Here is a 139,614-nt window from a genome sequence, read left to right on the forward strand (position 1 = left end):
AAACTCACTCTGCAATGAGTCCTCTTCTTGCCTTGAATATAACCCTTGCAGTTTGTTTTAAAATGGTACTGGACTGGCAGCTCTTTTTAAAACTGATGTGTTGTATTTTCCCTTCCTTTTCTTCCTCTCCCCCCTCCCTAACCATGAGAGTAACAAGATTAACCTTCCCAGCTAGGTTGAGTTATCTGGTCTGCTCACCTTAGTAGGAATGAAGGAATCCAGACTTTGGGGTTGGCACTTGCAGATCTAAAAAATGCCAATCTCTCAAGGCTATAAATGAATTATGACCCCCCACAGGGCACACTTGGAGTTTTCCTCTCTTTAAAAGATCTCTTCCTTCTGGGCATGGTGGTGCATGCCTGTAATTGCAATGACTCAGGAGGCTGAGGCAGGAGGATCACAAGTTTGAGGCTAACCTCAGCAATTTAGTGAGACCCTAACTCAAAAAATTGAAAGAAAAGAACTGGGATGTAACTTGGGGGGGAAAGTACCCCCTGGGTTCAATCTCCAGTACCAGAAAAAAAAAAAAAAGGAAAAGGTTTCTAGCAAAGAATCCCACTGAACTACCTTCTTCCTTGTTCTCCAAACCTTGTCCTCATTATTGGAGCAGCATCAGGGACAAGGACTAAGCTTATGTATCAACTCCTGAGTCTGTGGAAGATGATTTTATTCTAGTGTCCAGATTCTTAATGTTTTGTTGTTTGTGGTGCCGCGGATGGAGCCAGGGCCTTGTGCATGGTTGGCAAGCGCTCCTTGCTGCACAGTTTCTCTTGCCCGCCACTAGTTGTAAGGATTCCAAACCTTTCCCTATTTTATCCTCTGATTTTGCTGACCAAGGGTGAGGCGGGCCATGGATGCAGAGCACCATCTGTGTCCTTTAATGACTCTGGGGCAGTTCCTGCATGTCAGATGTGTAGGGGGCGGAGCACGGAGGTGGCCCCAACCTGAAGCCCACTGCACCGCAGGCTGCATTGCCTCCTCCGGGCCTGAGGGGGTCTGTTATCTGGTTGGTCTGTCTGGTTCTGGATCTCATCCTCCCGGCCTTTGACCTCTTTACCTGACCTCCAAACTTGCTTTCTGAGCCTGTGGTTAGGAGGCTAGTATACACAGGAAGGAGCAGGGGCCTCAGCTCTCTCTAGTCTGCTTGAGGTTTCTAGTTACAGCGATGCCACCTCTATGAGGTTATGAATCTTAAAAGTCAGTGCTGACCCAACTCAGGCCCTCTCTTGGTTGGAAAAGGATTGGTGAATTTGTCACGTCACTCTCTTAGGGGGAATTGGGTTTATTTGCCATTATTTCCTGGTTCTTGCCCTCTTCAAGCCCATGGACCCTTTTTCCTTCTACTCGCTGAAAGTTTCTTGTAATTCCTGCCCACTGGCTTGGATTTTACTTCCTGGAGAAGCTTCATGTTTGGAGAGTTCATAATATTCTGTATTTCCTGGTTTTGTTCTTTAGTTTGAAAATTAGATAGGACAAAAAAAAAATAGCCATATACTTTCTACCCAAGTTTAATCAATGTTAACATTTCATTCTTGTGTGAAGTGTTAATCAACAAAGAAATAAAACAGGTTTATTTGTTTTTGTTTATTTTTTGGTACTGGGGATTTAACCCAGGGATGATCCACCACTGAGGTATACCCTTAGCCCTTTTTATTTTTAATTTTGAAATAGTCTTGCTAAATTGCTTAGGACCTTGCTAAATTGCTGAGGCTGGCCTGAAACTTGTAATCCTCCTGCCTCAGCCTCCTGAGTTGCTGGGATTATAGGTGTGTGCCATAGCACCCAGCTACAGGTAATTTGGAAGTTCATCTTCCTCCTGCCGCAGAGGCAGCCACTCCCATTAATACGGCGGGTAGCTTTCCAGTATATCCTTTTATATTTTTACTACAAAATACAATTAACTTTAATGGGAGGCTGAAGCAGGAGGATTGTGAGTTCAAAGCCAGCCTCAGCAAAAGTAAGGCACTAAATTTTCCATAAGTGGTGATGTAACATGATGTAACTTGCTCAGTTCTCACTGGATATTGTTCCGGTTCCTGGTTATGTGTGTGCTCAGACCATACAGCCTTGCCCCTTCCCTGTGGAGCTTTCATTCTGTGGAGAAGGAAGGCTTATATGGTGTTTTTTAGCCATTTCCCTGCTAAGCTGTATTTAAAACATGTTTCCAAACAACACTGCAAAGAACTCTGTATATGTCCCCATGTACATATTCACTGTGTATAGTCGTTCCTCTATATCAGGGGGATTATTGCTTATGGGACCCCCATGGGCACAAAATCAGAGGATACTCAAGTCTTTTGTATCAAATGGTGTAATATTGCTGGGCACAGTGGTGCATACCTACCATCCCACAGCTTGGGAGGCTGAGGCAGGAGGATTGTGAGTTCAAAGCCAGCCTCAGAAAAACTAAGACACTAAACAACTCAGAGAGATTCTGTCTGTAAATAAAGTAAATACAAAATAGGGCTGGGGATGAGGCTCAGTGGTCGAGTGCCCCTGAGTTTAATCCCCAGTACCACAAGAAAAAAAAAAGGCATAGTATTTTCATAAGACCTTCACACATCCTTTTTTTTTTTTTTAGAATTTTTTAATATTTATTTTTCAGTTTTCGGCGGACACCATATCTTTGTTTGTATGTGGTGCTGAGCATCGAACCCGGGCCGCACGCACACCAGGCGAGCGCGCTACCGCTTGAGCCACATCCCCAGCCCCTTCACATATCCTTCTGTATACTTGAAATCATCTTTAAATGCCTTATAATACCCAGCAATATATAAATGTTATATAAATTGTTGTTATACTGTATTGTTTGGGGAAAAAAAGTCTGTCCATGTTCAGTACTGACACAATTTATTTTTTCTGAATATTTTTAATCTGAGGTGGTTTAAATCTACAGATGCAAAGACCAGGAAGCTGAGAGAACTGTACATAGTTAACAAATATAAAGGGACAGATAGCAAATGCATAGCCTTTTAGCCATATGTTCTCTATCACAATTCATCAATTTTTCTTTTTTTTTTTTTAAAGAATTTTTTAATATTTATTTTTTAGTTCTCGGCAGACACAACATCTTTGTTTGTATGTGGTGCTGAGGATCGAACCCGGGCCGCACGCATGCCAGGCGAGCATGCTACCGCTTGAGCCACATCCCAGCCCCCTCAATTTTGCTTTTCTAACACAAAAGCAATATAAACAATATGTAAATGAATTACTTTGGGGGTTTGAATTTCAAATGATTTTTGTGTGTTACTTTTGTTCCCCCAACCAGTTAAAAATCTACAGGCCATTCCTAACTTAGATGTACAGGCCTCATCAGCCCAGAGGTTGAGTATACCTCTCCTGCTCTAGACAGGCCTGAGAGGTACAACTGCTGGCTCACAGGACATGCCCATTTCCACCTTGACTAGATGCCATGAAGGTGCCCTCCAAGGAGGTTTTACAATTATACTCCCCCCAGCAACAAATGAGTGTACCCCAGAACCTTATAAAGATGCTGATCCTAGCACCAGATGACAATAAAGAGTGAGAGGAAGTTGCCAGGAGCTCTGACCATTAAAGAATACCTGGGAAGCCAGGTGCAGAAGCACACATCTCTAATCCCAGCTACTCAGGAGGCTGAGGCAAGAGGATAGCAAGTTTGAGGCCAGCCTGGGCAACTTAGTGAGAGCCTGACTCAAAATTTTAAAAATTAAAAAAGGGAAGGTGGCTGGAGATTGTAGCTCAGTGGTAATACGTGCCCCTGGGTTCCATCCCCAGCACCTCACATACAAAAAAAGAGAGAAAAGAAAAAGAAAGAAAAGGGGAATATCTGGGAGTGGGAGGGGCATAGCTCAGTGCTCAGTGGTGGCACGCTTTCCTAGCATGCACAAGACCCTCGGTTCCACCCTTAGCACCACACACAACACAAAGAACTGCCCAGGAGAGGATGGAAGGATATTGGAAGGATGGACAGTAGGGGTTTCTGGAGACAGATCACTTTGGCCTCTAAGCTTCTAATCTACCTAGTCCCTATGTGTTGTGGCTGGTGATAACAAGTCCTTACGCTCTGGTTATTATCCTCTCCTGGGTGGGACCAAAGTCTGGATTGAGCCATTATCCAAAATGTATGCTATCTGTTTGGGAAGACAGCATAATGAGGAAAGAGCGGGCTTGGGGAAAAGCACCTACTACAAACCAACCCTGGCTCTTCTACAGACGACCTTGGTCAAGGACTTTCACGTCCCCTCTCCCTTTCTCATCTGTAACATGCCAATTGGCTGACAAAATGAAATGACAAAAGCACAATGAAAGGTGCCTTCAGGTAAGAGGTGCCCAGAAGGGCTGTGGCTGTGGCTCAGTGGTAGAGTACTTGCTAGCACGAGTGAGGCACTGGGTTCAATTCTTAGCACCACATATAAATAAAATAAAGGTTCACTGACAACTAAAAAAATATTTAAAAAAAAAAAAAAAAAGAGGTGCCCAGAAGTGCTGGCCAACATTTTTAAGAATGCTGCCCTGGCCAGGTGTGTTGGCACATGTGTGTGATCTTGGGGCTGAGCAGGAGGATCGAAAGTTTGAGGCCAGCTTCATCAACTTAGTGAGGCCCTAAGCAACCTAATGAGACCCATCTCAAAATAAATATAAAAATGGCTAGGGGGCTGGGGATGTGGCTCAAGCAGTAGCGCGCTTGCCTGGCATGCACTGGGTTCGATCCTCAGCACCACATAAAAATAAAATAAAGATGTGTGTCCACCAAAAACTAAAAAATAAATATTAAAAAATTCTCTCTCTCTCTTTCTCTCTTAAAAAAAAAAAAATTGGCAGGGATATGGCTCAGTGGATCAGCGCCCCTGGGTTCAATCCCCAGTACCAAAACAAAAAAACAAAAGCCCGCTGCCCTCCTGCCCTCCTCAGTTCTCTTGAACCCACCCTTGACTTCTGAGGAGTTGGGCACAGATCTGAGTGTCATCCTTATGTGAAGGTGAACTAACTACTAAGGAGCAAGGAGCACAGGGGGACAGGAAAGCAAAATGCGAACAGATTGGCAGATGAGGTCCCTGCCAGTTGTGGCCACCAGAGGGCCCTCCCGCCCCAGAGATGGCCCCGCCTGGTCAGACACCCACTCTCCACATTCTGTATGCTCCTTGAGGGTAAATTAGTTCAGAAAGTGGACAGCCTGGGGTGAGGTCAGTCAGACCAGGTAGGTCCCATCCCTCGTGGGACTGAGGCAGAGCCCAGGTTGGAATTCCAACTCTGCTATCCACAATCTTGGGCAAGGCACTTCCCTCCTGGCCCAGTTCAGAGCTGGGATGAAATTGAGATCACTTCAATGCTAGGGGTGGAGATTGGCACTTTCTCCTTTGTCACTCCCAGCCCACATCCACTTCAGAGCAACACACTCTGGCTAGTAGCCTCTTCTCTGGGGCAGTGGGTTATCAGGGAAGTCACATGTCCCAACCCTGCCAATTCCAAGGCTCCAGGAACTCTGCTGTCCAAGGGGTAGTGCACTGGGTAGTGCGCAAGGAGGTGAAAGGGCAAGGTCACGTGAGCCAGAGCCCCAAAGGGTCTTACTTCATTCAGGATGGGCATCCTGTTTCCTCAGGCTCTGCCGGGATTCCAGGGGCTTAATGGAATGAGTCATGGGTGGGAGTTATTGGGGAGTTCCCAGCTAATCAGCTTGGGACAGGACAGCCTGAAACGAGGGATGGTGCCTATCTAAGCTTTGGGTGGGCACAGGAGGCAAGACCCCAGTGTCTCAGGTCCCTGTCCCTGCAGGAGTTTTGGAATAAGAATGGGGACAACTAGCTTTTACCTTCTCTTTTAGAATTTGATTTCACATTTTTACAGTTTATTGTGTGCCCCCCATAGCAGAGTCATAGTTGGTATGTTCTCCTCCATGATTTGACCTAAGACAGTAACACAGTTAGGGGCATGAAATAAGAAGAACAGCTTAAGTTTCTAAATTATGTCTCTTTTTTTAAAAATATTTTTTGTTTTATTTTCTAATTTGTTCTAATTAGTTATACATGACAGTAGAATGCACTTTGACACATTGTACACAAATGGAGCACAATCTTTTAGAATTTTTACCTAGGGTAAAGCGAGGGGCAAAAGGAGCTGCCCAGCACATCTGCCAGAGGGAGGGAGGCAGCGTCAGGTCAGCAGCCTGAACAGACTCTTGCCTCCAGGGCTCTGACCAGCGCACAGCCTCCTGATGAAGTTCTGTTCAAATACCCTGGGGGCAGTTTAGGCCTGGGTGGGGCTGGAAGGGGGAAGAGAGTTTGAGGGGGACTAGACGTCAAAGAAGGATCAGAGATTCCACAATTTCACAAAACTTTCGCAAACAGCTTTTTGTCCACCCCCCCCTGCATTGTCCTGGACGCCAAATTTGCATAAATCCTGGAAGTTATTACTAAGCATTATTAGTGGCAGCCCCAGGTAATTTCCTCCCAGGCCTCCATGGGGTTATGTATAAAGGCCCTCTGGAGTTGGCCCCTGACAGAGCCCAGAGCCTGCAGCCCAGACCCCACAAGACCATGGCTGGCCCTGCTGCCCGGAGCCCCACGAAGCTGATGGGTGAGGATCCTGGCTACCTATTTGCTCTGGGTTTGGGAGGGAGTCCCAAGTGGCAGAGGGGCTGGGATCTCCTTTTTGGGCTGGGGGATTGGAGACACTTGGCCTTGTCCCCGGGAGGGAGCCAGGTGGGAGGGGACAGCGTCTCCTGAGCAGGGTCTACTCCAGCCCTGCAGCTGCTGCTGTGGCACAGTGCATTCTGGACGGGGCAAGAGGCTGTGCCCCTGGACCCTGCCAGCTCCCTGCCTGTCCCCCAGAGCTTCGCGCTCAAGTGCTTAGAGCAAGTGAGGAAGATCCAGGCCCAAGGCTCTGTGCTACAGGAGAAGCTGGTGAGTGAGACAGTGGAAGCTGCCTGAGGGTGTGGAGGAAAGAAGAGAGAGAGAGAGAGAGAGAGAGAGAGAGAGAGAGGAGAGAGAGAGAGAGAGAGAGATACCGAGGGAGCGGGGAGGAAAGGGGAGCTAACTGAGGGAACTGAGAAGATGTCATCAGGAAGGGGCGCAAAGAGTGAGACACATGGGGGACATGGAAGAGAATTAGGAGAGTGGAGCTGAGGCCGTGCTGCGGGTGCTGGCCAGGGCAGACGGGATGAAGGTGGAGGCCACACATTTGGGAGAAGGGCAGGGCCCGGGGCAGTCAGAATTGGGGAGCATTGCAGAATGGGGCTGAGAAACGGGGCAGGACACTGAGGGAAGGGAAGCCCAGGGAGATGGGAAGACTTGAGGAGGAGCAGCCTGCAACCTGGCCCTGGTGAGTGGTCCTCAACATCCTTCCATTCCCAGTGTGCCACCTACCAGCTGTGCCATCCTGAGGAGCTGGCGCTGCTGGGCCACTCTCTGGGCATTCCTCAGGCTCCCCTAAGCAACTGCTCCAGCCAGGGCCTGCAGCTGGTGAGTGGCTGGAGGGGAATGGGGAGAGGCGGGTCAGAGGGAGGGACCACACCCCTATGCCAAGAGGCCTGGGAACAGGGAGTGGCCCACCCCAAGCAGCACCTACCTCTCCTACTCTGCTCTCCAGACAGGTTGCCTGAGCCAACTGCAGAGCGGCCTCTTCCTCTTCCAGGGCCTCCTGCAGGCCCTGGCAGGGATATCCCCCGAGTTGTCTCCCACTGTGGACATGCTACAGCTGGATGTTGCCAACTTTGCCACCACTGTCTGGCAGCAGGTGAGCCCTGGAGGGAGAGGCAAGTGACTGACGGGGGTGGAGACCAGGTCATACTGGCCACACTACATCCTGGAAGCCATGGCCACACTACATCCTGGAAGCTCGCCACAGTCGAGAGAGCATTCTCGGGGGGCCTTGTGCAGTCAGCCACACCCCAGCTTTCAGGACTCTCCTGCTGGCCTACCTCCAGTCCCTCCAGCCAAGGGCAAGGAGTCAGGTCTCAGACCTGAGTCTCAGTTCCACCGTGAACTGCGAACTGCGTGGCTGCCCACAGTCCTACACAACAGCCCCCTCCAGTGTTTTCTCACTTGCAGCAACTCCTGCTCAGCAGAGCCTGATCCCTCATCTCTTCTTTCCCCTACAGATGGAAGATCTAGGGGTGGCCCCCGCCGTGCAGCCCACCCAGGGCACCATGCCAACCTTCACCTCTGCCTTCCAGCGCCGGGCAGTAGGTGTCCTGGTTGCTTCCCGACTGCAGAGGCTACTGGAGCTGGTGTACCGGGTTCTGCGCCACCTTGCTGAGCCCTGAGCAAAGCCCTCCCCACCCAGTGTATTTATCTCTATTTAATATTTATGGTTATTTAAGCCTAATATTTAAAGTCAGGGAAGAGAGAACAGAGCCCAGACCTCTGTGTCCTTCCCTCCATCTCCGAGTTTCATTCTCCTGCCTGTAGCAGTGAGAAAAAGCTCCTGTCCTCCTGTCCACTGGGTGGGAGGTAGATAGGTAAATACCAAGTATTTCTTCCTGGAGCTGCTCCCTGGCCCTGGCTCTGTGGGGCACTAAGAAGAGCCACAGTGAACCCTGAGGTATCTACCTTGGGGCCCCGGGAAGCATCAGAAGGTCTCTCACGTGGGAGACAAGCCAACCCTGTTTAATATTTAAACAGCAGTGTTCCCCAACTGGATCCTTGTATCCCTCTTTCTGGTCAGCCAAGTCCTGTGTCCCCTCACATCCCCATCCCCATAGGCATTATTAAGTCTCTGGAGAAACACAGGCAGCAGGGACTAGGAGTCTTGGACCTGGAATTTGCTGAACAATCTAGTTTCTTTCTGATTTGGGGGGCATGTTTGACTCCCAGTACAAGGAGCTCAGACATCCATGTCCTTGGGTTTCTTGCCCCTGTCCCCACCAAAGTCAGATTCTCCTTTTAGGACTGGGATTAGGAAGGGAGAAGACAAGGGGCAATCACGAAGGGAGTGTGATGTGAAAGGAAGCCCAGGCTCAGCCTCTACCCTGTCCCCACTCTTCATTGTAACCAGGCTGAGGATAATAAAGTGTTTGTCTCTAGTAAATGTCCTTCCTCCTTCTTGAGTCCAGCTAGTGCCTGGCCAGGGACTGGTGAGTGGTGGGAGAGGCCAGAGGGAGTGGGGAGGAGGCTGAGGAGGAGGCAGGTCCTCTAGCTCACCCAGCGCTGACTCCTTCAGCATGTACCGCCTGGGCACCTATTCTGCAAGTGCTGGGCTGTGCTAGGGACAGAGCAATAAAAAGCACACATTCCTGTCCTGGTGCAGCCATAGCCTTGTAGGAAAGGCAGAAGGCAGACAGACTGTGGGTGCTGGAGGCGAGAGAGGGCTTGGGGCTAGGGTGGGCTCACCAGGCCAGACACAGGCCGACTGGGCTGTAGCCAGGGGTCCTGAACATGTGCACAGCTGGCTGCTTTACCAGCTTCCATAAACTTGAGCCCATCCACAGAGTTGCCCACAAAGACAGAAAATGAGGAAGCCGAATGTTTGGTGACCACTTGGGTCAGAACTCAAATTCCAGGGGCTGGGATTGTGTTCAGCGGAGAGTGCTCGTCTAGCACATGGGAGGCCCTGGGTTCAATCCTCAGCACCACATAAAAATAAATAAATAAAATAAAGATATCATGTCCAGTTACAACCGAAAAATAAATAAATAAAAACATTAAATAAAAAAAAAAAAAAAGAACTCAAATTCCAGGCCTGGTTATCTCTTCCTCACAGAGCACTCGTCCAATCGGCCCTTTCCTGCCTGGCTCAGCCTGGCTCAGCCTGCGGGTGAAGAGGTCCCAGGGCAGGGTTGGGATGTGGCCAGGGAGGGCTGGGTCCTCGCCTCCTTACCACATGTGTGAGGCACACCTGTAACTGAAGGGTCTCTGCCTGGTTTGGGAGTGCCCCCCAAGCCAAGTGGAGCCACCATCCTCAAGACCTCCCACCTGTGACTCCTCAGTCACCTCCATTCCCTTCCCCACCTGCAGGATGGCTCAGAGCCTTCTGCCCCAGGCTTGGAGAGTGGGTTGTGAACAAGAAAGGGTTAAGGAGTTCCTGTCCTTATCACCCCTGCTCTTTTTTCTGAAGGGGACAGATCAAATTATGGGTCAATCAGACTGGGTGGGGCATGAGAGAAGAGCAGGACACCTTGCCCCAGCATCTTATGGCCTTCTGCCCAGGCTCCCTTCTCAGGGTATGGCTCAGGGCAGGGAAGGCGTACCTCTCCTCTCCACCCCAGTCGAGTCTGTGGAAAGCAGCTGTTCTCATCCCCTGCCCTGCCCTGCCCTCCTGAGTGGACAAGTGGGAACCTGAGTCCTGCCTGCCTCTGCACCTCTTCCTTCTCCTCCTCCCTCCTCACCACAGGATTGAGCCCCTCCCGGCCACAGCCCAGCAGGAAGAGTGCAAGGGGAAGTCCCTGTCCTGATCCAGGCAACACAGGTACTAGAGGCACAAAGGACCCGTCCTTACGGGTCCTCACTTTTATTTACAAGTGAGCTTTCCCTCAGTTACTACAAAAATATATTTATATACATATACGAATCTGTAAAGTTCCTCAGGGCTAAGTGTACTTCTGGTATGTGGGGGACACCAAAGGCTGAAGATCCAGGCTGCTCACGCTCTTCAGGCATTAGCATAAGGGAGAGGAAATCATAAAAGAAACTGTGAAAGTCCCGAGAGGAGCAAAAATCTGGAAACTGACAAAGGGTTCTCACATCATGTGGATTTGAGCAACAATGGCTCATCTTTCCTCACTGTTCCCATCTAATGCTCTTGGGCTGGAACCTAGCCACTCACTGTGGCCCCTCTAAGTCCCTCAGAGCGCAGCAATGGCTTTGGCAGCCACCTGGCGGCCCAGAGGAAGGCTGAGGTCTGTGATGGCCAGAACCACTTTGGGGCTGGACATGGCTGACACCTTCACCAGTTCTGAAACCTGCAAAGAAAGATGGACAAACGGCTGCTCACTGGGGTAGTTCAGGTAGGTGTGATGTCCCAGGAGGAAGAAGTCCCTTCCTTCTGTGAACCGCTACCCCTAAGGCTTGCCACCCTCCTCATCTAGACGTGGTACTCACAGTGGTGAAGGGCATGAACTGCAGGATGCTGCCCCGACTGCCCTGCTCCAGGCAGTCCACGCACTCCTCCATGAACCACTGCACAAACTGGGTGTGGGGGCCCGCGGTGCGGGAGCCCAGGATGGAGGAAATGAGCAGAAACAGGTTGGCTGTGTGGAGGGGGAGAACAGAGAATTCATGGGAGGATCTGAGAACAGGTCAGACTCAGGGGGAAGAAGGGACTGAGAAAGGAAGAGAAAGAAGTGCTGGAAGTGCTCCGGATGGGGATATCAGAGAGAAAAGGCAAAGAGGAAAACAGAGAGAAGAAGGGGGCAAATGGGAGCTGGGGAGACAGGAGAGATGGAGGGGAGAGGTGGGGACATGCGGTGGAGGGCAGTGAGGGGGTACTAGGAGGACCCCTTCCACGACAAGGCCTCCTGGCCTCCCCTGAGGAAAGGGGACTCCTCCCAGCTCAGCCCCCAGATTCAGACGCAGTTGGGAAGACTCACCCAGGACTCGGTTCAGAGGGTCCCTCATGTTGACTGTGTGGAGCTGAGAGGCCGAGAGGGAGCTGTTCATGGACCGGTCAGCTGTGGGACGGGGCAGAGGGGGCAATGCACTCAAAAACTGGCTCTCCCGGGGCTAGCCCTCACCTGTCCACCCACAGGAGATATTTGGTGTGTGCTGTGTTAAGAGAAGATCTTTGGATCAAGAGTCACAGTAGGGCCCCAAATACAGGGGATGAGTGAGAAGAACTAATAAGCACCACCAGGGCCAACCTTGGCACTTCTCATGGAGTACGTGGCTTAACATTCTCAATGCCCGCTTTACAAATGGGAAAACGGAGACTCAGATTTGCAAAGTAACCAGCTATAGGTCACAGGTCTACAGGTGGCAGACCCAGCATCTTTCAAGCATGTGGTTAGTTCCCTAGTCTCTGAAAGGCCCAAAGAAACTTCTAGGTTCAGGAGCAAGCTCTGGAAACAGGAGAAATTAAACACCGGCGAAGCCGCCTCTGGCAGGAAGCCTCGCAATGAGGGGAGGACAGTGAGAAGGTAATGACATCCAAGGAAGCAGGCTGGAGAGGGCAGGAGGAGCGGGAATTAGCCTCAAGTCTCAGCCTGGGCCTGCTCCAGGGCACAGGGCATGTTTCGGGGGGAAGGAAGGAAGGCCACAGCTGGTGAGTCAATGGCACAGGCTGTACCGAGGTAGTGAACTCCCTTCATGCAGTGTCACCCCTTAACCCTGTGCTAAGGAGGTTCGGGAGGGGCAGCTGTGGGGCTGGGAGGACCTGGGCAGAAGAGCTCCTTATTTATTTATTTATTTATTTATAGTGCTGGGATTGAACCCAGGGCCTCGTGCATTCGAGGCAAGCACTCTACCAACTGAGCTATATCCCCAGCCTGCAGAAGAGCTTCTTTACGGACAGAGAACAGTGACCTTATCTCTAGGGGTAAGCAAGGGAGCATCCCCTAGGGAACAAAATGACACAAGCCCCTGCCACACCCTCTGACCAGCCAGCACAGACTGGTGACCAAGGCTGTAGCTGAGGTGCAGGGCTGAGGCCCATGGCAGGGATCAAGCGGAGCAGCTTCCCTAGGGAAGAGTGAGTGCCCAGGCAAAGAGGGGCCCATGCGGCCCTCCTACACACTCACTGGGACTGGAGAGGATGTTGGCGTCGTCCTCATTGGAGCTCAGCAGTCGCATCAGCTTTGATGGCTGCATGTCGTCCAAGGGAAAGAGGCTGATGTAATCCTGGAGAACAGGAAAGTCACTAACACTTACCCCCAGTCCTCAAAGTTCTAGCAACCAGCAAAAAGGACTGGAACTCAAGTCTGAGCCCACAGTATCAGCACTGCCAGCACGCTGGTCCCTTGCCTCACCCCTCCACAGACCCAGTGAGCAGACAGGACCTCGGCCAAGGGCAGCTGGGGGTCCATACAAGCCACTTCTCCAGATCTTGACTGATCAGGCCCAACCAGCTGAGGCGAGGGCAGTGCCCATGTTTCTGACCCTACTCCCCGAGGAGGCCTTTTTTACCAGCAAACACTCAGAAAAGGTGAATAGAGACATTAATAAGTGATCAGAGAAGCCTCTACCTCAATGTCTTCCCGGTGTCTCTTCTTTTGTCGGGAGGATGCCTGTCCCTTGTGGGAGGAGTAGGAACTCAGGGCACACCATACAGCTAGTCTGGCAAAGGGTTCCAGGAAAAGGAGGTACAGTTAGTGGGAACCAGAATAAGGTACCTGTGTCCACACTGATCAAGCCCCACCTGATAGGACATGCCCACAGCCAAGCTCCCAAGGCGGTACAGGTTGGGGTGCCTAACTTTGGGCGGCAGGGGCTGGAGGCCCATGTGTGAGAGCCAGGCAGGCTCTGAAGAGAATCCTACTTCGCCAGCGCAGTGCCGGGGGGATCCATGAGGCTGTGCCACTTGGAGGAGTCGGTGAGCAGGCCAGGCAGGATGTGGCCCAGCAGGACGAGGGTCACTTGCTGCATGTCCAGACAGAAGATGGAATAGAGCAGCTCCACTGCCCGCAGCGTGTGCTCCTTCCGAGTCTCCTTCAACAGCTCCTGATGGGCAGGTGAGCCGGGTGCTGAAGAGCTGAAGGCCTGACTCTGGCACTCAACACCCCTACCACTCCTGTGGGCTCTCTGGGCAGGTACGGGGGCCACAGTGCTTTATTCCCCCACCCCCATCCCATACTCAGTATTCCCAGGAGGCTGCCCAGCTCACAGTAGCTTCTTTAAGAGAATCCTAGCCAGCCGGGCTGGAGGCTGGGTCTCAGGCTGAGGACACCTGCCCACCCCAGCCCACACCCACCCAGCCCAAGTACCTTAATCAGGTTATTGCAGAACCAGTAAACACCTCCCATGTGCAGCAGGGTGTCGAAGATGTGGATGGAGCGGCTGTCCACCCAGCCCTTTTCCAGCACCTTGGCAAAGATGTCTGTTAACACCTCCTTGATGGGCCGCTTGGGGGGCAGCAGGTTCCAGTAGGGCATTGTGTCCACTCCCGTGGATGGGAACTTGATCTGAGTGGCTGTCTGCTGTAGCACATCTGCACACATGTGCTCCAGGATTGAGTTCATAATCACCACTCTGCAGGGGCCAGGGAAGAACATGCAGGCCAGACTTGGGTTGAGGGAATTAATGCCACTCTGTGCTAGTGGAAGAAACACCCCATAGCCCCGGAACTGGCTGGGCTTTCACCTGCTGGGCACAAAGCCTAGTAAAGGTACCAGGCAAGAGCTGGATCAAAGATGGATCTAGCAATATATTTATATTTTCTCTGCCTTCTCCCTCTTCAAAAGTCCCCATCCCCCAGGTCTGGATCTTGCCAACTCTCTGGAATAAATAAATACAATCACCTCCCCCTGGGCTGAGTGCTTGGTGGGGGGGTCCCCACCCAGCCTTGGCCTCTTCCCAAAGTAAACTGTCACTTCCAGGAGAGGCCCAACTCCTGCCCCACAGGAATCTTCCCGGCCCTGGATAGCTGGGCAAGTACATCCGTCTATCTAGGATCCTGTCATGAGAAACTTGAGCTGTACGTACAGACCGGGGTCTGAGCACTGACTGTTCTGAGAACACTGTGCGGCTCCGGGAAGGTTCTATCACTTTCAGCTTTCATTTTTTTTAATTTTTTTTTATTTATTTACTTTTTTAATAACAGATGTCCTGAACTATGAGTGAGAGAGAGAGAGAGAGAGAGAGAGAGAGAGAGAGAGAGAGAAAGAGAGAGAGAGAGAGAGAGTTTCAATATTTATTTATTTTTTTAGTTTTCGGCAGACACAACATCTTTGTTTGTATGTGGTGCTGAGGATCGAACCCGGGCCGCACGCATGCCAGGCGAGCGCGCTACCGCTTGAGCCACATCCCCAGCCCTCACTTTCAGCTTTCAGAGCCACTTTTTTCACCCATACAACGGAGCCACAGATCCTCCCTGCTCTTTACCAAAAGGTCTTAAGGTGCTTAGGATGGGTGACGGCACAGCAAATATTACATGACTTGTTGAGGGGAAATGAGGAAAGAAAGGAAAAAAGAAAGGAGCAAAGGAAAGCAGGTGTGACTTCATAGAGCCCCTGGAACCTCACTTCAGCTAGATCTCCTAAAATATCCTCTACAGCTGTCTTGTGAATTGTCACTCAACACACATTCACAGCCGCAAGAAACAGAAGTAACCCAAGTGTCCACAGAGGGATAAATGGGTGATCAAGATGCAGTATATCACGTACAATAGGATATTACTCATCCTTAAAAAGGAAGGAGATCCTGTCATATGCCACAATATGGATGAATTTTGAGGAACTTATGCTTCGTGAAATAAGTTAGTTGCGAAAGGGCAAATATTGCCTAACTCCAGATATGAGGTATCTAAAGTCATCAAATTCATAGACAGAAAGTAGAATGGTGGCTGCAGGAGCTGGGGGAGGGAAGCTGTTGTTTAGCGTACAGAGTTTCAGATTTGCAAGATAAAAAATGTTCTGGAATCTGTTGCACAATAATGTGCACAGAGTTAACACTACTGAACTGTACTCTTTTTCTAAAAAATACTTTTTTAGTTACACATGAACAGAATGTCTTTATTTTGTCTACTTATTTTTATGTGGTTCTGAGAATCAAACAGTGCCTCACATGTGCGAAGAAAGTGCTCTGCCACTGAGCCCCAGCCCCAGCCCTGAACTGTAGTCTTAAACTTGGTTAAGATTAAATTTCCTGTCATGTGCTTCTTGTCACAGTTAAAAAAAAAAAAAAAAAAGCCAACTAATCAACTTATTGGTTGACTACATGAACCAGAATCACTGAGTTCAACACAGCAGAGGTCACCAGAGAGGTCACACAAGAGCAGAACATGAAATAAATGTCACAAAGAACGGTCGGGGAAGGCTGTCAAATCCACAGATGGCTCATAGTTCCTCGAGAGCGACATAGCCAGATAAGCCCTTTGCTTTTCTACTCAGTTAGTTCTCTAGAACTTGAGCCCTTTGAGGGTCTGAATCGTAGCTGTTTGGGGTCTCCATCTCCACAGAGATGCTGGATTAAAACACTGCTGGCATAGAAACACACATTCAATGTTTGCTGAGCCAGCTAAATAAATGTGTGAATAAGAATTGGTGGGGAGAGGCTGGAGTGGTGGCTGGCACATGTGAGGCCCTGGGTTCAATTTTCAGTACCACATACAAATAAATAAATTAAATAAAGGTCCATCAATGACTAAAAATTATTTTTAAAAAATATCATTGACTTTAAAAAAAAAAAAAGTATTGGGAGGGAGCGGGGAGGAAGGACGTAGAATGTGAGCAAGTCTACAGCCATATTACCCTGAATGTTCCTGATCTCTGAAGCTAAACAGGGCCGGGCTGGCTAGTACTTGGATGGAAGGACCTGAGTGAGAATGGAAGCCAGTGAGGGCAGGAATGAGTGGCATGTTGGGGAAGGTAAGAGAAGGATGTCCATTACTGGAGGTGCTGACTTATCACGACATACCTGCAGGGTATGAGAAGGGCAGAGACAGTTTACTGACCTCTCATTGTAGAACTGCAGGGTGTTCTCACTATACAGTGGCCCTGCCAGCTGGCGGATCATCTGCAGTGACTTCTCACGCTCGTCCAGCCCCAGCATCCGGACATGGGCCACCAGCCAAGCCACAGCACACACGGCCAGACTGCATACCTTTCCCTTGATATTATCAGTGATTTTCTAAGAGGAGGGGAAAAGGGTGACTGGAATCGCTCTCTCCCCTGCCCTGCCATCATTTCCCCAGCCTCAGTTGGCAGCTGAGTGCAGCAGGTATAGTCTTAGGCCACAATCCACACCTCTTTCTACCACAAGTCTGACTTTCCCAGAGCCACCTGAGTGAGAGCAAGTGGCTAAGACTACCATTCTAGGGAAGACTGATGGCAAAAACTCCGGATTAAACATCTTCTTGTTCTTAGGAAATAAAACAAGCTATCAATGTCTGACTCTAGGTCTCAGGGAAAAGAAAACCTCATAGAAAGATGGGGCTACCTGGATGGACTCGAAGGCCAGCACTCCATTCTCCCAGGCATTGAGGATTTCTAAGATGGCAGCCGAAATGCTCAGACAAGCTTCATGCCACTTCATCTGCCTACAAAGGGTTGGCAGTGGGAGAAAAATCACCTCAGGTGAGTACGGAAGGGCTTAGGAGAAAGGGTCTTGGCTCTATCCCACCACTGCCCTTAGAGTAGGCACCCAAACCACTAACACCAGCTTCATCTCTGAGGAGTTGTTGAGCAGGGCCACCAAGGATTCCACTTTGGTGGAGTCAGGCCGGAAGCAGGGGTGGTCAGGGTTCAGGATCTTGCCCTCCTCTGGCATGCAGGTCTGCATCCAGGTCTCAAAGAAGGGTACCTCTGCTCCTGTGCTTGACTCTGACAGAATCACCTGGGCAAGAGTGAAAGGAGAGGTCCTAGTTAAGTGAGGAGGATGAGCCTGGGATTGAAATTCTGTTTCCTGCCCCCTGCTATTTCCTTCCCAGCCTGAAGAACTAGGGGAAAACTGGTCTCAAGGGATGCAGAAAGGGCCTATGCTGCCACCTAGTGGTTGGTGTGGCTGTGGCACTAAAGTATGTGAGGCATGACTAGGGGCATCTATTGACTTCCCCCAGGGATAGGCACCTGATTTCTGAGTCCAGCAACACCAACTGGCTTGGTGAAACACATTGACCAATTATATTGTTATGCTGTGTGTATGTACGAATGCATAACAATGAATCCCACATAACAAGGAATAATTACAATGCACCAATAAAAATTTAAAAAAGAAAATGCAATGTAATCCAGAATAAGACTTCTACCTCACACATAAATTAAGGTCTTAAGAGTCCAAAGAATTTTCCCAAGAAAATACAAATGTATTTTCCATGTTTTAACAAAAATAATGTTAAAGAAGCTATATCATCAATTAGTTGAATCAGAATAAAAATTCTGATCAACGGCAAACAAAAAAACAAAACTCCCCAAATAATGGCTTGGGAGACTTATGGGGTGAGGGGAGTTATTGATTGGTTGCTTCATCTTTGCCCTGCCCACTTGTCATCCCCTAACCCCACTTGCAGTCCTCTCACTCACCTCTGAGCCATAGGTCTGGGCCACATGGCACAACATGAGGAAGGAGATATCAAAGAGCAAGGCACGAACTGAGGCTGTTTTGGCTGTGGAAGGGAGAAGAAGGCCAGCCCCTCAGCCCAGGGTGAAGACCCAAGGCCTGTGTCTGGATCATGAGAACAGAATTTGTCTTTTTGTTGTTGCTTTTTTTTTTTTTTCTTTTAGTGGAGCTAGGGACCGAACCCAGGGTCTTGTGCATGCTAGGCACACACTCTCCCACTGAGCCACATCACTAGCCCAGGATTTGTCTTAAGGAAGGTCAGGGACCACATGGTTCCTTCAAAGCTCTGAGGCTCAGAATCCTTTTCTTGAGTCTCAATTAGAACATCATCCCTTCCTTGGAATCCTTGTGTATCCTCCAATACACAAACAAATCACAAAGCGAACAGGTGGGAGAAAAGCAAAAGGATGGCATTAGAAGATCCCATTCCCAGCATCTCCTTCACTCAAGGCTCCCAAAGCTTTAGTCAGTCATGGCTCAGAGGAGGAAACCCAGCTGCCCCACAAGAAGCAAAGGCAGCCCCTCCCTCTGCACCCTCCCTACTGCCACTGAGGTCTGCAAAGTTGACTTACTGCTCTCTCCACTGCCATGGGTGGTGAACTCATTCAAACTGTGGAAGAAATGGACAGGGTAAGAGTTAAGCAACAGCCAGCAACTGAGGCCGCAGGGCTCGGAGGGGCAGTCACTAGAATATAAACTACAGGCTAAGCTTAAAATGAGCATCATTATACCAGAAAAAAAAATTTTTTTCTATTATTAAAAGATTTTTTAGGCCTAGAAAATAGCTCATTGATGGAACAATGTTCTATATGTCAAGTTCCAGGAAAATTAAAAAAGGCAACAGAAATATGAAGTTCCTTATTAATAACTGGGAAAGGAAAAGACCTCTTCGAGTCAAGAGAACTGGCTCCTCTATCGAGGCCTCTGGCTGGGTTGCCCTGGCCTAGCCTGTGCATCTCAAGGGAGACCCAGACCCAGGTGCCCAACTCCTACTCTGCCACCTCCTCCCTTTAGAATGTCCTCCCCTCCAAGGTCAAGGGCTCAGTCATTCTCACTTGATGAATTTCCGGGCAAAGGATTTAAGCTTCCCGGTGGCAGCAGCAGCAGCCAGCAACAAGTCCAGGCTCTTCCCGGACAGCATGTGTCCCAGGACCCCCAGCAGCCCCTCTGGGGACTTGGAATGGTCTGCATCCATCGTCTGGGGACAGGACAGGAAGTCAAGTCCTGAAGAACATTGAAGATCCCTACCCCGCCCAGATACAGCCAGGCATATTTCCTCTCTTCACGTCTCTAATAGCTAGCATACCACCTCTGCAATTTAATCTGTCGTTCTGCCTCAACCTGGAAACCATTCCCAAAATCTAAACACTGCTCTATAATCCACCCCTCTCATCCATACTGTCATGATGGTAGTGGGAATAGGAAGCTTGGCTATTGTGTCCTTTGTCCCGCCACAGTTCTAGAGATTGAACCCAGAGTTGTTTTACCAATGAGCTACTTTCTCATTTCCTTCTATTTTTTTTATTTTGAGTGGGTCCTACTAAGTTACTGAGATTGGCCTTGAACTTGCAATCCTACTGCCTCAGCCTCCCAAGTCACTGGGATCCCAGGCCTACACCACTACACCTGGCTACTGTGTCATTGTGAGATGGCATCTCTGAAACACCTACATGTGAAGCTTATAGTGGTAGCTGCCCTTGCGTTCCCCCTTTCTCTGCTTCTAAAGTAACTATGACTGGAATCCAGATGAGAGAGATCTATGAGCCCTGTTTATTTATCTGGACATAGAGGAAAACCAGAAGGAAGAAAGAGAAGACTGCTGGGCACAGTGGCACACGCCTGTAATCCCAGCAGCTCAGGAGGCTGAGGCAGGAGGATCGTGAGTTCAAAGCCAGCCTCAGCAAAAGTGAGGCACTAAGCAACTCAGTGAGACGCTGTCTTTAAATAAAATACAAAAATAGGGCTGGGGATGTGGCTCAGTGGTCGAGTGCCTCTGAGTTCAATCCCTGGTACAAAAAAAAAGAAAGGGAAGACCCTGGTGGCAAGGAAAGGATGCACTCACCTTGAGAATGTTTGTGACAGTAGGCTCTGCACGGAGGATGAGCCCGGGATTAGGCTGGATGTTGGCATTTTCTGATGACTTTTGCTGGGGTGCATGTTCCCGATCTGCTGAGCTATGGCCATGACCAGTTGGCAAGAGAAGGGGACAGGAACCAAGAGAAATTCTTCAAACACTCCCTACTCCCTAGTCCAACCCCAGAAGCAGAGGCACAGAGGTGGTGGGAAGCATACAGAAATTCTGGGGGGCTGGGATGTAGCTCAGTGGTACAGTGTTTGCCTTGTATGCACAAGGTCCTGGGTTCTCTTTTCAGCACCACCAAAAGGGGAAAAAAAAAAAACTTTGGCGTTGGGATGAAGTTTATGAAAGGGTGTTCGATACTGGAATCACTTCAATTTGTCATGAGTCATTACATTTATTTTGAAAGTTAATTTAAGATTTGTTTTGAAAATTTGAATTTTTTCTTTGGTCACAAAAGAGGGTGAGTTAAAGAGCAGCAAAGAATAGTGTAAAACCCCGGTCTGAAGTCAGCATCTTCTTTCCCCCCTGGTTTCCTGTGTTACAAGGTATGGTGCCAGTCACTTGCAACCCAGAGTTCAAACAGAAGAGGGAAAGGTACCAGCAGGCAGTCTGACATGACAGAGGGATGTCACAGGGCTCTTGAGGCAGCCCAAATGGACTTGCACTTACCGCTTGGCTACAAGGTTGGCGAAATTAGCTTCAGACAGAAGGCCCTGCTTGTTACATTCTTGGAGGAGGAAGTTTGTACAGTCACAGCTGTGAGGGAAAACAGGATGAGGAAAGTGGGCACAGAGCTAGGGCTTTTGAGGAATGGGAACAATGGGTTCCTGCCCTGTCTCCTCCCTCCTTCAGGATGAAGACAATTTGGAGTGCCCGAAGGCAGGCAGAATGACTGTGGATACTTGACAACATTGTGTCACCAACAAGGAGACAGGATCTCTTGAAATCCTTCTGACATAGAGAGCAGGGGAAGGGCCCAGACATCTTCTAGTAACAGAGGTAAGTAGGGGAGTTCATACTTGCAGCGCTGGTCAGCTTTGTCCAGCAAGGGTGTGAGCTTCAGCAGGAACTCAAAAGCACAGTTGACATCCTCAGTGAAGTCCTGCAAAGAGTCAGCAACTTCCCCTGGATTTTGGGTCCTCCATGCCTCCTGAAGCCTATGGTGTAGACTCACAAGGATACCATGCTGGGTGAGCCTCAAATAGGCTGCACCCACCACTATGCCCCAGCAGCTGGGTGGGGAAATGTTGGAGGCATCACTGCTCCCACATGTCCACTCTTGCCCAACCATCATGGGCAACCTTGCCTGTGGAGGGTCCGAACTGAGATGTGTCCTATCAGGAGCCCGGGAGTGCATCCAAGGATGCTCCCAGGTGCTCAAGCACATCCATGGGATTCTAGCCTCCCTCCTGGCACACACACTCTGCTGCTCAGCCAGGGTCTGTGGGACCCTCTTCTTGCCCTTGTTTCTCAAGGGAAGAAATACCCTTAGCTGCTCCCATCCTGCCATCTCATTTCTCCAACTCACCTTGTCCCCATGACAGTATTTCTTCAACTTCACCAAAACCTGTGGAATCTAGGGAGTGAGGTAGGAGGAAAAACAGGAATTTCAATTTCTTTTCTCTTTCACCCGCCACTGAAGGCCCCTCATTCCCTGCCCTGGACACAGTAACAGGAACATTACTGTCCTGGAAATGAAAGCATTCTTATTAAAGACCAATCTTAAAGTCCATGGGCACCCAAACACCTGATTCCCCTCACCCAAAAAGACCTGGTGACCTCTCACTTATGCTGATTCAACAAAAAAATATCATTTGCAAAAGTGGAACCCAAGCTTCAAGGGGGACCAGGACCGCTTTCTCTGACTCCCTCAGCTGCCCTGCACCAACATGACCAATGACAAACTAAACAGCACCTTGTGGCAGGAAACAACAGAACCCTGTCAAGTGGGCTAAAAAGACTTTCAGAGGAAATAATCAATTGGAACTTGTGCTAGGGACTTAGCAGGCTGGGTCTGATGCCAGCAGAAGGCACATGTCCAGCATTTCACTGTTTCTCCTAAGAACTATCCCTAGATGGGCTCTCTGTTGCTCACATGTCCCAGGTACCTTGAGGTAGGTGAAAGCCGTCCACTTGAGCTCCTCCGTGCCCTCAGGAGACTCAATAAGCCCCACAAAGCAGGCTTTCCAGATCTCCAGGACAAAAAGCGGGGTGGGGATATGCTATAGGAAGATCCAAGGGTGGAGTATAAGAGAGTGCCCTGTACCCCTTCATCCTTCTGCAGGTTCTGGGGACCAGGTTAGGTCAACATTAGGACTAGGGACCTAATGTTAAATGACAGGACTGTCATCCACTTAGTATCAGAGCATCCACTTAGTATCAGGGACCAAAAGAAAACCTATTCCTCCCAAGAAGTACCAGAAGAATCCTCCCTCCTTCCCCAAATGGCCAGCCCCCCTTAGAGAAAGGAGAGCCACTCGGCCCCTCCCACCTGCATGCGCTTCACCATCATCAGCTGCTCCACCAGGGGCTGCGTCTCACCGGTCAGGTTCATGGTGCCCTCGAGCAAGACCACCGCGTGCACAGTGGGAAAGCCAGTCTTGTGCAGCTGCTCTGAGTGCACAGATAACATGGTGGGGATGCTGAGGAGAACAGACACAGGGCAGTGTTGGGGACTGAAGGTAAGAGCGAGAGGACAGACTGGGTACCACATCTTCCCTTGACACCCCAAGGCATTTCCTCTCTCTCCCTTCACCACCTTCACCCTGGAAGCTGGGTACCTCCTAATGAGTGTGCCACACTGTTCAGCCTGGCTCCGGAGCTGGGGGTTGCTGAGATTGGCCAGGATCTCCCCAAGCTTCAAGAGCGAATGCTCAATGGCAGTCCAGGAGGCTGGCAGAGAGAAAGAAATGCAGAGCCATGATGGGAAACAAAGGAGAAACAGAGCCTGGTCCCAATCTCCTCAATCGTGGCACTCCCTGGGCCCAGGAAACCGCATAGGGAGGCTTTCTCTGAGGATGACACAGAGGTCTGGGCCATGAGGGCAGCATGCACTAGAAGGGAGTGAGCATCAAAGGCCAGAGCCCCTTAAAACCATTCCCGAGGGCCTGACTTCCAGGGACTACACAACTGACTTCACTGACTGGCAGGCACATGTAGGCAGTGAGAGAGAGAAGTGAGGGAGGCTAGAGTTCAGCAGCACAAAGACGGAAGTGACCACAAATTGGGTCAGAAACAGCCAATTCAAAAGGCAAGCCTTATAGTGGCCATCACCTCCACTCTGGGCAAGCTGGCATCCTACACACTACCCACCCTTCATCTGGGCTGGATGATGAGGGCTCCCCCCTTCTGAAATGCCTCAGTTATACATCCTTCATGGCTCTGTTCCCTTAATAACCTGCCCAACTGGTCTAACCCACCCATCTCTCTCCTAAATGCCTGCACTGCATATTTATCACTTAGTTATAAGTCATTTATCCTAGTTACAATTCCAGAAGGTCCAATGATGAATAATGGCACCAACCAGCCCATTGACTATCATGTAGCATGGGGTGTGGGGGGGGGAAGAAGACAAGACCTGAGATCCATTAAAAATAAATATTCATTCACTTTCCAGCAATAAACATTTATCACACGTTCAAAGTAGGCAAGAAACTGTCAGCATAGCCTATTTTGACACAGATTCTCTTTCTGGACTTTGCATTCCCAGACAATAAAACATATTTAGAGAAGTAATAAACAGACTAAGCTCTCCAACCCAGGACACTGGGTGTCACCCACTCTAGCACTTAACAGAAGACAAAAGCTCCTTAGGTGGTCCTGAGCCACCACAGTCTAAGCAAGACTATGGCCTCAAGACCCCTCAGGGATGATGGAAGGCTTCCCTCCCACAGATCTTCCTGTTCTCAGGCTCTGGAAAGTTCCAACATTTTAGCATCTGAACTTGAGTGAAGAGATGGATGGTACACAGGCCTGATAGGCACGGAGTTTAAAGGGACATTTCAGGTCATACTCAAATTCAAGAGTTATTTGCTTCCAGAAGATGAGTAATATGGAAACAAACAAGAACAGACGGTATAGTTGTCTTGTCCTCTAATTTTCTTTGCACATACGATGTACTAGTCTTGCTTCCCACTAGTGTGTAAGCTTGTTGAGGGCAGGGACCCTGCCACATGCTCCTTTGGGAGCCCCCCTCCCCCCTCCCCCAGCACCTGGCATAGTGCTGGGCAGACGACAATGCTCAGTAAATACCTGTTGGTTGATTGGCTCGGGTGCCACCCTGCCCAAGTCCCTGGGATGTATGCAATGCTTATGGGGAGAGAAAAAAGGAAGTGGGATGGTTTCAGATCCTCCTGGAAAGAAGTGGGATGGCATCCTGCCTCTCCCCTCTCAATTAAAAGGAACAGCTACAAGAATAGTGGCACAGGTAATCAGGGGACATACAGGCCTCCTCTAGTTTGGCGATGTGCAGCAGGGCCCGATTCTTGGTGCTGCTGAGGGTATTCTCCAGGCGCTGCAGGCACATGGCAAGCTGCTTCTCCCCAGTGGCTGGAGTGCAGGCCTCCACTCCTTCCTGGAGCCGCTCTGCAGAGGCCGCGGTGCAGCGCAGCAGCCAGTGGAGGGCGCTGAGAAGGGCTCGGCACAGCCCAATGCACTCCTCTGCTTTGCCGTGACAGCTACCAGGAAAGGATGTGAAATCTGTCTCTGATCCAGAGGCTGAAATCTGACCCACACCAATGTTCCCCAGAGAACTCTGGCACTCCCCTACTAGGGAAGAGAGTTGGAAAGCTAGCAAAGTCCTAGGGAAGACACCGAACTCGGCTGCCTTCCACCAGACAAGATTTCAAATGAGCTATTCCAAGTAAAGAGGCATTTCGACTTAAGGGAATAAATAGAAAACATGGGGATGGGCAGGTGGGTAGAAAAAATGTGGGAATCCACAGAGTTGATCTCAGACTATATGCTAGGAGCTTCTCCTATACCTTGAGAGAATGCTGGGTGAGAATCTCGTCACCCAGCCCTTACCTCAGTCGGTCACAAAACATGTCCATGATATCCAGCAAAGCCTGAATACACAGGTCTCGGGAAAAGTCATCAAACTGTGGAAAAAAAACAATAGAGAGGTTCAAGAATGCCCCAGCCAACCCCTGGATCTCACACATAGAACAGGTGGCACAAGTAGGACTCCTGCTTTTCTTTCCTCCAATCTCAGGTTTCAGATTCAACAGCCTTCTCATATTAAAAATTGGCTTCTAGAGCTGGGGATATAGCTCAGTTGAGTGTTTGTCTAGCATGCACAAGGCCCTTGGCTCGATCCCCAGCACCACAATAAATAAATAAATAGATAGATGGCTTCTACTTGCTAGCCCCCACTTCCCAGGACCTCCTTTCCTGATGGTAAGGGCAGCATCCAGCTTCACAAGTCATATGAGGTGGGCCTTGCTGGCACTATCATAGCTCTCTGGCCCCTGTATCCTACCTGGCTGGTGAGTGGTTATGTTCATACCTTACTGATAGCTGTGAGAACAGAAGAGTAGGACACCATCTAGAGGGAAAGAAGAAAGAAAATATTCAGATTACTAGTCTCCTACTCAAAAGGAACAATGATGCTTAATATTACTGCAGCTCTGAGACTCTGACCCCTTCAAGAGGCCTCCTCAACCCATTAAACAATATATAATAATGCCATACATTGCCCTATTTCTGCTTCTATCAGACTCAATGCAAATGATACCATCAACATAAGCCCATAGATGAGTTTAGGGCCAGGTGTAGTTGCATGCCTGTAATCCCAGCAACTTGAGAGGCTGAGGCAGGTGGATTCCAAGATTGAACATAGCTTCAGCAACTTGTCGAGGCCCTGGGCAACTCAGCAAGACCTTGTCTCTAGTAAAATATAAAAAAGGGCTGGGGATGTGGCTCGGTGGTTGAGTGCCCCTGAGTTTAATCCCTGCTACAAAAAAAGAGATAAGTTTGGGAATACCCAAAGGTGCTATATTTCATGTTCACATGCTACTTGTCCATATAAGCAAGGTTTAACTGACTACCAGTGAGTAAAAGAACCATCAAGGGCTAGGGATATAGCTCATTTGGTAGAGTGCTTGCCTTGCATGCACAAGGCCCTGGGTTTGATCCTAGCACCACACACACACACACACACACAAAAAAAAAAAAAAAAAAAGAAAGGAAAAGAGGAAAAGAACCAGTAAAAGTGAAGGCTATTATTATTTTATTCCTATACCTTTTTTTTTGGGGGGGGGAGGGGGCTGGGAATTGAACTCAGAACCTGGTGTATACTAAGCATACATTCTACCACTGGGCTACAATGCCCCCAGCCCTGTTCCTATAACTTCTATCAAGAAGAGTAATTTGAGCTGGGCGTGGTGGTGCATACCTGTACTCCTAGTGACCTAGGAGGCTTAGGCAGAAAGATATCAAGTTTGAGGCTAGCTTCAGCAACTTAGTGAGACCTTGTCTCAAAATAAAATAAAAAGGGCTGAGAGCAAAGCTCAGTGGTAGAGACTCTGGATTTGATCCCTGGTACTGGGGGAAAAAAAAATGTGATCTTGGTTGAGGGTACAGCTCAGTGGTAGAATGCTTGCCTAGCATAAATGAGGCCCTAGGTTCAATCTCCAGCACCACTAAAAAAAAAAAAAGGAGGAGGAGGAGTGGGAAAGAGAGAGGAAGAAGGAAAAAAGGAAAGAGTAATCTAATTTGGGCAGAAACTAAACAGAAACAAACATCTATGATGAACAAGGGCTACCTGCACTTTGAAATATGGAGTGAGCTTCCAAAGTTGAAATTTTTCCTCTATCTTCCAAGTAATTCCCTTACAACCATCATTACACATGCTGCCCCCACAATCAAGGAGCTCCTTGAAGATAAGGACACTCTTATTCAATGATTACCTCAATCTGTTTTTTTGTTTGTTTTAGTACCAAGGATTGAACCCAGGAGCACTTAACAACTGAGTCACATCCCCATCCTTTATTTGTTTATTTAATTATCTATTTAAATTTGAGACAGGGTCTCACTGAGTTGCTTAGGTCCTTGCTAATGTTAATGAAGCTACCTTTGAACTTGTGATCCTTATGCCTCAGCCTCCCAAACCTTTGAGATTACAGGCATGTACTACTACGCCTAGTTGACTACTACAATCTTGATATTTATAGAATAAATTAAAATGGATCTTTGGCTGGGTGAAGTGGCGTATGCCTATAATCCCAGCGGCTCGGGATAACATGCCTATAATCCTCAGGCCTGGAGTTTGATCCCTCCCCCCCAAAAAACCCAAATATTACACAAACACAAGGCTCTTTTTTTTTCTTTTTTCTTTTTTTGGTAATAGGGATTGAACCCAGGGGGGCTTAACCATTGAGCCTCATCCCCAGCCTTTTTTTATATTTTTATTTAGAGACAGGGTCTCACTGAGTTGTTTAGTGCCTCAATCAGTTGCTGAGGCTGGCTTTAAACTCACAATCCTTCTGTCTCAGCCTCCCAAGCTGCTGGGACTACAGGCATACACCATCACGCACTGCTAATACATAGCTTCTGAGTAATATAAATTTGGGAATCCTTGATTAAACATATATACATAGTTTTCTTTTTTCTTTCCTTTTCTTTTTATAGTACTGAGCCTTGTACATGCTCGGCAAATGCTATTCCACTGAGCTATAGCCCTACCACTTTTGAGACAGGGTCTAAATTGCCAAAATTGGCCTCAGCCCCCTGTGTTGCTAGGATTATAGGTGTGCGCCACCACAGCCAGCTTACATAGAGCTTTCTTTATTGTAGGACTTCTCAGAATTATAATATATTCATATACAATGAGAATCTCTAAGATGGCTGGAGATAAAACAAGCAAAATTCTTCAGATTTTTTTGACCATAGGATCTCATTTACCTAGTATTTCCAAAATACATTTTGGGAAATTCTACCTGAACAGAAAGTTCCCTGAAGACCTGGGAAGAGTATTGAATTCATATCTGTTTCTCCAGCACCTAGCACTGAGCCTGCTCCTAACAAAGTTTTCATTACTTTAAATAGTTGAATTTTAGGGCTGGGATTGTGACTTAGTGGTAGAGCACTCGCCTAACATGTGTGAGGCCCTGGGTTCCATCTTCAGCACCACATAAAAAATAAATAAATAAAATAAAGATATTGTGTCCAACTACAGCTAAAAAAAAAAAAAAAAAAAGTTGAATTCTAGAGACTGGAGTTGTGGTTCAGTGGTAGAGCACTTGCCTGGCATGTGTGAGGCCCTGGGTTCGAACCTCAGCACCACATGTAAATAAATAAATAATATAAAAGATCCATTTACAACTAAAAAATATTTTCAAAAAAAAAGTTGAATTCTATTAATTAGCTACATTCTGAAAAAAAAATTATCTTAAAATAAATTTGTTAGTAAAACCTATTCAGGGGAAGGCAGGAGATGTGAGCATAAGGAAGAAAGTAGAATGAAACAGACATTATTACTTTATATATGTATGTGACTGTATGACCAATGTGATTCTACAATATGTATACTCAGAAAAATGAGAAATTATATCCCATCTATGTATGATATATCGAAGTATATAAGTGTATTCTACTGTCACGTATAACTAATCAAAACAAATTTAAAAATTAAAAAAAAAAAGTAAAACCTATTCGTCACCATAAGATGAAGGATACCCAGTTCAGAAGAAATAATTTATCCTTGGGGCTAGGGGTATAATTCATTTATTGAATGCTTACCTAGTATACACAAAGCCATGGGTTCAATCTCCAGCTCAAAAAAACTGAGATGGAAATTTTTTAATATATTTTTTTCAGTTGTCAATGGACCTTTAATTTATTTATTGATACATGGTGCTAAGAATTAAACCCAGAGCCTCACACATGCTAGGCAAGTGCTCTGCCACTGAGCCACAACCCCAGCCTGAGATGAAGGATTTATACTGAATAAATTTAGTCCATACATAGAATCTATCAAGTTGTCAGATGTTTAAAAAATAATTATAATCTGCTGTGCATACCTATAACCCATGTGACTCAGAAGGCTGAGGTAGGAGGATCACAAGTTCCAGGTCAGCCTTGGAACAAGTTCATCTCAAAAAAAAAAAAAAAAAAAAAAAAAAAAAAAAAAAAAAAAAAAAAAAAACAGGGGATTTGGCTCAGTGGGTAAGTGCAATCCCTAGCACAAAAATAAAAAAAAAAAAAATTAAAAAGCAGAATGCAATGATAGAAACTACCAGAATAATCACCCACTTCCTGGGTTGTCTGTCTCCGCTTAAGGAGAAGAAGCCTCCAAAGATTTGAGAAGAAAGCTACATCAGCTTCAATGACCTGAGTATGTATTTTCCCTCCATATACAAAAATGATCCATCACCTAAACAGACTGCTCTCTGTTCAGACATCTTTAACTAGAATTCTTGAACAGGAGCAAAACACAGAGAGGGCTTAAATACAATCAGTGTTCAGAATTACCATCAGCAGGACATACTGTGAAGCCAAAGCTAGTGTCTGACAGTGATCAGGAAGCTGGGAGCCTGCCTGGGCAGAATGACCATAACCTTCCAGGCTAGTGTTTGTTTATTTACAACTGATGTCCCCATAGCAAGAGCTTGGCAAAGAACTGAACTTTGTTGGATACCAACCTCTAGGTGGAGCTGGCTGTTCCCAGTAAAAGAGACCCCACACTACAAGGAAAGAAACTCCCAATTCTGCATGTTTTGAGGAATATTGTTAGACAAAATTAACTTATGGTCTTCAAATTGTGAATTCTGTAGGTTCATCAAATTTTTGTTAAGTATATTAATAAAACACTGCTCCAGAGACCTGAAAACACTTTCTACGTGGTAAATTTTCACACAGCAGGACTTAACCTATTCCAGTCTCATTAATTCCATCAACATGCTAGCTCTGAACCACCACAAACCCCCGAGGCTGGAGGACAGTGGCATGGCCAGCTGGACACGTGGCTCGCCCAGCCTGACCTTGCAGCTGCTCTCTAATCCTCTCTGCTCTTCTTCATATTCAACACCCCAACTACTCCTAAATGCCCTCTCCAGGCACAACACTGGACCAAAGAGCCTCTTGACTCTGAAGGAAGAACGAATTACTGATTTTGCATAGCACTTGACAGGTCATGAAGGTCTTTCATGTATATTTATTTCTTACTCTCTTCAGCCTCTTTCTCCTTCTTGCCTTTCTCATCACTGTTTACACATCTCAAGATTCGTCTACTTTTGAAAGAGCTTCCCGCAGACCCCACATTTCCACTTAGCTACTCACTGTCTCTACCCACCCTCTTCTGTGTGCTCTTCAACTCACTCCAATCACTTCTGTTCTGACCACAATACCTTTATTTTGTTTCTATGTGGTGCTGAGGATCAAACCCAGTGCATTCTCGTTAAAGTCATCAACTAACTCATGCTGTTAAGCCCACTGGATCTGTTCTGATCAACTTCCTTGTTTATCGATCTACCTTTCCCTTGCCTTCTCTTTTTCTTTTTTTCCTTTGCAGTACTTGAGATTGATGCTAGACAACAGCTCTTCCTCCCCCAGCTCCTCCCTTGGCTTTTTTTTTTTTTTTTTTAGTACCACAGATTGAACTCAGGAGTACTCAACCATTGAGTCACATCCAGAGCCCTACCTCTTTATTTTCCCCCATGGTGCTGGGGATTGAACCCAGGGCCTTGTGCATGTGAGGCAAACACTCTACCAACTGAGCTATATCCCCAGCCCCCCAGACCTTTTTTTTTAATTTATTTTATATTATTATATTTTTAGCTGTCGATGGACACAATACCTTTATTTTGTTTCTATGTGGTGCTGAGGATCAAACCCAGTGCCTCATGCATGTCAGGCAAGCACTCTACCACTAATTAAATGTGTCAATATTAGAGTATCTATATGATATTTTCCAAATGACAAATCTGTGATTTGCAAAAATCATACCTGGATAAAAGATCTATTTGAAGTGCAAGAGAGAGAGATCAATGGATTCTAATGTTAATAGCATGTAAAATCTTCTTTGATAGGGCTTCAGATTATCTGTCAAATTTTAGTACAGTATCAAAGAAAAACATCGTTATCTTTATTTATTTTTTAAATATATATATATATATTTAATTTGAAAAATTTTTAGTTGTATTTGGACACAACACCTTTATTTATTTTTATGTGATACTGAGGATCAAACCCAGTGCCTCGCACATGCTAGATGAGCACTCCACTGCTGAGCCATAACCCCAGCCTCTTCAGTTATCTTTAAACTTATTAATATTTTTTCTTTTCAAATTAAACATCTAATGTGTAAAATCAGATTTTTTTCAGATGCTTTAAGCAAAATAGCCTATTATGACAATTGAATGTAGATCCAGGTATTATGGCACACACCTATAATCTTAACAACTCAAGAAACTAAGGCAGGAGAATGGCAAATTCTAGGCCAGCCTCAGGAACTTAGTGAGCTCCTATCTCAAAATAAAATAAAAAATAAAAATGGCTGGGGACGCAGCCAGTGATAAAGTGTCCCTGTGTTTAATCTGCAGTACCACCAAAAAAAAAAAAAAAATTGAATTCAGAAGCAGTTTTGAGAATTCACATGTCTATTTAACCTACACATTACATTTGCAAAAAAGTAAAACAATGCCATTTTATTTTTCTTTCTTTTCTTTTTTTCTGATAGTACTGGGGATTGCACCCAGGAGTGTTCTACCACTGAGCTATATTCCCAGACCTTTGTATTTTTTATTGAGATAGGGTCTTGCTAAATAACTGAGGCTGGCCCAAACTTGCAATCTTCCTACCTAAGCTTTCTAAGAGTCGCTGGAATTCCAGGCGTGCCTCCATGTGGCAACAGTGCCTTTTCCTTACTAATATTTTTTGTTTTGAAAAATATGGTTATTATTCACCATAATGTTATTTATGTTAATATGTAATGGGGGAAAATACGTAATTTTTTTTTACTTTTAAGTGAATTCATAAATTAAAAACTGAGAAACATAAGAAATATTTATCAGATAATATGAATAGATGTGATGCACATAAACAAAAGGTTTGTGAGAGACATAATTTTTAAGAGATCGGGGGTTGTGGCTCAGTGGCAGAGCATTTGCCTTGCTCATGTGAGGCACTGGATTCAAACCTCAGCACCACATAAAAATAAAGAAACAAAGATATTGTGTCAATCTATAACTAAAACAAAAATTTAAAAAATAATAATAATTTTTAAGAAAACAAAGGAGTCCTGAAAGCAAAAATGCTGCCCTGGCCATACCAAATTATTTTCAGTTCTTAAAAATACCATGAGGGGACTAGGGTTATAGCTCAGTGGTAGGTCACGTGCCTTGCATGCATGAGGCACTAGGTTCAAAACTCAGCACACATAAATATAAATAAATAAAGATACTGTGTCCATCTACAACTAAAAAAATATTAAAAAAAAAAAACAACACCATGTGATTTCTGCCTCCCAGACCTTGCACACATTTTTCTCTTTGCTTTATACACTTTCATCAATCTGCCTGGTTCTTACAAAACATTCAGGTCTTAAGCCTGAATAGTTTAAAATGGCTTAAACATCACTTCTTCCAGAAAGCCTTCCCTGATTGCTCAGACTGAAATTGGTACCCCTTCTGTGAACTCCCATAGTACCTATACTCTTTATCATAAATATATCCTGTGATTGATTAAACATCTGTTTTACCCACTACATTCCTTATGTACTGAGATCAGCTCTTGTTTATAGTTATGTCCCCAGGAGTTAGCACTGTCTGGCAAATATAAGCATTTGCAAACACTTTTTTTTTTTTTAAGCATTTGCAAACACTTTTTTTCCCCCGGGGTACTAGGATTGAACCACTGAGCTACCTCCCCAGCTTTTTTTATTTCGAGACAGGGTCCTAAGTTGCTTAGGGTCAGGCTTCATTGTTGAGGTTCACCTTGAACTCCAGATCCTCCTTCCTCAGCCTCCTGAGCAGCTGGGATTACAGGCTTGTGCCACCATGCCTGGCAGCATTGGTAAACACTTATTGGTAAACTGAATGTAATATTCATCAAGATAAATGAGTTATTATGTTTGCAAGAAAAGTGCAGTTCAGAAAGTGCTCTATTCAAATTCACTTAAAAAGTGTAAACTGACAACTGCATTCCAAGTGTTTTACCTCTAAAACCCTCACTCTTTGGGGGATGGGGGCAGTTTACCTGGGAACTAATGGCATACTTCAGATAAGACAGGATGAGAGGATTAGGGGAAGGTCCAATCATGGCCTGCTCCAAAAGTGCTTCTGCAAGGGAAATAACAAAGTAAAACTGAGTGGTTGCTCTTGGGGGTTTATTCCTCCCATCCATCCTTCCCGCTTTACTTGAGACCTGCCAGGTTGAGAATGTCCCAGGTGGCTCCTTTGGGAAAGAATTTCTTCATGTTGATTGCCCATTGGTAGTCACTCCATCGCTCCTTCCAGGCTTGCAAAATGGCTTGCTTCAGGTTCACCACCTTCATGACTTCACTCTGAGAAGGCGAGGCCGACAGTCGCCAGCTTTGAGGTAAAAGAAATGGAAAGAGAGAAGGGATGAGGTGCTGAGGGCAAGAACAGGGAAGGTAGAGTTAAACAGAAAGGAGATTCGGGAAAATAAAGCAAGGCATAAGAACCGGACGGAAAATAAAGAGAAAGGGTGCAAGGCAGAGATCCTGTCAAGATCTCCCCTCCTGAACTACCCTCCCTTAAACTGTGGCACTAAAAGAAGGTGTCACGTTATGTATAACTATAATGCACCAGTAAAAAATATGGAAAAATAAAAAGAGAGTGTCAAAGGGGCTGACACAAAAACTAACAGAGGGCAGGAAGGGGTTAACAGAGCTCCGGTTGCCTCATTACGCCCTTAGCTCTCGCTGTGTCCCTCAGCCATACCACCCCAAATCCTGACAGCCCTCTTTTCCCCATCTTCTCCTGAAATTATAATTCCCCACTTTCATTTCATCCACTACCACCCCAAATTTAAGCCTACCATACAATCGAGTTCTAGATCTTAGGCAACGCCATTTTGGCACCTATGAAGGAACTCGTTTTCTATTGGCTGGGGATACCAGATACTAACCAATGAGAATGCAGCAAGAGACAGGCTCCCGCCGCAGTGTCTTCTGGAAATTGTAGTTCGTTCTACCGGGGTCGCGTATGTCTAAACTAGCCGGAAAACTACGGAATTAATCTAGTGGGCCTTTCTCTCCTTCAGAGGACAACATCAAGGAGCTGAGGCATCAAGAGATTCAGAGACTAGGCAAGCAACCAGGCGTTGTCCAATGACGTCACTGTCTACCGGACCCTCAACTGCATTCTGACACCCCTAGTTAGTAGGCACTGCAAGCATGTTATGCTCAGTAACACGTTCTTTTCTGGCTTTGCCCTATTCACCCACTCACTCCAAAGCCCTGGCACCACCAGAGTTCTCATTTCTACACCTGTATTTCAGAAGTGACACTGCGGCGTAGTTAGTTGCACACATCACCACCTCACTCTAAAATCTGACAGTTCTCCCAGAATCTCCAGGCTATGCATACTGCTTGCATGCAGGTTAAGATCACCAAACCAAGTAAAGTCTAAGAAACTGTCCAAAAGGACCTAGGGAGACGTGATGAGGTAATGTGGTACCGTGAATGAGATCCTGGGACAGAAAAAGAATATTAAAGAAAATGTTACTGGGCACGGTGGCACATGCCTCTAAGTCCGGTGACTTGGGAGGCCAAGATAGGAGGATTGAAAATATAAGGATAGGCTGGGCAACTTAGCAAGATCCTGGGTCAAAACAAAAAATAGGGGCAGTGATTGTGACTCAGGGGTGGAGCACTTGCCTAGCATGTGTGTGGCACTGGGTTTGATCCTCAGTACCACATAAAAAATAAATAAAATAAAGGTATTGTGTCCATCTACAATTAAAAATTTTTAAAAATAGGGCTGGGGATGTGGCTCAAGCGGTAGCGCGCTCGCCTGGCATGCGTGTGACCCAGGTTCGATCCTCAGTACCACATACAAACAAAGATGTTGTGTCTGCCGAAAACTAAAAAATAAATATTAAAAAATTCTCTCTCAAAAAAAAATTTAAAAATAAAAACATAAATGGTTGGGTTGTGCCAGATGCGGTGGCCACACCTGTAATCCCAGAGGCTGCAGAGGCTGAGGCAGGAGGATCACAAATTCAAAGCCAGCCTCAGCAATGGCAAGGCGCTAAGCAGCTCAGTGAGACTCTGTCTCTAAATAAAATACAAAATAGGGCTGGGATGTGGCTCAGTAGTTGAGTGACCCTGAGTTCAATCCCTGGTACTACCCTCCAAAAAATGGTTGGCTTGTAACTCAGTGGTAGAGTGCTTGCCTAGCATGTTTGAGGTCTGGGGTTCAATCTCCAGTACTGAAAAAAGAAAAGGAAGAAAAAAAAACTAAAGAAATCTGATAAAGTATGGAATTTAACTAAAGGTTATAACTGTAACATACTAATATCAGGATATTAATAAAAGAAAAATTGGAAGCCGGTGTGGAGGCCAGTGGTAAAAACTTGCATAAAGCCTTGGGTTCCATTCATAGCACAGAAGGTAAAATAAAAAGACCTCCAAGAATATGGAGACCCTCTACTATCTTCAAATTTTTCCCTAAAAATCTAGAGCTTTTTGAAGTTCATTTTTAAAACTCTCTTTATTCCTAAGAACCATATTGTAGTTTATTATGTCCACAGCTTTTGCTTGTTTCCCTCCAGTGGGAAACCCAAAACCAAATGTTATCCACCACTGATAAGGATGTCTGAGCGTCCCTTCTCAAAGTCCCCATGCCTATGAACAACCAGCTACAAGAATAACATGGAGGCCCGCCACCAATGTTCTGTCATTCCTCCTTTTTAGCCCCTAAACCCCATGTTCTGAAGAGCATGATATCCCAACCCATGAGTCTAGTCTCCATCTCTCTCTCTCTCTCTCTCTCAGACAGATTTTGACTATGTAGCCCAGGCTGACCTCTAACTCACAGTCCTCCTATCCTAGCCTCCAAAGTAAGAGGAGGGCTGGGGATGTAGCTCAGTTGGTAGAGTGCTTACCTCACATGCACAAGGCCCTGGATTCAATCCCAAGCATCAAAACAAAACAAAACAAAAAACATAACCGTAGAAATGGAATTACAGATGTACACCACCACAACTGGCTCCTCCTAGGTCACCTTTTGAAGGAAAATCTTGATGATTCCAGAAGAGCATCCCACTCAAGCTCTGAAAGTAACCTTGTAGCTATGTGGGCAGATAATAACATGATCCTGGTTTTCTGGAGCATGGTCTAAATGGGAAGATAGGAATACTTTCCAAAGTGCAGGAGGGCCACAGCATGTCCCTCTAAGATTGATACTGCCTATGGCCTTCCCCACTCTACTCACCCACATTCCCCTCCATTCTGTTCCCTTTGTGCCTTCCCAAGTGACACTACTAGAGAAGAGTGTTTATACAAGACAGTTGTCAAATATGTGTAGCTAAAGTATTAAAAGCATGAAGGAGGGAGAACCCATACTCCTCATGCTTTACCTCCAGGTTCCCCCAGAAACCCCCCCCCAACACACACACACACCTGCCACCACTACAAGCCCTATTTCTCTGTAGTCTCTCACATAGCTGATTTCCCTTTTTCTCCCAGGACCCTCACTCCACCTTTGCCTGCCCCCACTTCCTATTCCTTTTCTATTACAGAAGCCTAAGCCCCCAGCCTTGGGCCATTCCTAGATCCTGTGCTACTATCCCATCTCTCATAGCCCAAACTGCCCTTCTTGGATAGAAGCTGTTAATGTGGTGACTGCACTTGACCTCACTGAGTTAGTGAGTCTTGACTCCAGTCCACCTGGGAGGGGGGAATATTTGGACCCTGAGGATAGTAATAATCTGAGCTCAAACCATGCCCTCTGGCAGGAAGCCTGGAAGATTTCTAAGGAAATGCCTCTTCCCCATTTCATAGTGATGGGAAGGCAAGTGTTGTAGTCAAGTCATCTGCCTTCCCTGTCACCCTACCTCTCACAAGCAGTCCTTTCTCTAGTCTTGGCAGGGTTCCTCAAGGACCAGATTCCTATTCAAGGACTCCCTTAGTTCTGGGCAAGGGCTATTTTCAATTTCTCTACTTTGACTCTTTTCTACTTTCTACTCTTTACTCTGTAAATATCAGAGACAGCTTTTCCCTATGTCACCTCTACCCATACAACACAATATCTTCCTGGGGATCCTCTTAAGCTCTCTGCCTTGCCCGCCATAGGAACAAGACTTCACAAAAATCTTCCAGAGGATCAGAAAAGATGCTAAAATCCTCTTTGGATTAAAAGGAAGTGTCACCTGAACACCCCCCTTAAAGTCCCCTCCTAATTTTCCACTGTCCTTAGCTGTCTCCCACCTCTGCTCTCCCACCCCTGAGCCCCAACATTTTCACCTTGTTGATTGGTCCCAACAGGAAAGGGTCTAGCTGTAGGGGAGGGGCAGGCAGAAGCCAAACAGGCAGAGTGACCTGGCAACATCAAGAATGGTGGCAAGAGGCTGGGGATGTGGCTCAAGCGGTAGCACGCTCGCCTGGCATGCGTGCGGCCCGGGTTCGATCCTCAGCACCACATACCAACAAAGATGTGTCCGCCGAGAACTAAAAAATAAATATTAAAAATTCTCTCTCTCTCTCTCTCTCTCTCTCTCTCTCTCTCTCTCTCTCTCTCTCCTCACTCTCTCTTTAAAAAAAAAAAAAAAAAAGAATGGTGGCAAGAGGCTGGGGTTGTGGCTCAGCGACAGAGTGCTCGTCTAGTACATGCAAGGCCCTGGGTTCGATCCTCAGCACCACATAGAAATAAATAAATAAAGGTGTTGTGTTCAACTACTTCAAAAAAATAAACAAAAAAAAATGGTGGCAAGGGCTGAGGTTGTGGCTCAGTGGTAGTGCTCTCCACTGGCATGTGTGAGACACTGAGTTTGATTCTCAACATCACATAAAAATAAATAAAATGAATGTATTGTGTCCATGTACAACTAAAATAAATAATAATAATAATGATAATAATAATAAAAGAATGGCATAACTGGCATCAAAAGATCTGGGGATATAGCTCAGTTGATAGAGTGCTTGCCTCACATGCACCACACACACACAAAATGGTGGCAAGAAAGCAGCTAAGCCAGGATCTGGTAAGAGGCTGGGAGAAATAGGCTTTTGAGTTCTCAAGGGGAAGGGGACATTCTTTATCTAGGCTATTGAGGAAAAGAGGCAAGAGTCTAGACCCCCAAACACTGAAATTATCAGTAAGCATATAAGAAACAGAGCTTTATAGCTACCTTTCGCTCCAGAAGGAAATTGAGTCATTCCTGTCCCCAAGGTAGAACAATTTCCTCTGGAAGCTTTCCTGGGTCCCCCAACTCTGAGCCGCAGGTGAATGGGAAAAGAGAGCTGTTACCATATACTCCTACGCGGATGGCTCCAAAGCTGTTTCCTCTCCCTACCAGTTCCCAAATCAAAACCCCTGCTTTCACCAGGTGTGGTGGCTCACACTGGTAATCCCAGAGATTTGGGAGGCTGAGGAAGGAGAATCACAAGTTCAAGGTCAGTCTCAGCAATTTTGCCAGGCCCGAAGCAATTTGGTGAGATCCTGTCTCAAAATAAAAGAGAGAGATAAAAGATAAAATGGGTTGGGGCTGGGGATCTGTGGTTAAGCATCCCTCAGTTCAATCCCTAGTATTTTTTTTTTAAAGATAGAGTGAGAGAGGAGAGAGAGAGAGAATTTTTCAATATTTATTTTTTAGTTTTCAGCAGACACAACATCTTTGTTCGTATGTGGTGCTGAGGATCGAACCCTGGCCGCACGCATGCCAGGCGAGCGCTACCGCTTGAGCCACATCCCCAGCCCTCAATCCCTAGTATTAAGAGAAAAAAAAAATCCCTGTTTTCTATTTATCTGGAGGAAGAAATCACAGATAAGAGGCCTGTGAAATGTCTATAACCTCAAGCAAAGCCCCAAGGACAGCCCTTGGACTCTCAGATCCCTATCTCTGTCTTCACACTGTTTCAAGAAAGGCAGAATTTGAACCAACCCTCTCTAATACCTTGGAGGACACTCGCCTTCTCCACACTCCCCGCACAGCAGGAAAGAAAGGTGTAGTGATCCTGAAGCCTGACAGTATCAAGGAAGGGAGACCAGTCTGCATATCCTGCTTATTGCACCTGCTCCAGGCCCTGAGAGCCACTCTACTTTTCCTGGCTGTCTTTCAGGGTTTCTTCTACCTTTATTCATTCGACACTTTTCCCCCTTGTACTGTGAATTGAACCCCGGGGTGCTCTGCCACTGAGCCACATCGCCAGCCCTTTTTTAAATATTATTATTATTATTTAGTTATAGGTGGATGGACACAAGGTTCGTTTTATTTTCCTGTGGTGCTGAGGATTGAACCCAGTGCCTCATGCATACTAGGCGAGCGCACTCTACCTCTGAGCCAGCCCAATCCCACATTGCCAGCCCTTTTTATTTTTTATTTTGAGTCAAGCTCTCAGTAAACTGCTGAGACTGGTTCCAAACTTGCAATCTTTCTGCCTCGGCTTCCAGAATAGCTGGGATTACAAGAACGTACCACTGCCTTTGGAGTCTATTTTATACCTCCATACAGGAGTGTCCCATCCTCTCCACTAACTGGAAAGGCACGACTTCAGAATAGGAAGCCCCAATTCTGATGGTAAAGGAGACTGCTCCCTCTTCTCTTCTCTGCTCTCCTTTTTTTTTTTTTTTGGTACCAAGTGTTGAAACCAAGAGGTTAACCACTGAGCTATATCTCCAGCGCGCGCTCCCTCTCTCTCTCTCTCTCTCTCTCTCTCTCTCTCTCTCTCTCTCTCTATATATATATATATATATATATATATATATATATATATAAATTGAGACAGGATTGCTTAGGGCCTTGTTAAATTGCTGAGGCTGGCTTTGAACTTGTGATCCTCCTGCCTCAGCCTCCCAAGATGCTAGGATTACAGGCGTGCGCCATCACACCCGGTGCTCTCCTGACAAAGGTAAGTTGAGGGGATTCTGTGGGGAAATGAAACCAGAGACTGGAAACAATTGGGGGATATAATATCTGACACAAATTAAAAAAAAAAAAAAACATTGCTGGGCACAGTGGTACACGCCTGTAATCCCCCAGCAGCTCCAGAGGCTGAGGCAGGAGGATTGCAAATTCAAAGCCAGCTTTAGCAATGGTGAGATACTAAGCAATTCAGTGAGACCCTGTCTCTAAATAAAATACAAAACAGGGCTGGAGATATGGCTCAGTGGTTGAGTGCCCCTGAGTTCAATCCTCAATACTCCCTGCCGCCCCCCCCCCAAAAAAAAAAAGAAAGAAAGAAAGACTGGTCACTGGTCACAGTGGTGTACACCTGTAATCCCAGCTACCTAAAGAGGCTGAGGCAGGATAAGTGCATGAAAGACACTTAATAAGACCCTGTTTGGAAATAAAAAATAAAAAGGACTGAGGATGTAGTTCAGTAGTAAAGCACTTGCCTAGTATTCTTGAAGCCCTGAGTCAGCTCCCATTACTGGAATAAAAAAAAAAAGTGTCAAATTTAAAAATAAAGGTAGGAGAATCCCTAAAAGACAGATGCCTGCTTCTTTTTCCATTTCTTGCTTCTACTACCAAAAGCAATGCTCCACCAGATGTGATCCTTCCCCTGACTCCCTCTTTGATGATTCATAGCTAGGGTGTTTAATGAGACAAAGGTGATAGGGGAGAAATAAGTGGCTATTTTACTCTTTTGTTGTTGTTGTATATTTGTTTTGGTGCTGGCACGTAAAGTAAACCCAGGGTGCTTTACAACTGAGCCACATCCCCAACCTTTCTTATTTATTCTTTTTTTTTTTTTTTTAATTTTGAGACAGGGTTTTGTTAAAGTACTTAGGGCCTCACTAAGTTGCTGAGGCTGGCTTTGAACTTTCGATCCTCCTGCCTCAGCCTCTGCAAATCACTGGGATTACAGGTATGTGCCTTCATGCCCAGCTGCCCCCAAACTTAATTTCCTTCTCCATTTTCATCTCTCCTTCTCCTTCTCTTTCTTCTTTTATCCAAGCATCATTTATTCTTGATTAGGAGATCATTAAAGGGGAAAAGCATCCAAGTTTTATGTTCTCTTAGCTGGTGGTACCATAGTTTCCTCAGTTTTCCAGAGCACCCCTAATAAGAGGGGCTGTGTTTATAGAGTGAAGGGGTGTCTGCTGGACACTTATTACTTGTTGACATTACCCAAAGTCCAGGAGGTCAAGATGCAGTAGGGGCACTGGTAGTGTAGTTCAATGGTAAAGATCATGTTTAGTGTGAGTGTGGCCCTGGGTTCATCCCCAGCACCAAATAAGCAAATAAATAATGAGATAGGGAAGGGAAATTATTAAGGTTCAGGCCACAGAGTTAGCTCCAGGGCTAGCTGGCAGAGGCTTGTCCCCTGTTTTCCCAAAGTGTCAAAGATGTATGATGCTTCTTGGCAGAGGTGAAGGATGCTCTTCAGAAAGAAAGGAGGAATCTCTTCAGAAAGATATCTGGGTCCTCTGGCTGAGAGGGGTTAGATCCTCAAGAAATCTTGGGGTGCTTCCTAGCAACAGTCTGGGAGGAAGGGAGGGAGAGAAGCAAAAGAGAGAGGGAGGGGCCTGGGCATGGCTGCTCCTACTAGAGCCCAGAGAACAGTCTGTTCCTGCTGCCTCCTTGGCAACCAAAATCTAAGCTGGAGTGGAGGGGAGGGGGACCTTCAGATTTATCCCCCTTGGAGGGTCCCTAACCATTCACATTCATACCCCACCCTCTGGCTCTCCCCATCGGAGCTGGGCGTATCAGGGATGGGAGGGGATGGTCTAGGTGAGGGGTTTCATAGCAAGAAGGGAACAGGAGCTGGGGATGAACTGAATCTGAATCTGAGAAGAGCTAGAAGCTTCAGGAAACAGGTGGGCAGGGTGACCGGGTGGGAAGAGGAGGATGCAACACAGGGACAGGGGCTATAAGCCCAGACTTGGGTTGGATCTGGGTGTCTGGTGAGACACCTGTTCTGGAGGCAGTGTGCCCTTCATTTTGCCCTTGCCCAGGTCTGTTACCAGACCCTATTGGGAAATCAGGAAAAAGGGAGAGGTCAGGAGAAGATGGGAAGGGTTCAAGTTACCCGACTCTGTCCCTAGCAGGGGCTGGAGGGAGGTAGATCTTGAGGCATTTCATTTTTTTTAGCCCTGGCTTTAGTATTTCTTTGGGGAGGAGGGCATCTAGGATTTCAGAAAGTCTCTCCCGCCCAGTATTTTTAGGACACTGCATCAAAGACAGATGTGGTGGAGAGAGAGAGAATAGAAGGGAAACAAAAACAATAGCACCTTCATCTTCCCCTTCTGGATTCCTCACCCCTGCCCTAATCTAGATGACTGCTGGGCCTCTCTGTTGCCTCCTATTTTTACCTGGTCCAGGCAAAATATAAATGTGTATCTCATGCACCCAGGTTATCTCCCAACTCCCAGGGCAGCCTGGACCCGAGGAACTATTTTCATGCAGGACAGAGCATGCACACTGCAGCCTTGCTCCCCAGGGTTTCAGTCAAACCTGATCACTGATGAGGTGGCATCAATTGGCAGGCAGCCACCCTCGAAGCACCTACACTGCACACTGCACTGACTTCACACTGCAGCCTTCGGCCCCACACTGCAGCTGTTGAATGTTCGCTCTGAGCCCAGACTGAACACAGGTGCCCTTACTGCGTGCTGATTCTGCACACTGCAACCTCAATTCCCCCACTGCAGCTGCCACTGCACACTGCAGGTGCCCTTCACCTATTGCATTGCCCTCATCACCACCAATTAACTGCACACCCCATGGGTGTGTCAGCCCAGCTGCCCTTCTCATCCTCATGGTCTCAGGGGCTCCAAGAAAGGAATCCTCCCCTCTGATATGTATTGCAAACCCTAACACTCGCTGTAAGAGAAGTGGTTCCATCAGAGAATCGAGGTGGCTAAGACTAAGATGGGCAAAGGGAGCCGAACTTGGATAGGCTGTTGGTCAGAACCTCAACTCAGCAAGTGATTCTGCCCAGTATAAACTGGGCGATGAGCAGAGAGCAGTCCGCACTCCCCCCACCTCATACACACACACACACACACACACACACACACACACACACACTCTCCTCCCCAAGAACAGCCTGTGAAGGCAGTGCCCCGCCCTGGGAACCGTGGGAAGCTTGTGGCCCCCGCTGGTAAAACTGGGCTAATGACAGCGGGGGAACCGGCGGGGCCAGAGGGGGGGGTGCTAGAGTAATTAGACCTCTGCCTGGCGCTAAGAGGTCCTGAGATGAAAGGGGCTCTGGCGTCACTGGCATGGTTTTATGTCCATGAATGCAGGTGTGTGTGTGTGTGTGTGTGTGTGCACGCGCGCGCGCACACGCTCGCTCGCGTGTGTGTGTGTGTGTGTGTGTGTGTGTGTAGGGGGGTGGGGCTGCAGTGGAGACCTCTTCTTCCGGGAAGGGGATCTATGTGTACGCAGCCCTCCCTCCTCCTTAGGTTGGCCCTGGTACCATTTGGATTTTGGTGGGGCAAACATGGGAGGAAATACCACGTCAGTAAAGCTGGGAGATGAGGGATTATGGCAAGTCTTGACCCCTTAGAAGCTCAGCCCGGGGAGCAGATTGTTAGGGAAATGGCAGGTGGCCTTGAATACAAAGAGCCCCTACTGAGAAGGGTGTAGTTTGAATGGGGAGGCAGTGGATGAGTATTAATGTTAGAAATGAGGGAAGGTGGTTAAGGAGAATGATTCCCCCGAAGGATTAAAACATAGTTAAGAGGACCCCAGGATTCACCTGCCCAATCCTCTCATTTTTTACTGGAGGTAACTCTACCCCCGCAGCAGTGGTGATTTGTTCAAGGTCATACAAGTGAGTTACTGGTAGATAAGGGACCCGAACTCCGAAACATACTCTACACCTCTAAGCGTTTTATATTTGGCCTTCTTTCCCAATTTATTAGGTGGAAGCAGCTCTTCAATACTTCCTCCCCCACCCCAAGGTGCAAACCTCAAACCCCCAATTCCCTCAAAAAGCAAAGGCTGTTTTTTAAATGACATCTTTTCCAAATCATGTCACCAAGTACCACTCCTGCCGGAGCCGTCGAAGTGGAAAGGCGAGTCCGAGCCCGGCAGGGGCCCGGGCGGCTGGGGGGCAGCCGAGCCGCTGGCCAGGGTCCCGGGGCGCGGCGGGGGGCGGGGGGCGGGGGCCGGCGGCTGCAAGGCGGCCTGCAGGGAGCAGCCGCGAGCCGGCCTGGCGCGCAGATCCAGAGCCTGAGCCCCAGCCCGAGCGGGGCGGAGGAGGGAGGAGCCAGAGCGGCCGCCGCCTCTGCCGGAGGAGCCGCGGGGCCGCCACACTCGCCCCCCGCCCCCCCGCGCTCACTCGCTCTCACACCCGGGCGCTGGAGGCGGGCGGCCCGGGCCCCACCGGCCCCCCATGGACGCCCCCGGTACGGGGCGCTGAGACCCCAGCGTCGTTGCCCAGCCCGGTCCAGCGCGCCACGCCGAGGTAAGGAGGAGGGAGCGAGGGGGCATTAATATGCAAATGTCTCGCGATTGATTATGCAAAGCCGCGGGTCTCTGTGGGCAGCTTGCAGGCGGGCTGGGGGCGCCCAGGGGGTACCCGCTGCCAGCTTCAGCCTTTCCAGGTGCCCCGGTGACCCTGTCACAGCCTGGGAGCTTGCAACTTACGCCCTGGGGAAGGGAGGTGCTGCTGGGAGGTCGGTGGGCCCCGGGGTTCGCCGAAGGAGATGGCGTCTGGGCCTCCCCCTCGAGGGCCCGCCCGGCCTCTGTCCGGCCGGTCTGCTGCGCATTCCCAGGCCGGCCCCGCTGCCGGAGCTCCCCCGCCCGCCGCGCCGCGGTTTGTTTACGGTGCGCCGGAGGACTGCCCCCACCAGCCCCCACCCCTAGCCTCGGAGGCCGAGTGGCCTTTGCAAAAGCTGCCTCCAGCTGCGGAGGGCAGTGTGAGTGCGGTGGGGGGGGGGAGGTTTGCGTGGATCGGAGGAGAGGGAAGTCCCCCTCCCCTCACCCGCCTCCCCAATAGAGCATGGCTTTCTGGTTGCAACATTACTAATTGCAAAAAAACGAGGCTGGTGGGGTGGGGTGGGGGGAGTGTGCATGTAGTGGTGAGGATGTGCTTGATGGTCCCTAGATGACTTAGGAGAGTTGCTGGCTAGCATGGCTGGGGCAGAGAGAAAGGAATAGAGCTGTGTGTGTGCCCCCTCCTTGTTTCCCTCCCTTTGCAACGTGTCTCTGGTGCCCCTTCTCTGTCTAGGGCCCTCCCTTGTCCAATATGAAAGGAAGGCCTGGAGGGTTGACAAGCAATGGAAAGAGCCATCAATTCCAGGGATTGGAGGGGTGGGCGCATAGAAGGAAAGCCAGTAAAATGGGAACCTGCCTCTCAATACTGGCTCCAGCCCCAGGAGTGGGGGAATAAAAGGGGTTGCAAGATGAAAAGGGGAGCAAAGGTGGCATGCAGACACAGATATGTCCACACAGACAATTACCCAGGGACACCCAGGCAGACTCAAGGACAGGAGCTGCTGGACACACCCACATGGGGACAAGGGAAGAGGCTGCCTGCTGATGCACTGTGGAGCTCAGGGTGGGACACACCCACGGGAGACCAAGAGCAGGGAGACCAATCCATGCATGTACCCACGCACAGGGTCACACAGAGATGCTGTCACACGCAGGGGCAAGGAGGAGTCACTGTCACCCACACAGAAAAAGTCACTATCGCATGCATGCATGCACACAGAGCATTTGCACACAGCCCGCACAATTACAAAAGACCCTGTCACTCACAAGCACACACGTGCTCACATGTGCCCAGTCACCAAGTCATCATCGCCTGCCATGGCAGTTGTTGTCACTCAAACACAAATGCAGCTACACATCAGTACATGTGTACACAACTTAGCAACAAGTATTTTCTGGACTCTTACTGTGGAACCCAGAGGTTCTATAGAAAGAAAAAAAAAAAGAAAAGAAAAGAAACAACCCTGCTCCTGAAAAAATAAAATTTGAATGAAAAGACTTTCCTGCATAATGGTGCAAAGATTACATTCTCAATAACTATTGCTTGTCATACCACTGTTACTAGATGGCAAGCTCCTTGAGACCTGAAAGAATCATTGGAAGAGTTCTGGATTCCTCTCAGAACCTAGCCCAGGATGTACTCTGTAAACACTTGTTAATTGATTGACTGTGGGAACTCCAGACACAGGTGCATTTATTTGCGCACAGTCCCAGGGACTCAGGTGCAGGACGCATGCACAAGGCTCCAGTCCACACAGTCACAGGTTCACGCCAGCAGTGTTCAGACAGCCCCGGGTGCACACATTGCAACCAGGGCTGCCTGGCATACACCTAGATGCACAGGATCATAGACTTTTTCCTTCACCTTCTTTCTGTCTACTTCCTTTAGACTCAGCACTGTTGGCAATGAACTTTTTTTTTTTTCCTTTTGGAGGGACAGAGAAACAAGAGCAAGTGGGCACAGGGGGGTTCCAGAGGGCCGAATCATGGACCCAAAACGGTGTCCAGTGACTTCTAGCAGCTGGGATTGTCCTGGTTGCTCCGGGAGGAGGGTGTCTTGGGAAGAACTGGTTCCTAAGGAGCAGATCTCTAAACCCTACCCTAAATGCCAAAAGGGACCTAACTGCCCCTGCTAGGGGTTATTTGCCTGGGCCTTTCTTGGGGACCCTCTGTTGCCCCCAGCTGAGTGCCTGCCTCCCACCGAGAGTCCGCCCCTTTTCCCACCTCGGCTCTCCTGTCCAAACTTGGAAGCTTTCCTTAGGAGGCCCTAGGCTGGCGAGTGTCTGCGTGAGTGATGTGTATTTTTGACTTGGAATTTCTCTCTAATGCTGTCTCTCTGTTGCTCTGTCTTGGGGTGTCTGATTCTCCCTCTCTTGTTCTTCTGCCAGTCTGTAACTCTCTCTCACCCTGTCCTTGTTTCTGTTTCTGCCACAGCCTCTTTTTTCAAGCTGGGAACTGGCAGCGACTGTTCTTCATACTTTTCCAGTTGTTAATACTCAAACTGTGGCCCTCTGCCCCGCCCGCCCAGCCTCTGGGGTCAGCGGGAGGTTGTGGTGGGGGTGGGGGGCTGGGGGGCTCAGCTGGCTGCTCAGGACATCCTGCACTTCCTTAGTGCTGCAGCTGCAGCTGACCAGCAAGTTTTGGGGGCTGGGAAAGGGGGAAGGGGGGGTCAGCTACTGTCAAAGGGGTCAGCTACTGTCCATGCTGACCCCTTAGGTTGGCAGGTCCAGCCAGGGGACACCAGTTCTGTGGACACCCTTGCTGTGCAGATTGCAGCTCCTAAACAAGCCAGTGAGGCCTCCTCACTGACCCAAGCCAGTGGATATTGGCTGGAGTTGGCAGGACTAGGTCAGCTGGGTCCACATCAGGACTTGCAATGGCCTTTCTCCACACCCCTGGCAGCTGAGACCCACCTCAGAGATGCCCAACAGCTGTGTCCTTCTTGCCTCGGCTCAAGCCTGGTTCTGAGGGTACAGCTGTTCAGAATCTGTGGGGCGCAGTGAGGCCCTGTCACAAACCAGCAGGTTCCAGCCCAGAGAGGGCAGAAAGGGCAGGAGAATTTGAGCAGTGGGCACAAGGGCAGGAGACCCAAAGCCCAGGGAGGCACCAAACATTTCTGGCCATGCTTCCTTCTAGCCTTGGTCTACTTGGATGAGGAGGTACTGGTAATGATTCCATTGTGGAGACTCCTTGGGCTGCCACAGGAAGGAAAACTGAGGCTTGGTCACAGGAGACGCTTAGCAAGATGAAAGAGCAAAGTATCCTTTTCCCAGTAGATCAGGGATTTATTTATTTATTTTTGTGGTGCTGGGGATTGAACCCAGGGCCTTGTGCATGCAAAGCAAGCACTCTACCAACTGAGCTATATCCCCAGCCTACAGAGATTTTTTTTTTTCTTTTTCTAGAGACTCCCTGGGTTTGAATCCCACCTCTGCCTCTTGCTGGTTTTGCAACCTTGCACAGAGTGATTAACTTCCCTCTTATCTATAACTTGGGGATGGTAATCTCTACCTCATTTAGCTTTTTGACCTTTAGAGAAGTTAAAATACATAAAATTATTTTAAAAGTGTCTGGGTCAGGCATGGTGGCGCACTCTTGCAGTTCCAGCAACTCTGGAGGCTGAGGCAGGAGGATCTCAAGTTCAAGGCTAGCTTGAGCAACTTAGCAAGACCCTGACCTCAAAATAAAAAAAATTAAATTAAATTAAAAAAAGGGCTGGATATTTAGCTCAGTAGTACAGTACCCCTGGGTTCAACCACCCCAATACAAAAAAAGGGCAGGGGGAGTACCTTGGTACACTCATACCAAGCTATATGTGTAAGCTTTACAGTAGACGAAGAAACCTGTGGGCCTGGGGTTCCCAAGATTTCTTAGAAAAGTGTGGTAGAAAATTGAGTATCCTAGACATCACAGGAAAAGGAATGGAACTAGGGTGGGGGACATTGGGTCTCCAGTTTCTAGCTTCCTCAACCCTTCACATCAAATCTTTTTTTTTCCTATACATTTTTGCAACCATGAACAAGTGTATGGAGCCCAAGGCAGATTCCCTTGCCCACCCTCCTTGACTCTTTCCTTTTAGCTTAAAGGAAGTCCTTGGGAGGGGCTGGGGTTGTGGCTCAGCGGTGGAGCACTCACTTAGCATGTGTGAGGTCCTGGGTTCCATCCTCAGTATCACATAAAGCTAAATAAATAAATGTATTGTGCCCATCTACAACTAAAAAAGTATTAAAAAAAAAAAAGTCCTTGGGAGCAGGGGTTGTGGCTCAGTGGTGGAGTGGTGGAGTGCTTGCCTCATGTCGTGGGGCACTGGGTTTGAACCTCAGCACCACATAAGTAAAATAAAGGCATTGGGTCCATGTACAAATAAATTTTTTTTTTTTTTTAAGTTTAAAAAAAAAAAGTCCGGGCTGGGGATGTGGCTCAAGCGGTAGCGCGCTCGCCTGGTATGCGTGCGACCCGGGTTCGATCCTCAGCACCACATACCAACAAAGATGTTGTGTCCGCCGAGAACTAAAAAATAAATATTAAAAATTCAAAAAAAAAAAAAAAAAAAAAAGTCCTTGGCATCTCAGCCTGGGACACACCTCCTTAGCTAAGGGAACATGCATGAATCTTTGTACATAGCTACATCTCTCTTGGGACAAGTCTGAGTGAAGGGGCAGAGAGATAACAAAGAAAGTCTTTACTTCTCCCTAAGTTCTCTCCCTTCTCCTGTGTAGGTATAGCACTGAGCTCAGGGAGGAGCAGCACCCTTCCTCTCAGGGACCCAGCACTACAGCTACCAGGACCCATCCTGGTTGACAGATGCCAGATTCCACTTCCCTGCACAGAGCAGACATTAATATGAAGGGTGGTGGCAGAGAGAAACTGAGACCCTGAGGAAGGACCAGCATGGTGGGCCTGGTACATGGAGATCCTGGGTCTCTCCTGTGGTGTCTCTTTCCTATTTTGAGCCTGATGATCAGGATCCCCTCTTCCCCAATCCCCTTTTATTCAGCCTCTACCCTTCAAGGTGAAGCAAGGACAATGGTGGATGCCCCGTGGTGGGGTGACTGAGAGGCTGTGGAAGGGGAACCCATTCAATTCCACTTCTCACAGCTGTAGAGATGCTTGGGGAATTTTGGTGCCTCTGGGGGGATGGGGGGAGGCAGGCCTGACTGTGGAAAGATCTCTGCCTGGGAGTTGGGAGGCTAGGTTTTTGCCATTCACCAATTGTGTGATTTGGGGCCTAGGTTTTTATTATTGAGAAACAATGATGTCCTTCCTACTCAGACTGAAGATGAAGGACATAAGGTAGTTCAGGCTGGTGTGTAGCTCAGTAGTAGAGCCATTGCTAGCATGTGCAAGGGCTGGGTTTCATCCCCAGCACTGCAAAACAAACAACCCTCCTTAAGATGGGAAGATACCTCCTTCAATCCATTGCTGGTTGGTATGGTAAGCAGTGCCTAGGGATCTTCCTCCCCTCTCAGAACTGGCACACAGTAGGCTGGGTATGCACATACCACTAGGAACTACTAAGACTGTTCTCAGTAGTGGGGACACATGTGTCTTCACCTTAGTGTCACCTGGCAGGCCAAAGTTAGGGTTCTAATGGCAACCTCCCTCCTGATTGGTATGAGGTAGTCCAGAGTGGGGGCTAGAAGTTCCCTAGGTAGACCAGGGGAGCCAGATGGATGTTATTGTGTCCAGGAAATGCTATCCTTGCTCCCTTGCTTTGGGAGTGGGCACTCAGTCTGGAGAGCAGGGACTGGGGTTAAAAGTTAGTGCCAAAGGCACAGCCACACCCCCCAGCAGTGGCAAAGAGCTGCTGTGATTGGGCCAAGCCCCCAGTCACTGCTGTCTTCCTCCTCCTCCTCCTCCCCTCTGCCTCTGCCTCCTCTCCTCCTCCTCCTCAGAAGAGATGGGCTCTTGGCTGTCTGAGCACTAGCTGCCTGTTTCATTTTCTCTTTTTCCAGGCCTGGGGAGGAGGAGGGGACGGGCTTTGGTGGCTATCAGCATTTTCGTACACATCAGTGAGTGGGTGTGTTGTGCACGCATCCATGTGAGAGTGTTTTTGTGCATGTGTGGGCTGGGGAGGGCTCTGAATATCTCCTGGAACCCTGCTGGAGCCCTTCGGGTCTGCGCATGCGGGGTGAGTGTGTGTGTCTGCACGTGTCCGTGTGTGTGCCGGAGACTCAGCTGCATTTGCTTGTGCACTCTAGCTTTCTCTCTCTCTCACTCCTCTCTCCCTCTCTCTCTCACCCTCTCCCCCCTTCTTCCCTCCCTCCCTCTTCCCCCTCTCCCCCTCTCCCTCTCTCTCTGTCTCTCTTTCTCTCCTCTCACAGATACATGCACTCGAACTTCTCAATCCCTCTCCGTTTTTCTCTCCCTCCCTCCTTCCTCCTCCCTCCCTATCTTCCCCTCTGTCTCTCCTTCTTTTCCTCTCCCTCCCTCTGCCTCTGCCAGTTCTCCCTGGGTGGGGGCTAGCTCCTGCCTCCATAGGGCGCCTGGGAGAACATCCCTGCCTTTCTTTTCCCTTCCACCTTTCCCTCCCCTCCTAGGCCAGACTCCCAGGGCTGGCTGACAACTTCTGCTTTAGAAGAGTGCAGAGGGAGTACCCCAAGCCCTGCTGTGCCCATGATGCCATCTGCAGCAAACGCCTTGGCCCTGTGACATTCATGCCTCCAGCATTCAGCTGCCCCAGCTCCCAGCTCCAATTACCCACTGGCTGCTGGGGGGAGGGTGGGGAGAGTATGCCATGCCCAACTTGGGGGTGCTCCTCATTCTGCCTTCTTGATCATTTAGATCTCCTGCTTCCTGTTCCTGAGGGGAATTAGGACAGGGGGTCTGAAGTTCTGTGGGCTGGTAAGGAAGGTGCTGAACTCTTGAGCATGGCTATAAGCCCAGTCATCCATCAATGGGCATGGGGGCTGAACATGACCAGGGAGGTAACCCCCCAGTCCTGGATGCCCACCTTAATACCTGACTGCAGCTGGCCTGGGCTGCAGGAGGGGGCGGAGGAGAAGCAGGTGGGTGAGGTTATGGGGGAGTGGGAGGGGAAGCGCTGTCTTTGATGTTAGTACTGGGCATCTGGCCCAAGACGGGCTGCTGTTTATCTCTTTCTGTCTTTGACCTGCAGGGGGGAGTTTCCTGTTATATTCTTTGTGGGGGGGCAGGGAGAATCCTTTGTTTAAGTAACCAGTCTCCCCCTTATGTATACCCCCACCCCATCTCCCATTTTCTAGCCTCTAAGTCCCCATAATAGCTGGGAGATGAGATTCTGTCCTTAAGCTCCAGAATCCCATCTCCTAGGGGACCCAGGGAGCGCCCACCCAAGGGTGTTGTTGCCTCAATCCCTTCCTGCCCTCCATGCCTGTTAAGCTGTGCCCAAGTCTCTGTGTACTTCTGTGCCACATCACACCTGCCAAATTGTACCTGCCTTCCTGCCTTCACTCCCCTTTCCTGGCACTAGGATAACAGATTTGGGTGGGGCAGCCCTGTTCCCTCTATACCTGAGAATAGAAGAGAAGGGGGTCTGGGAAAGGAAACAGAGGTTGCAGCCCTAGAGAAGCATCTGACCCTTAATGTGGGGTGTGTGCTGCTGCTGCAGCGCTGCAGTGGCCACAGACTCCCACAGACAGTTGGGTTGGTGGCTGCCCGTGGGAGCCCACCTTGACACAGGGGCAGCGTCTGCACATGCATACCTGTCTGCCTGCGCGTGCCATGTGTGTTTGGGCTACAGTGGCTGCCCTTAGTATTGCCCCTTCTTGGCCCTGGTGGTGTGGAGTCAGGGCATCCATGCTGGATGATTAGGAGTGGGTGGTGGGGGAGGGATCTCCCCCAACCCTAGCAGCAAGCAGAGGGGAAGGGGAGAGGGAGGTGTGAACCTACCCACAGCACTATTAATAGCCCACATGCCAGGCCACCAAGAACCAGCTGTCACCGTGGAAACCATTCCTACTCCCCTTCCCCCAGCCTCCATGGGGAGGGACTTAGGCGGGGCACAAAGCACCCCCCACCCATCTTTCTTTGTTACCTTTCTCCCTTTGTCTCCCTTCCTTCATCTGTCTCTCCTCCCCTGATCTGTCCTCTTTCCCACCTCACCCCTTCTCTCCCACCCTCTTCCCATCCTTCCCTTTTCTTCTTCCCCTTTACTACCTTGACATCCCTAGCTCTACCTTCCCATCCCTGTGCTGTCTCTTTGTTCTCTCCCCTTCCCATTTTTCTTCCCCTCTTTCCCTATCACCTCTTTTGCCCCCCCCTCCTCTCTCTCCCCTTTTCTCAGCCACCCCCCTTTCCTGTGTGTGTGTCTGTGTGCTTGTCAAGAAAGAGGGCAGGGCTGTCTTCAGAACATGAAGGGCAAAGTTCAGGGGCCCCAGAAAGGTGGGGCCAAAGCCAAGCTCAGAGTAAGAGCCACCGGGTGGCAGCATGGTGTGCAGTGTTTGAAGCTAGATCCTAGGGGCAGACAGTTCCTGCTGTCAGCCCCAGAAGTCCTCTGGGGGTGTCCCTCAGATCCACAGGATTGCGGAGTGGGACTGATAGCAGTGGGAACCTGGCATGGTGCCCATGGATGCCGCATTGGCTTCTCATCCCTGTACCCCCATCACAGAAGCACTTAAGCTTAATGAAATGCTTCCCCCTCTGCGGGCACCTTGCCCACGCTGCCACGAGGCAGCTCTTATCTGACAAAGAGGGAGTGGGCAGCCAGGCCAGCCGACAGGTGGGTCTTACTGTCCTGCTGTCCAGCAGACAGCAGTCTCAGCGTCCGTAGCTCCACCCTCTCGGCTTCCTTGAGACTGAGCCTATGCCTCTGCAAAGGATGTTCCAGGAAGGAGCTTAGGAATATTAAGCTGGACCCCTGGAGGAGGGGAAAGGGGCTGCCCTTCAGGGAGGGTATCCCTGTCCCAGCCCCCTTCCCCGCTGACCTCTTTCTGCCCCAACTAAACAGGCTCACATGGTTTGTGCCTCCTTACATTCTAGGCCTTCTTCATGGGCTCTGTGTTTCCTCAGAGGCCCAGATTTGTCACTGAAGAGATATCAAGGAGTCCCCATGGATTCTAGACTCCTAGTAGGTGCCAGGCAAGAGTGCCCTAGGCAATAAGGGCAGCACCTTGGTCTTCTGCCCATTGCCAGGGCCTAACTATAGTCTGAGCAGCACTGAGTGGCACCAGGGCACAGCTCTGCACAGAGGTGGGGCAGAAAAGGACCCTGCCCCTCCCCCAGTAGGCACGTGCAAGCCCTTGGCAGTGCCCAGACACATTTGGAGTTAAAGCTGGGCTGGGGAGGGGGAAGGGGAAATAAACAGGGTGGCTTAGGTTGGCATTGCCCCAGGTCAGCCCTGAAGCAACTGGTAGTGGTGGGGTGTGGGGGAGGGGGGTCCTCCAGAGCTAAAGCCTGGGGCAGGAGCTGCCTGTGCCCTGTGGCTGTTGCTGGGGTTCCCTGCCCAGTTTGACTGATAGCTGCTAATGCCCATTCCTATGTGGACCTCTTTGCCTGCCCTGAGGGCCTGCTCCCCAGGGCTGCCCCTCTCTTAGCTTGCCCACTCCTGGGCCTGCCTCCTCCCCTCCCTGGGGGCACTTGGGCCTCCGGCTGGCGAGTGGATTTTTCCAGCTTCTGTAAACAAGAGGTGGCAGTGTGCCAGGCGGGCAGGAGACAGGCGGGGGCAGCACCGCAGCCAGGGTGTGCCAAGCACCGAGGCACAGCCTGGGGGGAGACAGGGAGACAGAGAGAGAGAGAGAGAGAGAGAGAGAGAGAGAGAGAGAGAGAGAGAGAGAGAGATATTTAGAGGCAGACAGACAAAATGAAGCCTCTGGGCTCAGATAGAAGTGGGAATAGAATAGCCTCTATTGTCCAACCCAACCCCCACAGCTTTTCTCGCCCCCTACCCTTCTCTGTTCTGGCTGAGAGTAGCAGGCCTCAGTGCCCAGCCCCTGGGCATCCCCACCCACTCCTTCTCCTCCCCCCAACCTCCACCCCTAAGGGCTGGCTACGCCATTATAAATTTATAACAGGAATTTCTCCACAAGCCAAGAAAAACTTGACCTACTTTCTTGACGGCTCCCTGGGCTAAAGCTCCCTGCTTCCCCCCACCACCCCCCAGTCTCCTGTCCAGCCCCGACTGCCCAGTCCTGGCCTGAGGAGGGGATGTCAGAAGCAAAATGAGCCACTTTTCTGTTCTCCTTCCACACTCCCCACCCCAGGGGCTGTCTGGGTGCAGAGGCCCTGCTCAATGCCTTGACTTATCTCTGCCCCCTCCTCTTACCCTGGCTCCTTATCAGTTCCGGGGGTGGGGCCAGGGGGCCCAGGGCAAGGTATCTGGTGCAGCAGCCATGTGATGGAGGTTGTACTTGGGGAGCTGTACCCTTTGTCCCCCTCCCTCCCATAGGCCTGCACCTGCCACAGATCTGTAGCCCAGAGCCAGAGGTACAGTACAGAGGGATGGTGGGCCTGGAATGGCACTGCTGTGGCTCCAGGTATCAGACCAAGGCTAGCATGAGAGCCAGGCTGTGAGGCTATAATTCCTGAGCCACCTGCTTCCTCGCTATATGTACTCAGAGTAAATAGTCAAGTTTTCTAAGACTCAGTTTCCTCATCTGTAAAGTTCTGAAGCCCACTTGAGAAGGCACATATTATCCACTCAGTCAACACATATTAGTGTCCTTTCCTATCCTTGTTGATAGCAGCTCAACCAAACCAAGAAGTTTGGCCCTTTCTGGGTGCAGTGGCATATGCCTGTAATCCTGGCTATTTGGGAAGCTGAGGCAGGAGGATCACAAGTTTCAGGCCAGCCTCAGCAACCTAGCAAGCCCCTGTCTCAAAATAAAAAGGACTGGGGATGTAGTTCAGTGGTAAAGCGCCCCTGGGTTCAATTCCCAATAAAAAGAAAATTAATAAATAAAGTCTGGTCCTCAAAATGGACAGTGGGATTTGGGACCTTGTTTGGAGGTCTGGAATCCTTGAGGGGCCAGAGTTATGGGGTTCTTTCTAGGTCAGCAGCAGGGGAGGTCAGCACCCAGTTTCTTTCAATGTCTCTGTTTGTTAAGGGACTAAGGTGAGCATTCAGGATCCCTGCATGCTGCCCCTCCCCCGGGCCTTTGTGGGCACCCTTATGCCTGTGCTGGAATCTGCTCATCTCTGGTCCCCTCTTACAACAAAGATACTGATGGATCTTAGGAAAACTTGGATGGGGGTGGTAATAATAACTAAAGTTTAATTAATAGAGAGTTCTTAAGGACCTTTCATTTGTTTGAATGGGGCTGGGGACGTAGCTCAGTTGGTAGAGTGGTAGAGTGCTTGCCTCGCATGCACAAGGCCCTGGGTTCAATCCCCAGAATCATCAAAAAAAAAAAAAAAAAAAAAATCTGCTACCCATGTAGGTAATCAAGATGAGCTCATTCTTTTCCTCCATATCTTTCCATGTCTGGGGCTTGGGATATGGCTTTCCAGTCTTCACTGCTGTGCTGTGATCCGAGGTCATTCTGGTCTTGTCCCTGCACCTGCCCTCCATGCCCACTGCCATCTTATTATGAGCCCCAGAAGCCCCAAATATTGCCACCAAAAGAAACCTACCCACCTCCTGCCAGTGGTGCCTTCTTACCCCTGCCTTTCTCTTCTCTCCACAGGGATCTCTGGACAGGACGAGACTCTGAAGCTACTCCCCCAGCCCCTAGCCCAGGATCCCCCATAAACCCTGCTTACCCCCCAGCTATCCTACCTGCCATTCCCTGGCCCCTCCCACCGCCCGCCCCACTTGGGGTGCAGGGCATGGTGTGAAAGGCCAAGTGCTGAGGCGGGTACCATGGGTGCTGTGCCCTAGGGCCTGGGTGGTAGTGGGTGGGTGGCCTGTGGGTGTGCCGGGGGGGGGGCATTGTGCCCACCCCAGTCTCTTGGCGTGCTGGAGGGCATCCTGGATGGAATTGAAGTGAATGGAACAGAAGCCAAGCAAGGTGGAGTGTGGGTCAGACCCAGAGGAGAACAGGTAATGGGTCCAACAACCTAGTAGTTCCCACTCCTAGGCAGCAGGGCCTGGTCAAAAGAAAACTGAGCTCCCTTTGCAGCACTACCTTTTAAGTACCTCAGGAGATGGGTGTGAGGCCAGCAACACTGATGCCTACTACCTTTATCCAGGAGATGAGGGATGTTTAGATGCCACAGGGAATTAGACATTTGGATTGAGAGGTGCCCATTTTGAAGGGCAAAGTGATTTAGAACAGAATAATCATAGGCAGCAGGCATATGGCCCCTTCCTGGACTCTGCTGAACAGTCTCTAGCGTCTCCAATGTTGCTGCCCTCATCTGGGCATGTGTGATCCAAAAGGCATTACCATTATCTTCCTCTCCTTATCAGCCCTTTCACCATCTGACCCCAAGCAGTTATGTTGTCCATAAGCCATACTGCACATAACTTGACATTTCAGGGCACAGGCACCACTAACTATTGGTCATAACCCACGCTTGAGTTTGGAATCTATTGGGAGCCCCACAAGCTTTTCCTTGTTCATGGTTAAGGGTGGGCACTGCTATGGAGGTCCTCCCAGGAATTGAAAGTGCAAGCCAACCGTAAAGATTTTGTTTACAGGTGGGTGAGGAGTCAGCCCTGCCACATAACTAGGGATGGGTTACCTATGATATGCACTACCCTTGAGCACCCTAGAGGGTCTTTTCCCCTCCCATCAATTCCAAGTGGCACAGAGCTCTGTCCCAGTTGGCATGTTGTCCCAGGAGCTGGGTACAGCTTGTGCCTATGGCTAGGGAAAGAGTGGGGGTGGGGGTACTCTGGGGAGCAGTGTGGCTGGCTGTTGCCTAGGAGATCAGGTCCTGAGCCAGAAGGCCAGAGGCCTGGCCAGGCAAAGCCCTAGGGCTCAAAACTGGTTCCCTGAAGAAGGAGAGGAAATGGATGGGGATTTGCAATTGTTTAGGCAGGGTGCTGGAGTAACCCCCCTCCCTGAAAGGCTGACTTCTGGCAAAGATATAAGAAGGAAAGTCTGTCTGTCTTGTCATTGTATATCTGTCATTTGTAGCTCCTGCCCAGACTTATGTGGGTTTGGGAGAATCTGCCCTGAGAGGTTGTGCAAAGGCAGGAATGCAAGTTCCCAGTTCCCCAGACTGCAGCCCCTCCCCCATGTTCCCGCGCCACCTTGTGACTGTCCCTGGGACGGCAATTATGAGTCTGGTAATTGCTGAAGCCAGTCAGTCACTCCACTGGGGCCTAGGTGGCCGAGTTCCTCTGCACTTACTCCTCTGGAAGGCGGGAGGAAGGTCTGACCCTCCAGCCCTGTAGGAACCAGACAAGGGTAATCCCCAGGGGGCGTGGAGCACTGGGCTGTCTGTGACTGTGACCCTGGCCAAGGTCACTGTGTCAGTGTGTTGGGAGCTGCATCCGGCTCCAGGAGGAGGGGCCGTGCAACGTGCCACATGCAGGGTGGGTGTGGAAGGTTATACAATCCTTGCATGCGTGTAGAGGGCTTATGTAACCTGCATGCACTGAGGTTATGTAACATGTATGTGGAGAACCCAGCCACATATATGTGAAATGACTGAGTTGCTAATAATACCTTGCATGAAGGGGCTCAGGGTCCTTGTCCTGACTCTGACTTCATTGCACAGTGTCATCAGGCACAAGTGTCACCGTTTGCTGCTGTGTTAAATGGAGGCTAGGAACAGGGTGACTCTAGTATTTTCAATCATTATGGATTATTTAGCATGTGTGCATGACCTGGAAATCAAACAGTGCATTCACACTGGGAGAGGGGTAGTAATATTAGGTGGCTGTCCAGAGGCATATCCTAGAAGTCACATAACACACTTGAGAATGCCCTGAAAGTTGCACTGATATGTAGACCCTTATTTCCATCCTTGGGTTTATACTGAAGGTTGTATTGTTATTCATATGCACAGGTGTCCTGTTGCATGTATGTGTTCAAAATGATATGTAGCTTTAAGAATATTCTGATGATTCTTTTTGCATATTTATCATCTGCTGAAGGCTTAAATATGTGGATATCCTGTGTATTATGAGCGTTTAAAATCTTTAGTGTGTGTGTGGGGGGTATATGTGTGTGTGTGTATGTATATATATATATATATATATATATATATATATACACACACACATATATACACATAGAGAGAGAGAGAGTGAGTGTGTGTGTGTTGGGGTCCTAAAACATGCTTTTGCCCTAGTCAAGCCCCTTATCTTTCCCCTGCAGCTACCAGATAGCTGGATCCTTCTCTAAGTTTTGTCAGCTGATGTTGGGGGTGGGTAGGATGAGGACCTAAGATGGAGGAGTTGGGCCTGGAAGATCGAATGAGGCTCTTGGATAAGAAAGGGCTATCCAAAGACTGCTCTGTGATTCTACTCACTTTGCCCCCATCCAGTGCCAGGTCACCAGATGGAAAGCGAAAAAGAAAGAACGGCCAATGTTCCCTGAAAACCAGCATGTCAGGTGAGCCTGGCTGCATGTACCCCTTCTCTGTACTCCTACCCCATCAGACCATATGGGGCCCTCTCTGGGCCTAGGTTCCCTTCTAACACCTTCTATGTCCCCTGGGAGAGCCTCCTACAGGGCTTGGGATGGATTTACCTGGGGGTGAGAGTGGTGATATGGGACATGCTCCAGCCCTTGAGGAGGGATTAGGACAAGGAGGGCCTCTTCCTTTCTCCCATGATCTCCTCACATTACACCCCCCACCAGAATCGGAGCTTGAGATGGAGGATGGAAGGTCTGTATTCTCCTGAAATGAGCTGCTCCTGTTTGTGTTTCTCTCTCTGCCATCCTCTGTGCCTTAGATATAGCAAAATGTACCCATGATGTGCACACCTGTAGTCCCAGCTACTTGGGAGGCTGAGGCAGGAGGATCACTTGAGCCCAGATCAGCCTGGGCAATGTAGTGAGACCTCATCTAAAAAAAAAAACAAAAAAAAAGGAAAGAAAGAAAAAAAATGAAGGGGGGGAACCTTAAATGGGCAGTTAAAAGAACTGACATCTGGTATATTTGTAGAAAAAGGGATGGACAAAATTAGCTCCCATGTTATCTCCAGGATTCTACCTTTCTACTTGGAGACAGAGATCCCTTCAGCAAGGCCGGGCTAGGAGATGGGCCAGAAAAGAAAAGTTGGGGCTGGGGAAAAGTATAGGAACCTCTCTGCTGGGCTCCTCGCCATGCCTGCTGCCTCCATCCTTTCCTCCCTCCCAGGGTATATCCCTAGTTACCTGGACAAAGACGAGCAGTGTGTCGTGTGTGGGGACAAGGCAACCGGTTATCATTACCGCTGTATCACTTGTGAGGGCTGCAAGGTATGGACCAGCCATCTCCTGCCCCTCCCCCACCACCTGAGCCCCCTTCTCATTCCCTTTGAGTCCCTCAGCACCTGGCATGACAGACAAAAGCTCTGTAAACATCTAACCTAAAGCCCACCTGTGATATCATCATTTTTCTTCTCTTAAACATTCATTTATTCACTCATTCATAATCCCTGTTCTACCACTCACAGGTTAATGGCCTAACCTTCCTGAGCCTCAGTTTCTTCATCTATTCCATGGAGATAATCATACTACCTGTTTCATAGAGATGTTGGTAGAATTAGATGATTCACATGAAGTGTGTAAAACAGTGCTTCTTCTTATCCATAAGAAGCCCTGGATAAATGTCAGCTGTTACCCATCCATGCAGTTATTAGGAGTGAGGAGTGCAGACTATGCCCTGCCCACAGCCTACAAGAGAGGAGCAGATCTGAAACAGACATTGGTGTTTTTCAAAATGTGGTTCATGGACCACCTGGAGTACTAGCTAAAATGCAGGTTCCAAGGCCACATTGCCACCCCTTCTTGGTCAGAACCTTTTTGTGCTGGAGCTCAGGGATTCTGACTATAAACAGGCTTCCCAGGTGCTTCCAATGCACCTGAAAGGGTGAGAACAAGTGCTGGGGGGTATCGTGGGTGCACACAGGAGATGAGAACAGCAAGTTCTCCCTAGGCAGAGGGGCAAGGTCATAGGCTTGGGGAGGCTTAATTAGATTTCACTTTGGTTGTTTCAACCAGCATGGCTTTTCCAGGATCACCACCTTCTGCAAATGTCAGACTTTCCAAGAAACAGATCAATTAAAAATCTGTGAAAACTTGGGCTAGGGATATAGCTCAATTGGTAGAGTGCTTGCCTTGCATGCACAGGCCCTGGGTTCAATCTCCAGCACCACACACACACACACAAAAAAAAAATGTGAAAACTTAAAAGCTACTCACTTTCTTAGTGTCAACCAAATCTGGTGGTCCAGGGATTTAAGTTCCAAAGCAGTGCTCGTAGTGTAGCATAGAGCAAGACATCTGGGTCCCAGGGAACATTCCCCCAAAGACAGAAATGTCTTGGCTCCTTTCCTAGAGAGTTTGATTTTGTAGGTGTGGAATGAGAACCAGGAATCTTGTGTTTTTTGTCATTGCACTAGATGATTTTAATGTACCCCAGAATCTAGGATCTCAGACCTTGATGTCCTCTATCCTTTACCTGGGGCTGAGTTCTGGCTCTGCTCTCTAGTTAGCCATATCACTTTGGGCAAATTGCTCAATCTCTCCAAGCCTCAGTTTCCTAGTGTGCAAAATGGAAACAATGACAGTTTCTACCTTGTAGGATTGTCATCAGGGTTAAATGTAATAATGCAGAAAAAAAGGTATATCTTTACATAGTAAGCATTCAGTTCAAGTCCTAGCTATTTTTATTGCCACCGCCTTGATTCTTGAGATTTTTCCTTTAAAGCAAAGACTAATCCTGATACATGTAATTTTTTTTTTCCCAAGCTGATAGAGTTCATACCCAGTGTTTTTTCATGACTTTCACTTTTCCTATTTCATGAGTTCCACCTGCATGGGCAACAAGCAACATACTGTATATGAGAATGAGTCAATGTCGGGTTAACAAGATGGAAAATAAGATATCAATTGGACTTCCAAAGCTGCTATTCCTTCAGGTTTCACAGCTTCTCACACCATCCCAGACCCAGTGCTCACCAATGCAGCCGTCATTCTTACCTCTGCCATTCCCAGATACTCCCCACTTCTCTGCAGCCTGGGGGCTGTATTTCTCAGGTCATTGTGCCTGCGGTGTCAGGAGGATGCCAGGTTCCTTCACTGATCTTAACTCTCTCACCAACCCCCAGTGAGCTGTGTGGTTGGCCCAGGAAGGGGAAGTCATGATTAGAACCTGCTTAATCTCCCCCTATCCCAGGGCTTCTTTCGCCGCACAATCCAGAAGAACCTTCATCCCACCTATTCCTGCAAATATGACAGCTGCTGTGTCATCGACAAGATCACCCGCAATCAGTGCCAGTTGTGCCGCTTCAAGAAGTGCATTGCCGTGGGCATGGCTATGGACTGTAAGGGGCACGGGCCGGGGGAGTTGAGCCACTCAGCTGGGCTAGGGGTGATTCAGGGATGGCATCTCCCTTCCATTGTACCCTTGGGGCAGAGTCACAGTTCAACCCAGGTCAGGTTGGTGGTGGACTGTTCAGAGTCTTGGTCCCTGATACCCTTATCATAAGGGGAAAGGGAACAGGATTCTCTATGGGTCTTACACATGGGCCCCAGTGCCCACCTGCCTTTCACTACTTATGGGACTTAGAGAGGGCATTGTTGGGTAAAATGAACTCCTGAGAACTCTCCTAGCACTGTGATCCTGACCCCCAGGAAAAACCTCCTTTCTGGGTAAGGGGATATTTTTATTGGCTGGGGACTGGGAGGCAGGATCATCTAGAAACTGTTATCACCATAACCTATTGGGCCATAACATAATACTACCCTGGATCTTTCCAAATTGGTGTTGACATTGTCCCCCTTATTGTGCCACCCAACTCCTAGGTGATTTGGGTGGTTACTTAACCTCTCTGACCCTTGGTTTTGCCCAACCTCTGCACTAGAAGAATAGCTTCTGAGAGGACTGTGGATAGGGGAGGGAGAGTGCCCTGCAAGGAGTCTCTTGTCTCTGTTAACAGTGGTTCTAGATGACTCGAAGCGAGTGGCCAAGCGCAAGCTGATTGAGCAGAATCGGGAGCGGCGACGAAAAGAAGAGATGATCCGATCTCTGCAGCAGCGACCAGAGCCCACTCCCGAAGAGTGGGATCTGATCCATGTTGCCACAGAAGCCCATCGCAGCACCAATGCCCAGGGCAGCCATTGGAAGCAGAGGCGGAAATTCCTGGTAAGGGGCACCAGGAGAGCAGCAACCGGTTGGCAGGAGAGGAGAGTGGGCTCTGAGGCTTGCCTCCTATGGAAAGCCTCCTCAGTGTAATCTAGCCCAGAGCTGATACTCTCCACACCTTGGTGGTCCTGATTTTGCACATCATATGCAAAATCACTGCTCTCTGGTCCTACCTATTTCCTAAGATGGGGTGCTCTATGAGGACAGGGCTTGTTTTACTCATCAAATTTTTAGTGCAGAGGTGACCTCTTCTCGCTCTAGGTGTTGTGTTAGGCCCTGGCAAAACTGAGTGACAGTGGATGATTATTTTTTTTTTCAGAAGATGGACAAGTGTCTTTATGTGGAGGGGGGAGACCAAAAACTGGATCCTGGTTCCTGATAAGAGTGTGCAATGGGGTGGAACAGTGCACTATTAAAAGCATGTGCTCAGCCAGGCACAGTGGCCCATGCCTGTAATTCCAGGGGCTCAGGAGGCTGAGACAGGGGGATTGCAAGTTCAAAGCCAGCCTCAGCAATGGCGAGGCACTTAGCAACTCCATGAGACCCTGTCTCTAAATAAAATACAAAAAAGGGCTGGGGGATGTGACTCAGTGGTTGAGTGCCCCTGAGTTCAATCCCCAATATCCTCCCTACCCACAAAAAAAAAAAAAAAATTGTGCTCTAATACCAAGCAGATGTTTATCAAGATGTAGTCATATGACTTTGGCCCTAATACTTAACTACACTAGGCCTCAGTTTCCTGCTCTGTGAAATGGTGATAATTTTATCTTCCTCAGAGTTGTGGCGAGGATTAAATAAGATATGTAGAACATGTAGTCTAACGCTTGGTCAGTCATTACAACTGGGATTATTATTACATTACTGCTGCTACCATTCTTACCATTGTTATTATTGGCAGACTTGGAGTGCTCTCTAGGGTTTATCCTCTGCCTCAAAACCTGGGAGATGGGACACAGCTAGTCCTATCTGGCCCCTCTTCCCCAGGCTGCCTTGGAGCTCCCCCTGGTGGGCAGGGAGCCTCAGTGAGAGGTTGAAAGGGGTCTGCAGCCTCAGATGACCCCTATCTCTTCCTCTAGCCGGATGACATTGGCCAGTCACCCATCGTCTCCATGCCTGATGGAGACAAGGTAGACCTAGAGGCCTTCAGCGAGTTTACCAAGATCATCACCCCGGCCATCACCCGTGTGGTGGACTTTGCCAAAAAACTGCCCATGTTCTCCGAGGTGAGTGGCAGATGGGAAGAGAGACATGGTGCCAGGTTGGAGGGCACCATGCTCCCCAGGGCACTGCATGCTCCTCTGAGGTTCTCTGGACAGGGAGTCCTATAACTAACATACAACCATCTAACTCCTTGTGTCTACCTCCCCAGCCCTTCTCCCCTCAAGTCTTCGTGGCCACCCACCTCCAAGCAGCCTAAGCGTTCTCCTCATTGTGGGCAGGAAACAGGCTGCTCTCCTAGCTGCTGGACTTTGGCCAAGTTAACTAAATCTCCTGTACCTCAGTTTTCTTATCTGTGGTGGGCTGGGGTGAATAACAGGACCTCCCTCAGAGGCCTAACTGTGAAGTTTAAGTAAAAATAGGATAGACATGGTTCCACATCAGGTCAACTGTGGGAGAGACTGGAGCATGGGGAGGGCCGTGCTGAGTGGTCCTGTGACCCTGCCGCCCCACAGCTGCCTTGTGAAGACCAGATCATCCTCCTGAAGGGGTGCTGCATGGAGATCATGTCCCTGCGGGCTGCTGTCCGCTATGACCCCGAGAGCGACACCCTGACGCTGAGCGGGGAGATGGCCGTCAAGCGGGAGCAGCTCAAGAATGGCGGCCTGGGAGTGGTCTCCGACGCCATCTTTGAACTGGGCAAGTCACTCTCTGCCTTTAACCTGGATGACACGGAAGTGGCTCTGCTGCAGGCTGTGCTGCTAATGTCAACAGGTACCTGCTGGTGGGCTGGGAGGGCCCAGGAATTGACAGGGACCCCAGAGCTCGGCTGAACCCTGGGCTTGTTGGCTCTCCTTTTTTCTTAATCTTAAAAACTCTGTACCCAAATCTCTCTCTCTGACCCATTCCCTCTTCTGCAGGCTACCTGTCTATCACCCAGGCTGCCCTCTGTCTTTTCTTTTCTTTTTTTTTTTTTTTAGTTGTAGATGGACATATATCTTTATTTTTACTTATGTTTGTGTGGTGCTGAGGATTGAACCTAGTGCCTCACACTTGTGAGACAAGCATTCTACCACTGAGCTACAACCCAAGCCCTGCGCTCTGTCTCTTCTTCTCTGTTCTGTCACCCACCCCATCTTTGGTCCCCAGGCCTATCACTTGTTCCCCAGTCCCTGTTCTGTTCCTTATCATGCCTTTGCCCTGTTCTTTCTCTCTGCCCCCCATCCTCTGTCTCTAATATATTCCTTTGTTCCTTACCTTCCACACTCTCTTCCCATCCACCTTCTGTCCACCATTCCTTCTATCTCTAAGTCCTACCTCTTATCCCCCAAACCCTTTTCTTCCCTCACTACCACCCCACCGCTCTGCCCACCAACGCTTTTCTGTCCCCTGGTCTTCCCCTCTCTCCAAACTTTCCTCTTGTCCCAGGCCCCCCTCCCCATTCCCCTGTCTTCCTTATGTATTGCTCCATGCCTCCTGCCTGGCGGCTGGTCCTCACATCTCCTTCAGTGCAGTTTTCTTCTCTGGCTCTCTCCTAACCCCTCTGCTCATATCCTCCCCCATGTTTCACCTATGTCTCTCTCAGACCCTCACCACACACCTGTCATGCCCTTTCTTCTTTGCAGACCGCTCGGGCCTGCTGTGTGTGGACAAGATCGAGAAGAGTCAGGAGGCATACCTGCTGGCGTTCGAGCACTACGTCAACCACCGCAAACACAACATTCCGCACTTCTGGCCCAAGCTGCTGATGAAGGTGACTGACCTCCGCATGATCGGGGCCTGCCACGCCAGCCGCTTCCTCCACATGAAAGTCGAGTGCCCCACCGAACTCTTTCCCCCACTCTTCCTCGAGGTCTTTGAGGATCAGGAAGTCTAAAGCCTCAGGCGGCCAGAGGGTGTGCGGAGCTGGTGGGGAGGAGCCTGGAGAGAAGGGGCAGAGCTGGGGGCTGAGGGAGATCCCCCCCCACACCTCTTCTCTCCTTCCTCTCATCCTTGGATAGATGCAGCTCCCACACACCCCTGCACTGCCCAGGTCCCCCTCAGAACCTCCAGCCCTGAGACAGGGCAAACAAATGAACTTGCTATGAAAGGACAGTATGGGAGGCTGGGACCGTGTCCTGCAGTTCCCAGGGGCCCCGTCCCCTAAGAAAGTAGGGGAAGAGAACTAAGAGGGACAAGCCATCTTGACTGTAGGGATAAGAGGAATGTGGGATGGGGGAAGATGCCCTCACTCACACCCTACACAGACAAGAGATTCCCCCACCCAGTTCCTTGGCCTAGGTTTCCCCTCCAGGCTAAGGGCCTCTACTTTCCCAGATGCCTGGGTGCAAAAAAAACGGCTTGGCTTGGATCCTCCCCTGGAGGTTAAAAAATGATAGTCATCCTAACTGCACTTTGGAAACCAAGCAAGGGGAAAAGTTAAATGAAGAAAAACTAGACAGAGAGAAAAAGACAAAAAAAGAGAGAGAGAGCGATAGAGAGAGAGAGAGAGAGATATTAAGTTATTAACTAAGGCTGGCCAGAGGGGAAGGATCCCCCCCTTTCTCATCCCCATGCACTTTGAGAGCTGCCCTTCCTCCCCCCAGATCAGAGAGAACCCCCCCCCAATTCCCCAGAGTAGGGCTGCCTATCAGAGCTGTGAGTTGACACAACAGGGTCCTGGCCTCCCCCTTGCCTTGCCCCTCCCTCTGTGCCCCTTTGGCACCCCCACCCCAGTACTTTCTCTGCTCTCTGCCACTCGTGCCCGCTGAGTTCCATCTACCTCTCACGCTGGATGCCAGCTGGCCCCTCACCAGCCTGCCCTACTGCCCACACAGCTCCCCTTTCAAGTGCCCAGCCCCAGGGGCCTCTCCCTATCCCCACTCCTTCTGCACCTTGCCACCCACACAGGAAAAAACTGTGGCCCAGGCCCCTTCCCTCCTCATATCCTGCAGTATTAGCTAAATCCAGATGCTGCGTGGGGGGTGGGGGGGTTGTGTGTGAGCGTCTCCCAGGCCTCCACCCCTGTAGGACTCTTTCCCTGTTTCCCTGTCTTCTGGGCTCTCTCTCTGATCTCTGCCCTCCTTCCCCACCCCCACTCAATGCACTGGGGCAGGCGAGCAGGCATATAATGGGGTTGTTTCCATTGATGGCACTTGGTTGGGGCCCCAGGGGAGGAGGCAATTGGTGCTCCTCCTATTTTCTTTGAAGCTCTTCAGGCTGGCCACCCCTTTGCCCCTGGGACCCCTTTCCCCTCTTCTTTTCTCTATTCAGGGACTTTGGCTTGAGCCATCTCCCACCCTCCTGGTGAGGAGTGCTCTGTTGGTCTGCACTTGGGTGAGCTGCCCTCCTCTTCCTCCTGCCTTTGGCAATGCCCACTCCTCAGGGGAGAGAGGGGGGAGGAGGTGGCCCTCCCACAGGTGGGAAGGAAGAGATGAGGGAGACCAGAGCAGACCAGAGAGCCCTGGGTTCAAGGCTGCATGTCGGCAGGGATGGATGGGTGGACATAGATGCCCCCGGAAGCCATGGGGAATAGGGCAGGGGGCAGGGGAGGGGTGCCAGGGCTTCCTGCGCTTTGCACTATTGGGGCACAAATGTCTTAAGTAGTGGGGAACCTGCCACCCCACTCTGACCCTCAGCCTGCCACAGCCCCCTACACACACACACACACACACACACACACACACACACAAAGGCAGTGCTCCACTGTCTGCCAGGGCAGTGTCCTTCCCCACTCTTCAGGTGTTTCCTCCAGGTAGACTGCCTGGAAGAGCACATTGTCACCTGTCTGAACGCCTGCCCCAATCCTCTGGGCCCCCATGCTGCCCATGCTGTCTTTGTCTCTATCCTCTCTCTCTCTCTCTCTCTCCTGGGGTACTGATTCCTGGATTCCTCCAGTCCCATGGGGAAGCCCTCTCATACCTTCCTCCCACACCTGGGGGCCTAGTAGAGTTCCTGACCTGTCTGCTGTCTCCCCACTTCCTCCAGCCCCACCCCTGTCTTTCTATCCCCTTTCTCAACCATGGACATGGTGGCCTCTTACATGCACATGGGAATCCCCCCACCCTTCTCAATCATGTGAGCTGTGATCCCCCACCCGCTGGCCCTTCCCCTTCCCCTCAGTGATGTGGAGTGTATGTGTGTGTGAATGTGTGAGTGAGTACACGTGATGGGGGAGGAGCCAGGGAGACTCAGGAGTGCCACGCACCTGCTCTAGAGAGGCAGCTGTCCCAGTCCCTGCTGAGGAAGTGGGGGACAGGGCCCTCTCCTGGGGGCCATTGGTGCTAATGAGGGGGAATGGCCTTGACGTGGGTGCTTAGCATGCCTCCTCCAGTGTTGGCCCGGGGCACTAGGGCAGGCTGGGTGGGGCAGCAGGTGCAGTATTGGTGGGAGGATGGGTTGCTGGGAATAGGTTGAGGGGGCCAGGCCAGGACAAGGGGGTGCCAGAGCCATGACCACTACCCCACCCCCACCACCCGCCTCTCCATCTCAGTATTCCCCTCCCATCACTTATAACACACATACCTCATCCAGCCTCCTCCCTGCTCAGACTTGGGGAGGGTGGGGGAGGAGGAGCCCCTACCCCTATCCCCAGTGGCAGGTCTGCAGGGCTGGGAGAGGGCAGGGCGTGTGACATAGACACCGTCCAAAAGGGGACAGTACTTCCTGCCCTGGGAACTCCTGGGTGGGGGGAGGGGGACACTGCCCAGAGGCGCTACTGAATGTATGAGAAGCTGGTGCTGGGGTGGGGGGAGGGGGGTTATGGCCAGAAACAGGGAAGGAGGTAGGTCCCTTTCCCAGGGAGGGGTGGGACCGGTAGGGGTGACTTGAGGGGCTCCTACTCCTGCCCCACGTTGACAATCAGTATGTCTGTTATGTGCGATTTTTCACCCCGTTGTGTTTTGGGTCAGGATTTTAAAGAAAGATATTTTTATGGTAATTGTTGCTCGTCTATTTTACTATATATTTATGTAATAAATATATGATGAAAATAACCCCCTTGGGCACCCCCCCTTAGACTTGTGTGCTGTTTCCCTATATCCTCCCATCTGCTGGCAGAGTACCCACCCCACAAACTGACCAGATGGAGAGGTGTCCCCCCCCCAAGCCTTGGCAATAGTCCCACCCCAGCCCCCAAACGAGCACACACCACAGAAGCCAGCTCAGCTGTGAACTATTGGATTTGAGACAGGAACAGAACAAATGGGGGGCCAGAGAAGGGTGGGAAAGTGAGAGTGGTTTAAATAGGGGAGGATGGGAAGCATGGTGATGGGGGAGGGAGCAGGTATTTACAAGAAGGCTCAGGGGGCCAGAGGCTCATCTTGGAATATTTTATAACAATATAAATAAGATTCTGGTTTGCTTTTCCTTTTCGTCTCGTAAAGGAGAGAGAAGTGCAGAGTTCGATTCTGTACAAGGGGGCAGCGGCAGAAGGCCGGCCGGGCGGGTCACTGGGCGTCCACCCGGAAGGACAGCAGCTTCTCGGAATGCATGTTGTTCAGGGTCCGCAGGTCCGGCAGCTTGAGCAGCAGCTTGGTGAAGCGGGAAGTCTCCGAGGGCCGGTTCTTCAGCACCAGAGCCCGAAGAGCCCGCAGCAGCGTCTCCTGGAGCTGCTCCACCGAAGCGGAATTCTCCATGCCCGAGCGGTCTGTGGGGAAGACGACAGCAGTGAGGCAGGCTCCCTGAGCTCCTCTGACGAGGAACCGGAGGTCTGCGAGGACCTGGCAGGCAAGGCAGCCTCTCCCTGAAGCCCCTCTGAGGGCCCGTGGGGAAGGAAAAGGAGCGGCACAACTCCTTCCAGGCCTCCGCCCAAGAGCAGGGGGTGCCTGAATGCTGGGAGCACGGCTGGCAGGCTGGCCACCTCCCATCCTACAAGACCACTCTCCTCCCCTGAAAAGGCCATGTGTGGCCAGGCTCCCTTGCTTTTTGCTCTGTAGTTCCCTCTGCCTGGGATGCCCTTCCCCCTTTCTCTGCCTGGCAACATCTTACTTGTCCTTTGAGACCCCACTCAAGTGTCACTCCTTCCCCAGCTCCCCCAGGCAGAAATAGTTGTCTGTGCTTCCTTGATTCATGCTTTTACTGTGACACTTGTCTCACTGTTTTATAATTAGTCGGGCATGAGTCTGTTTCCCAAGCTAGACTGTGTCTGAATCATGTCTGTATCCCCAGTGCCCTGTGCAGGGCCTGGCATAGAGTAGGTACTCCATAAAAGGTGTGTTGAATTGAACTGCGTCTGCCTCCTCCCGGGTTAGGCGAGAGCTTGACCTACCCGCAGAGACAAGCACCACCGCGGTAAAGAGGCCCAGCTCCTCCTCAGTAAGCGCCAAGGAGTTGAGCTTCTCGCTAAAGTCGAACATGGCATTGAGCAGGTCTCCCATGCCCATGGCACCAAGCTCCTGCAGGCTGTAGGTGGTACGGCTCAGGAACATCACTGTCTGGTCCTTCACGTTGAACAGTGATGCAAAGCGCACCATCAGCACCTGAAGGGAGGACCGTCATCCTGGGTTAGGTGGGAGAAGCAAGTGCAAAACACCCCAGAAGTTGGCCAAAGGGTTTAGTGGTACTGCCCTATGTTTCTCAGGGTGGGAGGGTTGTTTCTGAATGGGCAATGCCGTGGGAGGGGGCAGGTGGAAACACTGGGAGCATCCCACTGGCTTTGGAATAGGTACTTCACCAGTTAATTTGCTCACATCTAGAATGGAGGTAGCACTTTTCATGTAATGGGTGACAATTAGATGCCGGCTGGGATGAAAGAAGTTCCAGCCATCCAGAGGTGGACATGGGAGGGTTCTGCCCCTCTATCAGATTCTGGGATTCCAGAGCCTTTCAGAGCCCCTGCTCACCCCAGATATCAAGCCATTCTGCTGGATCTTTCCCAAGCTTAAGAGCAGGGAGCACAAAACATCACTCACCTCAAAGGTACCGGCCTTGAGCAGGGTGACCTGGTCATGCTGAGAAAGGTCACGGAAGCCAGGGATGTGCTTGGCAAACTCTACTACCTCCCGCACAGCGGGGGTGAAGCTCATGGAGAAATCTTCCCAGATCTCCTGCACAGTTCGGCCACTGCGTCCGTGGGGATACATGTTCATGGGACATGCCTGAGGAAAGAAGGGTTGTGGGGAGGGTAATGTCAGCCAGGTTGGCTTAGATGGGTTTCCCAGTAGGGCCAGGCCCCAGATTTTGCCTGGGCTAGGGGCTGTGGCCCTGGAGAATGGATAATAGCAGTCAGGTGCCAAGTGGAGATCAGGGATTCCCAGGCAGAGCCCAGACTGCAGGGCAGGACACCCTCACCTGGGAAGAGGATATCACCACACTTAGCCTCCAGGAATACCCAGCTGTCCTATATTTAGTCTGTTCTTCCAGGCCCCCTGCCCTCTCCACCCCCTCCCATGTCCTCACCAGCAGAACATTCTTGGAGTTGCCTTGCCGCGGACTGTTGGCAGGTGCCTCGCCTTCTGGGGCTGCGTACACGTGGGTGGGGCACAGACGGTGCCCATTGCTATTGGGCTGGTGGCAGCTGTGGTGAGGAGGGCCGGGGGGCCAGGCAGGAGGATAGGAGGAAGGGCCCTGGCGTAGACCATTCAGGGCCTCATTATGCCGCTGCGCGGCCAAGGCGTTGTCATTGGGGGCAGGCGGGCAGCCCTGACTCTCCCAGCGATGTGGGATGGTGCCTGAAGGGCTACTCGATGTATGGTTAGCATTGAAGTTGCCAGGTGAAGTGCCCAGCTTGTCGTGGGCATAGGTGAAGATCTCTCGATGTGCCCGGGCCACCTGAGATATCACATCCTCCACGGTGGGCTCAGGGCTTGGGGATCTGGGTGGTGTCAGCTGTTGTGGGAACTGAGAGAATCCCACCAGGGGTGAGGGGGTCGGAGCAGGAGGTGGCGAGGGTCCCATGGGGCCTGAGGTGGGGTGCTGGGTGGGTGAGGTCTCCAGTGGGCACTGGCTGCTCAACTGGTTGTTGGCCAGGTTCATGGCACTCTGCATCTCAGCAAGCATCCGCTGCTTCTCTCTTTTGGGGATGCGCCCAAAACGCACAGCTGTGACAGGATAAGAGCAGTGTCAGGAAGTTCTCAACACACTCACATGCATCTCTTCCTTCCTCAGACCCTAAAGGCCTGAGGAAAACCAAACCCAGCAAGGCCACACCCATCAAGGTGATCTTTCCAAGTACAAAGGAATTGATGGGAAAGAAGTATGTGTTTACCCAAGAGGATAACATAGGGGCATCCTCCATGCAATTGAGATTCACAGTACCATGTGTCTCAGTTTAGGACTGTTTTTCTTAAGGGAGGGATTAGGTCAGAAGGTTTGGGTGGAGGGAAAGGGGAGGATATGAGAATGCTGCCTCACCATCTCGAGACATGCCCACGGAGAGACACTTCTTGAAGCGACATTGTTGGCAGCGGTTGCGATTGATGCGGACAATGGAGCAGTTCTCATTTTTCAGACACCGTTTGTACTGGATGTTCTGCTGGATGCTTCGACGGAAAAAGCCCTGGAGGGCAGGGGCAGTTAGTGAGCATCTCCATCCAAGCTGGGCCTATGTATTCTGGGAGAGGAGTGTCACCTGCCCCAGCCCTCACCCCCAACCTGCCTCACCTTGCAGCCCTCGCAGGCGTGCACACCATAGTGGAAGCCTGAGGCCACGTCCCCACACACTTTACACAGTAACACCATGCCATTCAGCTCTGTGGGAAGAGATGGGCAGTGGATAAGCAGAGGCCCTTCTGTCTGAGTGGCTTGAAATGTGGAGGTTTTCTAGGGTGGAGATTTTGCAGGGGAAGAGTTAAGGAAGCACTCCAGTGTTTAAGGGCCCCTCAGATGACCAGACAGGGCTGGACAGGGGCAGGCTGAGGCCAAAGTAAGCCCTGAGAGTAACTGTCTCATGAAAACGAACTCCCAACCTAGCCTTGGCTCACTTCCCTTCCCTCAAATCATCTGGACATCAACTCACTGGTGATATTGCTGGTGCTCTTGCTGGGGGACACGCGGCTGCTGTCTTCTATGGCCACTTGTAGACTCCCTGGGGGGCTCCCATTATAGAAGGAGGATGATGAGGAGGAGGAAGAGGAAGAAGGGGAGCTGTCATCACTTAAGCTGGGTGGAATGCTCCCAAAGGAGCGAGCTGGGTCCTGGGTAAGGGAGCCAGTAGGCGATGGTGGGAAGTAGGTAGGGCAGCTTTGGGTCAGGGACTGGAAGCTGCCATTGGAGTTGTCACTGTATAGAGACTCCGGACTGGTGCGGCTTGGGGAGGAGCCACTGGAGCCAATGTAGGTGATGACGCCACCTGGCAGGAGAACACAAGGGAAGGGGATGTCAGCTGCCATATTTTTGATCCTAGGGCATCACCAATTTCATCCCAAATCACTGTTCCTCTTATAAGTTAGCCATGTGGAATCCCTAAGCTTGGAGTTCATTAGTAACTCCCAACACAGACATGATATTGCTAATCTTGTCATAATAAGTAACTCCCCAACACATGCTAGGCATAGTATGGCCAAACAAGTGCACTGTCCTTTCTTCGCAGGATATAATCAATTTCTGCTTGAGTGTGAATCATGATGCCTGTAGTCAACTCATACCTCCTGCCCTAGATACTCAGCTAGAAAATGTCAACTGTAGGCAATGACTTAATTGTCAGTGTCAAAACTAGGGATGGGACAAGTAGCAGAGAGCCATTCATAGTGCTGGGTCTTCAAAAACAAAAACCAGCTTCCATTTCTAACTTCTTGCACAAAGACCATTCCAGGGATAGAGATCATAGACCAAGAAGGGTGGCTAGCTAACAGTAAAGAGAACAGAGGTCTGTCAAAATAAAATGGTCATGCCCCCCCACCCCCCAAAAACAGGGAGACAAATTCTCTTAAGGTATTGCAGGGAAGAAACCAGCTCAGCCTTGCTTCCCCCGCTTCCAAGAGATGAGTCACAGTGGACTCTATCTCTGAGTCCAGGAAGGGCTTAGCGGTGAGTTGCAGGAGGTGGAAGTGAAGTACAAATTGTCCAGCCTGGGGCTCTGGAATTCCCCCTTCCAGATCTTAGACTGGTGACATATTCCGCGCTCTGGCCACTCAGGGACTTTGGCACTCTAATTATAATCAGCTGGCTCTGCTCTTATGGTTTCAGGAGAAAATGGTGACCTGCCTGCCACACCTCTGCCAAGCACCTAGCAGGGCCTGCCATGGGTAGGGTGGGAGAAGGGAGGATCCCAGGACACGTGTAAACTGACACATGCCAACTGACACATGCCATGCCACCGTGTCTACAGAGGCACATGTCTTGCTCACCCACTGACACACACTAAACTGGGCAGGGCAGCCTTAAAATAGCTCAAGGTTGGTCAGGGTGAACACAGCTCCCTGTAAAGTAGTTGCACAACAGATCAGCTCCTACAGTTTCAGGACTGAGGTGGGGGATGGGATATTTATTTGGTAGTAAATGAACTTGACCCAGTTTATCCATCTCCGAAAGAGCCTTCCAACTTTGAAATGAGGGGCCCACCAAAAGAATCTAATTCTAGATCTAGATCTTTCACCAACCAACTTTCATTGGGACCTGGAGGAAATCATCCCTCTGCCCCCTGCCCAGTTTTTCCTTCTGTGAGGAAAAAAAAAAGGGGGGGTAAGAGAAGAAAAGCAATATCCTTTCAGCTAGGGTTCTGGGTTATAGTTATTTGGGGGCAGTCCTTAGAGGCCAGCTGCTGTTTAATCTGTGGACTGTTTCTTGATGGGTGGAGGTGGAGGAAGATCATGCTTGGAGGGAGGAAAGAGATGCTTGGGGAACTGTAAGAACTGGGAATGTGGATAAGGAAATTGGGTCCAAACGCAGTGCAGTGAAGTACATGCAAACAGAATTGAGGGGGGAAAGCGAGCAGAAGGATAATCAGATGTGAGGTGCCTTTGGGGAGCATAAACACGAGGCCAGGAGAGGTCAGGGGTGGCTCCATCTTACTCTGCCTCTGTGATGGGGGAGGGGGGCCGGCAGGCAGGCGAGAAAAGGAGGCAGGCGGGGGCGGTGAGTCAGCCCAGCTTCACCCAGATCTCGGCTGGGCGGGGCGGGAGCCCAGCCCTCAGCCGGCCTCACGTCCCAGCTCCACGTGTGCCCATCGCACGTGGCTCCCCAACGAGGAACCCCGGAACTCAAGGCCCCGCCCTCTCCGCTTCCCGTCTGCCGCGAGCAGCAGCCCCGCCCTCCCTCCGCCCTTCCCTGCAGTCCTGGGTCGTGGGCTGGGCCCAGAACACTCGCTGGGCCAAGACAACCAAGGGGAGGAGAGAAGGGGACACGCGTTGCCGGAGCAACGGGGGCGGAGCTCATTATGTAACGGGGCCGAGAGGCAACAACCAATGGGGTGGCGTCCACGGCCTCTGCTGAATGAAAACAAATGCAGCACGTGGGCCCGGCTCTGCGGCCATGTGAGCCCTCCTGGAGCCCGGGCACTGTGGGTGCCCTCCCTGGGGCCGAGCACCACGCTCCGGACTCCTCAAGTGCCGCTCCCTACTGTCACTGAGGATTCCCCTTTGAGATTCGACCCATTCATTCCCTCTGCCGCTCCTGCCCCCATCGCCCCACGGCTTCTGATTCCCTGGAGCGTGCGGGGAAACTACAAGAAGGAGAAAAAGAGAGGAGAATTCCTCCTTCCGAGGCCAGGCATACCACAGCGGCAGGGGATGACGGATGGGGACGTTTCAGGACACTGCTCCAAAGTTCCCAGTCTCCCTAAGCTCTTCAGGTCACTATTCCGTACCCGCTCTCCGCTTCCTCTTGTCAGGGATACGAGTCCTTCTGGCTCAAGGGAGCTTTGGGACTGATGGGTGGCGGTGGTGGTGAGCTTCAGGGTGCATTCCCAGAACGAACAACCCGCTGTGGAAATCCTACCCTATGACCCCTCAGCATGCTAGCAAATGTCTGAGCAGAGGGATTCCCCAGTCTCCTACAAAGTTCTTCTTGTGATAAGGCGTAAGATGGAAGTTGGGAGACAGACAGAGGTAGGATGATAGTAGTAAAGGAATCTCTGTACCTGTATTGTTATTGGAGTCCAGGGTCGTCATGTCTTCACCGGTCGAAAGCGGTCATTCAAACTGGACCTTGACACAGACTGGAGGTTGCTGTTGCTGTTCTTGCCCCCGGGGCACTGGCTGAGGACGGGGAGTGGACCCCGCTGCTCAGGTTCAGGATCCGAGGCACCCTGCAGCAAGCTCTTAGGGTGGCCGGACTGCAGCCCTGCTGAAGGGTAGGACGCTGAGGCAACGGAGGTCTGCTTTGCATGGGAAAAGCAGAGATAATGTGTGTGGGGAGATCGGCCTGCAGTAGTTCTGGCTAGAAGGTACCAAGGAGGGTCGGGTCTCTGCAGTGCACCGGGTGCCACTGCCTGACGGCTCCGCAGCGCTGCAGGGTAGCGAATCTGGAGCTCCCGGTGCAAAAGTCCCAGAGGGAGAGAGGTTGCAACCAGGAAGTAAGTAGGTGATGGGAGAAACGGGGCACCCAGGCGCAAAGCAGAGAGACGTGTGCCCTGCTACGTTCCCTCGGCAGCAATATTTCACTCTGCCAATCTCAGCCGCCTTTTGCCCGAGCCTTTCCCTGGGACAGAGGGCTCTGCGCAGGCGCCAGCAGCCCAGGGTTCCCGGGCCGCACGCGGCACTGGAGCAGGTACCATGTGATCCCAGGGAGCGCCTCGTGCCCCAGTGACACACTTTTCCAACAGCCGGCACGTTGAACTCCGTGCGCCTGCGCACGCTAAGACTATCGGGATTTGTAGTCCACTGACAAAGTGGGCGGACTGCGTGTGTTTCCCCTTTCTGCTTTGCAAAAGTGCTTGCTGGCAGCGGGGAGGAGCTGAAAGTGGAAAGGGGTGGGGTGCGCTGAAGAGTCAGGCTGGCGTGTTTGGAAAGCCTGTATGGCAGGGGCATGTGAATTCCTGGGGAGGGACTGGCAAGCTTGTCTGCTCCCTGGGAGATCAAAGCTTAAAAGGCCCTTTCTGCAAACTTTGCAAACGTGAGAGCTTCACGTGATTGCAGGGCTGACCTCGCCCTGAGGTTACTGGTGACACGGGGAGAGAGACAAACAGGGGAGGGAGATTTCCCTGGAGTCAAGAGCTTAAGCTGCTTTTGCTGCTGGGCTAAGGTCTGCGATGGAAAGGCAATGTGACCCCTTTTCCCTTCTACTCCCCTTAGGGAGAACACCCCAAGGGAAAAGAGTGTCAAGGAGGTGGGGATATCCCTAGGGACTCCCTGTTTGCTTGTATGACACCACCCCACCCACTCGAGGTGACTTCTGGGTGAGTCATTTCCCTTTATCTGGGAAATAAAAAGGACAACCAAGGGGAACTTCATGGTGAAAGTGCTTTGAGGTCCTTAAATAATGGGGCAGAGGTGAAGCTGGACCCTGGAGGAAGAATGACAGCCCCTACCCTTCACCCACAGTGCTTGAGGGTGGCCCATGGATTCCGCAGAAGATAACAGAGGAGAATATGAAGATCGTCTTAATCTTCCCTCCTTTTACTGAAGAGGAAAATGAAGCTTAGAAATTAACTAAGGGGGATCTGGGGATATAGCTTAGTTGGTAGAGTGCTTGCCTTGCATACACAAGGCCCTGAGTTCAATCCCCAGTACCTCAAAAAAAAAAAAAAAAAAAAAAAAAAAAAGAAGAAAGAAAGAAAAAGAAATTAACTCAGGGTCAGGTATCCATTGCTAGTTTCATCTGCCCACCCTGAACATCAGAGAGATGGGTAGATGTGCAACTTCCAGTATACTCCCTTCAGAGTAGCAACTACCATGGTAGTGAAAAAAGTCTCCAGGGACTGGGGATATAGCTCAGTGGTAGAGCACTTGCCCAGCATGTACAAAACCTTGTGTTCTATCCCCACCGCTACCAAAAAAAAAAAAGAAGAAGAAGAAGAAAGGGCTGGGGATGTGGCTCAAGCCCTAACGCGCTCGCCTGGCATGCGTGCGGCCCGGGTTCGATCCTCAGCACCACATACAGACAAAGATGTTGTGTCCGCTGAAAACTGAAAAATAAATATTAAAAAATTCTCTCTTTCTCTCCCTCTCTCTCTCTCTCTCTCTCTCTCTCTCTCTCTCTCTCTCATTCTCTCTCTTTTTTTTTTAAAGAGAGAGTGAGACAGGGGGGAGAGAGAGAGAGAGAATTTTTAATGTTTATTTTTTAGTTCTCGGCGGACACAACATCTTTGTTTGTATGTGGTGCTGAGGATCGAACCTGGGCCGAGAAGAAGGAGAAGGAGAAGGAGAAGGAGAAGGAGAAGGAGAAGGAGAAGGAGAAGAAGAAGAGCTCCTGTTCTCAAGCTGAGGTCAGTCCTCTCAAAAGGCTTGGATAAGGGAGAATGGGAGCTTTCTCTAGCAACCTGGTGAACCTGAGCCCCCGACTGCTCCTGCCAAGTCCTCAGGTCTAGTATGTCTAGGAAGGATTTTCTTCATGCAGGAAGCCCTTCTCCTCCACAAGCAGCTCCTTGGGCAGCCATGATGGATACCTGGGAAACATGATAGCCGCCAAAGAGGCAGAGAAAAGAGTAAGGGCTGGGTGTGGTCGTATACACCTGTAGTCCCAGCTATTCAGGAGGCTGAGGCAATAGGATCACTTCACCCAATGAGTTAAAGACCAACCTGGGCAACATATAGAGATCCCATCTGAAAAAGAAAGAAAGAAAGGAAGGAAGGAAGGAAGAAAGGAAGAAAGGGAAAAAAGTGGGGCAGGGGGGTCACCAAGGAAAGAGCTGGCTATTGAGGCCAGTGAGGTTGGCAGCTAGCCAGCTGACCAATGACCCCTCTAACTCCCAGCAGAAGAGTGGCTCCCTAGAATAGCCTAGGCTTTAGCTTTGTTCCCCTGCCCTCAAGGAAAGAGAGAGAGAGAGAGAGAGAGAGAGAGAGAGAGAGAGAGAAGATATGGGGGGGGGGGCAGTGGGCTTTTCTCTCGCCTGGAACCTGGCTCTAGGGCCCAGAGCCTGGAAGCTGCTGCAGAGCGTGTGGGAGGAATTGGGAGGGACTAGGAGAAACAAGGAAAGAGACTTTTCAGGAAAACTGGGTTCTGAGTTCAGCCTCCACCCCCTCTCCCTCCTCCCAGGGGACTGTGGAGGGAAAGCTGGGAGGTAAGCCACCATGTCTGGTGCTGTCCACTTTCTGCAACCCTCCTGACTCTCCCCCACAGCCAGGGCCAGAACCCCAACACAGGTATCTGTCAGGGGTGGACTTAAAATCAGGACCCCTATGGTGATGTCTAGTTCCCCACTGGCCCCAATCCTGCCACTGGCAAACATTCCCTTTAATTGCCCTGGCTCCGCCCAAGACCCCCTGATGTTTGTGGCTGTGGTGGTCCTGCCCACTCCCTGGCTAGTTGCTGAGTGTTTCTCTCTAGAGGAGAAGGGCCAGGGGTCAAGATTCCCTCCCTGAGTTTTCAGCCAGTGAGAAGGAGGAGGCTGAGGCAGCAAGAGCTGAAATTCAGTTGGCTTAACTCTACTCTTGGCAAGAAGCTGGGTTGTTTTTGCAGTCTGTGTCAGGTATGAAGGCAGAGGCTGGGAGGGAGGAAACCAAAGAGAGAGGTTACCTCTGCCCTCTCCTTCCTCTGCACTTCATATAGGGCAAAAAAAGTAAGTTTTGCCTGGACATGGTGGTCCATGCTTGTAATCCCAGCTACTTGGAAGGCTGAGACAAGAGGATGGCAAGTTAGAGACCAGCCTGAGGGACTTAGTGAGACTCTGTCTCAAAATAAAAAATAAGGGCTGGGGATGTGGCTCAAGTGGTAGCACATTCGCCTCCTAGCATGCGTGAGGCACTGGGTTCGATTCTCAGCATCAAATAAAAATAAAATAAAGATATCGTGTCCACCTAAAAAACTAAAAATAAATATTTTAAAAAATAAAAAGGCCTGGGGCACCCCTGGGTTCAATCCCTAGTCCTCCTAAAAAAAAAGTAACTTCGGGGTCTTTCTCCTTCCTCTTCCTTCTTTTCTTTTTTTTCTTTCTTTCTTTTTTTTTTTTTTTTTTTTTTTTTGTACTGGGGATTGAACTCTGGGGTACTCAACCACTGAGCCACACCCCCAGCCCTATTTTATATTTTATTTAGAGACAGAGTCTCACTGAGTTGTACTTTGCAGTTGCAGAGGCTGGCTTTGAACCCCATTCTCCTCTCTCAGCTTCCCAAGCCGCTGGGATTACAGGTGTGTACCACTGTGCCCAGCCCTCCCCAGCCCTTTTTATTTTTTATTTTGAGACAGGGTCTCACTAAATTACTGAGGCTGCCCTCAAAATTGTGATCCTGGGCTGGGGATGTGGCTCAAGCGGTAGCGCGCTCGCCTGGCATGCGTGCAGCCTGGGTTCGATCCTCGGCACCACATACAAACAAAGATGTTGTGTCCCCGAAAACGAAAAAATAAATATTAAAATTCTCTCTCTCTCTCTTTCTCTCTCTCTCCCCCCCCGCCCCGCCTTTAAAAAAAAAAAATTGTGATCCTCCTGATTCAGTTTCCCAAACCGCTGGGATTACAGGTATGCACTACTGTGTCTGACTGAGTCTTCCTTCTGCAATGTGTGAAGGGGATACACAATGAAAGGCAGGGCTAACCCTTGTCTCTAGAAGCTTCTAGTCTATCCATCAGTCTACTTTTTGTACTAGATGCTACTGGCAGGGCAGAGAGTAGGAGACCCAGAACCAACAAACTGGGGTTGGGAAGACTGGGTTGTCTGGCCGTTGGGAACCTGGAATAGATTCATAATCGCTCTTTGACCTCACCTTGGCTTTAGATAACAGGTGTATCTCAATACAATCTTCCTCTCCCTCCCACCAGCTGGACATTCCAGTGCACTTCTATACACATATACACACACACACACACACACACACACACATGCATACACACGCCATGCATACATGCACAAACACATCATTCCTCCTATAGCCCAATGTGGCCCAAGAAGGGACCACACTCAATGAACATGCTCAGCAAGACACAGTCCTGGATCCATATTATATACACTTCCACTCCGATTCCTCAGAATCTGGGATTGTAGAGACCAGCCCACCATTTAGGGGCTGTGTTGGATCCTTCATGTGTATGTGTGTTTCCAAATACGTCTCTCATTTAAGATTCTAGAAAAGACAAGGGAGATAAAGGAAGGAAAGGGATCAGGATCTTTATATTCTGATGAGTGTGTCTGCATGTGATTCTATGATTGTAAGTGTGAGACTGTACCTTTGAATGTGAGTATGAATGCTGTGAGTGTATGTGGGTGTGTATTTGATCCAAGATCTCGTCTCTTTGCCAGTAGGTTGTTCTGGGTAACAGGGCAACGCCCTGTGCAACTCTTGGGTGGCCTAAATCTTGGACTGACTGCTTGACTGACTGACTGACTGACTGAGGGTGCGTCCATGCTGAAAACAGGTCAGACTTCAGTAAGTAGCTTCCCATCCCCCTCCTTTCTCACCAAGGAACCATTGCCCAGGATAAAACCTGTCTGCCCAGGTGATGCAAACCTGGAACAGAAACCCTGGGGATGCCCCCAAATCCAGGAACCAGCTGTGTACCTGGAAGAGTCTCATTCCCTGCCCTGCTAGATCCTTTTCCTGGTCTCTAAAAGGCCAGCTTTCTTTCTTTACCCCACCCAAGTCTTCAGTGTCTGGGGAGAACTTTAAGACATGCTAGAAGAGTAATAAAATCTGAGCTACCTTGTTCTTTGGGAGATAGGGAAAAAGAAGGTGAGGTATGAATTGGCGGTGGGTTTTATGAATGTATTTCACCTCAGATTCTATCTTTTTAAAAAATATTTTGTTAGTTGTTGATGGACTTTTATTTATTTATATGTGGTGCTGAGAATCGAACCCAGTGCCTCACACATGTTAGGCAAGCGCTCTACCACTGAACTACAACCCTAGATTCTTTTTTCTTTTTTTAAATATTTTCTTAGTTATCAATGAACCTTTATTTTATTTATTTATATGTGGTACCTCAAACATGCTAGGCAAGTGCTCTACCACTGAGCCACAACCCCAGCCCCCAGATTCTATCTTTTTAAAAAATATATTATTATTATTATTAATATTATGATGATGATGATGATGATGATGATGTTAGGTGTAGATGGACACAACACAATGCCTTTATTTTTATGTGGTGCTGAGGATCAAACCCAGTGCGTCACATATTTGAGGCAAGCATTCTGCCATTGAGCCACAATCCCAGCCCCCAGATTCTATCTTTAAAAAATAATAATAATAATAATTTTTTTTTGTAGTTGTAGGCATGGACAGCATGCCTCTATTTACTTTTGTATGCAGTGCTAAGGATCGAACCCCATGCCTCACACATGGTAGACAAGCAGCTCTACCACTGAGCCACAGCCCCAGTACCTCATATTCTATCTTTATCTAACTACTATTCTTTCCAAGGAAAGGAAATAATAAACATGTATTAAGTACCAGTTTATTAAGTGCCAAAATATGCCAGACACTGTTCAATACGCATATTATTTCACTTAATATTCACAACAACCCTATGCTGTAGGTGGCATTCTTATTTTAGAGATGGGAAAACTGAGACTTACACATGTTTACTAACTTGTGCAGGGTGCCAGAGAGGCTAAGTGGTTTGTCTTAAAGCCATATTTGCATAGTACTTAAAACTGAGATGTCATATGGAAGAATGACTGAGCTGATGGAGATTATTCAAAGGGCTAAAACTCCCAGCGCCCGCCCACCTTTGGTACTAGGGATTGAAACCAGGGTTGCTTTACCACTGAGCCACATCCCCAGCCCTTTTTTATATTTTATTTACAGAAAGGATCTCACTGAGTTGCTTAGGGCCTCATTAAATTGCTGAAGCTGGCTTTGAACTTGATATCCTCCTTCCTCAGCCTCCTGACCCACTGGGATTACAGGTGTGCACCACCGCACCTGAATACTCCCCAACCCTTCTTGAACTACTACTGTCCACATCATGATGAGTATGGCAGTGCTAGGATTCAACACCAGGCCCCAAGTCCAAACTCTTTCCACTGGCAACACTGTCCCTCCCAGAGAGACTGGTTGCTCCAGGGGGCACTTCTGAGCAGCAAACATCCCAGTGTTTCCCAAGGATGGCTGGTGCTCAGAAGTGAAATGAACAGAAGAAACCTGTTCAGTATCCCTTGTTCCTCCCCCCACAAGAATCTCAGCTTCCTAGAACCTTTCTTTTATTTATTTTTGTGACACTGGGGATCAAAGCCAGGGCCTCCGTCATGCTAGGCTTTACCACTGAGCTACACCTAGCCCCTCCCTCCCCCTTTTGAAACAGGTTCTCACTGAATTGCCCAGCGACATTTAATTTCTGAGCCACAACCCAACCCTTTTTATTTTTTATTTTGAGGCAGGGTCTAAGTTGTTGAGGGTTCCCTAAATTGCTGAGGCTGGCATTGAACTTGCAATCCATTTGTCTTAGCTTCCTGAGCCACTGGGATCACCGTGCCCAGCTTAGAACCTCTCTTTTAACTTCAACACATCTTCTTCCCTAAACCTTTCCCATTTTCCATCCTACATTCATCTTTTCTGGTTGTAAAGTTGGGAAGAAACCACAGTAGGGTGCAAAAACTAAAACTACCAGGTAGCAAAAAAATCTCCCACATAGATTGCTTCAGAGGTGAGTAACAAAGCAGGCATCTGAACTCTTTTCCTTACTCCAACCTCAGACTTTGGGGTTTGTAGCTGATGGGGGGATAAAGGGAAAGGTAGGTCGGGGTCCATTAGAGTTTCATGGTGCTATCTTCCAGGGGCTATATTAAGAACTGATTGAAAGTGTGGAAGTTCACCAGGGTCAGAAATTGGGTACAAAACCCTAAGGAAGGAACTTCTGACTTCCCCATTTACCTGCTTGAGCAAAGTGCATCTCTACAGCTGCCATCCTGAACAGAATGCTTCTCCAGTAGATTCTTTGGGGAACCCAAAGGACCAAAGGATGATCCCCCTCTCAGAGTAGAGGATCCCACAGATATCATAGGATCCCAAAGGTGGCATGGACTGTCCTTGGCATTGGAAGACTAAGCCCCAGGTGACCCATTTTCTGTCGTGGAACTCCTCTTCCTAGTTAGAGGGTAATGGCATCCAGCACATGCAATGCCAAAGTCTTCTTCCTGTCCACTCTGCTGTGCTGCTATTGGAATCCACTGGTGGTATCATCTTCCAGGCCCCTGTGTCTGACCACTGAATGACATTGAGCTTCTGTGGACTGAGATACAGGGGAGTATGGGCATTTGTATGTTCATGTGTGTTGTGTATACACGTTTGTGATGATGGTAATCCTATATGTCTGCCTCTGTCTCTGCCCCTTACCCCAAGATGCATTTCAAACCCTCTCCTTATCCAGCATCTCCCTATTCTTTGGGCTTATGCAGATCTCTATGCAGCTTCCTGTGGAGACCAGAGGCTCATGATAGTCCTTGTGATCAGGATGGACCTCAGAGGAGCTGAGGCTGGGGCAGGCATTAGGGGCCATGTGAAGCTTCTGGGAGGCTTACATAAACACTGGCTGGGATGTGGAGGGGAAGAGGGGGTGTGCAATGGGCCCAGGAAAAAAAAAAAAAAGCAACCCCTGCCCCACCAGCCAGCTCAGCCTGCTTGGAAACATGGAACAAGGCTCACTTTCCTTCCTCCTGTCCCTCTCCCCTGATCTGCAGCTGTTTGTTGGGCTGGAAGGACTGCAGAATCTTGGGGGAGGGAGGCAGGGGAAGGAGAGGGAGAGGATGCAACTTCATAAATTTGGGATCTTTCTCGCTCTTCTAAATTAGGGGGGAAGGAGGAAGAAGCAATTTGCCAGAGAGATTTTCAATGCCGCAGGAAGGAGCTTTGGCTCATTAGAATGCACAGTTTGCACCCTGGAAAAAAAAATCTGTGCTGGTTGCAAAAATGCAGACGTGTGTAGGGGCCCAGCGGAGATTAAAAAAAAAAAAAAAAAAAGCGCTAGCTCTGCAATGCAGGATCTCTGAAGTTTTGGTGCGATGAGGAAATGTGGGTCGTGCTCATTTCATTTGCTTGTTCCTGCTAACCTACTGTCCGCCTGACTCCAGCACAGTCTCCCATCCCAGCAAGAGCACTGCTGCTCAGAATGAGGGTCACAGGCCACCGGTGGGAACAGAGAACTAAAGTGGGAGTCTGGGATTAAAGTGTGGGGGAGGAGACACTTAAGTGATGGGTGGAAGTTGAAGTTATCTTTTGCATACTTACTTGTTCTCCAGCTGGACAAGAATCTGTGCAAAAGTCCTTCCAGTTCTCCCCCACTTACCCATGACCCACCTTTGGGTCCTCCTCACCCCCTTCCTGTCCTCTGACAGACCACTGCTGCAGAAAGGAACTTTGTTCCAAGTCCCTTATCCCACAAATCCCTAAATTCTCCTTGTTCTAATCCGAGAGCGGGCACTAGCTGCATGCACAAGTGGCATCCTTCTTCCTAGAAAGAGGGGACAGAATAGTCTGATTTGAGGAGCCCAGGCTGCAAGCAAAGCAAGTCTTGGCTCTGGGCTTCCATCAGCACATCAACAGGAGGGGCTGGGGAGGGAGACTCTGTGCTCTCAGTTGGGGGAGGCCCTTTGTTCTTTGGGGGGTTAGGACTTTGGGTGGTATAAAATGCCAAGGGACTGCCTGGAGGAGAATATGCCTGGAGAAACCATGTTTCCTTGCTGGTGTTTGTTCCCTGGTGGCTCAGGAGAGACAAAAGGGCAGAAGCAGGATATAGGGCCAGGAGACAAGGGAGCCCAGTGCCCTTTCACTCTTGCCTCCCGTTCCTCCGGCCGCTGGAGGACAGGACCAAGTGTGTTTGTGCAGGCTGGAGGCTCACGCGGGCTGCCGGGGTCACATGGCCCGGGCATGTGCAGCCTGCTCCATTTCTACCACAACAACTCGCTCATAAACAGCCCGGCTGCTGCGGTGGTGGCGGCGGAGACATGTGCAAGCGAGGGGGTGGGGCACGTGGCCCTGCCCGAGCCAAGGGAAGGCGGTCGATCGCTCAGCATTGCCTCCACCCCTCCCGGTACTGGCGCTGCCTCGCCACAGGAAATTCCTAATGCTCCGTTGCTGCTGCAAAACATGTTTTGGGGAAGTGACTTTCAGTAAGGATGGAGTCAATAGACTATTTGAAAAAAGATATCACAGATAATCAGTCCAACACCAACTTATACTTGCCCTCACTCTATCTTTCTTAGCACCCTGAGGTGGAGGGCTAAGCAGGAGTCACATGCTCATTATTCTCACCAATTCTTTCCTCCTGAGTTATATAAATTGGGACTCTCTTGGGTGAACATTGAAGTGAGGGGCTGGAATTCTCTAAGACCATTATTCTCAGCATCAGCAGCAGGGCCAGTATCACTTTGGAACCTGTAAGAGATGCAAATTCTCAGCCGGTTGTGGTTTTGCACACCTGTAATCCCCGTGGCTCAAGAGGCTGAGGCAAGAGGAATTCAAGTTCAAAGCCAGCCTTAGCAATTTATCGGGGCTCTAAGCAGCTCAATGAGACCCTGTCTCTAAATAAAATAGAAAATAATGCTGAGGATGTAGCTCAGTGATCGAGTACCCCTAAGTTAAATCCCCAGTATATATAAAAAAAGATGCAAATTCTCAGCCCCATCCCAGGCCTACTGAATCAGAAATTCTGGGGGGCAGAGACCAGCAATCTGTTTTAGTAAGCACTCCTGGTAATTATGATGCATGCTGAGGTCTGGGAACCAGGGATCTAGGTGTAGTTTCCTCAGAGGAATGAAGACCAGGACCTGGGAATGTGTCTACCTTTCCTGTTTTTGTGGCTTCATTTCAAAGTTCAGCCAGAAAGTATAATCAGATTTAGTTTGACTCAGCATAAAAAGCATTTATTGAGGAGCTGGGGTTGTGGCTCAGTGGTAGAGTGCTTGCCTCGCATATGTGAGGCACTGGGTTCAATTCTCAGCACTGCATATCCTTTAGAACAACCAACTGTGGTTTAAATAGCTTTGAGGCTCAAGGTATAAATTGTTTTCTTGTCTATTTTTGCTGGCCATAGGGATGCTAAGATATGTCCATAGACTCTTGACTCCCCATGTGTAACTAAAAGGATGAGGACCATGCACATATGAATACACAAACTCATACTCCTTGGGATCTCAGAGGCAATATTAGGGAGAATCAAGAAAAGGAATGAGGTCCCAGAGGGGTGGAAGTTCCCTGGGCAAAATGTGTTTAACAGATAATAAGCAGGAAAAGTCTTTCAATAGAAGGGGGTGGGGACAACTCTGGCCTACTCCAGCTTCCTGAGACCCAGAGACTGTGACCAGAGGAAGCAGAGAGTCTCTGAGGCAGATCACAAAACTCCTGAGAATAAAACCTGAGCCTGGAAAGTGACAGGAGAATAGGGAACAGACATCAGATCAAAGGGTTCCCTTACCCAGGCAAAACAGCAGGGGAGAAGGGAGCAAAAGCCAGGGATGGGGGCATGCCCAGCCCCTCTCCTCTGGCCTTCTCCCCATCACAGACAATGCTCAGGAGCAGAGCTTCTGCTACTGTCTCAGCTCTGACCCGTTGACACCTGGTTTCTCCCTCTTTCATTTTCTGAGGAATTTCTTTCCCTCTGATTCTCATAGAGCTCTTTTTGCTTCTCTTCAAGGCTTCCTCTCTGTGCCTGACAGGCTCTGGGCTCAAGGAGCAGACAGCCCTGCAGGCTCAGCTTCAGTGACCTACATTGGTTCTCCCCTAGGCCCTGGGTGTGGGGGCTGAGGTTTCAAGATAGGAACTTGGGAATCTGGCACAGGTCTACAGATGATGACGTCAGGCAGATAGGCTGCAAAAGTGGCAGTGAGGGACTGTGAGGCAGAGGGCGCCACAGGACTGATTTCTCACTTTGTTATCTAAGGGCCTTTGTGGATAACATCATAAGAGTCTCCTCCCCCAAATGCAAAAACATTTCTGAGCAGTGACCCTTTAGATAGGAGCCAGAGGTCCCTTTCAGGCTTTGTCTCTGTTTATGAGATCTGAGAGTTGTTTCTGTCTGCTCCCCATTCTTGCTAAACCCACTCATTTGCTTCAACAGAAAGAGTTCGTCAGTCTTTTTTTTTTTTTTTTTTAATATTTTTATTTTTTAGTTCTCGGCAGACACAACATCTTTGTTTGTATGTGGTACTGAGGTTCGAACCCAGGCTGCACGAATGCCAGACTAGCGCACTACCACTTGAGCCACATCCCCAGCCCGAGTCTTGATGTGGACAAATTGGGTTGAGATCTCAGTTGATTTAATTAGGGGAAATGGAGGCTGAGAGGAGGTCAGATATGCACAAATTCGCTCACTTCTGGGCTTACCTGTACAGAGACCATGGTACTTTTTTAGACACAAAGCTTCTGAAAGGGATCCAGAAGGAGCTTAGGGATGAATCATCATTTATAACCCAGGAATCTGGCAACTGAATCTCTCTTTCCACCTACAAGCCTCTGGGGAAGGCAGATTTTCAAATAGGTGCCTTCCCTCCAGCTCACTATAAGCCACAATGTTCAGGATGCCCACCACCTCCAGGTTGTGGATGTTTTGTCCTGGCAAGGATATCCTATGGTGGTGAAGGGGAAGTAGGTGGTGCTGGTGATGACAGAGTATGACAGATGAGCCTTTTGCTTGGGGCAGTGGGGGTGTGTGTGTGTAGGACTGGGTGACTCTCCTGTCCAAAGGGCTTTCCCTTGGCCAAACCACTCCCCAAAGCCCAGAAAGTACACAGCTTGGCACCCAGCCTGAGAGAGCATTCCTCAGGACTACGACAGGCTGGGGGATGGTTCCCACCATAAGAATGGGGGACGGAAGGAAACTAGCAGGGAAGGAAATGACCACAAAGCTTGAGAGGTGGGCAGTTAGTTCCTAATGACATGCGTATTTTTTGTTTTAGAGAGGAGGGCTGAGAGTTGATGCCTTTCAAGGACCATGCAAAGGGTCTGTAGTCTTAGAACAGGTGACCCCTGGGTCACCTTTCCGCTCAGGGTCATCCCTGACGTCCCAAGTTGTCCTCTAGAGGCTCCATAGCTTGCTTACTTTCTCATTCCCTTATTCTGGGGCTGTGGTTGAGCTCGGGAGCCCCCGAGTGGCTAAAAACTGGCACTGCAGTTGGGCTGGGGGAGGAGCCCATCTAATCTCCAGCTGCCCCTCCACCTCGCCCCTCCCTTTTCTTCCCACTAAGCTCAGAACTCTGGAAATAGCACCTGGTAATGGGAGCGCTGACAGATGCTGAGTTATAGGAGAGCAAGTGTCCCGGTCAGAGTCCTCAGTCTTCTATCTTGATCTTTTGGGGGCTGTCTCCATTGAAAGTTGGTGCCTTGGGGATATGGCTCAAGCGGTAGCGCGCTTGCGGCCTGGGTTCGATCCTCAGCACCACATACAAAGATGTTGTGTCCGCTGAAAACTAAAAAATAAATATTAAGAAAAAAAAAAAAAGAAAGTCGGTGCCTTGGGAATCCTCCCATCATGCATTGCTCCTTATCATGCCCCTAGTTAATGTGCTGTTTGTCTACCATGAGTTCTCCCTCTGTGGGCTCCAAAGCTTGTAGCTCTTGGGCCATCTGCTATTCATGACCCCTGTGACGTTGGAGGATAAATGGCCCCATGATAATTCCGAGTTTAAATTTATCCTTCCCTCCCCACTCGACTTATACCCTACTTTTTTCCCCCCCTCTAAGCATCACAATTCCTTTCAGCATGTTCCATAACCCCCAACTCCCTATATAACTCTTTAACTCCACATCTCATGTAGGGTGAAAATGGACAAAGTCTATGTCAAAAATTTTCCTAAGCAAACTCATTCCCTCTTTTTGGCTTCATTTGACCTATTTTCTAGCTTTTCCTGGTTAGCTCCCTTGTTCTGTACACTCCCACTGGATTAATTTTTGCTGCCTAGTCCACTCCTTCTTCCTCTAACACTATCTCCTGCCTGCTCTTTCCTTCCAGGGCAAATGTTCCCCAGTACTGGAAGAGGGAGAGACACTGTTTTAGAAGTAATCTGTCATCTACACGGAGAGAACTTCTTAGGGAAGGGGGTGGTGATGGAGGCCAGGACCAGCTCACCCACCCCAGGAAAGGCCCTGTATCACTCAGCCCATAATTAGGGAACTCTTGGCTCTTGTCTGGTATGGGAGGATCTGAGCTCTCTGACAACAACATGAAGAACTCTAGGGGAAATGGAGTTAGAGTAGAGGTAACAAACTTACAGTTAGGGAATTAAAAACTTTACCCAACTCCATCCCAGTCTTGTTTTCTTTGCTATCCCTTCTCTCAAACCTGTCTCTTTTTCTGGAGGTTGGGGTGGGGAGGAGGAATGCTGGGGATTGAACCCAGTGCTTCAGCAACATGCTGTCTACCACTGAGAGACACTCATGGTCTGTCCCATCTTTTAGTTGTGTAATTCTTTGATTGGCCAGGAAACTGTGAGGATATGAAATCTTTACGCCCAGGCAGCTGCATTCCTCTATTGTACTCCAGCCCTCAACAACCCCACAGGATGCTGCCCCACAATCATCCTGAAGGGGGCACTTCTGTTCGGTCGTTAAGGTGGTGCCAGCTAAAAGGAGGCCCCAGGCAGGAAACATAACAATTGATCACGTGTTGGGGGTGGGGGTTCTCGCAGGGGCTGCTGGGACAGGGAAGGGAGGTCCACGTGGAGTGGGCGGGACGCGCTGAAAGTTTTGGCGGGGCCTCGGGACAGAAAAATAGCCAAATTTGAGTTGTGATTTTATTAAAAAAAAAAAAAAAGGGGGGGTGCGGGGTGGGCAACAGGGAGTTGTGCCTTCCCCTCGGAGGGGCCCTCACAGAGGGGATAAGGGGAGAAACATACGAGCATCCTGATCGCGGAGGCCTGCTGGAACGCAGGGCAAAGTTTCTGCCAGAAAGAGCTCTGAGCCCGGCCAGGCTTTGGAGCCGGAAGCCGTATGGCTCCATACTGGTTTTCCATCCCCCACCCTCCCAGAGAAGGGAAAGGTGGCCTCTCAGGCTGTGGTCTCTTTCGTTCGTGGCTGGCATTAGCCCAGCCCCTCAACTCCAGTCTTTATTTACCTTTCCAAGAGCCTCAGGAAGCCGCCCAGATGAATTCTCTCTCCCTGGGATGGAGCCAAAACAAGTCTCTGCTTTTTAAGACCTAGTTCTGCCCTGTTAGCAGGAAAATACAGCTTTATAGTCATAAAGCTGGAAGAGACTTTAAAGGTGATCTATTTAAATTTTCTTTTGAGTCTGGGAAAACCAAGTTCAGGCAGGTAAGAGGGTTCTCTACATACTCTTTCCACACCACAGCCATTGCTTTCAAAGAATGGAGTTCATGGAATTCTGTCATTCTTCTTAAGCCTGGGAAGGGTGGTTAAAGTTGCTTTAACTCTCTCCACACCATTGGCCAGAGGGCAAAAGGAGTGGTCATTACCGGTAAAGTAGAAGACTATTTAGGGACTTGATTTATGAGTCCTAAACCATTTTCTTAGGCTTCCTAACAGCAACTCCACATTCTCCCTCTTGGCCTTTACTCTTTGAAACCTGATTTCCTCACATAGCTTAGTTCAGACATAACCAGTTTGAGATCTATTTGGAAGAATTTCCTACTCAGAAGACTTCCCTTCAGGTTTTCAGTTTTGGGGGGTGGTTTATCCAGGTTATCTTAATATTTGAGATGAAGATAGGACCTCCAACTCAAAAAGTTCCAGTTTTAGTTTTGGGGGAGAAAAAGTAGGGTTGCTTAGTTTGGAGCAGTGAAACCTGGACTCTGTATTTCAGAGATCTTACGTTCACTATTCACCAGGGTACAGGGGTGGAAGGGAGTTGAGGACTGATGTTGGATTGCCAGCTTTTTACTTTGCCAATAAGGGCTTTTTTTCTTTTTCCTTTCTTCTTCCTCTTTGTTTTTTAAACCTTTTACTTATTTATATATGGTGCTGAGAATTGAACCCAGTGGCTTACACATGGCTAGGCAAGTTCTCTAACACTGAGCCACAAAACCAGCCCTGCCAATAAGGATATATAAAAACTACCATGCCTGTAATCCCAGGTACTTGGGAGGCTAAGGCAGGAGGAGGATCACAAGTTTGAAGCCAGCCTGGGCAACTTAGACCCTGTATCAAAATAAAAAAAATAAAGGGCTGGGGATATAGCTTAGTTGGTAGAGTGCCCTGCCTTGCATGGGTTCAATCCCCAGCACCACAAAAAAACAAAGGAAAACAAAAATTAAAAGAGGGGAGTTAGGGATGTAGCTCAGTGGGAAAGTGCTTGCCCAGCAAGCATGAGGCCCTGGGTTCAACCCCCAGTACCACAAAAGTAAATAAATAAATAGATAGATAAGAATACAATAAGAGAGGCATGAGGGCACATACTGGTAATCCCAGCAATTTAGAATTCTGAGGCAGGAGGATAGTGAGTTCAAGACCAGCCTCAGCAATTTAGCAAGGCCCTAAGCAATTCAGTGAGAACCTGTTTCTAAATAAAATATAAAAAGGGGCTGAGGATGTGGCTTAGTGCTCCTAGGTTCAATCTCCAGTACAAACACAGAACAATCCCCCACCTCAAAAAAAAAAAAAAAAAAAAAAAAAGCAAGTAAATAAATAAATAAAATAAACAAATAAATAAATAAGAAGAGCAGGGGTGTAGCTCAGTGATATAGGGCCACTGAGTTTAATCCCAGTACTGCAAAAAATAAACTAACAAAAAATCTATCACCATCAATTGCTGTTTATTATTATCCTTTCACAAAAGGAAGTACATTTTAACATACACAAAATAGAAAGTTTATCATTTCAATAACAGGTCATTCATTCAACATTGATCCATAATGGGTACTAAATAATGCTACTCCCCCATTTTGCCTTAGACTGGCTCCAGTTTAGTTCCTCCATCTCTAAATCAAGTGGGGGCAGCCTGAAGACCAAGTCCAGACCAATATCTTTTTTTGTCCCACAAGATAAGAATTTTTCTGTAAACATTTGTTGGTACTAGGGATTGAACCCAGGCTCTTGCAGTGTTAGGCAAATGCTCTACCACTGGGCTACATTCACAGCCCTTGTTATTTTATTGTGAGTCAGGGTCTCTTTGGCTAAATTGCCCAGGATGGCCTTGAACATGTGATCCTCCTGCTTCAGTTTCCTGAGTAGCTGAGACTATGATGTGTACCATCAGGTTCAGTTTAAGAATTTTTTTTCTTTTTTTTTTTTTTTTGTACCAGTGATTGAATTCAGGGGGACTCAACGACTGAGCCACATCCCCAGCCCTATTTTGTATTTTATTTAGAGGCAGGGTCTCATTGAGTTGCTTAGTGCTTCACCTTTACTGAGGCTGGCTTTGAACTGGAAATCCTACCTCAGCCTCCTGAGCCACTGGGATTACAGGTATGCACCACTGTACCTGGCGACAAGGATTTTTAAGTATTTGGAAAATTTAAAATAATTCATGACATGAAAATTACATAAAATTCAAGTTTCATATAGTAAAGTTTCATTGTACAATGGCCATACAGATTATTTTGAGGCTGTTTTTGCACTACAGTGGCAGAGTTGAGGAATGAAAAAAAGACCCTCTGGCAGTCAAAGCCTAAAACAGGCTTTTCCTTCAAGAATAAGTAGGTTGGAAGCCACATGCCTGTAATCCCAGTGACTTGAGAGGCTGAGGCAGGATTGCAAATTCAATGCCAGACTCAGCAACTCAAAATTTTAAAAAAGGGCTGGGGATGTGCTTCGGTGGTTAAGCACTCCTAGGTTCAATCCCTGGTACCAATAAACAAACAAACAAAAGGTAGGAGCAGGGTGCAATGGCACATACCTATAATGCCAATAATTTAGGAGGCTGAGGCATGAGGATCACAAGGTAGAGGCTGGCCTGGGCAATATAGCAAAACTCTAAAATAGAATAGGGCTGGGGATGTGGCTCAAGCAGTAGCACGCTCGCCTGGCATGCGTGCGGCCCGGGTTCGATCCTCAGCACCACATACAAACAAAGATGTTGTGTCCGCCGAAAACTAAAAAATAAATATTAAAAATTCTCTCTCTTTAAAAATAAATAAATAAATAAAATAAAATAGAATAGACCTGGGTGGTGACACATCCCTATAATCCTAGTGACTCAGGAGGCTAAGGCTAGAGAATTGCAAGTTCAAGGCCAGCCTCAGCAATTTAGAAAGACTGTCTCCAAAATAAACTTTGTGGTAAAGCATCCCTGGGCTCAATTCTCAGTACTAAAAGATAAAATAAATAAAAAAGTGCTGGGGATATAGCTCAGAAGAAAAACTTCCTGGATTTAATCCCCAATACCAGATAAACCAAACAAACCACTATACATGTTTCATTTCATTAATTTTCAAAATAACCATCTAAGGTAAAGTACTATATTATAGTCATTTTACAGATAGGGAAATTAAGGTAGAGTTGGATAACACACTGCCAATAAACGTTGGAACTGTGATTGCTTCTTACAATTTCACATCTTTTCTCTTAACTGCGTAGTTTCCTACTTGCCATTCTATTGCCACTATCTATTTATTGACATTGGCACTTTACATTAATCACTTATCATCTCACATCTGGACTAATGGCCCTCAAGTTGGTCTCTGCTTTTCCTGAAGAGACACAGATATTGTAGTTAGCTTTCAGATCTAATCATTTTATACTTTGCTGAAAGGAAATCCTTCTGTGGTTCACCATGGCTGGCAAATTATACATTTCTTTCTTTTTTGGTACTGGGGATTGAACCCAGGGGGTGCTTAACCACTGAGTCACATCCCAGCTTTTTATTTTTATTTTTTTTTTAGCACTGGGGATTAAACTCAGGGGTCCTCAGTCACTGACCACATTCCCAGCCCTATTTTGTAATTAGACACAGGGTCTCACTAAGTTGCTTAGCACCTTGCCATTGCTAAGTCTGGCTTTGAATTTGAAATCCTCCTACCTCAGCCTCCTGAGCTGCTAGAATTACAGGTATGCACCACTGCTCCCAGCTAGCCCTATTTTTTTTTTTTAAAGAGAGAGTGAGAGAGGAGAGAGAGAATTTTTTAATATTTATTTTTTAGTTCTCGGCGGACACAACATCTTTGTTGGTATGTGGTGCTGAGGATCGAACCCGGGCCGCAGGCATGCGAGGCGAGCACGCTACCGCTTGAGCCACATCCCCAGCCCCCTATTTTTTTTTTTTAATTTTATTTCTTAGTTGTAGGTAGACACAATACCCTCACTTTATTTACTTACATGTGGTGCCGAGGATCGAACCCAGGGCCTCACACAAGCTAGGCAAGCGCTCCATCACTGAGCCACAACCACAGCCCTCAGCTAGCCCTGTTTTTTTTTTTTTTTTTTTTAATACCTTTATTTATTTATTTATATTTATGTGGTGCTGAGAATGGAACTCAGTGCCTCACATGTGCGAGGAGTGCTTTACTGCTGAGCCACAACCCCAGCCCCCAGCTAGCCCTTTTTAATATTCTATTTAGAGACATGGTCTCAGTAAGTTGCTGAGGCTAGCTTTGAACTGGTGATCCTCCTGCTCCAGCCACTTGTCAGTCACTGGGATTACAGGCATGTGCCACCATGCCCAGCCAAAAACACAATTAATGTTATATGACTGCCACTCTCAACCATGGTAAAGGTCAAGGGCAGATGTCTTCTCTTAATGTATATATCTAAACAGCTTACCCATTCAAAGAATATTTATTAAATGCCTACTTTGTGCCAGGTATGATTCTAGGTGTTGAAGACACAGCAGTGAACAATACATGCAGTTTATATTTTAATGGGGGAGGACAATGAACAGGATAAATTACATATTAGATGGTAATAAGCACTTTGAAGAAAAATAAAACAGAAAATGAGGCAAATGTGGAGAGGGTTGAGTTTATAGTGTGGCCAGAGAAGGTGCCACTGAAAACATTTAATTAAGAGCTGAAGAAAGGGAGGAAGTCATGTGAATATCTAAGAATGATCTATGTAGAGGGAACAGCAGGTATAAGAACCTAAGCAGATACATGCTGGGTGTTTGAGGGACAGCAAGGTGGTGAGTGTGGTAGGAGGGACATAAATAAGGGGGAGAGCAAGAGTTGAAGTCAGAGAGTAGTACTAAGGTGTCAGACCTTATAGGGCATTATGATGATTTTGCTTTTATTCCAAGTGAGATGGAATGCTGAGAATTTTGAGTAGAGTAAGAACATGATCTAAATAATATCTTTTCAGGATCATTATGGCTGCTGAGAGCATACCTAATTGGGGGAAGGCAAAGAGAGACCAATTATAAAGTTAGTACAATAGAGGGGGGGAGAGATAGAGAAGGGGGGAGGGTATGACTTAGACCAAGGTGTAAGTTGTGGATGTGCTGAGAAGGTGTAGGACTTTGTATATATGTCCTGAATGGCAAGAGGATTGACTGACTTATCAAATATGGGGTGGCAGAGAAAGACAGAAAGAGTGTACGAGAAGCAGGATCTGGGTTGGGGATATTCAGAAGCTTGATTTAGATGTAAATTTAGAATGCCTATTAGATATACCTAACAGGGGTCTGGGGGTATACAGTTCAGTGGTAGAACATTTGCCTAGCATGCACCAGGCCCTGGGTTTGAGCCCCAGCAACACACACACACACACACACACACACACACACACGCGAGTCTGCTGGACATAAAACATGATTTTGTAGAAAGGAGTTCAGGAAGAGATAAATTCGAGAGTTGTCAGTATAGAGATGTTATGGAATGTCCTGACACTGAAAGAGATCGTGTTCTGCAAGCAGCCCACCCTCCAGACCCTCCAATCCTTGGTATCCTTAAGGACAATACTTCCCTTGCACATTTGAGGCCGTTCTGTCTGGTGGAAGAGGACTGGGGCTCTCTTGGCTTCTTAACGCATTCATACCTATTTGTTTAAAATTTCCAGTGCTTGATGCCTTGGGCCCTCAAGGCAAAAACAGTTTTAATTAGAGGCTTTCACAATTAGACCAGAGAATGTTTTGTCTTCTCCTTCTCCTTACAGATTTTAAAAGGCACACCTCAGACAGAAATGAAAATCAACTGGTTAAAACTATTTAAATATTTCCGCAAGGAAACTCTTATGAGGACGTGTTGGCATTAGTTATTTGGAAATGAAGACGCACACACATACAAAATCGATCTGGATAGGAAGAAGTGCTCACACAGGAAGACCCTAAAGCACCCCTATTCCCCATACAGGTACAAATCCCTTCAGAGATTTCCTTCCTGAGCCTCCTCTACGAGATGTTAGGAGTGGCTTAAGAAGGCCGGGGAGATGGCCGTTGGGAAACAACTGTTGGTAGTTGGCAGTACTTCATCCCAAAGAGGTTGTGGCAACAACTCCCTCGGGCAGCAGACATCATGGATTTTCCTGCCTCTGGGACCCAGCGGTCCCTTCGTTTCTGGTCTGCATCCCTTAGAGACAAAGAACTTCATTCTCTCCCATGCCAGTGTGGGACTGCTGGGGAGCGTACGAGGTAGAGGGTTTAGAATTCTACCCCATGAAAGACCCACAGCTTGCAAGAGGGGCCTGGATCCTGACTGGTCCAGGAGGGGCGCGGGGTCGCTCCGGCGTGGGCCAGGCGCGTTGCCAAGGTGCGCGGGGAAGGGCCACCCAGCGCCAGCCGGCTCCGCGGAGCGCTCGGTACGCTGCCACGAAGGGCGGGCGATCTGCCTCCCGAACCTCCTTCCTTCCTCTCAACTCATTTTCCCGGGGAGCCTCGGCATTGCCCAGCTACCCGAGGCAGCGCTCGCCCTTTTTTCTCCTCCTGACCCTCCCCCGGCCCGCCCCTCCCTCGACAGCCCACCTTCGCCCGCTCCTCCGCACGCTCCTGGGTCCTCGCCCCTCATCCCCGGCCTCCCCTCGCCGGGGGCACCCTCCCCACCCCCCTCGAGGCGGCGGCGGTCCCTTTCACAATAGCGCTGCCAGCCTCCCTCCTCTGGGCTCCCGGTTCGCTCCCGCCCGCTGCCCTCCACGCGCATGCGCCCTCCGGTCGGCGGCGGCTGCGGCTGCGGCGGCTACCAGCGGCTCCGTTTTTTTAAAGGGAAACGCTGAGGCGCCGGGGGTGACTGTGGGGGAGGGGGACTCGGAGCTGCGGAGACCCCCGGGGGAGGCAGCAGACCCCCTCCAGGAGTAGGAGGGCTTTGGGCGGACCCATCCCTCCCACCCCCTCCTGAGGAGGAGGGGGGGGAAAATGGAGGCTCGGGGCGGCTGAGGCGAGCTCCGGGGCGGGGGGCCGGGGCGGGGAAGGGGGGTGTGGGGTGGGGAGACGAGGCGGGCCCGGCCGGGCCAGGGGGGGCCGAAGCGAGCTCCGGGGATGAGCTCGGGGGCGGCTGGGTGCGAGCTCCTGCCTCTGAGGCGAAGGCGGCGGCGGCAGCAGAGGCGGCGGCGAGGCCCCTATGGGCCGGCGGCGGGCCTCAGCTGCGGCCTCCACTTCTCCGCACGCCGGCGGGATGGCGCCCTGGCCTCGGCGGAGCCGCGCTAGCAGGGGCCTGCTGCCGCGCTGCTGAGGCGAGCCCGCCAAACTCCCCTCCCCCTCCTCCGTCCTCGACCCCCCGCACCTCGCCCCTTCCCCACCCCCTCCTCCGTCTTGGTCCCCGGCGCTGCTCCGGACCACTATGACCATGAGATCCGCAGTGTTCAAGGCGGCCGCGGCCCCTGCCGGCGGCAACCCTGAGCAGCGACTGGACTACGAGCGGGCTGCGGCGCTGGGCGGGCCGGAGGACGAGCCCGGGGCGGCCGAAGCCCACTTCCTCCCCCGGCACCGTAAGCTCAAGGAGCCGGGACCCCCGCTGGCCTCCTCCCAGGGCGGGAGCCCCGCGCCTTCCCCGGCCGGCTGCGGCGGCAAGGGCCGGGGCTTGTTACTCCCGGCCGGGGCGGCCCCCGGGCAGCAGGAAGAGAGCTGGGGCGGTTCGGTGCCCTTGCCCTGTCCGCCCCCGGCCACCAAACAAGCCGGCACTGGGGGGGAGCCAGCCGCAGCCGGCGCTGGCTGCAGCCCCCGGCCCAAGTATCAGGCGGTGCTGCCCATTCAGACGGGCTCTCTCGTGGCGGCGGCCAAAGAGCCTACGCCCTGGGCTGGGGACAAGGGTGGGGCGGCTCCCCCAGCTGCCACCGCTTCGGACCCGGCGGGACCCCCACCACTACCTCTGCCCGGGCCGCCACCCCTCGCGCCCACCGCCACCGCCGGGACCCTGGCGGCCAGCGAGGGCAGATGGAAGAGTATGAGGAAGAGCCCTCTCGGGGGTGGCGGCGGCTCAGGAGCCTCCAGTCAGGCCGCCTGCCTCAAACAGATCCTTCTGCTGCAATTGGACCTCATCGAACAGCAGCAGCAGCAGCTGCAGGCCAAGGAAAAGGAGATCGAGGAGCTGAAGTCAGAGAGAGACACGGTACGGGAGGGGTTAACCTGCGTTCGGGACGAGGAGCAACTTATGCGCATGCTCAGGGGAAGGGGTGCTGTAGAAGGCTAAGGTCCCCTGGGTTAGGGGGTAGAGGAGGTTGGCCACCAGCAAGGGAGTATCTTAGGTGCCGGGTCCTTGGGAGCCAGGCTCACAGACACGTTGGGTCAGAGAGAAGGGTTAAAGGGCAACCTCCCAGGGGGAGGGGGAGGGAAGGATTTGGGTGTCAAAGGGTTAATTTAAAATGACAACCCCAAACTTATGGGAAAGGCATTTAGAGTGGGAAAACACCTGAATTGTGAGGGGTTAAAAATGAAAGGGTGGGGTGCAAATGTGATGTCTGTATGGAAGGGGTTAAATTAAAGAGCTATTGCGTTAGAAATTGTGGAGGAGAGGGACTTAGCAGCTGTTGCTCTAACCACTGCTGCAGCATCTTTAGACAGGAGGGTCAATGGCCTTTTAGCAAGCAGAGGGATAGAGGTGATTTACGTGGAATCTTATTTTAGCATTCTTAAATGATGTTATGAGAATCCCTGCCCTTGATTTCAGACAGTTTTTTTTTTATATTTATTTTTTTAGTTGTAGGTGGACACAATATCTTTATTTCATTTTTTTTTTAATGTGGTGCTGAGGATCAAACCCAGTGCCTCATGTGTGCTAGGTGAGTGTTCTACCACTGAGCCACAACCCCAGCCCCCCAGACAGTTTTTAATAGGAATCTGAGTTATAAAACATGACCCATTGACCAGATCCCTTGTATAAGCATGGTGTTTGAAGCTGGAAGATTTTAAGACATCAGGGGAAAGTAAGCTTGTTCGGTATATTAGGTAGACACCCCCTTTGTGCATAAAATTCCTGTTTTAGAATCTTAACGTAGTAGGAAGTCGTTTATTATTTCTTTGTGCTTCTAAGGAGTGGGACTCCATAGGCTTGTTTTTTTACTGCTGCAGTTAGTTAAGGACACCTAGGCAATAAACATACTCCTTCAGATATCAGGGGACCTGGGGTGATGGGGTATTACTGTGTTAACATACCTTTAGCTGTCTAAAAATAAACATGGTTTCTACAATTGTGTTCAGGCTGCAGCAGTTTTCTCTCTCCTCTCTCTCTGTGGCGTTGTGTGCGCCAAGGGCTGAGCAGGGGAGGAAAGGGCTATTCATTTTGTTTGCTTTTCAAATGAATCGCATCAGGCGGCTGTTTTATTGGAGAATGCATTCTGCAAGGTAGAATGAGAGCTGGGGCAGGTCTCATTAAAATATCTCATGGTGTTGATTTGTGGAAGTTACTCAACATGGAGGTGGCACTGCTCAGCTACTGTACTGCAGTCCAGGGGTGTGATGGTACTGTAATTACAACACATCATATCCTTACATGGGGAGGGGGTGGAAAGAGAAGGGCCAGTGAAGAAGAAATCAAGGAAATGTCACCCACAGACTGTGGTTAAGTAATGCTAAGGCTGTGAATCAAAACAGATATAAGGAGAAGAAATGAGAGTATGGCTGACAAGGGGTCTCTCTGCTGATTGTTGGGGTTTCTGCTCAGTTCCTGAGGTAATAGCCCCTTTGGAGGCTTTCCTAAGCCGGGAAAGCGGGGTGAGTTAAGGATAGTGTCAGTCTGAACTTGGCATTGGAGGTTTCTGTTGTGTATTGCAGTCTGAGCATTGTTTAAGCTTTTTTTCTCTTATTTTAGTTGTTTGGCCTCTGTTGAAATCTATGTAATGGATGTAATGAAGGCAGCATTAATATCATTGTTTAACCCAGACACAATTTTTGTAATAGGGTGTAAGTAGCACAATGAGCACCTTTCTTAAAACTGAGTTAAGGTGAAGTTTTTAATGACAATAGACTTCCATTTTCTGTGTATGTGATTTTTCCTTTTACTTAGAATTAAAGGATTTTAATAAATATTTAGATAAGTAGGTATAATCTGTTTTCTGTTACTTAAAATGCAAAGCAATATGTATATGTTGTGTTTGAATTATTGAATGGAGTGTTCATAATTTTAGAAGTATCCCCCCAGTGCACAAATACACCACTTACAAATAGCCCTGCCATCCCTAGTGTCACTGTGGGAGCTCTTAATTCCTTCTCAATGCACTATTTGGACATCACCATTGTGTACAGAGTTCTGGAGTGGAAGTAGAGAGAATAGGGTTTAGACATCTTGGGACCTCTTAAAAGAACATAGGGCTGAGGGTGTAGATTAGTGGTAGAGTACTCACCTAATGTGTGCAGGACCATGAATTCAGTCCCCAGCACCATAGGGGGAAAAGACAGAGATCATATATAAAGTAATTCTGGAAACTCTAAAACCCACTAGGAGCCACAAGGATAGCAGTACAAAGATTTACTGTGCCATTAAAAGTCCTGCTGTGGCCCCTCCCAGTGGAGAGGATCTTCTTTCAGACTTCCCCATACTTCTTCCCATCTAGATAAACCCCTAAAATTAAAAAGCATAACTTGTCTTCTTTACTGCGTTTCAGGAAAACTATCCGGATTAATGTCTGCCAATTAAAAATAAGTTGAATAGGACTGGGATGTAGCTTAGTAGTAGAGCACTTGCCTAGTATGCCCAAGGCCTGGATTCTATCCCCAGCATTGCCAAAAAAGACCTGGTTGAATCTATAGGGTCCAGAGAAAGGCAGAAGACTATGCTGATACCTAAATGGGCCAAAGTGCCTGTGTTTAATTTTTGTGTGTGTGCTAAATCTCCATTTTGCCACTCTCTTTTAGCTCCTTGCTCGGATTGAACGTATGGAAAGGCGGATGCAGCTGGTAAAGAAGGATAACGAGAAAGAAAGGCACAAGCTGTTTCAGGGCTATGAAACTGAAGAGAGAGAGGAAACAGAGCTATCTGAGAAAATTAAACTGGAGTGCCAGCCGGAGCTTTCGGAGACATCCCAGACTCTGCCTCCCAAGCCTTTCTCATGTGGGCGGAGTGGAAAGGGACACAAAAGGTGTGCCGATAACTTTTTTCTACTGTTTGGACCTGATGAGAACACTTGTTACCAGTGACTGAGAGTAGGGGATTGGGATTTATGAATTGGTTTTATAGGAGCCATAGCCTGAATTATGAAGTCTTCTATACTGAGATATTGTCTTGAAACTTTCTTGTGTAGGCTATAAAAGTCTGTTAGGAACACTTTGGTCACAGTAGTAATTACAGAATGCAGAGTACATCATAAAGAGAATGTGCAACAAATATGACAGCTGAGTTTCTTAAAGAAAACTGTAGTAGTTCAAGTTAAGAAGTATTAATACCTCTATTGTGTTAGGGGCTAGTAGACAAAATATAATGCATAGCAAGGTAGGTACAGTGGCTCATGCCTGTAATCCCAGTGGCTCAGGAGGCTGAGGCAGGAGGATGGCGAGTTCAAAGCCAGTCTCAGCAATAGCGAGGCACTAAGCAACTCAGTGAGACCCTGTCTCTAAAAAAAGCACAAAATAAGGCTGGAGATAGGGCTCAGTGATTGAGTGCCCCTGAGTTTAATCCTCGGCACCAAAAAAACAAAAAACAAAAACACACATAATTGTCTTTGGACTTAAAGAAATTAATCAGACTGTAAGGATAGGCAAAAAAATTTTGAAAACTCAGAATTCAAATTTGATAAAATATGCAGATTTACAAAACTGATACAAACTAATTTTTGTAAGATTCAGGAATATTAAAGATTATTCTTAGTTAGAATTCTGAAACTTCGTAAGGAGCAGATGGATCTTAAAAACGAAGTAAGGAATTTAGATTGGCAAAGAGAAAAAAAGAGATGGCGTTCTGGAGATGTGCAGGGAGAGAGAGAGAGAGGTAGGAGAAAGAGAGCCAGCAGACAGCAAAGAAAAAATACGAGATTGTAATCAACATGGTATATGATTGGGGAATAAAGTAATTATTTTATTTTTTGTACAGGGATTGAACCCAGGAGCACTTTACTACTGAATTACATCCCTAATTCTCTTTATTTATTTCTCATGTAGCTGTCCAGACTGGCCTCAGACTTGCCATCCTGCCTTAAAGGCCTCCTGAATTACTGGATTTATAGGCATGTGCCACCATATCCAGCTGGGGGTTAAAATATAGATTATATTAGTCTGTAGTTGGAAGTAATGAAATAGTTGGCACAGAGTAGTGGCACCAAACTTTGGTTATAGAACTTTGAATAAAATAAAAATGTTTTTTAATATAGTAAGCAATTCCAGGTGCAGTGATACTTGCCTGTAATCCCAGCAACTTGGGGGTTGAGACAGGAGGATCACAAACTAGCCTAAGCAACTTAGTAAGTCCCTGTCTCAAAATAAAAAAAGGAAAGGGTTGAGGATGTAGCTAAGTAGTAGAGTACCCCTGTGTTTAATTCCCTAGTTCCTAAGGGTGAAAATTAGCAGAAAGTAGGTACTGTTAGATTCTTAAGTATGGAAACTAACTTGTTCAACAAGCACTTATTAAGGGCCTATTCAACATACTGTTTAGGTATGAGGCCATTTCTGCTCATGACTTCCAAATAAGCACCAGATATTTAGGTACATGATGGTACTCATTCTGGGACAAGAGAAGAAACTCGTCTTGTTCCAAAATGTAAATTAGGTCAGATTTTATTCAAAAGTCAATAAATTTTATCACATTTTCTTCCCTATCTATTAGGAAAACCCCATTTGGAAGTACAGAAAGAAAGACTCCTGTTAAAAAGCTGGCTCCTGAATTTTCAAAAGTCAAAACAAAAACTCCTAAGCACTCTCCCATTAAAGAGGAACCCTGTGGTTCCCTATCTGAAACTGTTTGTAAACGTGAATTGAGGAGCCAAGAAACCCCAGAAAAGCCCCGGTCTTCAGTGGACACCCCACCAAGACTCTCCACTCCCCAAAAGGGATCCAGCGTCCACCCTAAGGAGAAAGCCTTCTCAAGTGAGATAGAAGATTTGCCGTACCTTTCTACCACAGAAATGTATTTGTGTCGTTGGCACCAGCCTCCCCCATCACCGTTACCATTACGGGAATCCTCTCCAAAGAAGGAGGAGACTGTAGCAAGTAAGGCATAGAGAACACTTGCTCTTATACCCTAGTGGTGGCGGTCAAGCTAACAAGTGTGAAAATGCCTTTGGCATTTTTTAAAAAGTGCAATCAATAAAGCAGAGTTCTGTCAAGAATGAGTAAGTTAACAGCCAGAGACAGACACTGTGCAGGCATTGCAAATAGATGGAATTACAGCAAAATGTGCTCAATGTATTTGCCTGCTTACAACACTGGGAGATGTGTTTGCCAGTAAGTTGCTCATCACAAGAGCACCAGACTTGGGGGTGTAATCTCCGGCAACTTGCATGCCCTCTGAAAGAAGGGTTTTCTGTGCTGTGAAATGCATAGAACTTATACTTTGCCATGCACGACTGTTCCTGCAATTGATATTGTGTGAAACCTGGGAGGGTGGTCTTTGGGTGTTCTCAGGGGCCAATGGTAATTTTTGGTTGGGGAGCCAGCTTGGGGTGGGGAATTTCACCTGGGCCTCCGCTCTAACTATATAAGCATTTATCTGTATCTCTATGTCCCGGTCTGGGGGGCAGGAGGAATCTGCCAAAGACCAACAGTCTTACTTTATCTTACTATACTTCACAAAGGTTCTAAAATGTGAAGAGTTTACTTGGATTGCAGTAGCCCATTGGTTGTTCATATATTTAAATAAAATGGTCTACAAACTATTTTTCAAACAATAAGGACTATCTTGGGATAACTGAGCTGCTTGGGGAGGGTGTGGGGTGTGGGACTTTGGTCTTCATTCCCCTTTTTTTGTTTTGTTTTGTTTTCTTTATGGCTTCCACACAGAGATGCTCCCCTATCTCCTACATCAACCAGTAACTGAAATGTGTCTTCAATCATGTGACATTAGTCTATGACAGTGGCTGTGGGTGCTCTGGGGTAATGGTGGGGAAAGCCTTCTTGGATAGAGCCTCAGCCCTGAGTTTCTACCACTGTGCCTTTCCCTAGCAGAGATGGGGATGGGAATCCATTCCAATAAGTTGAGAGCATTCTCCAGGCTTTGTTTGGCTGCTCTGGTGACAAAATTAAGTGGGGAAGGTAGATTAATTACCTAATATTCATTAGGTCTCACACTTGAGTACATGAGATAGAGTAGGATCCTGATCTAGATTCAGATTTTTTTTTTGTTGGTTCAGTCAGTTGAACAGGTTTATCCTTAATGCTAACCTTTTTGCTGCCATGGCAATGCTGTGTAACAACTTAAGAGAAACCATGAAGCAACTTCCCATCCGGAATTGGGAAATGGCTTGGTCCAGAGCTATTCTGTGTGGCTGGCTGTTTTTGAAAACTTTGTCTGCCCTAGTACAGCAATTTCCAAACACCTCTGAGATTGTGGGCATTAACAATATGAAGGAGTATGATTGGAGAGATCCCAGTTCCTTGAGGAGCCTGAGTTATGAGTAAATGTGTGAATCTTTACTCTTGATGCCCCTATCTCAAGAGGAAGTCTCAATGGCTTGTTCTAAGGAAGCTAAAGTCTTTGTACATGTTGTTGAGGCTGGACCAGCAAGGTAGTTTGTTTGGAGGGAGGAGGGAGCTGTTGAAGAAGACTACATATGTAAGTTTTGAGAACACTGATCTTTTATTTGAAAAATAGGGTCAACTTTTACTCACCTGCCATGTTCTGAGTTTAAGGTTTGATATCCTTGGCCATCAACTGTTGCAGGGAAACCACCCTAAATAATGAAGAAAAGAAGTCGTCTCAGTGTAAAAAAAAAAGTGGTGGGCTTATTTTCTTTTCTTTTGTCTGTTGTTCCCTCTTCCCCTCCCCCAGAGAGAAATTCTCAAAAGAGCAACTCAAAAAACAAAATGGCTTCCTAGTGAGAACTTCAGTGATGATCCTTTCCTCCATTTTGGGTATGGGCTTTTTTTCTTTTTACACTGAGATGATTCTTCTTTCCTGCATTATTTAGGGTGTCTGATGCCATCAAGTGTTGCAGGAGAAACTTCAGTCTTGGCTGGTGAGTAGAATAGGAATTGTGATGGCTGGGCCTGGGGTGGGGGTTGGTGGGATGGTGGATGGTTGGGAGCTGTATTCCCCATCATTTGGATGTGGGAGAGTGAGATTCCTTGGTGTTTGATTGATTCGCTACCATAGACTTCAAAATGACAACAAATTTCAGTTGTTTTTCAGGAACTGCAATAGCATCCATTATATGAATTGTCAGGTATTGGCTTAGGGTTTTTTGTGATCCTGAGTTTGGCAGACTGCAATGGCATTTTAGGTTCTTTTATACCATAGCGAGGACACTGAATATGGCTTCAGGTGAGGCCATAGAATGGATTCCTATCACTTGGTAACCTTGTCTTATCTGGGGAGAGACCTCTTGTCCTAGTGAATAGTTGGAGGGTTGTATGACTCTGGATTTAAGGGTGGTTCCACCCCTCCTCTCTTTCTTTTTCTTTTTCTTTTTTTTTTTCAGTTCCTTCTTGGAGGGACCATTCTGTAGAGCCTCTAAGGGACCCAAATCCTTCAGACCTTCTAGAGGTAAGTACCTAACAGTGATCAATGGGAGGGAGTAAGAAACTCAAGAGAATATAGGAAGATTTAGCTGGACATGGTAGCATGTACCTGTCATCACAGCTACTCTTGAAACTGAGGCAGGAGGATTGCTTGAATCCCAGAGTTTGAGGCTCGCATGGGCAACATAGGAAGACCCTGTCTTTTAAAAAAAAAAAAAAAGCTGGGCAGCACATAGCATGCCTGTAATCCCAGTGACTCAGAGGCTGAGGCTGGAGGATCACAAGTTCAAGGTTCACCACAGCAAGTTAACAAGACCCTATCTCAAAATAAAAAATAAAAAGAGGTAGAAATGTAGGTCAGTGGTAGAGTAGTACTGGGTTAAATTTGCAGGGGGCTCCCTCTACACACACACACACACACACACACACACACACACACACACACACAGGAAGTGTAACTTGAATATGTCATAGTACTATGGAATAGATTAAATAGAACGTTAAGTCCAGAAAGTCTAATTTCTTCGTTTTATACTTGAGAAAACTGAAATCCAGAGTAGTTAAGTAATTATTAAAAAATAAGTAGCTAGGGGCTGGGGTTGTAGCTCAGTGGGAGAATGCTTGCCTAGCATGTGTGAGGCTCTGGGTTCTATTCTCGGCACCACATAAGAATAAATAAAAATAAAGTTCTATCAAAACTATATAAGTAGCTAGGTAGTGTCCAAAACAAAGTTAGATTTCATGCTAAAGAGGAAAGTGAGCATGTTCAGTTTAGCAACAAACTTATATATTCTGACTAGGCATGGTGGACACCTGTAATCCTAGCAGTTTGGGAAGCTGAGGTAGGAGGATTGTGAATTCAAAGGAAGCTTCAAGGGCTGGGGATGTGGCTCAAGCGGTAGCGCGCTCGCCTGGCATTCGTGCGGCCCAGGTTTGATCCTCAGCACCACATACAAACAAAGATGTTGTGTTGTGTCCGCTGAAAACTAAAAAATAAATATTAAGATTCTCTCTCTCTCTCTCTCTCTTTAAAAAAAAAAAAAAAAAAAAAAAAAAAAAACAGGGCTGGAGATGTGGCTCAGCGGTAGCGCGCTCGCCTGGCATGCGTGCGGCCCGGGTTCGATCCTCAGCACCACATACCAACAAAGATGTTGTGTCTGCCGAGAACTAAAAAATAAATATTAAAAAAAAAAAAAATTCTCTCTCTCTCTCCTCTCTCCTCTCTCACTCTCTCTTTAAAAAAAAAAAAAAAACAAAAAAAAAAAAAACAAAGGAAGCTTCAATAAAAGCAAGGCACTAAGCAACTCACTGAGACCCTGTCTCTAAATAAAATACAAAATAAGGCTGGGGATGTGGCTCAGTGGTCTGAGTGTCCTTGAGTTCAATCCCTGATAACTAAAATAAATAAATAAATAATAAAAATTAAAATATATGTATATATTATACACACACACCTATATGTTAATTACAAGCTCATTTGACTCTTAAAATTTTAGTGTTTTAAACTTAGACTCTTATAAAGAATGGTGGAGGGAGAGTTTATGGCAATATCAGGGGTGATTCAGTTTGACTTAACTTTTACCTTGGAAAATTATGGGAATGATCTTGAAGTTCAGAGATTCTGAAAAGGTGAAGGTAAGGAGAGGAGTACATGTTTAATTTATCTGTTACCAAGAGGTTCACATGATATCCCTAGAACTCAGACTCAGGTAAAAAATTTTACATTCCTGGAAGCTGGATGTTACTTAGTATATAAGGGTGACATGGTGATAAATAGTTTATCACTGTTGTTTCTTACACAGAATCTGGATGACAGTGTGTTTTCTAAGCGGCATGCAAAACTGGAGCTGGATGAAAAGAGAAGGAAAAGGTAAGGCCAGAAACATGCATTCTGTGAACAGTTCCACTCTAGGACACTGACCTTCCACTTCCATGCTGTGGAGAGTCCTGGAGCTCTTAACACTATTACATTACTAGCTTCCCAGATGGTTGAGTATTTTAGTTGGAAGTGGTAGGTGTAGGGTAAACAAGTTTGGCTTCTTTTTCTTCATTTATGCCCTTATTCTGTTCTGCTTTGTGTGGAACACCAACACGTGGTCTAGACTCCTAAACCTAAACAGCTCTTCCCTAAACAGGCAGTCAGTTCTCTTTACCTCACCCAAAGGAGTCAGCAAGGATCTTCCTAGCATCTGGATTGTGTGAGTTGCTTTTTTAGAGGAAATTTTGGGTAAGTAGTAATATTGGGTTTGTTTGTTTCTTTTGTTTGTCTGGTTTTCTACAGATGGGATATTCAGAGGATCAGGGAACAAAGAATTTTACAGCGACTGCAGCTCAGAATGTATAAAAAGAAAGGAATTCAGGAATCTGAGCCTGAGGTTACCTCATTTTTCCCTGAACCAGATGATGGTAAGTAAGTTCTGCCTATTTAAAAAAGTAGGTTTTTCAAAGGAGAAAAAAAAGGGTGCAAGGCTCCACACTGTCATGTTCTGTACTATATTTTGGAGCTGAGTATAGTTGCTAGACACTTGGCATCTTTGTCACTAATGAGGTCCCATTTGACTTTTTTCCATAGTTGAAAGTTTGATGATTACCCCCTTCTTGCCTGTTGTAGCATTTGGACGACCATTACCAAAATTAACTCCACAGTAAGTATGAAGATCTTTTCTCCCTCCCCTCTTAGGTGGCCTGTATCTCCTTTTCAGATGCATGGAAGCCTAGATAGAAGGTAGAACAGGTGGCTTAGGGATAGCCATGATTCTTTGATAGAAATAAGGCTACTTGGACAAATAGCTTTTGCAGGGATAAAATTCTCAAGCCAGGAATAGGAAGATTGCTTTTTGAGTTAGAAATAGATTATTCTGTCTTTGTGTGTGTGTGTGTGTTTGAGATGCTGGGGATTGAACCCAGGGCCTTGTGCATGTGAGGCAAGCACTCTACCAACTGAGCTATATCCCCAGCCCTATTCTGTCACTTTAATGGTATACTGACTGTTGCTGTGGCTTTGAGGCAAGAAAGACACTCCAGACTTGGGACTCAGAATTCAGGTTTAAAAGTCTTGAGAGACATGATTTTTTTGGAATTAATATGGTGAATTCCTTTCTGGTCTTGCAAACTGTTCCTTATCCCTTTTTTGCCAGGAATTTTGAGCTGCCCTGGTTGGATGAGCGTAGCCGATGCAGGTTGGAGATCCAGAAGAAGCAAACGCCTCACCGGACGTGTAGGAAATAGCTGTGCGGACAAGAACCCTCTGTCTTCAGATAGTTGTAGCATGCCATTCCCAGAGAGTGGCAGAGACCTGTATATGTGACCTATGTCCTCATGTATGTTATCATCATTCTTTGATAATACCTTCCATACTCCCTCAATTTTAGTTTTGTTTTCATCACTCTGATTTCCTAAAAACTCTCTTTCATTGGGCTAATTGTCAGTTATGGAGGGTGATTGGGATTTTCTTTCCCTTTTTGGGGAAATGAGTTCTCAAGCTAAACCTATAGGATGGGTCTGCTTCTACACATTTGCCTATGTTAAAGGGGTACAAGGGCTCTCTTCATTAGACATGTGTAAGATGAAGCAATCCCTGCCTTTAGGAGCTGTCTGCCTGGCACTCTTCTTGCCCTCGCATACTCTCTGTATAGCTTGGGTACAGTGGTTTTTACCCTAAAATAAAACAAAAAACCTCACCATGAGCATTAGGACCAGATGAGGAATAACAAGTGAAGTGATGAAGCAAGTCATCTTCACAGAGTAGGAAAAAGAATGGAGATTTGGTAGATGAATATCTGGAAAAGATAGTTGTTCTCTTAAAACTATTCTGTGATATAGCCATGTGGGAAGGGATATGTGACTGTGATTATTTTCTTAATTAATGGGTAACTAAAGTTCTTCCCCCACCCCTCAAAAAATAAAATCTTTGGAAAAGTGAATGGGAATGTTAGTTTCAGACAAGTTGCGGTGCTAAAAAGAAGCATTTGTCATTTGGGGATGGCATGCCAGAACCTGTATAGATGTCCTTGTGTCACATCACTTCTCAAGTATTCCTTAGTTGGGCTTTATACTTTTAGCTGAGCTCTTGGTGGTGGGGTAGAGATTTAGGGAGGGTGGGGGGAGGGGGTGGAAATGTGTGCTTCCTTTGGCTGGCAAATGTCTAAATCTTGAAACAGATGTACCTAATGAGCTTCTCCATTCACTTTGTAAAAATACATTTGTATGTGTACCATCTTGGTCCCTTCCCCTGCCTCCGTTTTGTTAGAAAAATTTCAGGACAGCACTCCCAGGCCACTTTGGTCTCAGTGTACGATCCCTGTTAACTATCTGGAAGAAAAATAGAGACAAGACTTCTGGTCTTAAATATATAGGAATTGCCTTTCCTTAGTCTTCAGGACTATTGTGTGAAAACAAGTAGGGGTCTAATCTCCTAGAAGGTAGGGGCTTTTATCCATGAAGAGAATATGTCCCCAGATTATTAGCACTTTTAGAGGAGAAGCCAAGGTATGTAGGGTGTGTGGCCGGCCCATCAGTGGAGCTTGAGAGAGAACGGGACACCATTGTGGGAAGAGAAGAAAAGTTCCTCAGGGGCCTCCCACTGCTAAAGCTTTTTTGTGAAATGTTGATCTGTGCTCCCTGGGTTTGACTTTGAAAGAATTATTCCGGCAGCACATGTAGTATTCTTGGATGATCTTGCTGCTCTTATTTCTCTGTGTGTGTGTATGTGTGTGTGTGTGTGTGTGTGTGTGTGTGTGTGTGTGTGTCTATGGGTTTTCATTTGTAACTCCATCTGCTTAGGAGAGTGGGCTCTCTATAAGGGAACCTGCTGCAAACTTCATTGCAGTAAGGATGTAGAGAGAAATAGGACTTACTCCACTAGGGGCTCTCATCTCACATCACACCTTAAGGAAAAGGAGATTTCTAGAAAAATTGGGCCAGATTTTCTTTGTTCTCCATTATTTTAATGTGGCAAGCTGTTTAGTAGTCCTTTTCTGACCTGTTATGTTCCTTTATAATGTGCCCCAAAGGAAAAAATACCCCAATCAGTGTCTCTTTACTTTGTTCCCTGATCCCTCTCAGTTTCTTCTTGATTTCAGCACTTGTCAGATTCCTAATTTTTAGGGGTGGGTTAGGAAATTTAACCTTTATATTTCTGCCCTACACAGGGAACTCCTCAGATATTGAACTTTTGCTTGACTGAGAGGAATCCATGAGGTGCTATCTGGCCAGACTTAAGTGGATTCTATTTCCTTGGTTCTCCCTTTCTCTGAGGGCCTCTTATTTTATTGTCCCCTCTTCTAGATAATTCTCCCTTGATTTGAGTACTTTGAGGTTCCTTGACAAGGAGGTTGGAGCAAAGTTCCAAGGGTGAAATTACAGTGTGTTAAGAGTGAGGGGAAAATTTGTCTTATTTTTCCCTACATGGGATACAACACTGTGAAATTCAATCTTCAACTGAAGGCCCTGCAATTCTCCTAAAACATAGTTTTTTGTTTCCTTCTTTAACGAGGTTTAATCTAGCGTTAATAAATTAAAAAGAGAAGTTGCTTGTCTGTCCACTTCAGCTTTGTTTTATGCCCATTTCATATTGTTGTCTGTGTTGTAATTCATACTTTTGATACCATTTCTGATGTGTAAAATTGGTTGTCTTGTAAATATCTTATAAAGAGTTCAATTGTAAATAAACTATTGTGGCTGTTAATTTTTGAACTCCTGCTTCAATTTATTAGGTTTGTTGAAAAATTCTGCTTGTATATTTAAAAGATGGGAAAAAGAAATCCATTTCCACAACAAAATAGAATAACATAACTTTCCCTTTTATATAATGTACTCCTTTCCATTTGTGTAGAGTGCAATGTTTGTTTCATCCCTCTGTTGAGTGCTTCCTTATACATAACTGGCAATTTTAAAAACAAGATTGTAGGATACTTGATGCCCAATGTCTACAATAATAAAATCTCATAACTGGAAATATTTTATAGGTCATCTAGTCTGACCCTTAATACATGATTTCTCTTGGACAACATTCCATACAAATGAATCCAGCTCTGCTTCAACCCAATGTCTTTCCTAGGCAACCCCTATTGGGTCCTCTCTATTCCTGCAGGAATTCTCTTCTCACTTAGAAAATCCTACTGTAATTTGCTAAAACCAAAAATAACACCTAACTTCCTGTTGTTTGAACCCACTGGTTCTTACTTTGCCTTTGAGGGTGATGAAAAAATGTTAATCCCTTCTTTTCCTCAAAAGAAAGAAATTCAGAACTTTCAGTTCCTTCTGGATGAGTGAACAGTTTACCCATGTCCATTTGTTGAAATTTATTTTTTAGTTTTAGGTAGACACAATATCTTTGTTTTTTTTATTTTTAGGTGGTGCTGAGGATAGAACCCAGTGTCTCATGCAAGCTAGGAGAGCACTGTACCACTGAGCCACAACCCCAGTGCCCTGCCATGCCCATTTGAAAACTGAATTTGGACCAAATAACTGAAAGGACAAAATGACAGACTTCCCTTTCCTTATTAGACATTAAAGTTCACAGCCTTATTTGCATTAATTTAGCTTACTATCAATAAATTCTCCAGGTCTTTTTCTGTAACTTATTAAATCATACATCCTCCATTTTGAACTCAGGCAGTTGGATTTTTGGAGCTAGATTTACAAGTTGTTACATTTGGCCAACTAGACAGATGGTTTTGGGCCACCAGTTAAGATTGTTTGGATCTTAATTCTGTTTCAGAAGTCATTCGTGGCGGGGGCGGGGGCACATGCCTGTAATCCCAGCAGCTCCAGGCTGAGACCTGAGGATCCCAGGTTCAAAGCCAGCCTCAGCAACAGCGAGGTGCTAAGCAACTCAGTGAGACGCTGTCTCTAAATAAAATACAAAACAGGGCTGGGGGTGTGGCTTAGAGGCCGAGTACCCCTGAATTCAATTTCTAACATCCCCCACCCCCCCAAAAAAGAAGGCATTTGTAATTCCTTCTAGTTTCATACTGTCTATAAATTTGATACCCATAAGGATCCTTAACTATGATTTACAAAAATATTAGCAAAAATTTGTGCTATATCAGTGACTTTATTTGTTCGTTATATAATCTTAATGTCAACTCCCCTAGGTACAATAACTTAGCTCCTGCACCTTGTATATCCTTATTATGGTCTAAGAAAATATAATTTTTTTCATTGCTGACAAACGCCTTGCTAAAATCAAAGCATTCCCGTTTGGTAACCCTGAACTAGAAGGAAATCAGATCAGGATTTTGAACCAATACTAGTTTCTATTTATCTGTTTACATTGGGCCTAAAATCTTGATGAAACTAGCATCAATTTGGGAGAGGTGGCAGCTGGGGTGTGAAGTCGCATGGAAAGGAGAGGAAAGGAGGACAACAGAACACACTGCAACATTAAGTTCTCCGACTCCACTGCAGATAATTAATTTCTCCTTCACCCCTTAGCTTAAATTTGATGTGGCAAATATGACCCAGTACTTCAGCTTTGGAGATTTACCTTGATTTGATTCGTGATTTGACCAAACGAATGCAGTAAAATGCTCTGCCTCAAACGTAGGCAAAACGAAAAATGGAGACAGAAAACCATGAAACAGTCCAAATGCTGCAATGGAGCCATGACAAGTCTATCTACGCCTTCTACTAGGAAAGCCCAAGATGGCCGGGTGCGGGACCCGAGTGACAGCCAAAGTCCAGCTCCCGGCACCCTGCGCCTGCCTAAGGGAAGCCAAGGACAGTATCACTCTCCCTTACGTCACCGAATACGTAATCCCGTTTGCGCGAAAACGTGCCGCAGGGCGCAGGCTCCGCCCCCCGAAGAGCGGGGCAATCTAGCGCAGGACGTGAAGCATGCCGGGATTAGCTCTGGAGCTTCCCAGTAGCCTCTGGGGCGGGCGTGGTGCGTAAGGAGCTGGCCGGCGGTGGCCGTTCTCCGTAAGATGGCGGACCGGCGGCGGCAGCGCGCTTCGCAGGATACGGAAGACGAAGAATCTGGTGCTTCGGGCTCTGACAGTGGCGGCTCCCTAGCGCGGGGCGGCGGGAGCTGCAGCGGGAGCGCTGGAGGCGGCGGCAGCGGCTCTCTGCCTTCCCAGCGCGGTGGCCGCGGCGGGGCCCTCCATCTGCGGCGGGTAGAGAGCGGGGGCGCCAAGAGCGCAGAGGAGTCCGAGTGTGTGAGTGCGCGCGGGCGGGGCGGCGAGCCGGCCGGGGGCGGGGTGTAGGTGAGGCAAGATGCTAGGAGCAGATTTTGTTAGAGAAGAGGAGAGTTATCCCGGGGCGAGTTTGCAGCCATCCGGAATCCCAAGGGAAGGAGAGGTTGGGGGATTCTGGGGAGCGGGGAAGAGACGCTGCAGATGAAAAGCCGATGTTTATTCAGAAATTGGGACTGGAGATGAAGAGGCAGGCCTCCCTCAGATATTACTTGTTAAAGATTTACCTTTCTCCATGTCTGTTCAACCATTTTGTGTTGAGTCTTCAACAGTCCACCTACATTTCTTATTGGGCTTCTCACTTCTGGAAATCACAGAGCTAACCCTGTTTTCTCCTTCCCCTCAGGAGAGTGAAGATGGCATGGAAGGTGATGGTGAGCACTGTTTTTTACCTCATCACAAGAGTATTTGTGTACATAAACTCAGGTCACCTATTTCCAACAATAGACATCCTCTCAGACTGTTACGGATTTGAGGGTGCTGCAGAGTGGCTTTTTGGAACATAGTGGTTAAGAGCATAGTTTTTGGCTAGGCACAGTGGTGCATGGGGATCAATCCTCAGCACCCCCACTCCCCAAAAAAGAAGAGGTTCTGGAAGTGTGATCTTGGGGCAAATCAGTCTCAGTCAATTTCCCCTACTTTTATCTCTTTGGTAGGTTGATGTAAGAATTGAGAGTTTTAGCTTGACCCACAATAAAAAGTCAGGAATGCAATTATAACTTCTGTTCCTTTTTCTTCACAAATTTCTGTTTTCTTTTAGCTGTTCTCTCCGACTATGAAAGTGCAGAAGACTCAGAAGTGAGTGTAATAGATTTTTTCCTATGGTGTAAGTCATAAAATGCATTTTGAAAATATCTGCAAAAATACCATGACCCTACTTGTTTCTCTTCTGTATTCTTCATTTATGATTCTTCAAAACTTAATGGAAGTATTGTTTAGTTATTTTTTTTTTTTTTTTTTTTTTTTTTAAAGAGAGAGTGAGAGAGGAGAGAGGAGAGAGAGAGAGAGAGAGAGAGAGAGAGAGATTTTTTTAATATTTATTTTTTTTTTTTAGTTCTCGGCAGACACAACATCTTTGTTTGTATGTGGTGCTGAGGATCGAACCCGGGCCGCACGCATGCCAGGCGAGTGCGCTACCGCTTGAGCCACATCCCCAGCCCCAAGTATTGTTTAGTTAGTGGTAGAAACTACAAGTGTTGGTTGAACTGTTAGTAGTTGGCTTCTCTATATTTGAAAAAAGTAATGTTTTTGTTTTTTGTACCAGGGATTGAACTCAGGGGCACTTGACCACTGAACCACATCCCTAGCCCTATTTTGTATTTTATTTAGAGACAGGGTCTCACTGAGTTGTTTAGCACCTTGCTGTTGCTGAGACTGGCTTTGAACCAGATCCTCCTATCTCAGCCTCCCAAGCCGCTGGGATTACAGGCGTGGGCCACTGCGCCCAGCCTTGTTTTTTTTTTTTTTTTTTTTTTTTTTTTTTTTTTTTTTGAAATGGGGTCTCCATGTGTTGACTGGACTTTTTTCTACCTTAGCCTCGTGAGGAACTGGGATTATAGATGCCTGGACCAACATGCCCAGTTTGAAAATAAGAGAACTTTCAAGTCCTTCAAAAGGTTCTTGACAGTTTTATGCTATCTGGGTTGAGAAGCTAGACAGTTGGATTATTACTTTTTTTTTTTTTTTTCATATGTACCTGAAGACTTTGAAAGGATAGGATATTGAAAGATTCAAAAGCATCTTTCATATTGTAGATAAGACTTTCTGTCTCTAGGGAAAAGTTTCCCAGAGTAAAGCTTATTTGTTTTGATTGACTAAGTAATTACAGATGCTTCCAGAATGGCTGTCTTAGAGTTGTTGAATAATCCTGAGTTCTGGATTTAATGATGTGAGTATATGCAGGAAGAATTGACTTGTGGATTAAAGATTCTGTAAATTTTATGAAACTGTTATTACATCTTGAATTCTGTTAAACCTCTGGAGATGCAGCAGTGAACACCTAACATAACTACTATCTTTTAGATCTTACAACTTAAGGAAGTCCACAGACATTTAGGCAGTCTTACCTAAATGAAAGAGTTGTCACTTTATGACAGCTCTTGGGATAGGGTTAAGAAAAGTGTTATTATAACTGAACACTGAATCCATCGCAGGCATTCAAGAAAGAATATTATAATTAGCAAAACAAAACTTGTACTAGGCACAGGGGGAAACAGGCAGGAAAGCCCAGAGACAGGAGAGAAGGTGGAGCATTTGGAGACTTGAAATAGTTTGATGTGGTTAGAGCATTTTTGGACAGGATGGGTAGCAGAAAGAAAGGTAAGTTGGTGAGCAGGGGCTGGATCATGAAGGGGATTACTTGTTCTTTTTCTTTACTAAGTACCTGCTTTGTGCTAGGACTGTATTAGGCACTATGTAAAAGACAGACGTAGTTCTTCCCTTGTGGAGTTTTACTTTCTGGATCAAAGAGGGGAAAGAGACATTTAAGCAAGAATTATTATAATGTTTGATAAATGCCATGATATTGGAAGCATAAGATGTGTTGGGAGCACATTGCAGGGGCAATTGATTGTTTTTAGGGTATTTGGAAACAGAATGGGATGTTAAATAGGAGTTAGCCAGGCAGAGAGGTTTTGTGTTTTTTGGCACTGGGGATTGAATCCAAGGGTGCTTTACCACTGAACTACATCACCAGCCCTTTTTATTTTGAGACAGGGTCTTGTTCAGTAGCTTAGGTCTTACTAAATTGTTGAGGCTAACCTTGAACTTGCGATTGTCCTGTCTGGGATTTGCTGGGATTAATACCTGTGCCTCCGTCCCTGGCTTAGGAAAAGTTTTCTAAAAAGCGGGAACATTGAAAAGAAGACCTATAAGGTTGGATTGAATGATCAATTGTATAATATGAAATGTTTATATAACTAAGACATAGGAAGGCAAGGGCTGGATATGGTGGCAAACGCCTCTAATCCTAGCAACTCGAGATGTTGAGGCAGGAGTCTCAGCAATTTAGGAAGGTCCTGTCTCAAAAATAAAAATGATGGGGCACAGTATTCATGCCTGTAACCCCAGCAAATGAGGAGGCTGAGGCAGGTGGATTAAATTCAAAGCTGGCCTCAGCAAGACCCTGTTTCTAAATAAAATATTAAAAAGGACTGGGGATGTGGCTCAATGGTTAAGTGTCCCTAGGTTCAATCCCTGGTACCAAAATAAAAATAAAAAAGTATTTGGGTTCTATTCTAAGGAATTGAAAAAATTTTAAAGTGTTTTAAAAGTCCCATATGGTTAGATTTAAATTTAAAGCAGTGTTTGCCAGATCCAGAGAATATTTCCTTGAGAAAATCCAGTTGGCCAGTACCTACTGAAACAAAATCTTGGAGGGGCTTGGGAAACTCACATGTTTATGTTTGTAAGATCCCAGGTTGATGCTAAAGCACAGTAAAATTCGAGAAGTAATTATAACCGTTCTTTTATCTGTAGCAGGGAGAATTGATTGATAAGATTGGACAGAGAGGAGCTAGTTAAGGAAGCTATTAGGGAAATATAGGCCAGCAGTGAGTGTGGCATGTAGGATAGTGGCAGTGAAAATAGAAGTGGACAGAATTGAAAGTTGTGAGAGGCTTGGGATGAGGAATATTTTGTAGTAGCCATTACAGACTGGAAGCATTGGAAAGATTGCTTGGCACTTGGAATGTTTAGTGAGGTTTGGTGATTCTGAATTTATAATGGCTTACCATTCTATATGTAAAGGAGTTTGGATGTTGTCTGATGGCAAGGGAAAAAATGGAACTGAGGATTTACATGTAGATCATGAATCAACAGCAGGGCAAGAGAACTGTTAGTTTGTTAGGATAGTCCAAGAAACATGATAGTGGTGCTCTAAAGAAGGGTAAAACACCAGTGTAACTGGTAAGACATGGATAGATTTAAGAGATTTTGGTGGTACTACTCTTACCTTTCAGTAAATGAATTAAGGAGTCAAAGAAATGTCCCAAGTTGATGAATAGTGCTAATTAATTACTTAAAAAGGGACTGTAGGATGAAGAGATTTTACAAGGACCATGGTGGGTTAGGGTTTTTGTTGTTTTGGTACTGGGGATTGATACAATGTTTCATTAAGTTGCTGAGGTTCTCACTAAGTTGCTGATGGCTTTGAATTTGCCATCCTCCTGCCAGCCTCCAGAGTTGCTCGGACAACAGGTGTGGGCTACCACTGCCTAGTCATAGGTTAGGTTTTAGATGTTTTCTTTTGTTTGTTTTGCAGTGGTATGAATTGAACCCATGGCTTTGTATGTGCTAGATAAGTGTTCTGCCACTGAGTTACACTCACTGAGCCAGGTATTGGATGTTTTGGGATTGAGAATTTGTGGGACTTTGAACTTGGCTTCATGCATACTAAGCAAGTGCTCTACCATTTAGCTATATCCCTGGCCTTTTTTTTTTTTAATTTTGAGACAGGGTCTCACTAAGTTGTCAAGGCTGGTCTTGAACTAGCAATTCTCCTGCCTCAGCCTTCCAAATGGCTGGAATTATAGGTTTGCACTATCATGCCTATCTAATACATGAGTGCAGTTCTTTTTTTTTTCCCCTCATCTGAATAAATTCTATATCTAGTTAACATTGACAATATCAGTTTCTACAGTTTCCAACCCAGAAGCCTAATAGACTTTAGTATTAAAGTAATTTTTTTAATATATAAAAGGAATATATCTTATTTTCCTAGGACTGCTATAACAAATCACTATAAAGCAAATTGCTAAAAACAACAGAAATTTATCTCAGAATTCTGGAAGCTGAAAGTTTAAAACCAAGGTGTTGGTCAGACTGTCTCTGGAGGCTCTAAGAAAGTCTTTTCTCTGGCTCTCTCCTAACTTCTTGTGTTTACTGGCAATCCTTTCCATTCCTTGGTTTGTGTATACATCATCCAGTCAATCTCTGCTTTTATTTTCACACAGTGCTCTTCCTGTGACTATTCAAATCCCCCCCACTTTTTTTATTGATGTATTATACTTACGATGGTGGGATTTGTTGTTACATATTCATATATGCATACAATATAACAACTAATATGTGATTTCTAACTGATTTATCATACCTTCCTAATCCTGAGTTTTTATTATTTAGTCTGTCTGTCTTTATTTTATTTTATTTTGGTACTGGATATTGAACTCAGGGGCACTTTATGATGGGGCCACATCCCTAGCCCTTATTTTTTTTTATTTTGAGGGCAGGGTCTTGCTAAGTTGTTGAAGTTGGTGTTGAACATGGCGATTCTCCTGCCTCAGCCTTTTTTTTTTCTTCCGGTACCAGGGATTGAATTCATGGTCTCACTGAGTTGCTTAGAGCCTCTCTTTTGCCGAGGCTGTCTTTGAACTCTTTTTTTTTTTAACTTTTTTTTTTAATATTTTTTTTAAGAGAGAGGGAGAGAGAGAAAGAGAGAGAGAGAATTTTAATATTTATTTTTTAGTTATTGGCGGACACAACATCTTTGTTTGTATGTGGTGCTGAGAATCGAACCCGGGCCACACGCATGCCAGGTGAGCGCTATACCACTTGAGCTGCATCCCCAGCCCCTTTTTTTAACTTTTTAAAAACTTTTATTTATATTTTAGTTGTAGATGGGCACAGTATCTTTATTTTATTTATTTATTTATATGCAGTGCTGAGAATCAAACCCAGTGCCTCACACATGCTAGGCAAGTGCTCTACCACTGAGCCACTACCTCAGCCCCATGCACTTATGTTTTTGAGTATAGGGGATACCTTATAACCTAATTTTATTGTAAATGGGTCCAAAGGGTTTCAGTTTTGCTATCCGGAGGCTCTGTCATTCCATGTGGAGATTTGAAGAGAGATCAAACTATGTTGTTTCCATTTTCCCAAAATCTTTGAGAAAACTTTTAAAGAAACTCATCTCTGAAGGGTAACCTAGAGAGATGATAACTGGAGAGAGCTCTTTGATGCCAAAAGGTGGTTTGATGGTGGTTTTTAAAGTTGGAAGTGTCTTAAGTTTGGTTAAAGATGGAAAGAACAAATTCAGAAGGAAAGAAAAGAAAGGGAGTGGATAATATGTGTGCTGGTATCCTTGCCTGAATATGTGAGAGGTAGGAACCAGAAAAGAGAACTTGTAATTATAGAGAGGTGAAAGGTATCTGTGAGGGAAATTGGTGTTCCTTTGTTTTTTCTTTGTGAAACAGAAAGAAAGACATCTGCTTCAAGAAGTGAGGTTGAGCCTGATATGGTGTCACTGGCCTGTAATCCCTACTACTATAAAGACTGAGGCAGAAGGATTTCAAATTCAAGGCCAGCCTGGGCAATTTAGAGGACCCTGTCTCAACTTAAAAGAGAAAGTTGAGGGGCTGAGGTGATGGCTCAGTGGTAGAGCACCTGCCTAGCATGTGTAAGGCACTGAGTTCGATTCTCAGCACCACATATAAATAAATAAAATAAAGGTCCGGTGACAACTAAAAAATAAATAGAAAGTTGAGAGTGTAGAGTATAGCTCACTAGTAGAACACTTGTCTACCATGTGCCAAGTCCTGTGTTCAATTCCCAGACTACCAAGAGGAAAAAAAAAGATGTTGAGTTTGGTGGTAGGGCATGGTAGGAATTGTGAGACTGAAAGAGGTTTGAGAGTTGAAGTTGGAGGTGACATTCTGTGTGTATAAGTGTAACCTCCTTCATTGATGGGGTAGTTTATTGTAGAGCTAGAGAAAGCAAAAAGTTGAGTTGATATACTCCCAGGCATTGGGGACTGGCAAGGGAATAGAGGGTGTTCCTAGTAGTGATAGAAATGAATGAGCATTGATTCTAGAGCCAAGAAAAATAAATGTGAGACTGGGGTCATGGCTTAGTGGTAGAGCACTTGCCCAGCATGCGTGAGGCACTGGGTTCGATCCCCAACACCACATAAAAACTAAACAAAATAAAGGTATTATGGGAAAAAAAAAAAGAGTAAATGTGAAAAAGGATTGATAGAAAGTTGAAGATCAGGGCTGGGGTTGTGGTTCAGTGGTAGAATGCTTGCCTCACTTGTGTGAGGCACTGGGAAAGGCCCATAAACAACTAAAAAATATATATTAAAAAAAATCAAGGAAGTAGCTGTCTTTAAGAATTTGGAGATGAGAGAGTAAAGGAATAATTAATAATAAAAAGCAGCCCATTCCTTCCTCATACTGGGGGGATAGAACCCAAGGCCTCACACATCCTAGGCAGTCAATCCAGCACTGACCTATATCCCCAGCTTTTTTTTTATTTTGAAACGGGTCTTGCTGAGTTGCCCAGGCTGGCCTTGAACTTGCTGTTCTTGTCTTAGCTTTCCAAGTAGTTGGTATTAGAGGCATGTGCCCAAAAAAAGTAGTTTAAAAACAAATAGTGTTATTGATAGTTTGCTTAGTGTAAATTTATATATATATATATATATATATAAAACTTACTGTAAATTATTTTATTGTGATGCTGAGAATCAAACCCAGTACTGCACACGTGCGAGGCAATGGGAGGTAAGCACTCTACCACGGAGTCCCAGCCTGCTTACTGTAAATTTTATTCATTTAAAGAGTACAGTTTAATTTTGAAAGGTACAACCACTACTGTGTCAGTTTCAGATGTTTCTCACTTCAAAAAGAAACATGTAACCTTTAGCTATGAATCTCTCTTCCCCCTCCTCTTCCCTCAGGTCTAAGTAGACACAAATGTACTTTCTGTAGATTTTCCTTTTCTGGCCTTTTATATAATTGGAATCCTGTAATATGTAGGCTTTTGTGACTGGCTTCTTTTATTTAAAATAATGTTTTCAAAACATTTTTAGCGAATATCAGTACTTCATTACATTTTATGACTGAATAATAATCGGGTTGGGTTGTAGCCTGTGTGAGGCACTGGGTCTGGTTCTCAGTACCACATATAAAATAAAGGTCCATCCAGTAACTTAAAAAAAATTTTGAAAATAATCAGTTATATAGAAATATAGTTTTTTAATTCATTCATCCATTGATGAAAATTTGGATTGTTTCTGTTTTTCCTCCAGCTTTATTGTGATATATTTGATGAATAAAAATTGTATATATGAAAGGTCTATAATGTATTTTTTTTAAAACCCCCCTGCAACCAGGGGAAACATTGTGATGTTTCAATATATATCACCTCATGTAGTTAATTTATTTTGTGGTATGTAGTTAATTTTGTGGTGAAAAAGCTTAAAATCTGCCTTTGCAAATTTCACATATGTAAAACATTGTTATTATTAACAATAATTACCATTTTAGCCAGGTGTGGTGGTTCATATGCCCTGTAATCCCTGTGACCTGGGAGACTGAGGCAGGAGGAATTGCAGATTCAAAGCCAACCTCAGCAATTTAGCCAGATTGAGTCTTCAATTAAAAACAAACAAACAAACAAACAAACAGGGCTGGGGTTGTGGCTCAGTGATTAAGCATTGCTGGGTTCAATTCCCAGTACAAAAAAAAGGAAAAAGGTTACCATAACTGAAGATTTATATCATTTGGCTCAAATAACCCCCATTTCCCCTACCCTCCAGTTCCTGGCAACCAACTTTCTACAAATTCCACTTAAAAATGAGATCATGCCATGTTTTGTGTCTGGTTTATGTCAGTTAGTATAATATCTTCTGGGTTTATCCATGTTGTTTCAAAATGGCAATATTTCCTCTTTTATTTTTTTAAGGCATGAGCAATACTTTATTTAATGTGTATGTACCACATTTTCTTTATCCTTTTGCCCGTCAGTTGGCACTTGGGCTCTTGGGTTGTTTCCTTTTTTCTTTTCTTTTTTTTCCCTCCTCCTCCTTTATGATTCTGGGGGTTTACCCAGGTACCTTGCACATGTTTTTATTTATTTTTCACCCTCTGTTCTTTTTTAAGTTTTATTTTGAGACAGGGTCTCCCTAAGTTGCCCAGGATGACCCTCAAAACTTGTGATTTTTCTGCCTCAGTCCCCCAAGTTGTTAGAATTACAGGCAAATGTCACAATGCCTAACTATTTCTGTAGCTTCTTTCATCGTTTTGGTTATTTTGAATAATGGTGCTATAAACATTAGTGTACAAGTTTTTTTTTTTTTTTTTTTTAAATGGTGCTGGGGATTGAACTGGGGCCTTGTGCATGATAGGCAAGCACTCTATCAGCTGAGCTATATCCCCAGCCCCTAGTATATACATTTTTGTATGGAGATATATATATCTCCATATATATATATATTCCTCCATATTTGTTATTGGTACATTATAATTATACAGAATGGTGTTTCACTTTTCTTAAGTTTGTACCTAGGAATGAAATTGCTGAGTCATGATAACTCTGTTTAATTGTTTGAGGAACTGCCAGATTGTTTTCCAAAGTGTTTGCACCATTTTACATTTCTAGTAGCAATGTATATGTTTCAGTTTCAGTTCCTCTACTCCCTTGTCAGCACTTGTTATTGTCTGCTTTTTTTTGTATTAATTCTAGCCATCCTAGTAGTGTGAAACCTGTTTGATTTGCATTTCCCTGATGACTCTTCAGATATTTTGCCCATCTTTTAGTTGGGTTATTTGTCTTTGAATTATTGAGGGGTTTTTTTTTTTGTTTGTTTGTTTTTTAGTATTGTTTTAGTTGTTGATGGACCTTTATTTATATATGGTGCTGAGAATCAAACCCAGCGCCTCGCACATGCCAGGTAAGCTCTCTACCACTGAGTCACAGCCCCAGTCCCATAATTATTGAGTTATTTTGTAAGTCCTTTATTGTATGTGATTTGCAAGTTTTTTACTCCTCATTCTGCGGATATTTTTTCCTTTCTTCAATGGTGTTCTTTTAAACGCAAAGATTTTATTTATTTATTTCTATACTGGGCATTGAACCCAGTGGTCAGTGGGTGCTAAGCTATATTTGTAGCCCTTTAAAAATTCTTTTTTAAATTTTGAGACAGGGTCTCACTAAGTTGCCCAGACTGCCCTTGAAGTTTTCCATCTTCCTGCCTCAGCCTCTGGAATAACTGGGATTACAGGTGTGCACCCCTGTGCCTGTCTCACAGGTTCTAATTTTTTTTCCTCTTTATGGTGGTGCTGAGGATTGAACCCAGGGCTTCACACATGCAAGGCAAATGCTCTACCACTGAGCCACAACCCCAGCCCCTCTAATTTTGATTAGGACTAATTTATCGTTTTTTTTCTTTTGTTGTTTATGTTTTGGTGGTATATTTAAGAATCCTTGTCAATCCCAAAGCCCTAAGGATTTATTCCTGTGTTTTCTTTTAAGACTTTATCGTTTTAGCCTACTTCATGTAAGTCTTTGATCCATTTGAGTTAGTTTTTGTATGTAGGGAAAGGGTTTAAGTTTGTTCTTTTTCATATGACAGCACTAGGGTATTTAGATTTAACATTGTAATAGTTGAGCAGGTTTACTATTTTAAAAAAGTGTATAGGGGGCTGGGGATGCAGCTCAAGTGGTATAGCGCTCACCTGGCATGCGTGCGGCCCGGGTTCGATCCTCAGCACCACATACAAAGATGTTGTGTCCACCGAAAACTAAAAAATAAATATTAAAAATTCTCTCTCTCTCTCTCTCTCTCTCAAAAAAAAAAAAAAAAAAGTGTGTAGCAGTTGCAGGTAAGACTAGTTTGGAGTATAGGCATGAAAATGAGTGACTAGAGTGGAGAGAAAGATTGACCTGAGCTAGTCTTTTAAGTAAATGGCAGGGTGGGCCCAGGCAGAAGCATAAGTGATAGGAGCCTCAAGCAGGGATTTCAATTGAGAATGAGAAGCTGGCCATGTATAGCCAACAGCTACACATAAGACTGAGGTAGGAGGATCACTTGAGCCTAAGCAACATAGCAACACTTTGTCTCTAAAATCTGAGGTATATAGGTATATACATATGTATGTGTGTATATATATATATATATATTATATACATATTTTATCTATTTATACACACATACACATAAATAAAAAGAGAAAAAGAAGTTGAATCTTGAAGAGATGTTGGGAATGGGGAGGACACCAACCCTACCTCTTAAATCTGAAAGATGTGGGGTAGTGAGTGGAACAAAAAGCTAAAGGCCCTGCATAGTAATTTTTTACTGGAAGCAGTTTGCTTCAGGATTAGTGAGAGTTGGAAAGAGGTCAGTGCAGAATGTAGAGGAGTTTGTCTCTTCCAGCAAAGACCTTTTTTTTTTTTTTTAGTTATAGGTGGACACAATGTCTTTATTTTACTTTTTATGTGGTGCTGAGAATCGAACCCAGGGTCTCATGCATGCTAGGTGAGTGATCTACCTCTGAGCCACAACCCCAGCCTAGCAAAGGACTTTTTAATTTTTTTTTCTTTTTTTAGTTGTAGATGGACACAACACTTTTATTATTTTTTTGTGGTGCCGAGGACCAAACCCAGTGCCGCATATGTGCTAGGCAAGTGCTTCACCACTGAGCTATAACCCCAGCCCTAGCAAATGATTTCGAAGACATCCCTATAGGGTAGTACCTTGGCTTGAGTTAGACCAGGCTTTGACTCTATTTTGGAGTCTCAGCAATGTGTTTATCTATGTTGCCATTCTTCCTTGGAATCAAAATTAACTTCTCATTTGGAATAAAAGAATTGCCTCATATAACATTGTCATACAGATTAGAGGGGGCAGAGCATAAAGAGTTCCTTAATTGATCATGCTTGATACTATTTTAAGGTCATATAAAGTCATTTATGGGGCTGCTGTTGTGGCTCAGTGGTAGAGTGCTTGCCTAGCATGTGTGAAGCACAGGGTTCGATCCTCAGCACTGCATACAAATAAATGAATAAAATAAAGGCCCATCAACACACACATAAAAATTTTTTAAAATAAAGTCATATATGCACATTAAGCAAGTTATTGAATTTTTCACTCCAAAACCTGTGGGGAAATAATTATCAAGGAAAGAATTGAATAATTACCACCCACCTGCCCCCATATAAACAGGAGAGAAGATTTCAAGTAATTGAAGAAAATGAGAAGAATCAAGGGTGATGGATTGGAATGCTGTAGATAAAGGCTTGATTCTCATAGTAAAGGTATAGTCAAGTTGGGCGCAGTGACAAATGCCTATGATCCCAGCAATTTAGAAGGCTGAGGCAGGAGAATCACAAGTTCAAAGCCAGCCTAAGCAACTTGATGAGTTCCTAAGCAACTTAGACCCCATCTCAAATTTTTTTAAAAAAGAGCTGGGCGTGGTGGCACATGCCTGTAATCCCAGTGGCTCAGGAGGCTGAGACAGGAGAATCACAAGTTCAAAGCTAGCCTTAGCAAAAGCGAGGTGCAAGCAACTCAGTGAGACCCTGTCTCTAAATAAAATACAAAATAGGGGGCTGGGGATGTGGCTCAAGTGGTAGCACACTTGCCTGGCATGCGCGGGGCGCTGGGTTTGATCCTCAACACCACATAAAAATAAAATAAAGATGTTGTGTCCACTGAAAACTAAAAAATAAATATTAAAAAAAAATACAAAATAGGGCTGAGGATGTGACTCGGTGGTAAAGTGCCCCTGAGAGTTCAATCTCTGGTACCAAAAAAAAAAAAAAAATTTTTAAAAGGGGTGGTGATATGGCTCAGTGGTTATATGCTCCTGGGTTCAGTTCAAGTCCTGGTACGAAATATATATCTAAATATAGTCAGGCAGGGGCTGGGGATGTGGCTCAAGTGGTAGCGCGCTCGCCTGGCATGCGTGTGGCCCGGGTTTGATCCTCAGCACCACATACCAACAAAGATGTTGTGTCCGCTGAGAACTAAAAAATAAATATTTAAAAAAAAATTTAAAATAAATAAATATAGTCAGGCAATGTCCCTTAGTTCTCTGTCACTTTTCTGGGAATCCTAACTTAAGACACTTGGAGGCCAAAATACCCAGATGTTGAGCAGTGAACAATGAGGAAGAAGGATTAATTAGCTTGTCTGGGCCAATCAGACAGACCTAGCTCTATTTGAAGAAAGTGGATAGAATGTATATCTTGAGAGCTTCTCACTTAAAAAGGACTCTTGGTTGAGTTTCTTTGACCAGATTGCGGGGGTCAACCTGGCTTAGAGAGAAAATTGTGGTTCAGGTCAAGTGTCAGTCCCTGTAGAACAGAAGTCCCATGTACACAAATTTGCCAGATGGTAGAGCTAAACCACCAATGGGTACTAGACCACTTTTCCATTAACCCATTTCTTTGTGGTGTTGTAGCCATTTAAGTCTACCTCCCTAGCCTGTGGTTCTACCTCCTTAGGTTAAAATCCAAGAAAGACAAGGAGAAAAGAGTAACCTTGTTCTAAAGCCATTCCCCTGCTCATGAGTCTTAGCTGCTGTTGTTTTTCCTATCTAGGGCTAGCTATACCTCCATTTTCTGACCTATTCTAGTGCCCCCTATTTAGAGAGATGGCCTAATGATTCTCTTTGTGTGAAGAGACTCAACACTTTTTGTTAGGAGCAGAATTATCCAGTCTTGATGTGGTAAGAGGGGAAAAGTGGATAGGAAAGAGATCACAAACAAGTTTGTTCGTGTGTTGTTGCCATGTCACCTCCCCACTTACGCCCAATATCTAAAACAAGATGTTCCGAGATTTTCCAGGTCAAAATTTTATAATGTGATTCTGGACAGAGTTCTTGGCTCTAGAGATCTCATGCTGCAGAAAACTTAGAAACCTTCTTCACCCCGCCCCCCAAAAAGAAAGATAAACTTGGCATCTATATTATAGACAGGAAGAATGTTAAGTCATGGGGCTAAGAGTGTAGCTCAATGGTAAAGTGCATCCCTGTGGGGTCCTGGGTTCATTCTCCAGCATCAAAAAAGAAAAAAAATATATCACTATTTCCCAATTTGGAGGTAACAATGCCTTGGGAAGTGTTTGGGGATTTAGTTCAGTGAAGAGTGCTTGCCTAGTCCATGAAAGGTCCTGGGTTCTATCCTTTTGTGGGAGTGGGGTGGGGAGATGAAAATAGTAACTTGAGAAATCATAGAATCATTACAAAAAGTTTGCAAATTCACTAAGTAATCTGTTGCTATGGATTAAATATATATCCTACATATATATATATATATATATATATATATATATATATATATATATATTTTTTTTTTTTTTTTTTTTTTAAGTTGTTGACAGACCTTTATTTTATTTATTTGTATGTGGTGCTGAGAATTGAACCCAGTGCCTCATGCATGCTAAGCAAGCATGCTACCACTGAACCACAACCCTAGCCCCTACCTTTATATATTAATTATTGTAATTCCTAGTATTTTTGTACTAGGAATTGAACCCAGAGGCACTTAACCACTGAGTCCTATTCCCAGCCCCTTTTTTTTTTTTTTAATTTTGAGACAGGATCTTGCTAGGTTGCTCAGGACCTCACTAAATTGCTAAGGCTGGCCTTGACTTGCTATCCTCCTGTCTCAGCTTCCTGAGCTGCTGGGATTTTAGGTGTCTACCACTATATCTGGCTGTACTATTATTTTTGAAGATATGTAAATTAATAAAATGTGAGTTTTTTTAAAGTGTTGAATGTGTAGCAGTTGTTTGTAGCATATTTTTTTTTAGTCTAGATATATCCTGAAATTTTTAGGTCATAAACTAGACGGGTCTGCATAATAAAAGATTAGAAATTTCTGCTCTAAGTCATTTGAGATGGGTTAAATGAGAGTGTAGTTATGCACTGTGTGTTTAAAGAGACAATTCAGGGGCTGGGGATGTGGCTCAAGCGGTAGCGCGCTCGCCTGGCGTGCGTGCGGCCCGGGTTCGATCCTCAGCACCACATACAAAGATGTTGTGTCCGCCAAGAGCTAAGAAAAAATAAATAAATATTAAAAATTCTCTCTCTCTCTCTCTCTGTCCCCCCCCACTCTCTCTTTATAAATAAATAAATAAATAGACAATTCATGGAAAGGGAATGAAGCTGTCAACAAAGATATAGCTCTTTCAGTATGCAAGGTACTTTAGTCTATATTTATTTATTTATATTTATATTTATTTTTTAGTTGTAGTTGGACACAATACCTTTATTTTATTTATTTATTTTTATGTGGTTTTGAGGATTGAACCCAGGGCCTTGCACATGCTAGGCAAGTGCTCTACCGCTGAACCACAACCCCAGGCTTCTACCTTCCATTTATAGCCCCTGGATCCCTTCTTCATGCTGCCACTGCTAACAATTCCTTGCATATATTCCACTAATATCTATATGGAAGTGTGTGTGTACATGCATGCACACATGTACAGGCGTGCATGCATGCAGATACATGTTTCTATATATTCATATTTTATATTTATTTTAATTAGGTATATATGACCCAGAATGCATTTTGATTCATTGTACACAATTGCAGCACAACTTTTCATTTCTCTGGTTGTACATAATGTAGCATCACACCATATGTGAAGTCATAACAACTGTACCTAGGGTAATGGTGTCTATCTCATTCCACCATCTCTATATATTCATATTTTGTACTGAGTACCCTTACCATTTGGAAATATGGGTAACAATGTTGATAAGATTGCTCTTTCTGTATGTGATGCTAGAGATTGAATCCGGGGTCTTATCTCACCAAACACTCTACCAATTGAGCTTTGTCCCCAACTCCTATTATCTTGCTTTTAATTGTTTTGTATTGGGGGGTGGTACTGGAGATTGAACTCTTGGGTGCTTTACCACTAAGCCATATCCCTGGCCCTTTTTATTTTTTGAGACAGGGCCTCACTAAGTTGCTTAGGGCTTCATAAGTTGCCGAGGCTAGCCTCAAACTTGAAATCCTCTTGTCTCAGCCTCCAAGTTGCTGGAATTACAGGTGTGCACCACTGTGCCTGGCTTAATTCTTATGCTCTAGTTAAATGTTTCTCAGAAAATATTTTTCTAAAGTATGGAGAATATTGTTATATCGTGTGTTGTGTTTATACACAAATATGTAACAACAAATCCCATCAATATACACAATTGGGGCTGGGAATGTGGCTCAGGTGGTAGCGTGCTCCTCTGGCATGCGTGCAGCCCGGGTTCGATCCTCAGCACCACATACCAACAAAGATGTTGTGTCCACCGAGAACTAAGAAATAAATATTTAAAAAAAAAATTCTCTCTCTCTCTCTCTCTCTCTCTCTCTCTCTCTCTCTCACTCTCTCTCTCTCACTCTCTCTTTAAAAAATATATATATACACAATTATAATGCACCAGTAAAATAATATAGGAAAGGCTGGGCGCAGTGGCACATATCTGTAATCCCAGCGGCTCAGCAGGCTGTGGCAGGAAGATCATGAGTTAAGAGCCAGCCTCAGCAACTTAATGAGGCTCTAAGCAGCTCGGTGAGACCCTGTCTCTAAATAAAATACAAAAAGGGGTGGGATGTGGCTCAGTGATTAAGCATCTCTAGGTTTAATCCCCAGTATCAAAAAAAGGGAAAAAAAAAAGTGATATCATTCAGATCCCATCTCTCAGCTGACAGGGAAACATTTTTTCAGGCTGAAGAAGGAGAATACAGCGAAGAAGAAAACTCCAAAGTGGAACTGAAATCAGAAGGTAATGATGCTGCAAATTCTTCAGCAAAAGAAGAGAAGGGAGAAGAAAAGCCTGACACCAAAGGCACCGTGACTGGAGAGAGGCAAAGTGGGGATGGACAGGTCAGTACACAGCACAGTCCTCTTTGGGAGCTTGAATAGGGAATTGCAATCTTAGAAGGGTAAGGAGCCCTTTATCTTTCTTTCAGGAGAGCACAGAACCTGTGGAGAACAAAGTGGGTAAAAAGGGCCCTAAGCATTTGGATGATGATGAAGATCGGAAGAATCCAGCATACATACCCCGGAAAGGGCTCTTTTTTGAGCACGACCTTCGAGGGCAAACTCAGGAGGAGGAAATCAGGTAAAGGCTACTTGGTGCTGCTGCTTTCTAGCATGTATTTTGAGCTTACTGTATGTCAAGACACTTTATCAAGTGCTTTACCTGTATTATCTTGTTTATTATTCACAATTTAAGGTAAGAATCACAATTACTATGCTCTTATACAGATGAGGAAAATAAAGCATAGAATGTTTGGTAATTTTTGGTAGGGGACTAAGACCCAGACCCAGTCAGTCTCCAAAACCCATCACATTTCTGCCTCCCTTAATAGGAGGCCTCTGAGCTATGAAGTACTTGCATAGGATAAGAGATGTTTGAAAGTACCAAGTGGATCAAGACACTTTTCCTTGATTTTGACTAGACCCAAGGGGCGTCAGCGAAAGCTATGGAAGGATGAGGGTCGTTGGGAGCATGACAAGTTCCGCGAAGATGAGCAGGCTCCAAAGTCCCGACAGGAGCTTATTGCTCTTTATGGCTATGATATTCGCTCAGCTCACAATCCTGATGACATCAAACCCCGAAGAATCCGGAAACCTCGGTGAGGAAATTTTGGATTGTTGATATTTTCTTTTTTCTTCTTTTTTTTTTTTTTTTTTTTTTAAAGAGAGAGAGAGAGAATTTTAACATTATTTTTTAGTTTTCGGTGGACACAACATCTTTGTTTGTATGTGGTGCTGAGGATCGAACCCGGGCCGCACGCATGCCAGGCGAACGCGCTACCACCTGAGCCACATCCCCAGCCCCAATTGTTGATATTTTCAAAAAGAACTCCTCTGCTTTTCTGAATGCCTTTCTAGCTAATAAGTGAATGGATAAGGAAATGGAGTGTGTCCCTGAATCACTTTATATCTATCATGGTCCCTTAAACAGTTTGTCTCCGTTTCCCTTTTTTAGATTTGGGAGTCCTCCCCAAAGAGATCCAAACTGGATTGGTGAGCGTCCAAACAAGCCCCATCGCCATCAGGGTCCTGGGGGTACCCTACCACCAAGGACATTTATTAACAGGAATGCAGCAGGTACTGGCCGCATGTCTGCACCCAGGAATTACTCTCGATCTGGGGGCTTCAAGGAAGGTCGTACTAGTTTTAGGCCTATGGAGGCTGGTGGGCAGCATGGTGGCCGGTCCGGTGAGACTGTTAAGCATGAGACTAATTACCGGTCACGGCGCCTGGAGCAGACTTCTGTGAGGGATCCATCCCCAGAAGCAGATGCTCCAGTGCTTGGCAGTCCTGAGAAAGAAGAGGCAGTCACAGAGACATCAGCTGTTGCTCCTGACACAGCACCACCAGCCCCTGACAGGCCTATTGAGAAGAAATCTTATTCCCGGGCAAGAAGAACCCGAACCAAAGTTGGAGATGCAGTCAAAGCTGCTGAGGAGGTTCCCCCTCCACCTGAAGGGCTGACCTCAGCACCTCCAGTCTCAGAAACCACCCCTCCTCCATCTACTAAGACAGGGAACTGGGAAGCTCCAGTAGATTCTGCTGCAGGTGGACTAGAACAAGATGTGGCACAACTAAGTATAGCAGAACAGAATTGGAGTCCAGGACAACCTGCATTCCTACAACCACGGGAGCTTCGAGGTAGGTATTATAGTGTTGATGGCTGTTTTTCTGCATCATTGGGCTTAGGAATTTGGGAATTATATCTTACCTTTTCATTAACTGAGTAAAATTATGCATTAATTGGTTCATTTGTCCAGTTCTCAGAGCATTTGTGTCTTTTACCCAAGGCTATCTCACTACTTTTTAATTTTTTTTTCCTTTTCTGGTACTGGGGATTGGACCCAGGGCCTTGTACATAGTAGGCTAATGCTTTACCACTGGGCTACATCCCTAGCACTTGTTATTTTATTTTGAGACAGAGCATCACTAAGTTCCCAGGCTGGCATGGAAATTGTGATCCTCCTGCCTCAGCCTCCCAAGTGTCCCACTACTTTAGGTACTATTAACTGATCATTGTTGAGCCTCTGAGTCAGAATCCTTTTCTGTTCTCTATACATAAATGTGGAAAAGGGCTGGAGTTGTGGCTCAGTGGTAGAGGGCTTGCCTCATACCTGTTAGGCACTGGGTTCGATCCTCAGCACCACATAAAAAAATGAATAAATAAAATAAAGTTATTGTGTTCATCTACAACTTAAAATATTTTTTAAAATGTGGAAAAAAGGAGCTGGGGTTGTATCTCACTGGTAGAGTGCTTGCCTAGTATGTGTGAGGTTTGATACTCAGCACCACATATAAATAAATAAAATAAAGGTTCATCAACAACTAAAAAAAAATTTATTAAAAAAAATATGGAAGAAAGGGGCTGGGGTTGTGGCTCAGTGGTAGAGCACTCACCTAGCACAGGCTGCAAGGCCCTGGGTTTGATCCTCAGCACCACATAAAAATAAATAAATAAAACTTATTGTGTCCAAGTATAACTAAAAAAAAAATGTAAAAAAAATTATTAAAAAATATTGAAGAAAGAAAAACAAAGTGGAAGAAGGTGGCAGTGTTGTTAATTGTTTGAGAACCAGCTGTTGCTCCTGACACTGCACACTGTTTGAGCTAATGGTTAATGTGTGTGTATGTGTGTGTGGTGCTGGGTGAACCCAGGGCCTTGTGCGTTAGAGCCAAGTACTCTACCAACTGAGCTATATCCTCAGCAGCCCCACTAATGATATTTGAAGGCAGAAACTTTCTCATTTGAGTCTGGATTGGGCTCTTCTTTTTTTGAAGGAATGTCTATCAAATGTCATTAGCCTTCTAGAGACAGAGTGCCCAATAGAACTTTATGTAATTCTGGTGCTTTTGAATACTTGAAATGTGACCAGAGGGAGGAAGTGAACTTATTTAAAATTTAAATAGCCACGTTGGGGCTAGGATTGTGGCTCAGCGGTAGACCAGTTGCCTAGTATGGGTAGGACCTTGGTTCGATTCTCAGCATCACATAAAAATAAAGGCATTGTGTTGTGTCAATCTACACCTAAAAAATAAATATTAAAAAAAAATTTTTAAATAGCCACATATGGCTAGTGAGTCATCATATTAGACACATAATTCTACAGAGTAGGACCTAATGTCCCTTTTGCCCATTCTGCTTTGTCTGTCTAACCAAATAGACTGAGGTATCTTCTTAGTTTCTGAAGTCTAATGGAAACATAAAGATAGGAAGTCCTCATCTGAACTGGGAATGCAACACCCTCCTCTAGTACATGTGATTTTTAAATACCCCAAATCAGTGTAGCCTATATTGGACCTAGAATATTGATCTCTGAGAGTAGTAGATACACTTGCTGATTTTGGGGGGTATTAAGGGGGATTCTGGGGATTGAACCAACTCTTTTTGTTTTATTTTGAAATAGGGATCTCTGTAAATTGCGTAGGGCCTCACTCAGTTGCTGAAATTGGCCTTGAACTTATGATCCCTGCCTCAGCCTCCCAAATTGCTGGGATTACAGGCATGCCCCACCACGTCCAGCTTCCCACTAGTGCTTTATTATCATTCTGAGACAGTCTGATTCTTTTTTATCCTGAGTAATTTTCAGCCAATGTGGAATCTTCCCAAATACCGATACCTGTGCCAATAATGTAATCAAGTAGATTTAACAGAATATCCTACTGCTCTCCAGTTGCTGCTCTGAATTTTCTGGGCTGAGATTTTACAGTATGTTTGATAATGTGCTAATTATAACCTTCCAGGGCCTCTATTCAGGGAAGTGTTTGGTAGGGAAAATTTGAGCATAAGGGGTTTTTGTTTATTGGTTGGTTGAGTTTTGTTTTGGTTTTGGTGCTGGAGATTGTACCCAAGGGTTCTTTGTCACTCAACCACATCCCAGTCCTTTGTTTTTGTTTGTTTGTTGTTTGTTTTTTTAATACTGGGGATTGAACTCAGGGGCACTCAACCACTGAGCCACATCCCCAGCCCTATTTTGTATTATATTTACTCACTGAGTTGCTTAGCACCTTGCTATTGCTGAGGATGTCTTTGAACTTGTGATCCTCCTGCCTCAGCCTCCTGAGCTGCTGAGATTATAGGCATGCGCCACCGCTCCCGGCTCCAGTCCATTTTTATTTTGAGACAAGGTTTCACTAAATTGCAGAGGTTGGCCATGAGCTTTCAGTCCTCCTGCTTCACTCTCCTGAATTGCTGGATTAAAGGTGTGTACCACCTCATCTACCATGAGTTTTTAAAAATTTTCAGACATGATCTCATTAAGTTGCCCGGGTTGTCCTCAACTTGTGATTCTCTTGCCTCTGCCTCCTACATGGGATTACAGGTGTGTGCCGCTGCCCCCAGCTGAACATGAGTTTCTTCACTGAAGTCTTTTTTTTTATGTTTAAGTACTTTTTTTTTTTTTTTTTTTTAAAGAGGAGAGAGAGAGAGAGATTTTTTTTAATATTTATTATTTTTCAGTTCTCGGCGGACACAACATCTTTGTTGGTATGTGGTGCTGAGGATCGAACCCTGGCCGCACGCATGCCAGGCGAGCGCGCTACCGCTTGAGCCACATCCCCAGCCCTTTTTTTTTTTTTTTTTAAAGAGGAGAGAGAGAGAGAGAGAGAGAGAGAGAGATAAGTACTTTGTTACTGTGTTAAGGTGGTTGGAAATAGGGGCAAATTTTCAAATGCTATTATTGCCCATAAGGAGATAGTTTTAAAAAAAAGAAAACTAGGACAGGGGTTGTGGCTCAGCAGTAGAGCACTCGCCTAGAACATGCGAGGCCCTGGGTTTGATCCTCAGCACCACATAAAAATAAATAAATAAAGGTATTGTGTCTAACTACAACTAAAAAACAAAAATATTAAAAGAAAAAGAAAACTAGTAGGTGGTACACTCTTGTGATCCCAGTGACTCAGGAGGCTGAGGCAGGAGGATTGCAAGTTTGAGGCCAGCCTCAGCAATTTAGTGAGGCTCTAAACAACTTAGATCCTGTCTAGAAATTAAAAAGGGGCCAATGGTTAAGGCCCCTGGGTTCAATCCTTGGTATCAAAAAAGAAAAGAAATCCAGCTGGTTCAATCCCCAGTACTATTACTACTACTACTACTAATTATTATTATTATTATTACATAAATAAAAGAAGAAAGCTTTTCCCCATGTTCAATGCTGGGTTTCTGTTCTCGCCAATTGCTGGGTTTCTGTTCTCGCAACTAAAAGGCTCAGGGGTCACTCTAGTTAAACTGGGCTAACTGGGCTGCACGAAATAACCACACAAGAGACACAAATACCTTTTTCTTTGGGGTTGCTGTGACGGCTCCTCTGACCTTAAGGGTCCGCAGAAAGAGAGAGAGAGAGCACGTGCTGACCCCTTTTATTTAGGAGAAGCTATTCAAATGAGACAAGGGGTCAGGTTTCAGGGGGCTGAGTATCTTCATGATGTCCACTGTCAGCAGATTGACTGACACCTGCGTAGGCCACACCCAAGGGCACAGTAAGAGGAGGGGACACACACAAGGCACTTCCATGGAAGATTCTATCCTAAACAGGGCAAGGAGTTATATTACAAAGGAGCAGGTGAGCATAGCTTCACCCATGGGGCTGTAGCAAGACACCCATTTCTGTGACTGAGCACCTCAGCACCTAGCTGGGGAGTGTAACTCAGTCACCCATAAGGTTGACCTCCCACAGTTCAACTTGTCATTTCTTGGTGACACCCTTGAGTCCCACTCAAAACAGTCACTTTTTGTTGTCTACTACAGGTGTGCCGAACCACATACACATGGGAGCAGGACCTCCACCTCAGTTTAACCGGATGGAAGAAATGGTACAAAAAGGGAAGAGGAGTAATTGGGGGAGGGCTACATATTATAGCTACTGTTTAAACCAAGATAAGGTCTTGATGTTAATTTCCCCATTGATTGCTCATGTTTCTTTTAATTTAAGTCTCAGAAATGTAGAGTAGAAGATTTAGATTGGAATATTGATTCTTTTCATTGATTTTTCATTTATTTTGCAAATACTAAACACCTTCCAGCTACCAAGTGTTTTCCAGCATCTAGCAAAAGATAGGACTTTATATGAGAGTCAGCCATTAGAAGTCTTGTTTAGGTCTCTGTCTTTACCTTAGGGTGTCCAGGGTGGTCGAGCCAAACGCTATTCATCCCAGCGGCAGAGACCTGTGCCAGAGCCTCCTGCCCCTCCTGTGCATATCAGTATCATGGAGGGACATTACTATGATCCACGTGAGTTGTTTGTTACTGTTTGAGTACCTTTCTTGGCATGGTGAAGTGAATTAAGAGGCCAGCCTTTTATCTCTTAATTTTCCTTTCAAACTATTCTTAAACATTGCCTAGTTGCTTTTTTTTTTTTTTTTTTTTTTCAACGTGGAAAATTGAGGACATCTTTTAAAGGGTTTGGGAGACAGGAAGACATTTCCTTGTGATATGAAGAGAGTCACAATATGATATCTTAACAGTGCAGTTCCAGGGACCAATCTATACCCATGGTGACAGTCCTGCCCCACTGCCCCCACAGGGCATGATTGTACAGCCGGAAATGCACCTTCCTCACCCAGGTAAGCTTTGTACATCTATCTGTATGCTTCTAGTATGTAAGGATGTGTTTTGGGGACTCCATAAACCCCAACATACTTGAGCTCTTTGCTGCTAGCCTGTGAGGCTGGCCATCCTGGCTGTTTGGGTCCAAAACAGCTCAGGATTTCCATCCTGAGCTGTTTTGTGCTGCAGTTCACCCAGAGGATCCTGTGAAAATGGAAGTATCTTTTTCAGTTTTTGTCATCCTGTTCTTGTCCAGGTTTACATCCCCACCAGACACCGGCACCTCTGCCCAATCCAGGCCTCTACCCACCACCAGTGTCCATGTCTCCAGGACAGCCACCACCCCAGCAGTTGCTTGCTCCTACTTACTTTTCTGCTCCAGGAGTCATGAACTTTGGTAATCCCAGTTACCCTTATGCTCCAGGAGCACTGCCTCCCCCACCACCTCCTCATCTATATCCTAATACACAGGTGAGATGGCTAATGAGCAGATTTTTCTAGGTCCATATCTTTTAAATCATACAGGACTGTGCTATGAGGAGAATGCTAAAGGAATTTGAGAACTTTTCAGTGATGCTGATTTCATGTGGGGCAAGGATGCCTCCTGGTGGTCAGGTGCAGGAAATGCAGCTTATGTAATGCTTATTAGTTTATTCACTTCAGCTTCTTTAATGGTATTTCATTGAGTGTTTTTGGGGTATATCATATCTGCTGTTTACTCAGCAGCACAAAGGAGCTGTATTCTAGCTAGTTATGGTGGTAAACACTTATAACCCCCTAGCTATTAGGGAGACTGAGACCAGAGGACCAAAAGTTTGAGGACAGCCTAGGTAACTTAATTAGCAAAAACCCTATGCAAGTCCCTGCATTCAATCCTCAGTAAAAAACACACACACATGGGGCTGGGGATGTGGCTCAAGCAGTAGCGCACTTGCCTGGCATGCGTGCGGCCCGGGTTCGATCCTCAGCACCACATACAAACAAAGATGTTGTGTCCCCTGAGAACTAAGAAAAAATAAATAAATATTAAAATTCTCTCTCTCTCTCTCTCTCTCTCTCCCCCCCCCACTCTCTCTTTAAAAAAAAACACACACGCACACCACAGAGAGAGAGAGAGAGAGAGAGAGAGAGAAATTCTCCTCGACAACTTGCCCTACTTTGTCCTGCTTAACTTCCTTGATACCGTCTATATCTGGAGTGTCACCATTGAGCTCAGCCTTTGCCATTTGTTA

General features: G+C 46.9%; 6 protein-coding genes, 2 long non-coding RNA genes and 3 other non-coding genes across 14 annotated transcripts in view; 5 read left to right on the forward strand and 6 right to left on the reverse strand.

Moving 5' to 3' along the window:
• Positions 1-6,163: 6,163 nt before the first annotated feature.
• Positions 6,164-7,634, reverse strand: LOC113181453 (uncharacterized). The gene is made up of 3 exons (XR_003300590.2): positions 7,546-7,634; positions 7,344-7,447; positions 6,164-6,241 (listed from the first exon to the last, which is right to left on the reverse strand). It is a non-coding gene; the product is annotated as an uncharacterized LOC113181453 (long non-coding RNA).
• Csf3 (colony stimulating factor 3) lies at positions 6,213-9,655 on the forward strand. The gene is made up of 5 exons (XM_026387026.2): positions 6,213-6,555; positions 6,721-6,881; positions 7,332-7,439; positions 7,567-7,713; positions 8,078-9,655. Exons 1-5 carry the CDS (start codon positions 6,447-6,449, stop codon positions 8,240-8,242), a joined length of 690 nt encoding a protein of 229 aa, XP_026242811.1. The 5' UTR covers positions 6,213-6,446; the 3' UTR covers positions 8,243-9,655.
• An 18-nt stretch (positions 9,656-9,673) lies between these two features.
• Positions 9,674-45,065, reverse strand: Med24 (mediator complex subunit 24). Of its 2 annotated transcripts, none has more exons than XM_026386706.2 (26): positions 44,926-45,065; positions 33,565-33,731; positions 33,397-33,479; positions 25,709-25,747; positions 25,228-25,301; positions 24,646-24,878; positions 22,983-23,094; positions 22,694-22,844; positions 22,311-22,424; positions 21,731-21,778; positions 21,222-21,304; positions 20,872-20,958; positions 20,185-20,296; positions 19,178-19,320; positions 18,695-18,732; positions 18,086-18,168; positions 17,221-17,399; positions 17,004-17,103; positions 16,519-16,694; positions 13,832-14,096; positions 13,387-13,568; positions 13,094-13,184; positions 12,650-12,749; positions 11,504-11,584; positions 11,016-11,164; positions 9,674-10,876 (listed from the first exon to the last, which is right to left on the reverse strand). In XM_026386706.2, exons 1-26 carry the CDS (start codon positions 45,045-45,047, stop codon positions 10,760-10,762), a joined length of 3,129 nt encoding a protein of 1,042 aa, XP_026242491.2. In that variant the 5' UTR covers positions 45,048-45,065; the 3' UTR covers positions 9,674-10,759. The 2 variants fall into 2 exon arrangements, with proteins under 2 accessions (XP_026242491.2, XP_026242492.2); XM_026386707.2 differs by lacking the exon at positions 44,926-45,065 and adding an exon at positions 34,201-34,265.
• Positions 18,365-18,468, reverse strand: LOC113181566 (small nucleolar RNA SNORD124). Its single transcript, XR_003300606.1, has one exon. It is a non-coding gene; the product is annotated as a small nucleolar RNA SNORD124 (small nucleolar RNA).
• Trnav-cac (transfer RNA valine (anticodon CAC)) lies at positions 30,859-30,928 on the reverse strand. Its single transcript has one exon. It is a non-coding gene; the product is annotated as a tRNA-Val (tRNA).
• On the forward strand, positions 44,535-69,071 carry Thra (thyroid hormone receptor alpha). The gene is made up of 9 exons (XM_026386710.2): positions 44,535-44,743; positions 56,376-56,731; positions 59,131-59,198; positions 59,950-60,050; positions 61,972-62,119; positions 62,735-62,940; positions 64,017-64,163; positions 64,614-64,872; positions 65,724-69,071. The coding sequence occupies exons 2-9, from the start codon at positions 56,679-56,681 to the stop codon at positions 65,972-65,974; spliced, it is 1,233 nt and encodes a 410-aa protein (XP_026242495.1). The 5' UTR covers positions 44,535-44,743; positions 56,376-56,678; the 3' UTR covers positions 65,975-69,071.
• A 168-nt stretch (positions 69,072-69,239) lies between these two features.
• Nr1d1 (nuclear receptor subfamily 1 group D member 1) lies at positions 69,240-77,617 on the reverse strand. 2 transcript variants are annotated; one of them, XM_026386708.2, is made up of 8 exons: positions 76,094-77,617; positions 73,034-73,366; positions 72,679-72,767; positions 72,430-72,574; positions 71,476-72,116; positions 70,989-71,174; positions 70,346-70,556; positions 69,240-69,724 (listed from the first exon to the last, which is right to left on the reverse strand). In XM_026386708.2, exons 1-8 carry the CDS (start codon positions 76,122-76,124, stop codon positions 69,525-69,527), a joined length of 1,836 nt encoding a protein of 611 aa, XP_026242493.2. In that variant the 5' UTR covers positions 76,125-77,617; the 3' UTR covers positions 69,240-69,524. The 2 variants fall into 2 exon arrangements, with proteins under 2 accessions (XP_026242493.2, XP_026242494.2); XM_026386709.2 differs by lacking the exon at positions 73,034-73,366 and having other exon boundaries at positions 76,094-77,616.
• On the forward strand, positions 75,292-90,244 carry LOC113181508 (uncharacterized). Its single transcript, XR_013344039.1, has 5 exons — positions 75,292-75,805; positions 78,239-78,379; positions 80,179-80,241; positions 80,546-80,569; positions 89,989-90,244. It is a non-coding gene; the product is annotated as an uncharacterized LOC113181508 (long non-coding RNA).
• An 8,037-nt stretch (positions 90,245-98,281) lies between these two features.
• Msl1 (MSL complex subunit 1) lies at positions 98,282-110,971 on the forward strand. 2 transcript variants are annotated; one of them, XM_026386770.2, is made up of 9 exons: positions 98,282-99,397; positions 102,139-102,362; positions 104,039-104,421; positions 106,338-106,385; positions 106,848-106,912; positions 108,690-108,757; positions 109,169-109,293; positions 109,460-109,532; positions 110,025-110,971. In XM_026386770.2, exons 1-9 carry the CDS (start codon positions 98,630-98,632, stop codon positions 110,113-110,115), a joined length of 1,845 nt encoding a protein of 614 aa, XP_026242555.1. In that variant the 5' UTR covers positions 98,282-98,629; the 3' UTR covers positions 110,116-110,971. The 2 variants fall into 2 exon arrangements, with proteins under 2 accessions (XP_026242555.1, XP_026242556.1); XM_026386771.2 differs by lacking the exon at positions 106,338-106,385.
• On the reverse strand, positions 109,770-109,843 carry Trnav-cac (transfer RNA valine (anticodon CAC)). Its single transcript has one exon. It is a non-coding gene; the product is annotated as a tRNA-Val (tRNA).
• A 3,003-nt stretch (positions 110,972-113,974) lies between the features above and the next one.
• The window catches only part of Casc3 (CASC3 exon junction complex subunit), a 28,438-nt gene continuing 2,798 nt past the window's right edge, over positions 113,975-139,614 (forward strand). The window contains exons 1-11 of the mRNA XM_026386944.2: positions 113,975-115,046; positions 115,429-115,456; positions 115,843-115,880; positions 131,530-131,688; positions 131,775-131,926; positions 132,267-132,443; positions 132,800-133,485; positions 137,585-137,649; positions 137,953-138,067; positions 138,301-138,399; positions 138,639-138,853. Coding sequence (XP_026242729.1) covers positions 114,816-115,046; positions 115,429-115,456; positions 115,843-115,880; positions 131,530-131,688; positions 131,775-131,926; positions 132,267-132,443; positions 132,800-133,485; positions 137,585-137,649; positions 137,953-138,067; positions 138,301-138,399; positions 138,639-138,853 — 1,965 coding nt within the window. The 5' untranslated portion in view covers positions 113,975-114,815. The remainder of the gene's footprint in view (positions 115,047-115,428; positions 115,457-115,842; positions 115,881-131,529; positions 131,689-131,774; positions 131,927-132,266; positions 132,444-132,799; positions 133,486-137,584; positions 137,650-137,952; positions 138,068-138,300; positions 138,400-138,638; positions 138,854-139,614) is intronic.

The sequence above is a fragment of the Urocitellus parryii genome, chromosome 7 (genome assembly GCF_045843805.1).
Source record: "Urocitellus parryii isolate mUroPar1 chromosome 7, mUroPar1.hap1, whole genome shotgun sequence".
Taxonomy (NCBI): domain Eukaryota; kingdom Metazoa; phylum Chordata; class Mammalia; order Rodentia; family Sciuridae; genus Urocitellus; species Urocitellus parryii.

Bases quoted from the DNA above. Each gene is read 5' to 3' on its own strand.
- Thra (XM_026386710.2), top strand. From the start codon at position 56,679: ATGGAACAGAAGCCAAGCAAGGTGGAGTGTGGGTCAGACCCAGAGGAG. The intron at 60,051-61,971 runs GTATGGACCAGC...CCCCTATCCCAG, and splicing joins TCACTTGTGAGGGCTGCAAG to GGCTTCTTTCGCCGCACAAT. The intron at 64,873-65,723 runs GTACCTGCTGGT...TCTTCTTTGCAG, and splicing joins TGTGCTGCTAATGTCAACAG to ACCGCTCGGGCCTGCTGTGT.
- Csf3 (XM_026387026.2), top strand. From the start codon at position 6,447: ATGTATAAAGGCCCTCTGGAGTTGGCCCCTGACAGAGCCCAGAGCCTG. The intron at 6,556-6,720 runs GTGAGGATCCTG...GGTCTACTCCAG, and splicing joins GAGCCCCACGAAGCTGATGG to CCCTGCAGCTGCTGCTGTGG. The intron at 6,882-7,331 runs GTGAGTGAGACA...TTCCATTCCCAG, and splicing joins CTGTGCTACAGGAGAAGCTG to TGTGCCACCTACCAGCTGTG.
- Med24 (XM_026386706.2), bottom strand. From the start codon at position 45,047: ATGCGCAGCAGACCGGCCGGACAGAGGCCGGGCGGGCCCTCGAGGGGG. The intron at 20,959-21,221 runs GTATGAACTCCC...TTTCCCTCACAG, and splicing joins AAAGCTGACCAGCGCTGCAA to CTGTGACTGTACAAACTTCC. The intron at 18,169-18,694 runs GTAAGTCAACTT...TCCCTTCCACAG, and splicing joins CCATGGCAGTGGAGAGAGCA to CCAAAACAGCCTCAGTTCGT.
- Msl1 (XM_026386770.2), top strand. From the start codon at position 98,630: ATGACCATGAGATCCGCAGTGTTCAAGGCGGCCGCGGCCCCTGCCGGC. The intron at 106,913-108,689 runs GTAAGTACCTAA...TTTCTTACACAG, and splicing joins ATCCTTCAGACCTTCTAGAG to AATCTGGATGACAGTGTGTT. The intron at 108,758-109,168 runs GTAAGGCCAGAA...GGTTTTCTACAG, and splicing joins GATGAAAAGAGAAGGAAAAG to ATGGGATATTCAGAGGATCA.
- Nr1d1 (XM_026386708.2), bottom strand. From the start codon at position 76,124: ATGACGACCCTGGACTCCAATAACAATACAG. The intron at 73,367-76,093 runs GTACAGAGATTC...TTCTCCTGCCAG, and splicing joins GGACTCCAATAACAATACAG to GTGGCGTCATCACCTACATT. The intron at 72,117-72,429 runs GTGAGGCAGCAT...ATCCTGTCACAG, and splicing joins CGTGGGCATGTCTCGAGATG to CTGTGCGTTTTGGGCGCATC.